Source organism: Telopea speciosissima, chromosome 9, assembly GCF_018873765.1.
Source record: "Telopea speciosissima isolate NSW1024214 ecotype Mountain lineage chromosome 9, Tspe_v1, whole genome shotgun sequence".
Classification (NCBI taxonomy): domain Eukaryota; kingdom Viridiplantae; phylum Streptophyta; class Magnoliopsida; order Proteales; family Proteaceae; genus Telopea; species Telopea speciosissima.
In genome coordinates, this window is record NC_057924.1 from 3732871 (window position 1) to 3834114 (window position 101244).

Sequence of the window (101244 nt, forward strand, 5' to 3'; positions counted from 1 at the left end):
CCTGTGGTGGAGCACAGGTTTAATTGATGGTTAAGCACCGTTGTATGAGGGATATTAATGGGATATGGGAATTGATTGATGGGATGGACCGCTAGTGGGGATGTAGACATGGAGGGATTTTGATGAGGCCAATGATTGCCTAAAAAATAAATGGGATGGGGATTTGGGACTAGGGATTGCTGAAGGCCATTCTCACCAAAAGCAGTAGGCAGGACAAATGGGACAGTGCTCACAGGTGCAGGTAGACAGGCCTGGGCATTTGTTGTGGTATGCAAGACACTCATTTGCGTTGGTGTACGGTTGTCAAAGCACTGGCTGCCATCCTTACCAGTCCTCCCCAGCCTTGTGCCGCCAACTGGAATATTCGTTGAAGGGGAAGCCCTTGCCGCTGAAATGGAAGGAGCATGTTCAATCACTCTCGTTAAGGGAGATATTCCCTGAATTGATAGCTTGGTAAAGCTTTTGGTCGTTGGGTGCAATGTACTTCTGCAACAGATCCTGGGTCTCCTTGTGACGCCGATCCTCTCAAACATATTGTTGCTTCTACTTTCCTCATGGCCTAGTTTTGCGCAGAATAGGGGAAGTTTTTTGTATTTCACCACAACATTGGTTTGGGACCCGTTTCTTCGTTTCATAGCTATGTTTGTTTGGAGAGGCTTGAGGATGTTGATGGAGACACACATGCGAAGGAAACAGACCCTTTCTCCAAACTGACTACCATCGATCATCATCGCCACTTTTGGCTCACCAATCTTTGTCCCCAATTGCAGCGCTAACTGAAGGTCTTGGAGCTCCACTGGGACCTCATGGAGTTGAACCCAGGATACCACCCTATCGAACTTCCAATCTTTCGCATCCTTCCAACATTCGAGCATAAGCAGATTTTGGGCCACGGCCTAGGGGCCTTTTGCAAGAACATTCACTAAGTCTAGCTCATGTTGGAAGTGGAAGGTTTAACTTCTCTCCGAGTAAGGGCACACCTCCATAACTTCTTTGGTGTTCCTGACTTTTACCAGTGCCTCTGTAACGGCTTGAGGACGATACCTTTTCCCTTCCAAGATATACCCTATAAGTGTATTTTGCCATCCACGAGCAATTCTTTCCTCCACTTTGTCATCGAGCAGGAACTTGTCCTCATCATCTGATAACTATGCCGTGTTTGAGGGGGAACCAGGTGTTCTTTGCGGCACAGGTCTCGACAAATTGAGATTAGGAGGGTCCATCTCTCTAGGCAAGGGAAACGAGGGATCAGGCAAAAAGGGAAAAAGCTTTTTGGGGAAATGGGTACCGAGGAGGGCTGGGAGAAAAACAAGCACGAGAAGTGGGAGAAGACAAAACGGGAAACAAAAAGCTAGGAGATCGGAAGGAGAAGAATAAAGGAGGTCATCGGAAACAGACTAGATGACAAGCACTACTATCAATAGGGCAAATAGCACTAAACAGAAGTAGGCAAATATAAGAATGATTGGGAGCAAACTTATCACCAAAGGCCAGAGAAAATATAGAAGAAACTCTTCATTGAACGCCATCTCTATAGTCTCCAGGATCTAGGCCATTTCTCTTTACAGTTCAGGCTTAATGAATAACTAGTAATGGGAGTGAAGAAAGATAGACACGTCTAATGACGGAATACGGCAAAAATAAATTAAGAAATTCACCAAGTGATTTGGCCATACAGCAGTCATAATAAAATATCCATAATAGTGTGAGGCTACTTGTGCACCAAATTTGGGTGTTATGGAAGGTGTCATATGACAATTATAAATGGATAGCTATCATAATAACTATTATTGTATCATAATTTTTTGTTTTTTCTACTTTTTTAGGGAGAGTTTTTCTTGTCTACGGGCAAGAAACACCCACTCACACCCCTACTTTGGTATAATTTGGGGGGGGGGGGGTAGCGAGGTCTTTTATAGGTAGGAGAAGAGAAATAGACACATATGTCCATGGTTGTAGGGTATGTTACCGGATGTATAATATTGTCCCAATTTTTAATTAGGGAAAAGGCAATACATACTTCTGGTGTATACAACATTCTCATACACCCTCTTCTCCCGACACTCATTCTTAAAATGTGGACCTCTATATACAAATTGTGAGGTGCCTCTCTCATATTCCCATTAACCTAGTGTGGGAAATTCCATCCATACCAACAGTGTGTTGATGATCCCTATCCCTTTTATTATTAATGTGCAATGTAAAAAAAGTAAAGGTGAAATGGCATTTTTCTTGAATCCATAAACTTCTTGCAAAGCAAATTTATTTTCTTTTCCTCCTAAAGCTATTTCTCCAATTCTGGCCATGAGAATCATAGAACAGTATTATGCTTTTCAAATGCAATTATGGAACTTATAGAAGTGAACTATAATTCTTGAATATAAAAATAAATAGAGAATATGATCCCATCATAACCTTAGTTATAAGCTCAATGGAAAAGGCTCTCTGAACCGATGGTGGGCGCACTTATTCATATCTTATTTTTTAGGGTAAATTATAGATCACTCCCTGGTTTTCAATCGAAACTTAGATTACCCCTGATTTTTGAAAAAACTCAAATCACCTCCTGATTTAGACCCCAAAATAACAAATTAATCCCTAACGTTAGTTTTATGCTGTTAAGTGATGATATCAGCAAGTTTAATATTTTTAAATCTCTAAACTACCCTTTGACCAGTGTTTAAATGCCCAATTTACCCCCTAATAAGGGTAAATTTACTGTTTTACCTTTTATAAAAAAACCCCAAAAATCAAGTGTGGTGAAGAACTGAAACGTTTCACCTTCCCCAACACTGGCACCGGAGCCGTGCCAATTGCAACTCTAAGCTTCACCACCTCCAAGCCCTGCCCTTCATCTCTGGGATCCATGGCGCCGCCGCCGCCGTCGCCCAGCGGAGCTCGATTGGTACATTAAGGGCAATGAAGGTGGAGAAGCCACTGGAAGAACAAGCAATGGCTCTGGTTTTCGCCGGACGAAGATCAGTGGCAGGAACTTCTTCTTCCTGTAGGCTTCCCTCAAAGCCACTTTTTGCTTTTGCGAGATCACAGTCAAGACCTGCGCGATTGAGAGCCTAACCATCAACACAGATTTCGGCTCATCCACCTCATCTCTTCCTCCCGGACTCCATTGCATTCTCCAGTCTCAGGTTCGCTCTCTCTCTCTCTCTCTCTCCAATTCAGGGGAATCGATGCTTGTAGAGAAAACGAAAGAAATTAAAACGAAAATCTCTTCTACTTCAGAGGGATTCTCTATTTTTCAGAAAAAAGTTTCAAATACCAAAAGTGAAATCTTAGCAAAACTTCATGAATTCCCTTGATACACACTTGGATTTGAAGACGCATTTGAGTGGTAAGTGAAATTAGAAGCTTTGTAAGAATGTCATCACTGCAACAAAACTCTGTGTCTTCGTCTTCGTCTTCGTCTCTACTTCTGCTACCCTCCTTGTTGCCTGTGCTGCCCATTACTCCTGCTCCATATGAGAGAGATGATAGATTGAAGATGGATATCGACAGCTAGCGATATATATAACCCAACCAAAACCACCTCTCCTCTATTTATTTCTCTACAAGCATCGATTCCCTTGAATCGGAGAGAGAGAGAGAGAGAGAGAGAGAGAGAAGCGAACCTGAGAATGGAGACTTCTTGTGTCCCAACACTCCCAGAACTATATCTAAAGATCCAAACATTTCTCTCCTAAAACTAGAATCTACCTGAGTTTGATCTTTGATTCCATCAGCATATCTTGAGCTTAAGAAAAGAAAGCAGAGTAGCTCCGACAACAGATTTGTTTTGAAACCCTAATATTCTTTGAGATATTTTAATCTCTTGACAAATTGTTTGTCTTCTCCCCTAGTTTCGAGTAACTTATTTTCTGAGGCTGCAATTTTAGTTGTCATAGCTTCGATCGAAACTGCGGCGCTTGGACACCATAGTTTGCCGATACCATTGTTAACAACTGTGGCTTATCTAAGATCTTGATAGAAATGGTTGGAGGTGGAAGCGGAAGGGACGCCCCATTGGGATAAATAGCACCAGGGTACAATAGTCTTTTCACATCAATAATTAACAGCAGACTAATACTGTTACTATACAGGGGGTCATTTGAGTTTTTTCAAAAATCAGAAGGTGATATGAGTTTCGATTGAAAACCAAGGGGTGATGGATAATTTACCCTATTTTTTATTACTTTTTCTCTCTCTTTTATGTGAAAAGGTAAAGAATGCCCTCCTTGCTCAGATAACCCTCTCCCTATGCTCAATAAGTATTTTTTATTTTACCTAATAAAAAGTATTTATTTTTGGAGAAAGGAAAAATATATTAACATAGGAAAAAAATGGAATGTATGTTCTAAAAATTTATTCCCATTGGCTGTCTCGTATCAAATCGGTAAGACGCTCTAGGAGACTGTCTATAGTCTATACACAAGTTTCCATTAGATCAATAAGTATTTATTTTAAGCTTAGTCAATCAAGCTTTTAATATGAAATCAGACGAAATCAAACTAGATTGGCCCATGACTCAAACGATCCACTTCATCGGATCACCTTTATAATCGGCCCTTAAAATTAATAAGGGAAAATTACATTATTACCACCTAAGGTTTGTACTAAATACAGTGTAACTTCCTGTGTTTTCAAAATATATATTCCAAACCCCTGAGTTCAAGGTTCTTGTTACATTCAGTCCCACTCCTTTAAAGCATTCCCGTTAGTTGCTAATGTGTTGACCATTGATACCTCAAAATGACAAATATACCTTTAATATAGTGTGAGTTTACCATTTAACCCATAGGGCAGCCCAAACTTCACAACCCCCTTCCCTTGGGACCCTTGCTACTCGAATCCGACGCCGGCGTTCCCCATGTCGGGTGGAGGAGCCCGTCATTCCGGCAAGCCTCGCAGAGTGTGCTCAGGCCAAAATCGGGGCGCGCTCTTGAAATATTGGTCTGGTGGTCTTCGGTCTTCCACCCATGGAAGGAGCTGAAGAAAATGATTATTCTGTTTTTGCATTGCCGCCCGAAGACATGACCAGAGATTGAAGGCGGTGATGAAAGGTCTGAGATCGGATTTCAGAGGTCCCGAGATCGAGCCACACATCACCGTAGTCGGAATGATTCGCCTTACCAAGGCCGAGGCCCTTCAAAAGTTCAAATCCGCCTGGGAAGGTCTGAAATCGTATACAGCACAAGTAGATTCGGTGGCTACGGGTACTTTCTTCTATCAGTGCGTCTTCCTTCTCTTCAACTCCACTCCTGAGGTAATATGAAATGATTAATCTCAAAAACAAATTAAAATCATGAATTTTAGATATTCGTCATCAATAGGTTCAATGATTTGTTCAGTTTCGAAAAATGGATGCATGTGATGGTTCTTCGTCGTTCTGATATGCTTTTGATGTAATTGATGTCAACTACCGAGCATTGCACTGCCTGCTTCAGATACAAGAGTTCAACCCGTGAGTCACACTCTACACTCTTGCTTCATCTACATAATTTCCCAAAAACCTTTTTTTTAGGAAGTATTGATTTATAAACTGCGGAAGTAAATTTCTATTTCATATGCTACTATCTGTGATAGTAAGTTATCTCTTATATTCATTACGATTGTAGTACGATGAATCCTCTGTTTCAGTATTTCTTACTGAAAAAATTATAGGATCTCTGAAAATAGGACCCCTATTTCTTGATCCTTAATAACACCCAAAAACTATGGTCTAATCAAGATAACATAGGCCCTTGAAAATTTTATAGGAAGTCACCGAGGTTGCCGTTCTCATCGAGGAGGAGATTTTCCGGCTTGAGATCACGGTGGTAGACCCCTCGGCTATGGAAGAAATTGACGGCACCGATCAATTGATGGAAGTATTTGCGTGCTTCTTTAAGCCTCCCTTTTGCAACCTTGTTGAAGAGCTTCCCACCTTTAACATATTCCATGGTGAAATAGATCTTCGCCTTGCTTTGATTCATAAAATTGGAACCACTATAAGAAGATAAACAATGACGACAACATCTCTTCAAACTAAAGGTGAACGAAAGATAGAAACAGAAAAATGTAAAAACTAAAGTTGATCCATATGTTTCCATTTCAGGTAAAAGCAGTGGAAATACGTAATGATTGAGATTGATAAGGCTTTTCTCCCTTCATGTACAACATCAACACCTACAGTGATGCTTTGATGAGTTTGATCGTAAGGAGTGGGATCAAAGTTGCAGCGGTGGTTGAAGAAGAAGAAAGAAGAAGAGAAAGAAATAGTGGTGGGTCCCACTTTTTTATGTTTGAAAATAAAAAATTAGAATAGGTTATTTTAATTGAAGGGTAAAATTGTCATTTAAAATTTATATTTTAACACCGTCCACTTGAAGGTGTTGGGTGTATAATTTGAAAGCACAGATGGTTGTACTGTATTTAGTACAAACTTCAGCGGGTGACAGTGTAATTTTCCCTAAACCTTTTTAAAAAAAAAATAATCAGAATACTTACTTTCTCTCTCAAATCTCGCTCCCTATCCATCCTCTCTGTTGGGGGGTTGTACGCAATTTGGATCCTCTGCTGTCGAGTTGCTCGGTAGGACCGTGTTGCCTAGACACTGCAAGGCATGCAATGATCGTCTTACCCCTATTCGAGTGCCTTGCTCAAGTGGGGTAAGGTGGTCATTGCATGCCTCACCGTGTTTGGGCAGCACAGTCCTGCCGAGGATCTGAATCTGGTTTGTACGATATCTTGTATTCCGTTGCTTGGTTTGTGGTTTGATTTTGAATGACCGTTTGACTAGTGGTTGTAATTCTATTCTCCATTGATAGTGAAACAGATTTCATCTTACTGTGGATGTAAGCAATCTTGTTGAACCAAGTAAATCCTTGTATTTGTGATTGTTGTTTGCTATTTTTATTCTTTTATGCATCATATTAGGATTTGTTTTCAACATCCTCTCCCTTTCCAACCATGGTTTTAGCCACTGATACTGATTCTTAACCAATACGAGACTGAACTAGGTTGTGTTTTTTTTTTTAAGTTTAATTTAGGGGTATATGTGTTCAATTTGGATCAGTATTGTATCAGTATCGACCGAGATCGAAATCACTCCTAATACCAATTACCAATAAAATCATGTCCCCAACTCGATTCTTTTGAAAGTTTACATGCAGCTTACACATACTGTAATGAAATTTTTTCAAAAAAGTAAAATTTCAAACGCACACACAGTTATACACACGGTCTTCACTGGTTTTTTTGTTTTTTCTAATGAAAATGACACACCAATCCCAAAAGGTTGACTTTTATGAGTTAGATCTATGAAATGACGAATATACACAACATACTCACACGCCCACACAAGGCACACAACACAAGATCTTCTCTTGGAGAGGAAGGCTGAGATAAAACAAAGAGAGAAGCGGTACGAATCTGAATCAGATTGGTGGAATCAATCGATTCAGATCAGAATCGGCTAGCCCGTTCCCGATTCCAACCGATTCAAAATGATACAAATACCACTTTTAAGGTGATTTATGGCTAATACTTAGATTTTTTAACCCATTCTGGCTGATCCAAAATAGAATCAGATCGGATCGGAGGTGAGTCAGGTTACCGACTCCGTTCCCCCCGGAAGTCCCGTCCCTATTTTGTCTCACCATTTATGTCCAGTGACTGGAGAGGAGTCGAGTCGTCGAGGGATGTTTCGTAATAGGGTTACTTGTCATCGATATGCTTATAAATAGTAATCGGCATGAACAATCAGAGAGTCGGAGGTCCATGGAGGCTAGGGTTTGAAACTCTTTCATTTCTCTGTCTTCTCGTAGCTTGATGGGAGGCTAGGGTTAGATTGATTCGATTGTTCTGTAGTCTGTTAGGGTTATTGTGGTTTAACGAGCTGTTTTTATCGATTGTTTCTGCTATTTTCTAGTGTTTTAGAAGGGAAATCAAAATAGAGTCCTCTGAATCGATAAATAGAATGAGAGGCTTTAACATATGTGTCTCTCGTTTATGGGAATCAGAGGAATATCGAATGGTAGGCGAGATATCGTTTCAGTCGCCCTTTCCTTGATTGGTGATTCGATTGTTGCTCGTCAACATTTTTTTTTCTTGTTAATTGCGTCCATCTTTTTTCTTTTTCTCCTTTCTCTCTCTCCCTCCTTCCGATTTTGATGGGTTTTTTCAAGTGATCATCAAGGATTTGTTATGCCTGTTTCTGGGGTTTCTTCCCCCTTCCCTTTACTGTGTTTTTAATGGAATTTACTATTTTTAATTGGTTTGAATCTGGTGAAGCTAACGGTGAACAGTGTATGCATCTGTTCCTTCACTTTGAATCGATGGAAGTGATAATTCTTTCCCCAACTGATCGATTCTGATGAGACTAAGCTATTTTTTTCTCTTCGGAGAATCTAAGCCAGGAATCTGATCCATCCTTCTAAGCGATTTGAAATTTACGCCCATAAATGTCTTTTCAATTATTATTTTTTAAAACTTTTCTTCTCTATTTCCTTATCTTATTAGGTCAAGTAATCGGAAACGAATGGATGGGAGATGAGGACACTTTCCCCATATGATCGACGCTGATTCAAACTGTGCTGTTTTATCATCTCCAAATTTCTGGAGATTTAAAAGCCAGATGTCTGATCCTTTCCAATCCAGAATTGTGAAAATTAAATGACCCTCTCCTGTACTCTGGCATAATTCAAACTCTATTGGGTTCTATGTCACCTTATGATTAGGGTTTAGAAACAGGTGAAATTACCGAATAATAGAAAGAATAAATTATTCTTTAATGGGATTTGAATAGGTGGGACTAGGATCTTTATCACCTCCAGTTTGTTGACCGGCCCAGTTCCCAGTTCCTCTAACAAAGGGGGGCTGAAATGACCTCTCTACCCATGCCCAAACACCTTGCCCGGGTGGGATCCACCATCCATAGGGACTATGGGAGTAAATAGAGACACTCGCTTAAACAATGCAGATAGTCTACGCCCAGCTGCCCGTAGCGGCCTGTGCGGCGCAGATTGGGCTGTACGCACAATGATTGCATTATCTTTCCTTGGCCTTGGCGTTTGGGCAGGGTAAGGTGGTTTTTGTGCGTGCTGCTCTGTCTATGCCGTTCAGCCCTCTGCGGGCAGCTTGCCGTAGAGGATCAGGATTATCGCTTAAAACATCATATAGATCTGACCAGTTTGGAAAGTAAAAGAGGCACTTTCAGATGGACCAACAATGCACATACTGAGTTCTAGCTTTTAATAATTTCAATATGTGTCATCAGTTTCTTTTAACCCATGGTGCAGAAAGAATCTCCTCATACATATATCTGATCCTCTAAAATGGTGAAAGATATTTTAAACCCTCAACAACAAGGGTTGGAGTGTCGCACTTCTCTTTTCACCTTAAGGTGAAGAAGAACCATATACCATAATATATACAACACAGTCATTTGGCCATTTTTAAGTTCATTTTTTCAAAGAGCATGGGTCACCAATACCTTCTCTCTCACGAAGGAGACGAAGCCAGATGGTGCATGGAGGTTACATTGTCGAACATGCTATCGACAGGGTCTTCTGGGCCAAGGAATCAGCTCAAGTGTTGATAGTAGTAGTCCTTGGAATACAATAGAAAGAGCAATGCTTAAACGAAAAAAGATAACTTTGATAATTAATATCCTAATAACCGAAACTGCTTCTAGTGGGGGACATTAGTTTGAGTCTTCGAGACGCATTATAACTTTCTGGTTATCAGATTCAATTTGAATACTTCTATAGCCAGCTGAGACTGCTTGAGATTGTCCACTACGGATGCCGGTAGCTTCCTCTATATGAAGGGGATGTTGAAGAAGCTCTTTTCAGAAATTGCTAACAGAGGGGACCCAAAGTGGTCGCGTATAATAACCTCCAATATCGTCACTAGAATTGTTCTTTTGAAGGGAACCATCAACTTTCACAAAACCACTTGGAGAGCTGATTTGAATTGGGCATCGTAACTCAAGAAGATATAGGTTGAAAAGCATTTTCAACAGCTTTACTAGCTTCATATGGAGATCTGTTCCTTCTCTTGAATATCATATTATTTCTTGCCTTCCATAGATACCTGCAGAATAAAGATGGCCAAGAAGAGAGATTCCCGATCAAGCTTTTTTATCCTTGTAGAAGATATCATCTCAACCTTCGAGACATTGAGAGAGCTTCGGATCATGATTGCTTGGAGGAGAATATGTAAGAGAGCTTCCGAACCAAACAATAATCTTTAACCTGATGCAACTCCTTGAGCGCAACTTCTCCAAAGTTGGGATTTTATTTTTGGAAAAGATTTAGCCGACCAGATACGTTTCCATACAGAGTCGAGAAGTTGAAACCGCAGCTACTTCTTCAGCTTGCTTCTGATTTGTTAAGAGATTATAAGCTGAGGGAACCGAAAAGAATATACCATTAGGAGAGCCGCCTCAGACTTGGCAATCTTATGTAAGGAATAAACCCAAGCTGACCTGAAGAATTGCTTCTTTATAAATTGGGTGAAAAAATTCTTCAAGCAAGTCAATGTGCCAAATTTTCGAAATTCAATCAATTGGCTCGTTACATACTAACTCATCATTGTGAACTATTTACACATTACAAAGTCTGGAACTTAAAACAAATGATTGATTACAAGTGAAGTTGATTAAACCTACATAAATCCAGCCGAAAACAACATATAAAAAGAGAATACCCTACAACAATATCCTTATAGATCGTTAACAAACAGCAAATAAAAGAACCACCACCCTAAAAGGGGGTACAGATGAGGAAAAAGCATCTGCAACAATGCTTCTAACTATCCGCATATAAAAAAAACGGATTGTCTTATTCATTCACTGCCAAACCCCATCTTCGAGGTCACCATTATCCATTAATATTTTGGATAAGATTTCCATCCTCTTCCCTGTGAAGTAAAGCTTTCCGACTTTGAGTTGGAACATGAGAATGTTGCAGGCAGGTGCTTCAAGCTGGAAACATCAAATAACTCCATAAACCTCTGATCTGAAACCCTAGCTTTGGCAGCAGCAAATCGCTGGTACTCATCGAAGACTGAAGACAGGCACCATCGTTGCAATTTTCTTAAGCACCCCACCAGACAACCAGTTCGATGCTGAATGGAACAATAAAGAAATAAAATTATAAACACATACATGTTTTAAAAGTTCAAACTCCACATATATATATATATATATATATATATAGAGAGAGAGAGAGAGAGAGAGAGAGAGAGAGAGTAATGTGCATACCTTTCCCCGCTTGCAATGGATTAAAACTGGATGGTTCCTAACATCTGCATGCCATGCAGGTTCAATTATAAACAAGTTGGAAAGCAAACACTAAACTGACCATAAATTAAATTAATGATTTAGCATTTTTTATACCAAGGATAACTTTGAGTGCTTCACGAATCATATTTTCTGGAATGTTTACAAAAGGTTCCTGCATACAGAAGGTAGCCTTCAGGAACATGATACATTACCAAAAAATTCCCCAGTAAATAATTTCACCAATTTGAGTGTCAAAAAACAACTGTGCGCACCCAAAAAATAAAATTAAATAAAAAAGGAAATTTTTTGAAAAAGCATTTCAGCACAGATACATCGGATCCCCTGAATGTTTCATTAAATCTTTTCCACTTAATCACCGTTAATTAAGTCACTATTCTCTGTACAAATTTGTGCAACTTCAGGGATATGAAAATACTTTTTCTTCTTAGTGTTTGTGGTAACACACAAGCACAGATGACTTCAGCCACCCTCCAAATCCAGCTAACTAGAAACTTTCCAGGGACAATCACCTTAATATAACTAATATATATCAACATATAGTGTAATATGCCAGCAAGAAGCACATTGATTAAATAGAGTCATACCTATAAATGTTTCGTCTATTCAGTAATTAACTGAATTCATCCTGGCTCAGGATGGCAATGGCACATGGTCACCAAAGGCACACCTTGCCAGCCTGCAATGATTAGGGAATAATGAGCTGGTACTGGGTTAGGTGTGCCAAAAGGCGTGGGTCAAGTTCTACCAACCTTTAGCTTATACGGCCTCACAGGGGATAAAATGAAAGATTATTAGGTGATTGCATTCTTCATTGGACAGAGTGGGTTAGTTTGACTAATAATTAACAAGATCAGGTTGGGACCGAGATGTTGCTCAACAATCACGACTTTAGGTGTTTCTATCTGACCATGACAAGACAAATATGGGACAGAAAGGAGGGAAAAAAATTATCCTTACATGGTTTTGCCAGACTAGGAATTAGCTTTGTTGTACTAAGAAAAATAACTCAGTCAATCCAGGTTTATAGTAAAGTTTCTACTAGAAATGATGAGAAAAAAGTAAAACTATTCTGAGTTAATTAGAAAGAATTGCTATGAAAAAAGTGACAAATTACAATCTTCCAATTCAAGAAGGGTGAAGTGGGTAGAAACACCGTCCAGGAACTAAAATGAGGCAAATTTTAGAAGAAATCAGAAAGAGCAAAGCATACTGACACACAAAATAGTAAACCACGTTTCTAAGTTGTTTAGAGAGAACAGATACGTACTGACACATAATATACTTCTTTTGATGGAAACAGAAACATCCTGGTACATGGAATATATATCTCTAGAAGGAATTGTTATGTCAAAGTCACACCCCCCTGATTTAACAACAAGTACAAGGGCTAAGTGGGTAGAAGCACCATGGAGGAACTAAAAGGAAGCACAGCATGAGGCTCCCGCTACTGCAGGGTCTGGGAGGGACCAATGTACGCAGCCTTACCCCCTGCTTTGCAGGAGAGGATGTTTCCAAGTTTTGAACATGCAACCGACAGGTTGCAATAGCCTTGCCCCTCATCAGATGTACCACACATTCAAAAGAAGCAAAAGGATCTATAGAGATCCAGTATTAAATATCCTTCCTGCATTCTGATATTCTAAAGCTACCATGTATTAAAAGGATCCAAGAAAATGTTCAACCTGCACCTGAAACAATTAAAGTGTAGGGAGTATGGAAGGCAGCTAATACGTAATCCTAGAGGTTTGGGCCAGGGTTTAAGGAACCGGATCTAGATCAATCAGAATCGGCCTGAATCGGATGATTATGCCTCCATTGATCGACTTTACTGGATCGCCTTATGAAATGGTGAGAGAAACTAATTAAAAAATGGAACAATACCCAGAGAGAGAGAGAGAGTACCACTGCAAGATAGTTGTTGCTCCTCGGCTCCTTCAGCTGCAGTGTTAATCCCATCACCATTGCTCCTCCTCAGATCGACGGACACTACAACTTAACTCCAGCGACTCCGATATATAAGGGGATCTGCAGACTTTTATTTGACATTAGTTGCATCCACCATCTCTCTCTTAAGTAAACAGAGGTGGAACACTAGAACCAACCTCTGCAACTCTAAACCACTCCAAAAAAACTCAGTAGAGACCCACACGCAAATCTTTAGCAGTGATGCCTTGACAGCAGTAGTCAACGCGTCATTGTCGGAGATGGACATCGATGCCTATGACTTACTCTCTCTCTCTCTCCAAATTGGAACCACACCAAGCCAACCGTCATGACTATGCCCAAGGTGTAGTAACAGCTCCACTCGAATGGCACAGTCAATACCTGCTTCAAGCTTCGCCATGCTCACTCCAAGCCACCTTCGAGCTACCATGCACACCCATGCGTGCCCACCAATGTGCCACTACCATGCCAAGCAAGATGACTGTGACATCTCTTCCCTCAACCCTTGTCATTTGTTGACCACCGTAGATAGGCTCTACCTTGCCCCTCCCCCTCTTTGACTCGACCTCCCACTCTCCCTCTACATCACCGGCCCCCACCTCCATCTTCCTCTCCTCGGCTCCCCCTTCTCTTCTGTGTCCCCGGTTCCCCACCCGTCATCTCCCTTGGCTCCCTCCTCCCTTTGCATCTCCAGTCCCTCCCTCAGTTCTTCCGAAGGTTTTTCTTTTTTCAATCATAACTCTCATAAGCTGCACACCACATGTCCACCATGCAATTGTTCGAATAGGCCGGAGTGGGTGATCCAGATCAGCTGGACTGGAGCATCCAATCCACTTTAGACCACTCTAGATTGGACAGATATTTCGACCAAGAGCTGCATTTGCTAAGGAATTTCCATCTTTTGCCTATTCTTCCACTCTTCCAAGCTCTCATCCAACACTCTAGCCATTGTTCAAGCACATTGTTGTCGGATTTTCGCCGGTAAACTCATCGGAGGGTCATCTAAGCTCATCATCCAAGCCTTTTTCCACTATTTAACAGGAAGCGTAGGGGTCGACAAACACAGTTGCAACCTGATCACATGGACATTGATAACCTATCTAGCTCTGTTGGTGGTTTGAGTATGGGTGATAGGGAGGGAGGACCGACTGGAAACTGGCGTGCCCCATCTTTTGACGCACATACCACTCCATTGGCATCGGATTATGGTGCATCACAACCTTACGGTGGATATGGATATGGATCATCATCATATGGGCAGTTTAATGGGGTAGGGGACTATGACTACTAGTCCCAGTCCCAGTCCCAGTCCCAGTCCCAGGGACATACTGGATCATCTTTTGTACATAACATCTTCGCATACCCTAGCGGACCTAGCTACCAACCTCACCAGCCATACATGCAGCCAATGCCATCGCCTCTTGCGCCGGCACCAACATCATATCACAGTGGATCATCTTCTTCACGGACTGGATCGATTGGTAACCCTAGCTTATATCCTAGGATAGGTTACCTACAGTATGTTGATGATTCCATTTACGTGACACTTGTGGATGACTACAGTCGTTTCTTCTCCGATTCTATACCGTGGTCCACATATGTCCTTCAAACAGAGAGCAATGGACGTCGACTCCAGCGAGACATGAGTGGGATTGATCCAGGGAGGCACAGCAACTACTATTAGCAGTTTAGCACTTGTAATTTGTAACTTAAGTTGTGATTTCATTGATCTATGAACTTGTGAGTTGTGACTTGCGAGTCTTGTGACTTACTGACTTTGACACTTAGTGTATTGCCTTTAAGGCTTTAAGCGAGTTAATGAATATTATGGAGTTTATGAGAATCGTGGTACTCATCAATGTGTATTGGCTTTAACTTGATATGTGATGAAGTTAAATACTATTATTAAATATTAACTGCCTAATCTATGTTTATTTAACTATTTATACATTAGGGTCGGCGACCGTATGTCAATCAAGGGCGCAAGCCCAAAACACCAATTTGAATTCACATTTTTACAATTTTATGGTTTAAATGTGTTTATTAAGCTTAAATAAGGCTGTCCATGAAGTTTTAGGCCTAGATATGGCCAAATACCCCCCGAGATGGACCCCCGAAATATTGCAGAAAAAATGCAATATTTCGGTCATATTTCGTGATATTTCAGGTATCTCGGATATCTCGGTAGGCCCGAGATACCGAGATATCGCGAAATATTAAACCTTGACTACAAGGCTATGGGCTGGGCAGGGTGACAACGTAGATATATTTAAATTTTAACAGTAATGAAAGGAAGAACAAATAAACCTTAGAGATTATAAATCATAAGCGATACAAACAGCCGAGAAGCCCTTCATTCCGAAAAACTGTGTCTTAGATTGCAGGCCATGACCAGATCAGAGCCTATATACATTCCATGTGCTCGTATTATTCAAGTTAAAATGCCACCAAAATGACTGTAGAATGGAAACAACTAAATTCAAAATGGAATTTCAAATAGATTAAACTGTATGAGAAACCAAAAGGAAGGATTTTGTGACAGAAAAGATAATTCAAGATTTTGTTCAGAACAGGGTTGAAGGGCAAGAATAAAAAGTTATGGAAATGGGTTTGTAAACCAAAAGGCAGGGGTATGGGGTGTTGGGAATCTGGTCCATTGGAAGGATGAAGAAGACACTCCTTGGAAAATGGCCTTGATGGATTAGAATTGAGAAGATGTCTTTGTCTAATAGGGATGGGACTCTGAAACCTGTGATTTTGAGAAGAAAAATGAATCACAGCAAGAAGCTGAGAAGGTTACAGGAATAAAACTTACACCAGAGGCTACATACTAGCTGGTAGACGAGCAAAATTATACAGTTGAGTAATACAATGAGAATACTAATGGGCATGTGTTACAGACCACATGATTTAGAAGGAATGTGCTTGATACGAGCTGGAAGAATGTTTGGACAAGCTACATCAAGCTACAATTTCAACCCGTACAGACATAACAATCATGTGAGTAAAGATGGTGGAGAAATGATGCTTACAGTGGATGGCATGACTAAAAACAACAATCTATCAAGAGTTCAAGGGTCAGCAACTCCCCAATAATTGAGACTTGTGCATAAATTTTATAATTTGACAAAGAACTCAACCCAGAAAAAAAAAAAGGGACCACTTGGGTTTGCTAGTTAGTGATGCCTGTGTAAGGAAGAGAAAGAACACTCTGCAAATATGTTTCTGCAATGAGAGATTGCAAAATCTGTTGACAACATTATGCAAGCTTAATTTACAAACTTAGGCTTGAAACTGAGCCAAAGATTATACGCAAATCCTTTCCAAGAATCCAGATGAACCTAAAGAATAATGTCATACAATGAATGTTTCCACTCATAATCACTTGAGGACTGTGTCATAAAAGTAACCAACAAGTGTTTAATGCCAGAGCAAGAGTACTATAATGCCTTTATTTCTAACTAGTAGCACTAAAATATCAAGTAAATAAGCATTAGTATAATAATTCAATGTCAAGCATCACAGCCAAAAGTTTAATCCAATATTAGAAAAGGGATTGAGTTCCCTATCTGGCTGCTTGGCGTATGCTAAGTGCTTCCCTGTGTCTATCTCTCTCCTCCCACAATAGGGGGCAGATAAGTCATTTCATAGAGGTGGAAAGAGATAGAGACAGGGAGGCATTACGTATGCTACGCAGCCTGGCAGCGTTCTTTTCACATTAGAAAAATACTGACAATTCGTTTCAGTCATTTTATCCCATCGATAGAATTCTAACAAAACACAGTATACGGGAGATTACTAAATTACAAACACAGAAAGTAAAAAAGTACGATGCGAGGGCAAGTGATAATTTTATGTAGCTGTCTCACGATAAATTCAGGAAAGAGAGACAGCTAGAACAGCTAATTACTGAAGAAACCAAGCTTTAATAATAGTTAAAAGAGAAAGTAGTTTGCATTAAGTTTTAAATGAACCACAAAGTCCCACTTCTGCAGACCCACTGAAATGTCACAAAATTTGAAGTTTGTAGAGATTATAGTGATCAAATAAATTTGTTTTTCTTTTTTTTCCTATTAATAAACCTGTAGAGGAAAATATCATCCAACCAAACAAATATATAAAAGAAACATAACTATAGCTGTAGATCAAGAAAAAGAAATTGTAAGTATGGCTGCAAGAAATTCTGTCCCCACAGTTTCTTCTAATTTATATGCTCAATCACTAATATTCATTTAGAAAAATATTATTTGGATTAAAATCATATTTTAAATGGTAAAAAATAATTGAGCTTTTTTTTTATTTTTTTTATCTCAGTTATGTTATCCTATCATAGTTCAGATAAGGAAAATATGATCTCCTGTTAGTGAGATCAGAGATGTGCTGGGACATGTATTCAATCCAAAAGCACTAGATTTGAACCCCTTCCCCCCCCCCCCCCCCAACAAAAAATAAAAAATAAAAATTTGACACTCAATAAGGGTAAATTAAACATATAGATGTAAAAGCAACAGATCGTTTTTTCCCTCAGAGCAAAGGGCTAATGGTGAATAAAACACGTAATTCTTCCTTTTGCAACAATTTAGAACTTTTCAGCAGTTATTCCAAAATTAATTAACGTTTCCTTGTTATAATGAGATAATAAGTATTTTGCCTCTTGAAAAATTTAGCGAAGATCAGGAAATAGTTCTCTTTATCATATGATCAAGAAAGAAAAACAGTTGCAGACAACAAGCATTGTATCAGATTAGAATGTCAGAGAACTGAAACGCATGAATATCATATAGACTATTAATCTGAGATAGAATGAGAAATAGTCAAGCAAAATCATTTTTGAGCAGCAAACATATATCGGATGTAAGCACAAACAAACACATATTTTGCATCAGTATTTACATAACTCTATAAACATCATTCCAACAATGTACTTTGGTTCCTCACTATTTGCATTTCTTCGATTCACAGCTTGTTAGTTTAGTCAGACTCATAGCCAAGCACATTTCATAGGCCTATATTACTACGGCTCCCTCCCTCCACCATACTTGAAGCAAATTATACAAGCAACTTGGATCATCGAGGACAGAGCTCCAACTTACCGTCCATTAATACCTAATTCTTTAATTCCATAAATTCTCTAACCATGCACAAGTTACCGGCACACAAATAGGCAAATCAAATGGTGAAGCGTAGCAGCTTAACTTGCTGCATGAACTTCAAATTGAAAACTTCCAAATCGAACTTCGCTACACAATGCAAACTAACTTGTAAATACCAATCCAATGTAGAAAAATTACCTTGTATCCTTCGATTCCGAACTGAAAAAGCTGAATCCCGTTCGACTTAAGAAACTCGGTATTGTGGTCCGGATAAGGTTCGGGACAAAGACATCTACACAAAAGCACAGAGAAAACCCTAGACCATCAGGATTGTCAATTAAAACCTATCTGGATTCTAAAACCAGAAGATGGAAACAACAGAGGGAAGGAAATAAGGAGAACGAGTTGAAACTTCAAGAGTGTCCACAAGCACTCACATGATAGAACGAAGGCCAAGGGTTTGTAAGAAGGAGAAATTGGCCGTATCGGGGAAACCAGACCTGAAGACACCATTATCGACCATAGCGAAGTTGAGAGGCGGAACGAACATCTCTTCTCCATCTCTGTCGGACTCCGCAACGGTGGACGGAATCTTAGCTTCAGAGATCATCTCAAGCTTCAGCTCCAACTCCTCATCTACTGCAATCTCATTCGCTATACACATCTCTCTCCCGACCTTCTCAACTTTCATCACTTTCGCGCCAACAAATGAATGGGAAAATAGAAAATGGGGACAGTGAAGGGAACTCCGGGAGAGAAAGGATATATATAATAACAACAAAACGTCAGTACTTGACTACTTGGTAATAGAGAATAATAGAAGCTAAACAAATAGCGTATCTAGAATCTCACAGGATCTTCTCTTCCCTCTCCTTTCTCCTTTTCACCTTTTTAATTTTATTTATTTACGCGTTTAATTTATTGTCACCGTGTGGGTGACATTTGCTTTTTGTAACCACTTATCATTCATATCATGTGGTTCTGGGTGCAAGGTTTAGGAATCGGATCAGATCGGTCGATACGATATGGATGTGGGTTTCCAATAAAAAAATTAGTGTTTTGATTAAGTGAATCCATAATGGTATCAATATCGAGTTCGATGGTGATCGATATCGGTCTCTCAATTTGACCATGGTCCCTTGTTCACATTAGGGTTGCAATAGGGTACGGTTGGGTCGGGCCTTTTAAAATCACAGCCCAATTCCTTAGCTGGTCCTAGGCTCGGTCCGATCCTGACTTAGCGCTAGAAAAATCCAACCTTGATTGACCCTAAACATGGTGGGGGGGGGGGGATGAATGGGCTGGTCAGGTTGGGAAGAAGAAGAAAGAAAGAAAGAACAGGAAGAAGGAAAAGAAAAATAGAAGACAAGGTTGGGTTGGGCCGGGTCAGGCTCAGCCCGAGGCCTCAACCCTAGCCCAATCCAACCTTGACTCAGGGTCAGAAATTCCCAACCCTTACCCGTTCTCAGGGCTAGGATATTTTAACCCAAGTCCTATTCGGGCTCAGGGCGGGCTAGGACCAGCTTAGGCTGTCAAGGCCAAACTTGCATCCCTAGTTCACATGTAAAGTTTCGGCCTAATTGGAATTAGTCACACAGCAAAACAAATAGTTATTTGGTTGTGTTTGGTATGCGTTCTCGGAATAGATTATAGGTATTGAATGCATTATGAAACTTGATTCTTCACTATTTTCTTGCTTCAGAATGCATTCTTAGACCTAGAATATATTCAAGAATGTATACCTAACCCAAAAACGTTTAAATTTAATTACCATAAGAAAGCATGGTTCAAATAAGTGGAATCTATAATGGGATCGGTACCTGTTGATTCTGAATTTCTTATTCTAATTCAGTTAGATCCGCCAAGATTCGACTTAAACCCTAGAAATTCAATACAAATTTGAAATTGGGATCAATTGATTCTATCGATTTCTATCCATTTCCTCAAACCATGACAAAGGGAGTGCACCAAACTATAGAGGGTGCATGAACATAGATGGCACACTATCCCATTATATAAATATAGAAATGTATTTGATGTTGAAATTGAACATGTGACTAATCATGGCCATTCTCTAAAAATATCCAATGATCAGAATTAATCACATCATTTTTTTTTTCGTGACACTAATCATCAATATTTTTATTTTTTTTTGATAAAAAGTAATTCTATTGCAAAGGGAGTTAGAACATAAGGGATCAAAATTACAAACATTTATCAACCAAAGAATCGAAATAGACCAATTTGTCGTACTACCCATAGATAGAACCTTCCAGACTAGAGTGTGAGCAATAACATTTGCTTCCCTACATAAGTGAAAACAGGAAAAGAAGAATAAATGACAAGCCAACTGACGAATATCTAAAATTAGATTTGAGATGCAACTTGAAAGTGAGTATGGGACTTCTTTGATGATCTTGACGAACTCATCACCAATATCGGTGACAATAAGATTTTCCATATTATTATAACGGCAAAACTAGAAAAAACCTAAAGAGCACTCACAAAAACTGGTTGCGCAACATGTTAAAATGCGCTGTGGGTTAGTCAAGTCTGGTGACTCATGACCGTGACGGCACACACGACACGAGAAAGAGAGACGGCGAGAAACAGGGCGTTTGGTTAAAAAGACGGAAAAAGATAGATTGGAAAGGGGGAAGGAACGTTACACATAGGCCTCGGCCGCCTCTGTTAGTATGTTACGTTTCAGCCACGTTGAGAGAGAGAGATAAACTTGAGGTGTTCCACGAGGCATAGAGATTAGCGTGCTCAGGTCAGTGATCTCAGATGTGCGTTTGTATGGTGGAAGAGTGGAAGACAAACATCAGAACCGTTAAAATGTAGTGGTCCCACCTAAATGATGATAGTCGGTTTTATGATAGAAGGTGGCCCACAGTATTCGAAACCTGGGGTCGAAGAAGAGAGATGGGAATGGGACCAACTAACCTTAGATCAGAGAGCCGTGGAAACGGGAGTATCCGTATCTCGTCTAATTAATAAGGAATAGAGAACGTCACTCAGTCGCACAGTGCAGGCTGTCCTGCGTCTAGGGATATTTAAAAAGACCGTCGCATCCCATGAAACTCTAAAAATGACCAGAAGTGTGTGGCTGCCAAGGGGTATGGTAATCATTTCACACACCTTGTGTTAGGGAAGGGGTGCGTGTCTGGCGCAACTAGTGACGTTCTTTTTCCAATTAATAAATTTGAATTATTTAAAGACAGGAAGTAAGTCATAATCGCAAAATCTTATGGGGAGGGGAACCAAAAGAAACCACAATTATTTGTTAAAATTATATTCATTTTTTAATGGTTGTTTCATTTATGGATGCAACTTTGTATGGGTATATGAGGTGGGTGGTGTCTATCATCTATGGGAGGATGAAGTAAAGTAAGGGTGTCAAATGGGATGGTTTTGACTCCCTCAAAGAGGCAGCAGCCGCAGCACCAAGGAATCCCCTAACAACCCAAGCGTGAACGAACTTTTTTAGGGTTTTTTCCCCCTTTTTTCACCGCTGTTACTCTTTCACCGCCGTGTATATCTCTGTCTCTGTCCTTGTGGCGTGTATTGATCTCCGCCTTTGTGCGTGCATTTGAACCTATGCTCTTCCTCCTCCATATCCTCCACAGTTCTTCCACCATGACCATCGGCCTCGCAAACTATGAAGATACAGATGACGATGCCGACGCCATCATCGACATGATATGGTCTTGCGTACATCAGCTGCTGCGTTTGCTCATCCACCTGAGCTTCACCTCCGGCAACACCGACCAAAAGCACTTGATCTCCACCCAGGTTCTATCGGATAGCAGATCTGATCCTTGGGCACGTTGCTACCTTTCTCTTTTGATCACCCCCGAGAAGAACAGTTACTTGGTGTCTCTCAGGAACCTTTTCAAAGTGGAGGGCTTCTTGTTGCAAGATGGCGTTAGAGCACCTGGCATGTGGCATCTGGAGATTTTAATCGCTCGTCTCAGTTTCGGTACTCCTCTCTCTGAGCTCTTCATGGATGTTTCGAGTACTTCTGTGATTGTTCCACTTGATTGGAGCTTCGCCGAGGATACTCCTTCCGCTGCCGATATGAGCTACATCGGAGCCCATGGGAAGAATGGAGTTTCGCCATGAATGCTCCACCTAGTTTTTATCAGTTTCGGCGTTCCTCTATCTGAGCCATTCATGGATGTTTCGAGCATTCCGCTTCGTACTCATTCGGTGGGCTGCCATCTGGTCCTACTGCAAGCGATCTCTCGCTTCCTCTGTTTTCTCCGGTATCTCTCTTGCTCTTTGGTGGTGACTATTTTGGAGATGAGGATCTCGGGTATGAGAGCTTCCAATTGGACGATTATTCTAGTCCCTCCGCCCCGAAAAGGTGCAAAGGAGCCATCTGTTGGCCTGCAATACAAGGATATTGAGGGTGGGAAAGAAGGACCTAAACTCTCCATCGATGTCTTGAGGAGCTCTGTTGACGGTCCACTTGGATGGAATATCGTCGTGGTTGATCCACCCACTGCCGAACTGAGCGACACCGATAATCAAAATTGGGAGGAATACGATCTTAGGCCGGTCCAGCATTTAGTTTCCATGCTCTCCACCACCGTCACTGTCGCCAATTGCTATTGGTTTCGCGAGGTGCCCTGTCGGCCAATCTGGCTTTTGGGATTGTGGGGACCTGACAGGCTGTCGGTCACCTTGGTGGGAAAGCACATGGTGCTATTAGTCATGGCCATCCATCCTGATCCCTACAGCATCATGGACAATTATCATGTATCCAGCTGTTTTGGTAGTTGTTTTGATAGCTTTTCCTTTTTTGGGCTTGCCCATAACCTTGTTGATGTTTTCGTCTGCTCCGACATCCCAGCCGCAGTTCTACTCAGCACATGTGGGGACCCTTTTATTGGCATGTATGTGCATGGGCTTAAACAAAGCTGCGTTTACAGCATGTTTACTAGGGAAGTGGTTCTGAACCAACCCCTGGCCTGGATGATCCTGTCAACGGCATGTGAGACCAGATCAATTTCCACTCCTTGGTTCTGAATATTGTATATCCAAACCTTGTGTTTATTATGTTATCTATCAGTGTTATGTTTCCTGTTTTCCCTTGTTTGGCGTTGGATTCGCATGAATGAATAGCCTTGCTTTCTACCAAAAAAAAAAAAAAGGGATGGTTTTGAGTAATTGGAGCGGTTGTTTATCAGTTTTGTTGTTGGGGTTAATTCCAAAATCGCTCTAAACGGTCTCAAAATTAGGATTTGATCCCGCTTAATAATGGGACAGTTCAATTCCGATCTCTTAACAGTTTCAAAAACTCAAAATCCTAAAGTATCAGATATATACAAAATTTACTAAGTATACAAAAAATTTCCTAAGCATACAAATAATTGAATATATCTTAAAAATATAAAATAATCAAACATCAATTCTTAATACAAACAGTCAATTAATGAAACCCTAATCCAAAATGAGTTGTGAACTTGAGGTCTTCATGATAACTTAATGGTTTAATCCTCATTAGTATTTTTAATAATGACAATTAAAAAAAAAAAAACTAATAAACCTTAATTTTCTTTGTGATTGCAATATAACTCTTATAAAATTATAACTATTAGGGTGAGGGCTGGGCACGCTGCCCGCTTTTCCACAATTAAGCAGTTATGCCAAATGGGAGAGAGATGGCAAAGGCAAGGAGGCCATTTCCTCAGGGTTTTTCTATAGGGTTGAATAAAAATCTGATTAACCATTTGATATAATTGCTATGTTTAGTGTGTGACTCGTTACACAGGTTGGGGTGTTAGGCACAGTGTCGGTATGCCTAGCCTTTAACCTATTAATATTATTTTAATCGATTTCTATTTGGGCTTTTGATTTTGGGTCTATTGGGAAACCCGTCTCAGAACCGGCTTATCCCATTTAATTATTGGTCTCCAAATCAGCTCCAAGAAACCATCTCATTTAGTAATGGGATGGGTTGGTTTCGGGTTTTAAGAAAGAATATGCATGCGGTAGGGTTCGATCCGAGTATAACCGCAGATAGAATTGTTTGAAAGACAAAGACCCGTGTAGCCGACCCCTTGTATGAGATTGTTCCTGAGATGCTGCTTTAACTACTGCTTGGACTTCTTCTTTTACTCATTCTATTTTTTAACTTCCTTTTACTCCTTTTATTTTTCTTATTTCTATTATTGTTATAGCCTCTATCAGATCCATGGAACCGATCCCATCTAGTTGGGATAAGATTATGATCATTGTTGTTGTTGTTGATTCCTAGTTCTAGACCCAAATTGACACCCTTAAGCCAGAACCCCATACGATGAGGGAATAGGATGATAGAGGAGTACATTTGGAGAATATGCTTAGCACCTTTTTGGACTTGTATATGTATTGCCATTATAAGCCAATGGGAGTGTCTTATTCCTATTATGATTTTTCCTGCAAGGGCCATGTCATGATACCAATGGGAGAATACTTTGGCATTCCGGTCGTCGCTTGACTCACCTCGTGCATCCCCTCCAGGCTCTAGTAGTGAAAGTGCATAAAAAGGGGAAGAATGTGATTTTTATTTTTGGGGGTTCAAAGGGAAGAATGTGAGATTACATTGTCCCATACGTGGGGCACATTTTAAATAATTGGTTCCCACCCCAAACACACATTGGGACCCCTGCCCAAGGAGTAGTGAATTCCATATGGTGGCATTCAGCATACCAGAACATAAGGTCACATGAGAAGGATCAGATTACGAAGTGTTAAATAAGGGGTTTATATCATTTCGAAACCCTATGGTGAGACAGGGGTGGTACGATCGTGCACGAAACCTTTTGCCATAAAACAATAAGCAAAAAAAATAAAGTTACAAATCTACTTACGCCTTATGTCATTTGGATGGATATTTAATATTCATATCATCATCTTTATATGGCTAATGTTTCATATCTTTTTATTTTTTATTTTTTATTTTTTTTTTTTATAGAAGCTAATGTTTCTAATGTTTCATATCAACTCAATACTTATGTGTCATTTCATGAAAGGGAAAAGGCTGGACATGTTGCCAGTGCGCCAGCATATGTCTTTCTCTTTCCTCCCTCCCCTTTGATAAAAGACCCCCCTTGCCCTCCTGTGTCTAGCCATATAATTGGTGTATGTTATTAGTTTATCAAAAGCTGGCGATATCCGGAACCCTCTCCCTTAATATATTTACAAGAAGTTTGAAAAGTCGCAATCAAGAAAAAAACAAACATTATACTTCTATTTGGTAATAGAAAAATAGGAGAAAGTTCTCTGTCCGGGAGTGTGGCCTACGTCAACACTCTCATGAGTCTATCTCTCTTCTCCCCATATGAAAAGACACATCTGCCCCCTTATTTTGAGTAGGAGAGAGATAGACACATGGGAGTGCTGGCGTAGGCCACACTCCTAGACAAAGAACTGCTTCCCTAAAAAAATACTTATACTACGGAAAATTATCTGCTCCATTTTCTGCCCAGTCCATTTTCCCAAGTTCCTCTAACAGGGGGGAGTGGACTCTACTTGGGTAGTGTGTTCAGGTAGGGGATAGGATAGTCATTTCTATCCCTTATTAGAGGAACTTGAAAAAATGGACCAGACAGGAAAATGGAGCAGATAATGATCCTTATACTACATAGTTGAGATGGACCATGAAACTCAGTAAGTAGATTATTAAAAGGGTTTTAATTTTATTTTTTTTCCAATGGTTGGATGCCAAATTGCAATCCACGTAATGGGAAATGGTAAACATGCATGAAATCATACTAGTACAAGTGCCAAGGAAACAGTTTTTTATTAATAAAATAAAGAGAAAAGGTTATACAAATTGAGAGTGTGTATGCCCCTTTCACATCCATTCTCTTCCTTGACATTTAAGATTCTCTTGTATACAAATCATGAAGCGTGCTTTCCATGCTCTCATCAGCTTGAGGTGAAAAATTCTATTCCAATGAACTTGCTCTTACTAGAATTATAAATGGATATTCTAATGAAGAGCAGTCAACCGCCCCCCCCCCCCCTTTTGTTTATTTCTTTTCCTTTTCAAAGAGGAAGTCATTCTATTATTACGTAGATACATACTTTCTACGGGAAGCAACATAGATATAGTGGTTGTCCAATAAGGTTCTACTTTATCGTTTATCGACTCATCTCATATCTCATATCATGCTTCAAGCCTTAAAAATTAAAAATGGATGGTCTCTACTACTCCCTTTCCAAATCCGAAGAAGCTCCCCTAGAACTCCTTGGATCATCTGTGAACGGTTCAACCAATTACTTCTTCAAAATACTATAAAAGATGCCGAAGTCTTGAAAATCTAAGAACTAAGTTTTCAATCCTTCACGGGTAGAGAAGGAACAATTCCTTCTCCATTGGTGATGTGACCTATTATTAGACTTTTTTATCTTTAACTCCCACTTCTTATTGTTTGGTCACTAATCTTTCAAATTTTAGATTGAAGTAAAGATATAAAATTTTTAGTTGAGTAAAGATTTAAACACACACACACATCATAAACAATTTGAGAAGTATTTTTTTCAATTAAGGTGACATAAAGTTTTTTAATATTAAAGGTATCAAATATGCAAATTATTTATTTTTTATAATTCAAAATTCAACAACTATAAGAATTTTTTTCATTTAAAAAAAATATTGTAAGAGTTATTGTGAGTCAAACAAATGTCAAGTACCATTTAGTATTGGTCGGCCAATTTTGTTTGAAAATAAATATTTTCAAATCTTTTTTAGATTTTTATTTTGTCACATAGAACTTACAAAATTAATGAAGAGTGAAATAGACTAGGTGTCCACAAAATTTCAAAACCGCCTAAAGTTACCAAAATGGTACAAAATAGATCATGCAACTATGCTCTACTGCACGTTCCATGTGGATCCATATTTTGGCACCCAACCCAACTAGGGGTGTAAGTTTGGAACTGTCGGCTCGAGTCCGTCCTAAGCCCGAACAAGGTTTGAGCTGGATTTTTCAACCCTAAGGGTGGGTTAGGGTTGAAATTTTCAGGCCGTAGGTCAAGGTCGAGTTGGGCCAGGATTGAGGCCTAGGGCTAAATTCAACCCGGCCCGGCCCTATGTTAGGTTATGCTTTACAATTTATTGTTCACATTTTGCAATTTTTGTTTAGTATCTAATTATCTATTGACTTACCAAAATAAAGGTTAATTATCTATTGAACGAAAATATTTACAATTTTAAGATTAGATTAAATTTTTTAATCCAAAGAAAAGTCTAATAGTCAGTTAAGTATGAAACAAACCAATACCCAATCATGTGTCTCTCATCATTTTAATGCATAGGATGAAGTAAATGGCAAAAATCCTAGCTCAATCAGGGCCAACCCGGCCCAACCTGACCCGATTAGGGTCAATTAAGGCCGGGCTGCGTTGGGTTGAGGTAGGCAGGGTTGGGCCTGGTTGAGATATCCCAGTCCGATCTAGAGTCGGGTTGGACTTGAGTTGAACTAAGAGGACTCAGGGTTGAGCTAAGATTTAAAAAAACCCGACCCAACCCAGCCCTGTTTCACCCCTAAACCCAACCATGGGAATATTGAAAAAAGCCAAATCCTGGTCATGTGTGGAATGGACGACTGATCTATGGTTCTCGTGGCACTAATATTTATGATTTTTCTCAATATATTGGAATTACAAATAACTTTGCAGCTGAATTTTAGACCTTCGGACAAGAGTCCGGATACTCTACCCACATGGGGTGCCACCCCACATGGTCAAAACAACCAAATAGAATCTCCATCTCATCTGACATAGGGGTCAGAGGGCATCAAAGGTGTGGAGATTCTATTTGAGTGGTTCTCAGTTCCCACTATGTGAATTACTGATCCAGACCCGACAGACACACTTGTTGGCTTGTTGCTATTCAAACTCTACAGGATTGTCACCAACCTCTTCCATAGGGTACATGGCGTTTTTGAAGGGCTATTGAATGCTTTTGACGCAACTGAGATGGGTTCACCTTCAACTGTGATTATAAAAGGTGTCTAAAGGCTATATTTACTAACTCATCGAGACTGACCGAGTACAATGAAAAAGAAAACATAAAATAAAAATGCTTCTAAAGATGTTTTCAAAATCAATTATTAGAGAATGAACAAGACCTCTCTTTATATAGAAGAGGAGGAAACACCACTATAAAGAGAGGAGGAGACACCACTAAGGGATGTCTCCAAGAGATATGCCTCAAAACATGTGTCTTTTTCCATAAGACTTGTTTGTTAACTATTCAAACAAATCTTCCAATAAACACTCATTGACTATTTAGGTGTCTATTAAGAAAGGACATAACCCTCTAACACATCCAACAAAAACATGTTTTAAATCTTTAATTTAAATATAATTAAAAATCCAACAGTAGAGACACCGCATATCAAATTTAAGAGCAATCAAATACCTTTCTGGCGGTTTAGCATGTTTTTCAAAGCGTGCTCGGGGTTTTCGTCACTTGATCAAGTCCTTTGATCGCACTTATGGTGGCATGCACTAACCCTCCTCTCCTCCTCCACCCCCCCCCCCCAAATAACATTAAAAAAAAAAAACACTTCAGGCTGCCCCCACCCTCCTGTTTATTGGCACCTTTCCTCATTAGTTCCTATGACCCCTATCTTGGTATACAACCTCATAGTAGTCCTTAACTCTTAAAAATTTTACTTTGCTACGTGCCCAACTCTGTTTGGGATGAAATTTTACATGTGAAGAGGGGATATTGAGGCCTACCTAACCATAAAATTTGAGCCGCACACAACCTGCAGAAAATATTTGGGCAATGCATGACGTCCTTCCTAGGTGGGCTGTGCAAGGAAAATATATTCACACAGTAGAACCACCTTAATAGCCTCAAAATCATCAGCAACTATGAGCCTATAATATTAATTACACTACCAAAGAAATGCCATCAAGAGTAAAGTGCTGGCTATGAGGTTTGAACTGTCAGATTCAGACTCAATTCATTTCCCACATATATTCAAGGTGCCTTGTACTGTAATCTAACAAATATAATGGTCAAGAGCATATGCCCATAAAAAGGGCATACCCAGTGCACAAGGCTCCCGCCACTGCGAGGTCTGGGAAAAAGTCATAATGTATGCAACCTTACCCCGCTTCGCGGAGAGGCTGTTTCCCAACTCGAACTTGCAACCACTTGATTGCAATGGAGCAACCTTACCATTGTGCTGAGATCGGCCTCTAAATCAAGAGCATATGCCCATTGACTTGCTAATAATTGCCCCACTAATTAGAAGGGAATGTTGTTCTTGTGAAAAATATATAAATAAAAGGTGGCACCACTAAACATGCCAAACTTCCTCATCTTTCGGCATTCCATTACAAACAGTTACAGATTCTCGTCAAGACAAATAAACATCATCTGTAGAAAACAGAAAATTTAAAAATGAAGGAAAAAATAAAGCACATACAAATTTCACCTGCTTTTTATTTCACCACCCAAAAAAGAGCCATCCATGCCTCCTGCCAACACCCACCACTTATATATCCAAATAGCCTAACCCACTCCACAGAATCGCAGGTGAAAGTGGGGGAGAGGAGACACATGTGCGAAAATTTTCCTTCAGAGGAACAAAACACCCAACAAAAGGGGAGAAGGGGGGGGGGGGGGAGAGAGGTTTAATCAGATTGCTCATGTCGAATTTCTGAAGAAGATGAAGAATTGTGTACCGGAGAGGTTCCTTCTTGTGGTGGATCTTCAGAAGCTTTCACATCTAGATTCTGGTGTTTGGTGCTTGTAGCCTCAGATTTTATGATCCGATCTGGCAACCTTGATGACTTGGTCGGAGAAGTTTCAGATGAAAGGACCATGGGTGAGTTTCTCGGGTAAGGAAAGAGAGGTTGATCTGGTAAGGACAAAGCAGGCAGGTTCATGCTGTAGTTATAATATCCTGCCACAGGGTGATCAAATTTGCAAGTTGGACCAAACTTGCAGATTCCATACAGACTGTAGAATGTGCAAATAGCCTGGCCCTACAAGTAAAAGAACATAAAGTTAGCTATAGAGCAGAAGAGGAACAATAATGTGATTGAAGGGGAGGAACTTACAGGTCTAAGGGGAAGGCCAAAGGGACCCAGCGTATTTGTAGCCAATGGAGCAATTCTCTCTTTTGGATGATGGTATTTGCAAGTGGGTCCAAATTTACAGCTTCCAGTCTTCATGTAATACTGGCATTCTGGCTGGTCAGGTCTCTCAGGGAAATGTGAGGCGGATGTCGATAAAAAGTGCACCTGCCCACTAGAACCTGACTCGCCCTGAGTCCTAGAGTTATAAACCAGATTGGATCCAAGAACATTCGTAGATGGTACAGGGCTCATGGTTCCCTGATTGGCAAACGAAAACATGAATTAGATAGTAATTCACATCAATAGAGCCCGTGAATGGTTTTGAACATCAAACCAGTTCACATAATATACAAGGAGTTGGAGTTGGACCCAACTGATGGTTCACAACAAGCACCCATGAGTGATGCAGTTAGAGCACCTACATAGGCTTATTTTGATGGAAATAAGCCTTGGGTTGGGTAATATACGTTGGGCCTTTAGTCCAATGGGTTTTCATTGTAATGGGCCACTTTAATGGACCTATAATATAGGCATAGGCTAGGCATACGGGAGTAGTTAGTTAAGTGTCTTAATTTCTTTATTTTTTTATTGTTTCCTTTATTTCAGTATCCTAGTTGGTTTTCTTCATTATTTCAGTTTCCTAGTTAGTTTATGTTACCTAATTAGTAAAAGATTAGGTTAGACCTTTCCTTTTTAGTGTTTTAAGTCTGTTTTTGAGTTTTCTATATAAGTTAGTAAGGGGGTTCAACATTGTACACAAACTTTCATTAATGAAAAGGCTATTGATGCTCTCCTTCTCCATAGATGAAGAAACCTTGTTTGGTTGGTGTTCGATCCTTCCAAACCACCTTGCGGTGTGAAGCCCAGGTGTTTCTCTATCTCTTTACTATTCTTCCATCTTCTTCCTAACCATTAATGAGTAAGTATTGTTCTAGTTATTTCTGAAATTGATGTTCTAGTTCTGCAACTCAAGATCTGAATCTGGGATTTGTATGCAAGGGTTTTTTGACACGAATTAAAATTAAGAAGATCCAGCCATTACAATCCTCTCAATTGTTTAGGAGTTGTTCTAAACCCTAACAGAGGAACTCAACCAGAATTCCTCCATGATCTGACCTGCAGATCTGGTTTTATTACAGATTTCCTATTTTTCCCTCGTGTTCTCAGATTTAATATTACCTTATGTAATTCCTGCTTGATTCATTGTTTCTACTGATCTGCTATCGTCAAGTTTTATCTCATTTGATCATTTTCGGTCGATCATCAATTTTCTATTATCAGAATTTAGATCTGATCTGTGAAATTACTGATATGCCCTTGTCCTAGTGCTAGTAGGACTGATTCATACTGTCAGATCCAGCCCTTGGATTGAGTTGGAATTTTCAGAAAATATTCTACCCCCTGGTTTACTGAACTCGATTTGAGTTTTAGTCTAATCTGACCTACTGATTTTGAGTTATAGCAATTCTTCTAAATCTAGATTTTATTATCTGAGAAAAGACTCTGTTTTTGGTACTGTTTTTATTATTCAATTACAGTTCTACACTTCTACATCAAGGAGATCTGCAATATCTTTGGACAACTCAAGAAAAGGACATGATAGATCAGATTGTTTGTCAATGGACCAAATTAATTCCAGGTTGTAGCAGATTATGTAGGAATCATCATATGATGGGACCTAAAAACCATGCACCGGCGTTACAAGCAATGGTATATAGTTGACAACTCCTTTTTTAGCTTTAAAACCTCATATTATGTCATAATTCAATTCTAAACCTTCCATCGAATGAAATTGGAAGACAAGCTTGACTATTCAAGATGCTCAGACACTCTGACAAGGAACCGATGTATTGTAAATTAGTGAGCATGTTTTAGAGATTCATGCGCCATTGTGTAAGAGAGACGAGAAAAACTACCTTGTGTGAGAAACATCACAACTTATTCACAAAGAGACAATAAAATTAATTGGTCGACTCAACCCAATGTTGATGCACTTATTACTTGTTTCTTTGAACTCTATCATGTGAACAATCTCTATCAACAGTGAACACCAAAAACACCCCCCGCATGACAATCTCATGAAGCTGTGTAGTGAATGTAACATCTGAAAATCACTCAGATGTATTTTAGAAGGAAAAAAAATAAATAAATAACATTGGGACCACAGGTTTAACCATATATTATTTTCCCATGGTATAAAACCAACCATCAGAATTTTCTGCTTTAAAGGATAAGTGCAATGTTGCCAAATGTTCTATTATTTTATAAGTGTTGGACATATTAGAGCAAAGTGGCTTTAAACAAATGCTGCATTGACTGCATGTGAGAGCTTGGTTGTAGGATCAACTCTCTTCTTTTTCTCCCCCCACCCCTTTCCCCTTTCCCCTTCCCCTTCAATGTTGATGATTAGGGCATCAGATAATTATTTGGACAGATATGGAGTTTATTATTCATTTATTTCCCATTTCAGGTGTTAACATGGATTCCAAGGAGTATTTTCCTTCCATCTGACACCAATTCTACATTCCCCATAACAAACAACACCACTACAAACATTATCCGACACAGATGAATAGCAAAGGACCACTTTCCATCATTTCAACATATAAACTCTTTCAGAAAGGGATCTAAAAGGCAGATTTGACAAGATTAGTTTGTCTAGTACATTCAATAGCTCATGGATAAACATATCATGATATACTACGATACAAAATGCTCACGATGCTAGAAAAAAAGGATTTTTGCATTTTGAGGAGGCGGTTTGGAGGAATCTCTCAGTGTACGGAAAAGAAAATGTAAGACTCATCACAAAAAGAAAAAATGTGAAGGAATAAAATGAAGCACTTCTTATGGTGATGGGAGGAGTTGGACAACATGAACAGCAATGTAATAGCCAATGCGAAAAACAGGCACTTCTCATGTAAAGAAAAGAGATCAGCAACATATTGTTAACAGCTAGAAGCCCTAGTATAAGACGCCTACCATAATTGGTCTTCACACAGAAAGATAGAAGCCAATTTTTTACCACAAGGTGGGGAAAAAATTGTGAAGCAAGGAAAAAGAGGGTAATTAAGGGATATACAAACAACAAAAAGACTATGATGCTTTTTTAAATTAAGGGCATATACAGACAGCAATAAATTCCATAAGTATGCAATTAATTATGTCATATGAGACATTAAACGTTATCACAAATGAATGGAATATTAGTGTATCGAGGTAGTGCATGCCCAAAGAAAAAGTGAATAATAACAATCATGTTTTGGTGGTTGAATGTATGGATGTGTGGGTCTAAGCTAGTACAAACCTGAAGATGTCAAATAGTTATGCCTGGGTGGTCCCTGACTTGTTGGTAGTGCCAATTCATGCATTTTAGTTGGTCAGTGCCGAAACACTAAAAGTAAAAGTGACTACTGCCTAGGTAACACTTTGATAACCCTAACAAAGAGACCATTTTCTTTTCCCAGCTCAATCATAAATAAAGAGGAAGAAATAAAAGAGCAAATTGTTCATAGAATTAAAGCAAGGTAAATAAAGTGAAGAGGAGCCTCTGAAGCATAATGATGTCATATCAACAAATTCCATTAAATTGAGGGCGATTTGATAAGACAATTACATGACCAACAATGCCTTGTGGAGCTAAACCTGAAATCTTGTGTGTAGCCAAGTGTAGAGAAGTAAAGAAATGTACATACAAAATGAGTATGGCTAAGATGGTGATCTTCAAGATGGATCGGGATGCACCGATCCTGATCCAAATCGGGCTAATCCAACCAGATCATGCTCAATCTCTGGCTGATACTGTGATGCATTGGCAAGTATCAGATGGATCAGTCTCAGCCAATCCTGTTACTTGCAACCTTGATTGAGATGGCTAAGTGACAAAATTAAGAAAATGTCATAAATGGATGAACTGAATGGAACTTTAAGCTAGAAGTAAAGATGTCCTAATTAGGGGAAGTTAATTGAGACTGATCAAGCATGCGCAAGAAAAACTGAACTACCAATAAGAAAGTTTGTGTTTGATATCATGCAAATTGGAGATCAACCTTGGAATCAAAAGGTTTTAAGATAAGTAGAACGAAAAACGGAGTACATGGTAAAATTGATGAGAGGGAGATTCCACAAAGTGATTATTTTAGGTATTTGGGATCAATCATAAGTAAAGAAGGTGATATAGAGGATGATGTTTCACAAAGAATTAAAATAGGATGGATGAAGTGGAGACGTGTGTCCGGAGTATTGTGTGATTGGCGTATTCCTTTAAAGCTTAAAGAAAAATTTTATAGGACAGTGATACGACCGGCTATGATGTATGGTGCGGAATGTTGGGCAGTTAAGAAGAATCATATTGATAAACTCCGTGTAGCAGAGATGAGGATGAGTGGCAAAACTACGAAGAATAAAGTAAGGAATGATCATATTAGAGCTGGTTTGGGAGTAGCTCCGATACATGATAAGCTATGAGAAAGTTGTTTGAGGTGGCATGGCCCATGTTCAATGGAGGCCTTGATTGAGATGGCCCATGTACATGTACGGAAGAGTGATTTGATTCAGATTGAAGGAACTAAAAGAGCAAGGGGCAGACCTAAAATGAACTTAGGAGAAGTAGTGAGGAAAGACATGCATAGCTTAGGTCTTGTATCAAGTATGATCTCGAATAGAGCCTGATTGGAGGGCAAGGATCCATGTAGCCGACCCCATTTAGTTGGGACAAGGCTGAGTTGTTGCTACTGTATATCATGCAAATTGGAGGTGACAAAAAAACAAGGAGAAACAGACAAGGTGAGTAAAGATGAGGGTTTATTAGCTAACAAAAGATACTGCAGAGAGGAATAGCAGGATAAGGTTCCTGTAACTTATCCAAATAATCTTGGATTAGGTTTACTAAGGTATTGAAATGTTGAGTTGTCACTTCTTATCTAATATTTCACTTAGGAAATAATATTTTTTTCATTGCTATTTTCCTACTTCATACAGTATGAAGTACTACATTCATTTGAAAACATAAATAAATTCTGAAATAAGTTTTAGTTTATTGTTCAATGAGAATTTAACCAACTTAAAACTTCAGACAATTTCTTTCTGGTCCAGAATGAAATACGAAATTTTAAAAGCTAAATTTCACCATACTATTTAAAATACTGGTGTTTGTTCACATAAGCAATAATTTCTATGTTACCTAGACATGGCAAGGGTTTGAATTTTTTTTAAAGGTTTGACTTGGTTAACTATTAGTAATTAAAAGTGTTGGACAAGGTACACCTCCTAGGCTCCTACCTCAAGTGTCCAGGATGACAGCCATGTTGCATAAAGCTTAGCGATTCAAGTAAACTCAACTCACTAACGACCAACTACTTGGGGTCAGAAAACCGAGACTTATCCCATCATTATATCTATAAAACACTGTGAACATTAAATAATGAGAAGCAGACATTATGGAAAAGAACCATTACAAAAACTTGTGTACATCCACCACCCCAAACAAAAAGATAAGGCAATATAACTAATGTAACTGACTTATTATGAAATTAAAAACAATAAGAAAATGCAAAACAGCACATAAAATCAGACATAGGTTGGAGGAGGCAAGGGGTAGAGAGACACGGTTCTATGATGAACGTAGGAGCAAAGATGCATTTCAGAGGAACCATTTTCATCAGAATATGGAGTTTATATTGGGAATCCAAGTTAAAAACCAACTAGTTAAGTTGAAGAGACTGGCCACTGACCGTATATGTGTTCCATCCTTGCTGAGTAGACATGATGCCTTGGGAAGGAGAAAGAACAACAGGCATGTAGGCATGAGGACCTTGTACACGTGGACCAGATAAATATGGTGATCGTGGTAAAGACCATGCTGGAAGTCCACTTACATAAGGTAAGCCTGATGGAGGAGCTCCTGATGAACCTGTAGATCCATATGTAGCTGGCCCAGTTAGAGGTAACACAGCCCCAAGTGCTGTAGGCTGGGGATGATGAAACTTGCAAGCTGTTCCGAATTTACAAGACCCAGTTCGCATGTAATATGGACAAGATTTCTCCTCCTACAAAAGAATAATTAACAAAGACCATTATGAAACAATATAAACCAATCAATAAGAGAAATTTGGATGATAAGAAAATGCAAGCACTAGCAAGTCCAGTGCTGACAAACAAATACTGGGATATTGAATAAAAATAGGTACCTGACGCATAGGTAGACCTAAAACATTCAATGGGACCTGTCCTGCATCCTGTCTCTCACGTGGGTGGTGATACTTACATGTCGCTCCAAATTTGCATGTTCCTGTCTTCAGGAAATACTGCAAAACACATGTGAAAAGCAAAGAGCCACAGATTACAGTTATTGTATTTCCTAAAGCATAATTTCTGATACATTAAAACCAATATGCAACAAATGATAGTGCAGGACTTCAAACATTTAATCCATAAATTATGAGGTTACTTAGCTGAACTCCTTTTCTTAAAGAGGAAAATTTTAGGAGGACAAACAAGCCAGCTCACCATCTCCCCCTTTTGTGATATATTTCTTAGATCTTGCAGAAAGGGTTTCTAATCTTCCCTTGGAAGATTAGATATAAGGAAAAGAGCTAAGGAATATGATACAAACATATCCAGATCCTTGATGAGTAAGTTCTTAAAATATGCATCCGATTGAGGTCATCTATCAAACCATTTGAAAGAAGATCATTATACCATTGTATCTATCCACATTCTCCAAGTGCACAACATTTGGAATTACCCTATGATGAAATTCAGAGTCTTTGTATTTTGGGTTGAGAGTTGGCAGCCCAAGAAAGGGACAAAGACACAGACCAGGGGTTCAACTGTCCAGGACAACCTGCTGGCTAATGACATAAGCAAAACCCACTTTTTTCAAAGACATGAGAATAACTTCTTAAATAAAAATAGAAACAGAGGCAATTTTTTATAGGAAAAATAAAATAAAAATTTAGGAAGTAGTTCCACAAAAAATAAGCCAACAACTTCCCAACACAACAATCACCTTCCAAACACAACTCATACACCCTCAGTCAACAATTCAACACAAATACAACGACAACAACAACAGCAACAAACTCAGCCTTATCCCAACTTAATGGGGTCAGCTACATGGATCCAAACAAAACAAATTAAGGGAAAACTGAGTTGAACATAATTAAACACATATGTAGCACATAATTGAACAAAAACAATAAAAACATTTCATTATTTTCTTCAAATGCACGAGGGGTTATGCTCCTTGCCCAATGAAGGAAAATTTTGTTTAAGTAGAAAAAATGAAAGAGGACAAATAAGGTAGGCAAATGACAGACCCTGCTCCTCTTCATCAGATTTCATCTATGTTACCTGGACATTTCAGACAATGAGCCATACCCATGTTCGCAAGTTCATGCAAGCCAATGAGAACGCAGGAAATAATCTTTACCATACCAAAGTTTTATACTTTGCCTTGTCCAGGTAACACAGAATTCACCAAAGTGAGTCAAATTATAGTTTCTTCTTCTAAACTTCAGCTTTCTTCAGAAAAAATAAACCGTGACATTGTTCTGATAATATATTATGACAGGGAGAGGAATATATTATAAGTGCTTTTCAGTGTTCTATTTCAGTGCAGTTGAATATTTTAAGCTTACAAGTTTCACCAAGGATGGTAACCATTTTCTACATCGACCAAGGCAGTTCGACCTTGAACCAACCGATTAGTGGTTTATTCCTGCCCAGTAACAGGATCAGTTCAACCATCTAGTCTGCTCCAGATTCAGAGACACGTTTATTATTCTATTATGACTTCAGGTTACATTAATGGCTCATCTTAAAAGCATAAGTCAACAGCCATATATGTTTACAAACAAAATATCACCCGGGGGGGGGGGATGCACACAATCAAAAGAAACAAAACACTCAATAACATAGCAACCACTTGGAAATCTAGTAGGAAGTGAACACCCTCAATTGGTGAAAATAACATACCTGGCAATCAGGTTGTCCAACTCGTTCAGGGAGTTCACCTCTGTATTGAGCATCCTGCAGGAACAGAATGGCTATAACAGGTTGGAAAATTTAAATTACTGTTAGAAAGCACTAAGGAGTTTAAGCAAGTTCAAAGTGGGTACTCACTTGAACATCTTACAACATTAAACAGCATAACATAAATGATAGTAATCTAATGCAAGTAATTCCTCACCAGCTTTGATTCAAAAGTGAGTCAGTACACACATAAGAGAGAGAGAGAGAGAGAGAGAGAGAGAGAGAGAGAGAGAGAGAGACAGACACAGACAGACAGACAGAGAACTGCAATATTTTAGACTGACAATAGAGAAACCGTCTTCTTTACCTGCCCAGGATAAACAGGATGGTTGAAACGGCAATTGTTTCCATATCCACATAACCCTGTCCTCAAGTAATATATGCAGTCAGGTTCACCAGGACGATCCGGATAAGGAGTTGAGTATGCAGCAGCTCCCTCGTGATTATCATTGGTCTGAATTTTCAAGCGCCACATGGCCTCTGCAGATGACAATAATGTAGAATCACCATGTGTTGTAGTAGCAGTATCAGATGCAATGCATCAATTAACAAAACTGTTAAGGAGTAAAGAGATAAAATACCATAAAAAGCAGAAAAAGGACACAAAATCAACCCAAATCAAACGAAACATGCAACTGCACTCAAAAATTTGCCGCATTTGAAGCTTTAATAATAAATGCATAGCAGCTCTAAGCAGTAATTCGGAACAGATTAAAGTACAACCAAGACGATCAAAGCAATCAAAATTGCAATGCAATCATAGATCAACCCAAAGAAAAGCGACATACAGGTTTCATATAATGAACAGCACTATAATTCATCAACGTTGTAATCAGATTTCCACAAACGAATAAAAAGGAAATTGAGATCAAATTACCTTCCAGGTTATCAGCAGAGGCATTAGAAGAAGTGGATACACCATTGTTCTGAACCTGCCAATTATCCGGCATCGATAAAGTGCTAATCCTAAACTAAAACCCTCTTCCCTCGATCGCCAATCACAGAGATTACCCGCCAAGTTCCCTTTCGGAAGAAGATCGTACAAATCCCTCACCAACAGCAACAGTGACGATTAAAAGGAATATAAATTCGATCAAAAATCTTCCTTTTAAAACAGCATTCAAACAGTTCTACCAGAGAGAACGTCACATCACCTTGATCGATTCTTCACTTCATCAACATTCCATAAACAATATCAGAAAAACTTGATTTCAACCAAAGAACTACCAAATCAAGCCCAAAAACGATTGAATAAAAACGGTGAAAAATCGTGGAATAAGAAAACTTGATTTCTCGAATCATGAGTAAGTGAAATTAAATTAAAATGTCGACAAAATAATTGATTTGCTTTTCTCTATTTTCACTTTAGTTCGGATTCAAAGTTGAGAAAATTGGGATTTTTCTTTTTCTTCTTCTCTCCTTTATTAATTTAGAGAGAAATCGATGGGCAAAAATATGAATGAAAAATAGTTCCTTTTTTATTTCTCTTTCTTTGCTTTTGTATTTCTATTTTTGTCCTTTGATGGAACTGTACGTACCAAATAATTAAGGGTTTTGCTAAGGTGAAAAAAATAATTTTTTAGTTTTATAACCACAAGATAGGAATATCATAATTTATATAGTTGGCCATCTTAAAACTAAAAAAATTTAGAAAACAAACTCTTCCTACTATTTAGGAAATTATTTCTTTTTTAAAATAGATTTGGATATGAAATTTAACACATTCCCTCACTATGGAGAGAAAAAAAAATTTGGGATTTCAGGTGGACAAACGAGGTTCTATAATGGCAAATCTGGTTTTTTTTTTTTGTTTTTTTCTTCTGTCTATTGGGATTTGGGCCTGGTTTAGTGGTCCATTCAAGCGGTTGGACTTGATATTTGACATGTGGTAGATCACTTTGGCCTAAATTCTATATATAAATAGGTTGATCTCATGGTAGTAGTTTTAATTTTATTGTGAAGTTTTAAGTCAATTAACTTATATATCGGTATCATAGCGGCCGATATGTATCAGTATCATTGATATTTGATTGATATCGGTTAATGATTGACTATATTGATCATAGTATTGGGTGTTTCGATCCGATTAACTATTACAATTGTATGATTGTATCGGTCACAATATTAGTCAATACATAATTTGTGATCTGCTGCTGAACTTATTCCAATTCCAACAGTTCGAATTCAGATCGTGGGGATCGGTGGAATATTTCGTATCGACAGATACTCAGTATATCAATATCGATTTGATCCGAGATCTCTTATTGAATTGCTCATTCAATGAGCATTCTCAATATTATGCCTTGAAGAGGACTCTAACCTCCAGGCTCTTTAGCACGAGATTTTGAGTCTCACGTGTCTACCATTTCACCATGCTTATGAACGAGTGGAGTTGCACGGAACAAAGGCATGAACACAGATTCAAAAAAGGGGGAAGGAGGAATTAGACACTCTTTCCTTATCGGCCGATATGACAGACATGTGATAATTGATAATCGATTTTTTTTTTTCATTATTTTTCAATCAATGCAATAACCGATATAATGGCCAATGTCAAAAAGGGGTTCTCATAGCCCACATCGGATCGATACAGGTCAATCGATATATATGGTATCGATATCGGCGATGATTGATACTATTGCCAGACAATAAAGACGGGAAATGATTGACCTTTCCTATAATATATATATATATATATTTTGGGGTGGTCCTATGAAATTTGACATTTCGCCAATTTAAATCATGTCTTGCATATTCAACTAATAGGCATACCAAATAACCACATAAGATTACATAGCTGGATAACCACATGAACTTTTACCTTTTCCCATGAGGTGAGCTTTTTTACTCCAATACAAACGGGGGAAGAGAACGTCACTCGATCGCATAGCACACACCGACCTTGTGCCTTGACACAAGGGTGCATGAATGACCGTCGCACCCCATAAATGACCAAGGGGTGGTGGTCATTTTACGTGCCCTTATGTTAACGCATAGGGGCGGCGTGTCTGGCATGACTAGGTGTCGTCCTTTATCCCCACAAGTAGGTAATACATTGTAGATTATATAATGTTGAAATTTTATAGACAGATAGAACTCGAGATCTCTTACTCATAAGTCATATGTCAGATAAAATTTGCCAAGTGGTAAAATCAAACATTACAAAAACATGGTACATTAATCATTATTGGATCACTTAGTTAGAAAATCCCTTGGACTGTACCTAATCCATCATCAAATTCCTTGTCACACTTTGAACGGATCAACCTCAGTTCTAATTCCATAACTGCCATTGACATTCTTCGAAAATGGACCACCAAGCTGCAACACACTTGTTTCCAATCTTTTTACACCAAATCTCGCTATGTTTGTTCATCAATTTGGTGGGTCCCCCCCACCCCCTTTTTCAATTATTTTTACCTAATGTAGTGCAAATAACCATGCCTTTTTACACCAAATCTCTATATGTTTCACTCATTTTATTACAAGTTCACAACGGTTTCAGGCCTTTAAAAATAACTTTAAAGTTTCCAAAATGTTGGTAATATAATTTTAGCCTAAGAATTGTAATGACATTTTTTAAATTCTCAATTCAAAAATCTAGATTTAGGTACCGTTTGGTATGTATTCTTGGAATGAATTCTATGTCGATGTCACATTCTCAGATGATAAAAATAGTTGTTTTTATCGTCCGAGAATGCAAAATCGACCTAGAATACATTACGAGAATGCATACCAAACACATCCTTAGTATTTAACAGCTTAATATACTTCATTTTAACTAATATTTGAACATTTAGATATGTTTAGGCTCCCTTATAGCATGGACCACTCACTCATACCCCAACTAAGTATATCACATGGCAAGTAGTCAAAGATACACAGACCTGTTAATATAAGATTATCTATAATCTGAATCCAACCTAATTATTTATCCAAAAAAAAAAAATCCAATCTAATTAGGGATATCCAGTTTCTAAACTGATCTAAAAGAAGATCAAGGTTGTGGGCCAACCCACCAATCAAGGTTTTAGTATACAGTATCGGTGGTGTATCGGTCTCGGCTGATACCATTATACGATATCCTCAATTTTTAGACAAATTCTACCCTTTGACAATATCATGATACTCCGCCAATACTGATATTTATCGATAGATATGATACCAATACCTAAATCCATGCCAACCCATAGGCCTTAATCCTTGGAAAACTATCAAGATTTTGGGTATATAGAAGTCTACAAAAAGAGAAAGTAACCCAAATCATGAAATCATTAGTAATTTGATAATGGGACCCAACTCAAATTTTTTTTTTTTAAACTTCTGAAAATTTGTACACTAGTATGATGTTAAAAAACAGAATCATGATTAATAATCATGGACCAATCAAGCTTTGTAATAATCAGATCAAGTCTAAGTGAGACAAATATTCAATATTCTTACCGGAATTAGATTTAAATCAATGTTTTTAATGGATCCAAAAGACCATCCTTGGGAGCTGGACTAGATGGGCTGGCCAGTGGCTTGGGCTACAATTTGATTGGTTTTGTTTGGTTCACTTTGGTTCAACAGTTTGATCTTCCATGGTTTGATTTACAAGTCACTTCTCTCAAGTAAATATTTCATCTTATTGAACAGCAAATTTGAAAATGAAGTTACTTACTTAACCCTACATTTCTTTTTTATTCTTTTAGGACAAATGACTATCCATTTAACTTTTGGAGGTGTATAGGTGAACCCCAAGGTCAGCTGGTCATATGTTAAATTTTTAGTCCAATTTTTGTTTGCCAAATGGCCAAATAATATATTAAAAAAATAGGAACTATAGTAGAATGTGTGAACATATACGAGATAACATGTTTACATATGAGATCATTGATACAAAAAATGGTATCAAATATTGTACCGGTCATTTTCGATACTGATATTGATATTGGTACGGGCGAACCATATCAAACCGATTCGAGATAAAAGAAAATTATTTTTTAATCTCGTGCACCTCCTTAGAACCTCAAAAATTATCAGTGGTGCAGTTGTCATTTCTCATACCCCTGTCTCAGGGTGCAGAGACGATGTGTGTTAGGGCTTAGGGGTGGTTTTTTTTTAAAATAATTATTTATTTAATGTATGGAGAAAAGTTTTTCAATAATAAATAGGAGATACGGAAAGAGAAAGTGGGAGAGAGAGAGAGAGATATTTAGTTAAAAAAATTAAAAAAACAATAAAAAAGCGCTAATCGTAAATGCGCACGAAACCGCTCGTGGTCGCGTAAGCGGTTGCGAACTGTGTTAGATTTGAATGAGGTGGGACCCACATAATAAAAGTCACCTAAACCACACATGGTCGACGAGCCGCTCTCCCATTCGCAATTTCGAACCCGTCAGGGAAAGTGGGTCCTACTCATCACCACTGTCTTCCCAAGCACGACCCCCGCCCTACCGGTCACGCCAATAAAAGACGAAACGACCCCTGCGTCGTCTAAATTACTTTTTTTAGTAAAATGGAATCTTATTGCAAAGGGAAGCCAGATAAACAGGAACCAGGGAGAGGATATATGCCATTTTGTCTGCACTCTTGCCACAATTGTGGCTTGCGTCACCTAAATTACGAAATCACCCAAAACCGACCAACCAAATCATCTTGGCATTGGTACAATTAGGGATGCAACTGGGCCGGATTTTTTAACCCAACCCCTAGGTCCTTTTAACTCAAGTTGGCCCTGCTCAGTGGAACTTAGCCTAGCCTGGCCCTGTTTAACTCTGGAAACCCTATTTTTGCTCTAGGTAGCGCGATATTGGTGCAACTGACCTACCATAAGAGCATTGAGACTTTCCCAGGTCAACCTCTAGAAGTTCAACTTCCGACTCCTTACCCTTGGTTGATGTGCCTACTTTGTGTGCTTTGGTCCTCTCAACATTGCCACCCTCAGATCTAATGGATGGTAAGCGTATGGTTTTCCTAAAGTAGGGCCAGCCCATTTAAGCGCAAGTAGTTATAGATGCAGATAGAAAATCTTTAATCATACTTGAAGCTAATCAATTACAAATACCTATTGCATTCTTAAAATCATTGTGATGAAGGACATTACAGAAGAAGAAAGACCCATAGACCAAAATTACTAAAAAGCACATATAGATAAATAAGGATTAACTAACAAAAGAAAAATGGAACTTGTTCCCCACCCAGGAAGAAAACTACATTTACTTGTTACAAATCCATTAAAAACCCCCTTTGGCCAGAGTGGTTATTGTATAAGGAGCTAGGTGTTGTAATGTTGCAGGTCAGTCTACCGTTCTGATTACGTGTATTCCATCTCATCCCAATACACGGAATTATATATGAACCTTTTGTAATCAAGATTCATATTTTAATTTTTTTTTCATCAAAATTCATATTTCAATCAATGTAGACCATCCATTTTGTGAGGCCCACCATACACATGGAGTATATACAGCAGCCTTGATTCATAGTGTGTACATGTGTGAGGGAGAGAAACAGAGACCTTATAATAGTATAATACTAGACTAATATAATAGTATACCATAATACCAAACACAATAAGCATGATATAAAAGCATATAAATATGGAAGTAACCCATGAAGTAGATCGTATGGGATGACGCTAAGTTGCTAACCATAAGAATCTCTACACTATTTTTTTTCTAAATCTTGGTCGGTCAGACGGTCACGCTTCCTAAATAATGAAACAACGTGATTAACGAGTGATTTAGTTGTCTCCTGCGTGATTAACGAATGATTTAATTGTCTACTGTCCTAACTCAATAGGGGGAGCTCCTTCGTTTCGTTTAAGTATTTGCTCAATTATTTATTGATAAAGTTTTCCATTCACCCATGTTAACCACCTACCCATTTTAGGGTTGGTATCATTCCTCTCCATTTTGTTGAGGACCAAAATGCCTTCCACTGCTCTTCAGCACCCCATCTAAAGTCAGTAAGGATCCAAGTTTGCTCTGGCTCATTAAAAGAAATGTGTTATCCCCATTAGTGTCGCCAGCTAGATACATTATTCATAAGAGTCAAACAGGCCATGGACTGAGATATCCCAATCCGACCTCAATTGTTAAAAGGGGGCAAAATGTAGATATATAATCCAAAAGAGAGTTGTGTAAGCTTAGCAATCAATTCCACCAAAGGACATTTTATTTATTTAACAAGTAAATCAGCCTTCATCACCAGTAATAACAAGAACGGGCTTTCCTAATCTCACAGAATCTGTGAGGGACATCAATCACAAGCCAAACACTTTGACAAAATTTCAATCTCAATATCTGTGCTTAAGGGGTATTATCTCCTAGTATTCAAAATTTCAAGAAAGAAAGATCTCAATATCTGTGCTTAAGGGGTATTATCTCCTAGTAAATCATTTGACCCCACCCAAAATTTTAGAAGCCAAAAAATAAAAATAAAACAAAGGGGTCAACCATTCTCCTATACTGTCTAAGTATCTACACCTCTAAGTATTACTATCTCGACAATAACAAGCTCCGGCTACTCGTTACTTCAACAAAAGAACATAGAACTTTGGACGCCTTTGTGCAACCTAGGGAGCTCAGGAACAGAGATACTCCCTGCTGATGTGACTCCGCCATGTCCTGAGGAAGTATCTGAGAAATCCTCAAACTTAATAAACTGGCCCATCTGTTGAGCAGCAAGATGAGCATAGCAGACTGGAGCCACTGGAGAAACAAACAAAGGCCAGATAAAGAATCAAATACTATAATAATTACACAACAGACATAGGGGAAGAAAATTTTTACATTAAACCTGCTTATCAGATTTGTTTTCAAGTCCAATTTTTAGTCATCAACAAGGTTTACAGTGCCTCACATCACATAATAAAACTTGATGATGACTAGAAAGAATCACAGGACCATAAATGAAGAACTTACCAACTGAAATAGCAGTTGTGCTCCTCTGGTACCTGAATTAAACCGCAAGAACAATAATTACACCATGTGGATGGCTCATTAACAAAGTCATAAATAACGAAGGATACTAAAACTAAAACAACTGTAAGCTTACACATAGGAGAGTGAATGAACAAGGCTTTGCAGATCGTCGGCAGTGAAACCAATCTCATCAAGCAGGACATGGTAGTGTGCTGGACGTGATGTTCCCTTTTATTTAAAAAAAAAAAATAGAACTTGGGTTATGGAATACAAAACCAGAGAATATGTAGGATGAAACATAAAGAATGGAGGTTGATATCCGATTCATCTCAAGGGATTAGTAACATTTCCACGATAGGATGAATGCCACCCACCTGTGTCAGAGGTGAATCCCTTTTCCCTTGGCTCAATTTGTTATAAATTTTAAAATGGTCACTTGTGTTTAAGAAAAAGGGTAATGACCATAGTTGTCAAGGCATTGCCTAGATGCCCTTACAGCAAAGGGCATGTTGTTGGTGTCTCCTTCCAACACCACCATGATAACTAGGATAATGAATGTATGAGTCGCAGAAAAGAAACAATATGTACACTCAGGACTCTATACATGACAAGGAAGCATATTTGGCAATATTTTGTCTTCAAACAATCTAACCCTTGTATACTTAGTAGAAATAGACAAAGAAAAACTTACTATCATTCCAGCTTGAGCACACATGTAAAAGTCATAGTTCCTCGGATGTACAACTTTTGTATCCACAACTGTCCCTGTACAGAAAGAACACAAAGAGGTGAAAGGTGAACTAACTTCAGCACAGCTCACACTCTTCTACACTGTAACCCCCATTATCTTTTGCATATAACATAATTATATTAAGAGCCTAACCGGGTGGCACATTTTCAGGGGCACCAGCTTGGAAGATCTTTGTGTGATGGTTTTTCTGAGCCACAATCACAGTGAATTTGGGAAGCCAAGTCTCACCTAAATGTTGAAATGCCTGCAACAAACTTGATAGTCAAAAATCCAAATCATATAGAAACAAAATAATTTAACTCTTGTTTAAAGAACCAGAACCATGGCCTACAGGCACATGGTTTCATAGGTCTCTCATAGTAGATTGACTATATTCTTCATATGCCACTTGAATGGCAACAAAAAATCTCCTCAGGATGAGGATTTGGCAGGATATAACCTTTGTTTGCTATACTACGAATATTAGAGAAAGAAACATTTAGTTTGATAGGAAAAACCTTTATGACTTGCTCCAGCTCAATGTTCAAAACTTGGTTAAATTGGGATTCACTGACCCCATCCCTAAAATCAAGAGCAAATTGTCAATTCACTACAAAAGGGAAAGGAAAGAAAAAAAAAAAAGGCAAGGGAAAAACAGCACCAACCTTGATGGAGAAAGCAAAGAAACAACAAAATTTTGTTAACAGTTTGTTTGGTCCCACAAGAAAAACCACGATGCAAAGCATCATATAGGATTAAAAAACTATTTATAAAAGAGGACAAAAATAGAAATCTGAGATTTAAACATCAAGATTACATTTCAAACACATAGGAAATAACTCCCTGTACAAAATGTTTGTTGGACACAATTTGCTAGATAAAAAACCTTTTGAGCAGATGGTTTTTTGTAACAGCACACAATCAAACCAGTAGCTCAAACCATAAAATCATATTCAACCTAAGCGCACAATCAATCCAGTAGCTCAAACCATAAAATCATATTCAACCATTATTAATAGAAAAAAAATCCAAATGAAGAAGAAGAGGCAACCTCAACTATTAGCCCAGAAGCCCATACACACTAAATTTTGTGTTATTTTTGGACAACCAAACTGTCCTGCCGGCACCCAAAGGGCTCTGGTCTTGGCTCGTTTTAACAAACCCAGGTATCAAGTGATGGTGATTAGTTTAGGTATTAGCTAAATCATGGCAAAAATGCTTTCAAGATCTGCTCCTGTACTGAGTGATGTTGTGCAAGTTGGAAGGCATCAAAAAGGACAAGGAGAAGGTCAAAATGGCATGGCTTATAGTGAGACAAGATGAGTTCTGACTAAATAGAACTAATCACCCTATATTAATATAACACATTATTGACACAACTGAATCAAGTTGTTGGAATACGACATTGTTGCATGAATTTGTTTTGCAACCTGATATAATGTACGTTTGAGGATCAATCGGAGGGGAAAGAGAAAAAACAAGAGTACAGAGAGTAAACGAGGATCTAATGACTTGTGATTCACTAGAGTAAATTCTGAGATAGTGAGTGGAATGACAGAACAGAATTTGTGATGCAACCTGAAATAGCTGATAATTTGTGCAATAGCCCAGCTATTTGCACTTGGGTATCCATCATCAGTGATGTTCTGATTCTTTCAACATGACGTGTCTTGCTTATTCACTTTACGGATCAACTCCAAAGAACATTAGTTAGTATGCAGTCTCTAGTAAAGGACACTTCATACCAACTTCACTTACATATCAAAGTGGTAAACTATAATTATTTTTCAATGGAGTGTCTGCGAGGTATTTGAGCATTTTGACAGAAGTAGAAAGTGAGGTTCTACAGAAAAATGAATTGAGTGACTAAATCACCACATAAATAAGGGTCTTATTGAAATTAAATAAATGACGGATACGGTAATATTAAACAGTTTCAGAGCAACTTTAGAGTAAACTGGCCTAGTGATACCAGGTTAAATAAAATGTAGTACACACTTCAACAATAAAAAAAATCTAATCACAGAAACAGGGCGAACCAAAGCGGTGACCAGTGCCTTGGTGTGCATAGTGCATATGACGTAGGTTTTTAGTGTTTTATCATTTTAGAACCTAATGAGATGGAAAGATGAGAGGAACAAAAACCGAACCTAGGCGATGAACGTAACCAAGGGAACACCTAGGAGACCAAGGTGGGCACCTTTTGTGCAAAAACAAGGCAAGAGCATGCCTAGCCTTTGGAAAGCAACTTGTCGCCCAGGCGGGCGCCTTGACAACTATGGTCTTCTCCATTTTTTTCAATGTTTACTTCCTAATCTAGTGTCACGTTTGTTGCTTGGAGCCATTCTGGCTTTCGTCCTTTGTTCCTTCTCATTCTAGCAAAAGTATTTCTCATTGAAAAATAAAGAATTAGATCTTTCATAGAAATTGTTAAGGAATACATAGGCAACATAGGGTATGACATATGTTAGTAGCTTTAACATCATTTGGGTTTTCAGGTGACCTAAGAAGTAGAGAAGAGTGGGGATATAGTTATGGAATTAGTTGGGTTAGTAAGAGACCAAAGTAGGGAAGAGTGGGGATTTAGTTATTGCATACGTGGGTTTTGTTGGAGTAGTGTATTTAAACATCTATTATCTAATGAATAGAGAAGGATATGAGTGATCACCCAAAATTTCACTCTTTAACAATTTTTTGGTTTTAGCCTAATTTTGTGCTAATTTATGGGTCATAGCCCAACATAGGTGGTGACTCCCTGATTCAATCAAATTAAGCTGTCGTGGTCTGAGCCCAAAGGTGTGTGAACCACGTTAAATCTCCGTGTCATCCTGCTCTGTTTTTTGTTTCTGTTTTGTGTTTTGTTTGGTGTTCATTCTAACAACTATTAATTTCCCGACTACCACTACCTCTGTTGCAAGAGACCGTCACATGCTGCTGCCTTAGTTTCTGAAAAGGAGGGGAGGGAACAAGGGTTTGGGGCTGTTTGGGAATCAGGCAAGAGATTTGGGACTGCGCTGCATCAGTTGCAAAAGACCATTGCACGCCGCTGCCTCACTTGCAGAATGAAGGAGGGAGAGGGAACTAGAAGAGATTTAGGGCCTTTATTATGTCCATTTTTTTCATTAAAAAAAAACGAGAACACATATAATACAAGTTCTAAAAATTTGCATAGAAGACTGCCATTTTCTAAGTCCTGTTTTCTGTTCTAGATTTTCAAGTTGCAAGTTTTGAACCCTAAACAACATAAATAGGTTACAACAAACTCAATAGGCTACAAGCCCATTTAATTTTTTCATATGATGTACAATGTATATTACTGCTTTTCTCTTATTTATTGATTATTGATTGATGACCCTCACTATTTTGACAGAAGATAGTAGAACCACTGGCACACTATGCCTTCAGCCAAGACGGCCCAACTTTAGTCTTCTCTTCAAAATCACATTTCAACATCGTGTAGGGAAGAAATAAAACTAAATTTTTAAACATTCGACTTATCTAATTTACAGAGCTTTACTGTAGATATTATTTTGCAGAAATTTACAGATATCAACAAAAATCCATGAAAGTCAATTTATTCAGTCCAATTAAAGAAGTCAATCAATTTTGAGATTAAATAGAAATGATTTGGCAAGAAAAAAACAGGTAATATTGAAATTCTCCAGCACAATAGACATACCTAAAAATAATGATTTGCTCCGGCTTGCGTGATTGGCTCGACTGATAGAAGTCCGTCAGTAACTCCCTGCAATCCAAGAGACAACACATCTTTCAACACTAACTAAAATTAAAGTATCCCAATATCTAGTCAACAGTCCTTATGAACCTATAACAGTCTTCAAGGATATTTGAGGGGATAAATAGAACATTTATTTCTTGCAAGGAATAAAACTACTAAAATAATACTTTGTTGGCTATTAATAATACGAATATTGTTACAGAAAGAATCACCTCATAATGCCATCATCATCTCCATTCGCTAGTGGTTTGTATAGAGAGTCAATCATCTCCACCTTTGGAGACTGAGTTCTTACTGCTGCCCTGTACCTTGATATCAATGGCCATGATCTGGAACCAACGACCTGAGAATTCCATCATATTGAAACCAGCAGCAATAGCATCAGATGCACCAAACATATAAAATAAAATATAATGTAACATCAAGAAGCTTAACATGATAGTAAAAATACCGCAGCAATGGATGGGACATCAGAACGACCAGGAGAACCATGGGAAACATCCATTCCCAAGATCATTGTAGGAGTGTCCTTTATAAAGGGAATGCATGGAGAATGCTCAATTGCCAATAATGAATTTGTACCTCCAAGCTGAAAAGGGAGGGTGGTATGAAATGGAATATATGCAAATAAGTTAATAACATGAAACTTCAGAGAGGAAAAAGTGAAAGATAGGAGTGACTATTATTTGTCAGTCGAGTTTACCTTGGAATTTATTTTCAGAAGAACATTTGTCAGGTACTGATCATTGATCTTTGTGGGGGAGATGCATTGTGTGACAATACCCATTTCATGTAGGTTTTTCCTCTTCCAAGGGCCTTGATAATGGAAAAGCAAAAACATTCAGAAGGCAAATGGAAAGAAAGTATAAATGTTTACAATAAGCACAAGCATACCATAAATATCAGAATTTTTCCGCTCCGGAAGTACACATAGAAGAAATTGAGGAGGCCCAGGAAGCTTAGCCCTAATCTGTTCGAACATCTTTTCAACCCTTGCAACAGGGCCAGCTCTCCTCCACTGGGGATCTTCTTCAATTAATGTATATGGGCGCTCAATATGCTGAAGCAGGGAGATATTGCAATAATAAAAGTATGCACCTTGCTACACTTAACTCGTTATAAACAATCATAGAGTAACTTACAATCCCTTTATTTCTTCCACAGTTGATAAGTTCCCGAGAGAGATGGCTCATATCACAACGGGCGGAGAAGTTGACAACTACCCATCGATCAATTCGAGTGGGGTTCAATAGTCTCTGCAGGAAAGATGAATCAAAGTGACATATCTTTCTACAATCATGTAATGCAAATAAATAAATCAATGAAAAGACATCACCTTGTGATTAAAGTTCCATCGTCCATTTCGAGGGACACAATCTTCATTATTACCAACCTTCAACTGGAACCAAGGGTACACAACAATAATGAGATAAAAGTGATAATTCAAATTGAAGACGACAACTTATTACCCAAAACAAAAATAAGGGATTATCACCCAAAGAGATGGAAGGGAAAAAAAAGGAAATTCACCGTCGGTGCATCAAGAACACGACCATCAACTGCAGTAAGCTTTTTTTCAATGAAAATTCCACAACTAGCAAGCACTGGATCTTCATCATACCGGTAATTTTTCACAGCCTACCATAACATGTGTGTGAAAAAAAGACAACACTAGAAAACAAATAAAACATGAGTCAAGGTGAGCCAGAAGACCAGAAAACCTACATCAGTCACAACTTGTATGCGTTCCTGAGGCTTTTGCCTTGATCTTTCGACTAAGCTGGATCTCTGCATGCTAGATAGTGCCTTTGTATATCTTTGCAGTGACACAAGTGAACAGAGCTGGAATAAAAGGTTAAAGAACAAGGTTACAGAAGGAGAAAGTATATAAGCATTGCTAAAACATAAAAACCAAAAAAAAAAAAAAAATCTTTCGGACCTCCAGTGGAAGGTAATTGTGCCGCTTTGATTTACCAACATCAAGGCAGGGCATGTATGCAGAGTACGTTAGCTCCATTTTACGGTGTTGGGTAAAATAATCATAAACAGTAACCTCCATCGTTTGGTCCTCACCATTAGCACCATCTCCATTTTTCACTTTCAGTGTGAAACTTTGGTCAAAGAACAAAGCAAGATTAGATGATTTTGCCACCAAATGCCAAGGAAAAGAAAGAATCTAAGGTAATCAAGAATCATGACGATAATTATCTTGCAGCCAAAGTAATGAAAAAAGGAACATACAATTGCTGGTTGCAGGGCTTCTCACTCAATCCTGTAATTTTGAATTCCATATTGCTGTGCCTAGTCTTGATCCTTATATTTTTCAGCATTTTTTTGGCCTGGTGTCCATAAAAGAGAGATGTTACAACATCAAATTTAAAGAGGGCAGCATCAAGAGTTCTTTACCTTTGCCCAGTCAATCTGGCGGTTATCCCTTACATTCTGGTTGGCAGTTAAAAAATCAATAACAGGACCAGGAGTCAATATCATTGTTGTAGAAACATCTGCCAAAAAGCCAAAAAACAATCAATATAGTGGGAAGAAGAAGCAAAAAAAAGAAGCATAAACATGAATGCTACAACAACTATGTAATCAAGGACACACCCATATTCAAGGACAAACCACTCTGTGTGGTACGGAAACTCGAGTGGAACCCTCGGCAACCACTTACTCCCCCGCCTACACTTGTTAAGTTCCTCACATCGTCATGGAAAAAGGATTGTCTAACTAGAAGGCATCCACTATGTCAAACAACAACCAATAGTTCCATCAGGTCAGATTTAAAACAACACAAAAGCAAGAAACAAAATATGGTCAGCTTTTGACACCTGTTAGCCGCTTGTTGTCTAAGAATAATATCTAGCACCCTCAGTGCATCTTGAGTGCTACCCACTTCATTTCCTTTGATAGCGGAAGCAATTGACTTCAAGGGAATTTTTGTAGCAAAGTTTATCTCTACATTAAAGGTCTTTGACTGATATGAACGCTTTGATCGTTTACGGTCAGCCTCACTGGGGCTGCCATTCAAACCAGGGCTGCCATTACTGCTACCACAAAGCAAAAGAAAACAATAAGCCTCAGATGGACAGGGAACACAAAATCAAGATAGAGTAATAAAAAGGAGAAGAGAAAGACAAACCGCCTAAGAGAAGAATCCTCAAGCACAACTGTAAACTCAAAATTGTTTTGGGGAAGAGGACCCACTGTATACAGGCTTTTCTCTCCATCATAAACAAAGTTCTTCCCTGCAAGTTCTGAACAATATGTTTGGTAGAGTTTATCAATAACCTTTCTACCAATCCCCTTGCCTTCAACAGGTCGTTTATCTTCATAGGTGATAGAGACCTGCAGAAAGTTACAGGCTCATTAATTCTGTAAACAACTGCTAAAATCCCCACACAAAATAAGGAATTAAAAATTTAGTAAACATACACTATACTGAAAGAAAACTCCGTCTGGAGCATTCATGTTAACTTTGAAATGGTTTGTAAGCAATTGTATACGGCGTCCATTACTTCCAAAACCAGGTCTAATGATAGCTGAACGCTTTGCAATTTCCATTTTCTCAGGCTTGACATTAGGAGGTATACATGGAGGTGGAGGAGGCAGAACTGAATCTCCTCCTTTGTCCTGTACCTCTGCTTTCTCCATCTTTTGTCCAAACAGATATCCCTGAAAACAGAAAGGGATAGTAAATTCTTAATATCAAACAGTTATCATACGTTAGAAAGGGAATCTGTTTCAGAGAAAACGATCACAGTTCAAACACCATGCAATGATTGCAGTCACAAATTCTTGGATGTAAGCAAAATATTCAGACCAACCACATGGCTTATTGGAAATAATACATCAAGAAGAGAATAAACTTATAACAATTAAATCCACTAATTCTTGGAGAAAATCCGGACATATAATCACCAGGAAGCCATCATGGCTAGAAAATTAATAAATATTTTGCAAATCCCTGAAAGCAGAGTCTGAAATGCAGGGAAAGGGGGCCCTAAAAAACAAAGTTCAACGATCATGCATCAAGATCCTACACAAATTATCAATAATAAGAGCACAAGTACCCACTAGAATTATTAAAACACTATGAGAAGCAGCTAAACGATATGTTTTCTTAAGGGTAAAACGAAATAAAATGACATAGAAGGTTGAAACCAGTTGAGTATCACTAGAAATTTTATCGTAGTAACAAACGTTATTCTTAAAAGTCAGGAAGAGGGGAGAACAAGCACATCACCAGCCAGTAGAGACGAAACAGATTCAGAAGTCAGAACTCCCAGAGGGAGGCACTCTCCCAACAAATAGGGAAAACAATCATAAGAAACAAAAACAATGCCACTAGATATTCTCAGTTAAAGAGAAAGGAAGCTACCGTTCTGCAAGCAGAGATGGAAACGAGATGAGACACCAACTTAGACTGCTATTCAACAGCAAAAAGGATACGGAGTGAAAGCACAAATTAAAACTCTAAAAGCTGTTCCAAAAGGTGAAAGGCAAAGTGAGAATATACAGAATACAACTATATTCATCCGAAATCAAGTTGAAAAACTGTAAAACTCAAGGAAAACTGCAAAAACAAACTCCGAAAATAAAGAATATCCATCACAATAGATAGAAAACAACAATGTCTTAAGGATCTCTAAGAGAAGTCACAAATTAAAACTCTAAACGCTATTGCAGAAGGTAAAAGGCTAAATGAGAATATACAGATACTAATACGACTATATCATCAGAAATCAAGTTGGAAAACTGTGAAACCTCAAGGAAAACTGCAAAAAGGAACTCCGAAAATAGAGAAAATCAATCACAGTAGATAGAAAACAACAATGTCTTAAAGGATTTCTAAGATAAAGTGAACGGAGAGTCACGTAAACGATATAAAACACAGCAAACTCCGCAATAGACATCTATTTTAGCAACAAAAATAGGATTGAAGTAGAACACAAACAAACATTGCAGAAACATACAATCAATCTTCGTAAACTATACTTCTCGAAATCTTCTTCCCAAGGGAGTAACAAGAGAAAAAATAAAATAATAGACAAACTAGAAGCACAGTATCCTCGTTAAAATCGCTGTGAAAAGTAAAATAGCTCTGGTTCTCACCCTGAAATCTCCTTGAGAAATCAGGAAACGATAGCAGCCGAGAGGATTCGGTTTCTTCTTCGAAGCAGAGAACCGAGAGTTGAGAAAGAGCACTGGAGTTGGAACAGAAGTGGAGGGAAAGAAATAGGCAAATAGAACTCCAAATCAGAGACTTCTACGAAAATAAGAGAGCAACTACATAGTGTTTCCTTCTCATCCTATTAGCTTACATATACTACAAAGAATTCAATTACGACCGTTCATATAAATAAGATTCTCCATCTTATTAGAATAAAAATGAACAAACTAAGATCAAGTATATATGGCGGAATACCATAGCTTTTCCACTAAATATCAGTATTTTAGGGTTTCCTGTTTTTAAAGAGATAGAAACGAAAAGTTATAAATTGCTCACCAAAACAATAAGAAAAGAGTTATAAATGGAATAAAATAAACAAAAATTAAAGTAAACAAATAAATTTTTTTTTCGCAGTTATACTTGAAAAGGTATCCCCCGTTTGGTACCGTTATAATGGATTGACGGCTCTGTCATCCCCCAGGTGACGAAAGGGTGCATCTCACTTTCAGTTCGTCACTGCTATCAAGGAATGTATTTTCGAATACCGTATTCCCCATTGACACAGTTAAGGGTGTCAGAGTTCAGCCCAAACCGGTTGGACCGATCAAAATCAACCAATTCATCTAGGACTTGCTTTCGAGTTAGACTTAATGAAACTAGAATAAATTGAAACCAAAGCCAGACCAACTGAATACAATGGTCGAACCTGATAAAAACCCAGATCGGACCGATATTAACACAACAAGATACTGAAAACCAACAAAATTAGGATTAAAAAAAAAATAAAATGGACACACCCACGCACAAGGCTCCCACCACTGCAAGAGTGCAGGGTCTGAGGAGGGTCATAATGTACCCAGCCATATCCCCTACTTCGTGGAGAGGTTATTCCCAGAGACTTGAACCTGTGACCATAACGTCAAAACCAACAAAACTAGGATTTTCCTATTAATTTTCTTATGAATACATATAAGCTTTGAACTAGAATCATACCCGATAATAGTCAGATTACAAATCAATAACAAAAAACTAATAAGAAATCAGCTCGAAACCAAAACTTAATCTCGGAACCTTCTTAATGATTTAGTTTCGATTTAGCCTAATAACAGTGGGGAAATTGATTCAGCCCGACTAAAGAGCACGTTAATTTGATGGTACCTTCCAAGATAGATTAACATTGACACATGATTTGAGTAATTTTGGGTGAATTGTCCGGTTCAAATCGGAATCAGTGACACGAAATCTTGACTTCAGCCATTTCCTACGATTCTTTGTTTTTTTTTTTTTTTTTTTCCTGGGGGGGGGGGGGGGAGGGGGCATTTTAGTCAATAAAAATTCCTTAGCTTATTGAATAAAAAACTTATGCGAAAGAGAACACTAATTGGTCGCATTTGATGCGCAACTCCTATGTATAGACACAAGGCCATGCAAAACGACTGTTGCGCCCTCATGGATTTCTGCCTTTCAATAAAGGTGCAGTGGTCATTTTGTGTGGCCTTGTGTCTATGCACAGGAGCCACGCGATGCACTCAACCAGGTAGTGTTCTTTTCCCCAAAACTTTAAAATCACAAGTTTTAGGATTGTCGCGTCCTCATATATTTATATCTTTCATGGAGGTGTAGTGGTCATTTCGCTCAGCCCTGTGTCTAAGTGCAGGAGTCACGCCATACTCGACCAGGTAGTGTTATTTTCCCCAAAACTTAAAGATCATGAATTTTAAGAAATCTTTGTTTCTTCTTCCCCATTTTAATTTATAAGGCTTCAACCGATTTTGGGATGATTTATAGACAAATTCTGATTTGATCACAAAGAAATTTATTCCATTCTCTGGAACCTTGGTACCCCACCCAAATGTAAATATTCACAAAACCATTTTTATTAATTATGAAAAAGAACGTTGGTATGTCACGTGGCCATGCACCAGCACAGGGGCATCCAACAAGCGAGGAGGGGCGATCATTTTTCATCCACTTGTGTATGGACACAAGAAACGCAACCAAACGACATTCTTTTTCACTAGGAAAAATACTCTTTCCAGCTCTTCTCTTCCATATCTATGCTACCACCCCACGTCTCTCACTTTTCCAAGTCCCCTCTGTCTCTCTTTTCTTTACTGTTAACTTCTCAATCATCCTCTTAGGAAATTTAACCTTTTTTTTGCATGGGAGATGGTTGGGTATGCCATAGCTTTCGATAAGCTAACGACATACACCAATCACAAATGTTGGACACAAGAGGTTAAGGGGGTCTTTTCCAATAGGGGAGGAGAGAGGATGACACATGTTGGGCACCTTGGCGGCGTGGCCAACCTATTTCCATATTGTATAATAGGCATTACTAGTGTATGGTTCCTTGGAAGAAAGACTAATTATGCTCTATCATTTTGGAGTTCGAGGTTTGTTTTCACATGCGCGTCGAGTCGGGTCGGGGCGAGGCCTTAGTATGTAAAGTTTCTTTTTGCTCATCGGCCTTGACTTAATTGTACCCGTTTTCTTTTCACCGACATTGGTTGTGGTTTTTCTAACATCGGTAGTTGCCATTAGATGTCGGCCAGAGAGTGCTCATAGTTAGGGTTTGTTAGGAACCTTACCGACATACATTACTCTACGTCCAATGTTGAATGTGGTTTTTCAACGTCGGATGAGCATCATTTGACACATCACCGACATAGGAGATGTCTTGTTGTGTGCCGTCCAAAATATTTTGGATGCCGCCAACAACTAATTTTATGTGTTTTTTTTCTTTTCTTACAGAGACACAACCTTTGAGCTTTCTTTGAGAGGTGTTTGAGTGTTTCTAAGGAACATCTCTGTGTATAAATAGATGACGTCTTGGACACTTTATAGTATGATTCTGAGTGTTCTAAAAATTCTCTCTTCCTCACAACTCTATCAAACCCCTGCTTTGTTTTCCTTCAAATTTTCACTATTTTTTTAGGAAAGTGTTTTTATATTCTTATCCTCATTGATTGAACACAACATGAATTTGTTTAACGTGGCCCAATAAGTGAGTGCAACAACTATTAAAAAGGGTTGTTGGGACTGTTTCATCTCAGAGGCTAATTCTTATTACCCAAATTGCTTTGTAAGGATCGTCTTCAGGCTTAAGGAGAGGGATTGGTGATGACACGACTTAACCACTCCATTTTCTCCCAACATATTTACGTTTGATTGTTATAGTAGTGAGTTTGTGGTTGTCAGTGGAGTACAACCACATCACAGTACGTTTACATCAGTTTTGGTAAAAGATAAATTTATATCTCATAGTATTGTTATATTTTACAACAATAAGTAAATTCAGTTCTCTATTCCATTTGCGTAAGACTGGTTTATAGTTCTCCATTTTTTCGATAGAGTAATGGAGTATCTCCATGAGTGACAGGTGTGGACCAAGCTGATAGAGCTGCTTGCTTACATTTGGGATGTTGAAACCACATAAACTCGAATCAAAATGGCGATGATCAGTAAACTTTCCACCATTTGAATCAATAACCAGTGGGTTGTGGTCAGAGTTGAGAGAGGCACGAACAAATACATCCGTATCAGGGAAAACATTCATTCATTATTGGTTTGATAAAGCTCTGTCCAATTTAATACGAATATTAGAAGAGCCTTGTCTCTTATTAATCCAAGTAAACCATGGGCTGTGAGTTCCAAGATAAAAAAGTGCAAAATTATCGATCATATCCCGAAATTGATCGATGTCTCTTGAACAAGATTGAGCACCACCCTCTTTTTCATGCCAAGATAGAAATGAATTAAAGAATCCATAACACACCAAATTTGAAATACGCCTAACACCCACTTGTATAACCTGATCCCAAATGTGTCGTCGTCTTTCTCTAATTGGGTCACATTATACAAAAGTCATAAAGAAAAAATTCCACAAGGTAGACTAACCTTAAAATCAATAAAGTGGCGATTCGAAGTTAGAATGTCAAGTTGGATATGACTATGTCAGAATAGTGCGAGGCCGTCAGAAGCTCCTTGTGCAGTAATAGAGAAAGTAGAATCCACACGTAACTGTCTATGGATCCGCTCAACCTTACCGGATTGATATTTGGTTTCAATCATAAAGATAACGTCAGGCTTCTCCAAACAAGAGAGGAGCAGTAGTGATCGAATTGTTGGGTTCCCCCCCTAACCCCTGAAAATTCCAACTTTATGATTTTCATGAGGTCCGTGGAACTGTAATTCCCTAGCTTCAACGAACATAGAGCCTAAAAAACGCTCTCGAGATACGTCTGTCTGCATAGGTTGGCATTATAAGCTCCAATACATGTCATCTAATTAATATCATCCAATATCAATTTCCAATTCATACATCATAAATCTCTAAGGTCTTATTGAGCAATGTGGTTTGGCTATGGTGTTGTTCATTGTTGTCATCACAACCAACACACTTATGGAGTGATGCATGTTCATTTGGCGTTGGGAGGCATCGCTTTAAAAATCATTTTTAGTAGATGCATTAGTTCGTAGCTCAATTTTAGTGTTCATGCATTGACCTTGAGTTGAAGGTTATATCATGAGAAATGTAGCCCTTCAAGGCATCTTTATATTAACAAAAGAATCAGGTCAATTGGAGTACGGAGAGAGAGATATGGTCCGTTAAGCAAATTAGAGAGGATGACAAATAATTCTGTATGAAAAACGTTAAAAAAGAAGAAACGCATTTTAAACATTAAAGGAGGTCGATTGCCAATTTTTTATCATATGTTTGGGAAACAAATGAGCCGAGACATGTTTAAAACAGTAAAAAACAACAATGAGAGAATGTTATCTGGTCGCGTGGCCCTTGCGCCAACACAATGGCCAACGGGAACATGCATGCAAGCATGCAGTGTGGGATTTTCGCCTTTCCACGGGGTGAGGTGTTATTTTGCACTCACCCACCTATGTCTAGACACAAGGGCCACGCGACCAAGTAGCATTCTTTTTCTCTATAAAATTTTAACTGACACTCTATCAACAGGGGAATGTAGATTCATCCCACTCCTACATTGTAAGTGATCCGTATTGGTCCTCTCTCTCCTATTTTGACCTATCTTGTTCTTATGTAAATAGGGAAAAATAACTCTGTATGGGTGGTCTATGCTAGCACTTCCATGAGCCTATCTCTCTCCTCCCAATAAAAAAAGACACCTCTGCCCTCTTGTTTTGGGGAGAAGAGACGAAAATATTGACACATGAGGGTGCTGCTACAGGCCACACTACCGGATAGAAAACTACTTCCCATATGATTCTTCTAATTCCTCCTAGAGGCTGGAATCCTCTCCCTTTATTTTCACCTCCCCCAAACATTGTTTCTTACGAAAGTCACGCTCTTGAAGCCTCGAGCATTCTACGTCCCGCTATCTATCGACTGCAAGATGTTCCACATGCATGGAAAGAGCATTAATAAAAGTGAATCACGAGTGGCGGTTCTGCACACGTAGACGATCCTGAATGCCAGAAGCTACCGTTATCCACCCACGTGGCTATGAGGTTGAAATAGATCACATATAAGCGGTGTATGATATACTATGGCCCCATGTCATGAAAAGTAGAGAAAACTTTCTCCCCATAAAAACTAAATAAATGCCGTTATCCGTTACAAACGGACATACCTGGGAAGGGCCTTTAGGATTAAAAAACGTCGACACAAACACGACAAACCTCTGAAACGTCTCCCTATAGAAATGATTCAAAACAACGGCTGAAGAGAGGAATTCCAATGTACATGCACACTATAACTAATCAGAACCGTCAAAACCAGAAGATAAAGATCGTAATGGATCCTTCGATCTAAATTGGTCTTTTTTAATGAGAAAGCTGAGCCGGAACTTGTACGGGGTAAACCAGAAACACCAGTTTTATCATAGTTTCAATAGTACACAACAGTTTCCGAGAGGAAAGGAAATCATTAATTAAAAAACGTTATTTAACTTAAAAAAAGATTAACAAAAAGAAAACGCCTTTAACGCTCGAAGCTCGACGGCTCGAGAAAACGAATCAAGACCCGTACCCAACGTGGGACGTTTCCACCCTCAGAAATCACAGACTCTCTCCCTCCTCTGTTTCATTTTTTTCTCTCCACCATAAACGACCACCAGGTGTGAAATGTGAAGACGCTCACGCTTTCTCTCTCTTTCTCTCTCTCTGGGGTGTTAACATCGAAGGGAAACTCTGCAACTTGAAACATTTTCTGTTGAGAAGGATCAATTGAAGGGAAACTCTGCAACTTGAACCATTTTTGTTGAGAGGATCAAGCTCAATAGTCTCAACGATACGTCGTCTTGCTTCGTTAAAGTCGAACGGGGAGAGAGAAATATCTTAATGGCTGAGTCATCAATGGGGGCTCTCGTGCCATCAGTGAAGTCGGAGCCGAAATCTTCGTCAGCGGTGGCAGTATCGTTGGAGGCAGTTGACGAAGCTGCAACAGTAGGAGGAGGCGAAGAAGCTCCACTAACAGCGGCAACAACAGCGATGGCGGAGACGGCTGTGGCTGAGTTCGATAAGGACTTCCTGTGTCCGATATGCATGCAGGTCATCAAAGACGCTTTCCTCACGGCTTGTGGTCACAGCTTCTGCTACATGTGTATTATCACTCATCTCCACAACAAGAACGATTGTCCTTGTTGTGGCCACTATCTGACCAACAATCAGCTCTTCCCCAACTTTCTCCTCAACAAGGTTCGATTTCTTCCCCCTCCCCTCCCCCCCTCTCTTTTGTTTCTTTGATTTCCTTCTCTTCGTCCTCCTTTCTTTGAATTTCATTGTACTCTTACGGCCTTACGGGCTACTTGACTTTTCCGTTTACTGCTCCTTCTCTTCTCAATATTTTATTCGTTTTGAATGTGATTCGTGGAGAGAATTTACTTTGCAATGTAACCGTGTCAGTGCCCAAAACTTCAGATCATTAAGACGGTAACTTAATGTGGAGAATTTGAACATTTGGGTTCTTTTTGTGTTTTTTTCTATTTCAGCTTGAATTAGCACCAAATCAGTCAAGGAAGTGTCAAATTGAGGCTTCAACTAATCGGGATCGTAACAGTTACCATCCCCCCCCCCCCCCCCTCCCCTCTCCTTCCAGCTGATTTCCACACTGACTACCGTATGTTGGCACTCCCTCTGGTGACCCAATCATGAAGGGAAAAAGACCTAAAACTGAAAGCACCCAAAATGCTGAGACCGTTTGGGCTGCCTGTTGGATGTCGGGACATGTCCAGGATGTCCCTTTAAAACACTATAAATAACTGATAGATGAGGGATCCACTTCTTCATGTGCATTACAGAAAAACATTCAGCAATTCAAAAAACAACTGATAGATGAGGAAACTACTGAACAATATTTTCAAACTCCACTACGAAGGTGCGGGCAGGAATCTCTTTGAAACTTTATGGTTAACAAGTAACATTATTGATCAGTTCAGAACTACTCTGATAAATTTTGGGATATTTTTATATAGTTCAAGGAATAAAAAGAATTCTCAGATTCTGATATAGAGAATAGGTCCCCATGTTCAACACTATGAAGAGAATGGTTCCATGTGGTCACACTATATGAACAGGCCATTCGTGTGGATCTCCATCATATGGGAAATGGAATCTCTAGTAGAAGGCCTTATTTTCTCTACCCTCAATCTTTAGTGGGAAAAATATGCGCAAAAAAAAATTGAAGTTGGTGCCAGGTCTTCAAGTTTCTTTTGACAAAATGCAATTATGAATTCAAATATTTAATACGTTCGGCTGCACTCTTTACAGTGGTCAATGGTTTTTGTACTCTTTAAGTTCTATCTGAAATTCCAACTTCCGTTTTCTTTGGTTTCTGTTGTTAGTCTCTGCAGTGCACATATTTACTATGTTGACCATCCCCTTTTGTTTTTTTAATCATTACCAAATCCATGTTTTTTGTACTGGGCATGGAGCCTATTTATGTGTGAACAATCTTTAACTGTCTATTCTTCAAGCATGACTAGTATCTTGAATACCTTGGCATGCAGCTTATTTCTCTGTACCCCATTTTGTAGCTATTGAAGAAGACTACTGCTCGTCAAATATCAAAAACCACATCTCCTGTGGAGCATCTTCGTCGGGCATTACAACAGGTCGTTATCACTTCTGAGTCTGGAAAGTTTTGAAAAAGACTTGTAAGCTCTATGTCTTCAGTTGATTATGATCATGTATACTGCTTGTTGTTATGCACTTGTGCTTCTGCTTTTGCAAACACATTTTCGTGTGCTCGGTGTAAATTGTATGAATCCTTGATCATGATACTATAGCTATAACACCACCACTTAACTCTTGGTTCTAACTAAGTAGAACTCTGAAGGGAAAATACATCATCCCATTACGATGGATACTGATATGGTGCGAATTAAGGAAAGAGAGATACCGCAAAGTGACTATTTTAGATATCTAGGGTCAATCATAAATAAAGAAGGTGACATAGAGGATGATGTTTCACAGAGAATTAAAGTGGATAGATGAAGTGGAGAGGCGCGTCCGGAGTTTTGTGTGACTGAAGTATTCCTCTAAAGCTTGAAGGAGAGTTCTATAGTACTGTTGTTCGACCGGCCATGATGTATGGGGCAGAATGTTGGGCAGTTAAAAAGTGTCATATTGATAAAGTTTTGTGTAGCAGAGATGAGGATGTTAAGATGGATGTGTGGAAAAACAAGGAAGGATAAAGTACGCAATGAACATATAAGATCGGACTTGGGAGTTGCCCCGATCAATGACAAGCTCTGAGAGAGTTGTTTAAGGTGGTATGGTCATATTCAATGGAGGCCTAGGAGCGCCCCAGTAAGGAAGAGTGATATGATTCCGATTGAAGGAGCTAAAAGAGCTAAGAGTGGACCTAAAATGACCATAGGAGAAGTGGTGAGGAAGGACATGCATAGTCTAGGTCTTGTACCAAGTATGACCTCGGATAGAGCCTATTGGAGGGCGAGGTTCCATGTCGCAAATCCCATTTAGCTGAGAATCTCTTGACGTGCTGGGCTATGCCGCCCCTTTCCTCTTACTATCTTTCATCTATCTTTTTTTTTATATATTTCACATCTTTCATTTGACTTTTTCTTTTTTATTTCCCATCTTTTTCCCCATCCCTCTTTCCCCATTTCCCTTTTTGGTTAGAACTTTGTTTTCCCTACTTTGTTTTGTTTGGATCCATGTAGCCGACCCCATTAAATTGGGATAAGGCTGAGTTTGTTGTTGTTGTCGTTGTTGTTTCATGTCCGAACAACTGACATTAGTTGTTTAGAAAGATCTTAATTAAATAGTACTTTAATATAAAGTACGGAAATCATCTCAATGAATTTGAGGCTATTTCTGTTATGATTGCCTTTGAGTTTATTGGACCATGACTCAAACTCAACTCAGTCTTATCCAAGTAAATGAGGAGTTGCTTGGACCATACTGCTAAAAAATATTCATGGTGTCTGTGTAAATATGAAGTGTTTATCCAGTTCTTAGGAACAGATTCTTTATACTATACTGTTCTTTAACAGTAGTCTGTCCACACTAATCCAATGAAGTCTGAGAACCTTGTTTGGTGTGCTTTAATATTCTTTTGTTATTGTTGCTGGAAGACAGTTTCTTTGGAAATTATGAGACAGTTAAATTATTGTTTCGATATCTAAAGTGTAAGTTCTTGTTTTATTTTAGGGAAATTTACGAAACACCCCCTGAAAATGGGCCAATACTCAGATCACCCCCTCTACACTAACGGTGTTAGTCTGCTGTTAGTTATTGGTGTAAAATGACTATTTTACCCTTGTACTAAATCATTAGGATTAAATTTACAATACTACCCTTTCCTATTCTTCTCATCTTGTGTTTCTTCGAACCCTAGCCGAGACGGTGATACCCCTGCCCCATTGCTCAACGCCATCTCCGTCTCCGTTCATGGTGGCCGCCACCGGGTGACCAGGGGGTGATTGCAGGTCCAAACCCTAGCCTGCGACTCTCCATTCTACTTGCAACTTAAGAAGATGCTTCTGATCCTTAGCGAAATCTTCATTGGCAAACTCCCATTTCTCCGGGTCAATCTTCCGGAATCCCTATCAAATAAAGACAAATCAGTCATTCTCAATTCAGCACAAATCATTCATTCTGATTCTCGAACTCAATTGCCCACAATAAATAATTACTTCAAAAAACCAAATTTTAGCCTATGCCCATTTGAGCTATAACCGATCCCATCATCCTACTTCAACTATGAAGCGAAATTACAATAACAAGAATTCGATTAACGAGCAGATCTAATTCAAATGGCTAAGAAGAGATGTCAATCAAAGTCGCCCGACGGTGATACCCCTAGCCGGCGATTCTCCATTCTACCTGCAACTTGAACCAGTCAAAGTTGCAGGTTTCGGTTCTTACAACAGTGATCTTCTTTGAAGCTGAAACCTAAAGGGTAAATATGCCCACAGATGGAGAACGTATACCCAGAAAATGAGGCGGAAGGAAGAGGAGATGAGAGAGAAGGCCTTGAACTCATACACTATTTGGAACATGAATTGCAGAGGTGGGGATTGAATCAGGGTAGTTCAAACCCTAACTATCCATTCGGTTTAGCAATTTGGGGAAGAAGGAGAGGGAATATTCCCCCTCCGATTCCTTATTTTAATTAAGAAAAAAAAAAGAGTACATGTTGGGTTTTAAGATCTAAGGGTAAAATAGTAATTATACTCTTCTCAAGGGTAGTTTAGGGTTTTCAAAAAATTTAACTAGCTGACTTCATCAGTTAACTAACGGTAGGGTCTAATTTGTGTATAGGGCTCTAATGCAGGGGGTGATCTGAGTATTTTCAAATATGAGGGGGTGATCTGAGTATCGGCACATTTTCAGGGGGTGATTCGTAAATTTCCTTTTATTTTAAATCATAAAACAAGTATCTTGTTGTGAAGATGCCTTTTCAATTGGACCATTGCTAATTTATTTTCTTGATTATTATCCTAAGGCTTTAGCCTTTTTCTTTGCATTTTTTTCGTATGTGGCTGTCTTCAGGTCAACCAGTTCCTGGTCGAAACAATACTAACCTATGACTTTTAGAAAATAGGATATGAAGGTTCATAAATTTTTTATTGGTGGTTTATTCAGTAGAAGGCTGCATCTAAGATGAACTTTGTGTGTGTGTGTTACCTGCGAAAATCTGAGAAGAGAAGATAAGAGAAGAGAGAAGGAGAAAAAGAAATTGCAGCCATAAACTATCAAATCAATTAATGAATAAGGGAGTTACAAAATACATATAGGGCTAGGGGCAAAGTAGGAAAAACCAAAAAGGAAAAGAACAAAAATATCGAGACCCATAAGGGCTCTCGGTATTAGCGCCAGGCGCTAATCCCGAGACCCATTAATGGCCCCACACCTTCACACGACACTTCCAACACTCCCCCTCAAGCTAGAGCATATATATATCAATCATGCCCAGCTTATTACAAATATAATCAATCCGCCCACTACCCAAAGGCTTTGTAAACACATCTGCGAGCGCCAAATCGGCAAGCTGCTGCCATCAACCCTTCACACACAGCACCATAAACACCTTCAGAAATCTTTCGTTGTAGAATAAGCAGATTTAAACCATCATCGCTGTTATCTAATCCGCAGCCAAAGAACAAACGAAAAGGAGGGGTGAAACCACCCCTGTTCTTCAAATCGCAGACCTCTGATTAGGTCAACCTGAAATCGCAGAAAAGGAAAAGAAAAAAAAAAAGAAGAAAAGGAGGGAAAGGGAAATCTCGCAAGGCTGTGTACCAGTCCTATTGAGTCTGCTCTGATACCATGTTATCTGCGAAAATCTGAGGAGAGAAGAGATGAGAAAAGTAGAAGAACAACTTGCATCTGTAAGCTATCAAATCAATTAATGAATAAGGGAGTTGCAAAATATATATAGGGCTAGGGGCAAAGTAGGAAAAACCAAAAAGAAAAAGAACAAAAATATCGAGACCCATAAGGGCTCTCGGTATTAGCGCCAGACGCTAATATCGAGACCCATTAATGGGCCCCACACCTTCACACGACACTGCTAACAGTGTGCATTGGACATTCTTGCTTCTATTTCTCTTTTTGCCACTACTATAGCAAGAATCCAATTATAGTGATGACTTCTTAGTCTTCTCGAAGATCTGTAGTTCGCAGAGATTTTTTTATGTGGACCTTGGTGCAACGGTTAGGTTGCTCCGTTGTGACCAATTGGTCGTGGGTTCGAGTCTCTGGAAAAACAAAGTTTTCCAACAAATCCAAGATCGCTTAAATTTAATTTATATTAAAGGAGTTATGTACTGGTCAAACTTCATTTGGTGTGCGCGAATGCTGTCAAAATTGCTATGAATGAAAATATTTTTTTGGACATCAAAACAAATGAATATTTTACCACACTTTTGTTTTTTAGCAATGTTTTACCATATTAAGATTTATAGAATTTTTAGATTTGAGAAAAACTTCAACATTAGAAGGTTGAAAATTGCACATACCGCCGAAAATCCAGTTTTTGTTCTTGAACTGGGGGCTTGACTTTTTTCCTTTTGGAATTTGATTTTTTGACTATTTTTATTGGATTCAAATAGGGGATATTTGCTTATTTATGAATAATATCTCAAGTAAATGAAATACAAATACAAAAATATTCACTTAAATGATATTAGGCATAAATAAGTGTCTGTCCCATAGTTGTCAAGGTGACTAGGTGAACCAAGGCGATTGAGGGGGTAAAAATTCAAGGCGACGTCTAGGCGCGACAAAGGAGCCGCTTGGGCGACCAAGGAGACACCAGAAATCAAGGCGTGACAAAGGCGTCTGGACGCCTTGACAACTATGGTCTGTCCTGGTTTTTGGCATAAATAAGTGTTTGTATACCAAGGTTTGCATAGATAGGTGTCTGTATACCAAGATTTCCCACTCAGATCTCGAGATCTGGCACTCATATAAAAGAGTTTGGGTCGCGATCTCACTTGAGTTGTTACACTTTTTCAACTCGTATGCCATCTCGTCTCGACCCCTTGGAAAACCGAGATCTCGCGAGTTCTCGATCTATGCTAGCAACATGTCACATGCATCTCCATGATAAATACCATAGTTGTCACATAATCTGAGACATCACACATGAATACATATCAATAATTTGACACATCAAACATGAATACATAGCTTGTTATCATCCTGTTGACCCCTTGCATACTATAATGCAATGTCCACCATCTCATACCATGTAATGCTACATCATACACACGCATGCATCATCAAGATGCATATGTTATGCATCTATACATGCATACTTGCATAATGCTACCACATGCCCAAAAGCTGCTACTGAATTGAACTGGCCACAAGAACTACTGACTGTACACTGTAACTCTCAACTGATGCTGCCTACATTCACTGTTGACTGTATCCATACAACTGTCAACTGTAACTGAAGACATTGTGCTATAATGCCATCTGTATCCGATGGTCTGCTGACTGAACTGCACCAAGATGCACTGTGTTGACAACAATGACTACAAACACATGCATCTACCAGCTGCACTGTGTGTTCTACAGTGAGGAATTTGACCTAATGACCAGAAAGCATCATGGAGACAGATGAAATTCCGATGTGGTACAACCACTTTGTTTTTGGGGTTTGGGTGAAATTTAGATGGGTTTGAACATGTTATCTTGGCCTTGGTATGAAATTAACAGGTCTATGGTAGGCTCTCTGTAATGCAATCTGAAAATCCAGATTATGGATCTCAGATGCAAGAAGGCCCAATGATCAAATCTGTGATCAGATCTGAGATAAAGGAAGCAACTGTGTTGTTAAGGGAAGAAATCAGATCAATGGAAGGGTGGGAAAGAGAGATGAGATCAACCTTCTTGGGAGGAAGAAGAGAGGAGAAGAGAAGAAATCAGGTTTGGGATAACAATCGCGTATGCACTGCTCAGCAACACCAAAATTCTTAAGAGAACTCATTTTCTTTACTCAAATCATTCTTAATTGATGGGGAGTGTATGACATATATAAAGACCTTCTAAAATTTCTAAATTGACCTATAAAAGGCTCCTAATCACACTAACACATTCAATAAAGTAAATAAACTCAAAACAGAATTCTATTTAGCTATTAAGTGTTCTAATCTAATTCCAACACTTAACTACTAATCTAATGTACTTCTTTTATCCCCACTTTATGGGCTTATAAATTAGGCCGATTACAATAAAACCTGAAAAAAATAAAAAGCCTTACCTATAATATAACTACGCAAAGGTCAATTTCAGCCCATTGGACTGCCACCAGCACTTTATGGGCCTTCCAAGCTTAAGCAAAGGCCTCCATACGGGATTAATGTATAATGCAACTGTATCACTCTGCCTGTTGGGTTTGGTTTTGGCTGAGGTTTGTAGTTTAGGCTTTGGGGTAAATTAATGAAGCACTACTAGTATACATGAGATATATAAATTATATGTAATGGATGTCATTCTGTATAACTCAGGTTCTGCCTACTAAAAAGTATTTCTAGTCTCCTGAATCTTCAAAGTTCCATTTATCATTTATCTTAATCACAAGCTTGGGGCAAAGTCTTAGGAGAAAAAGCAAAATTTTGTTCTCATTAAAATGTCTAATAATACCAGAAAGGTGTATAATAAACTCCGGGTAAGACCTAAGTTGAAAAGTCAATCTTCCTCAAGAGACTCGGCTAGACCTAACATATTTAATTTAAACCAAATAAATCAAATGCAACTAATAATTGAAGCTAAACTAGACCATACCCAAGGCTGGACTGGAAAATGAATTATAGAAATATTCTCCAGAACCTGACTGAAGAGCTTGTAAATTCTGAGAGTTTGTTTCAGCATGAAATCAATGTGAATTTATTTATTTCTGACTCATTTCATGCTTATTTCCATGCTTGAAATTGTGTAAAATACATCTAAAATTAAACTCATCTGGATCAAAGGTACTGAGTACTGACCACGTGTTAAATTCTAACTCTTTTGTATAATGCTTGTGGTCTTATTTATCAAAATAAAAATGAAATAAAGTTGTGGTCTTAGACTCTTAGTGCATGTCTTTTCCTTCGTCATCTTCAATGCATATACGGGACATTTACTAATTAAAGGGCGTAAGAAGTTCCCAAAAACAAAGTCAAGTAAAACTTTCAGAAACCTCATAATAGAGGAACAACAGAATCTAATAATTCTGGCTTCCATTTGTCACCAAGATACAATGAATTGTTTTGTTGTTCTAAAGCTTAAACAGAGTACTTTGAAATCTCAACAATCAATCTGGTGCATGTTTTGAGCTATAGTCCTGTCAGAATATCTTTTGGAGCTGAATATGGATGTAGGAGCTGTAGAGAATTATTTTCCGTTTGTGGTAGTCTTTGGTTTTGGGGAAGGTGTGCTTTTGTGGTGATGGGAGTTCTCTTGGATGGAATACATTTTAGGTAGGAAAGGGCGATTGCTTGCATTTGTGGAAGGGTCCTTAATGCAGTAATTCTCCTCTTTTTAGTTTCTCTGGCCTTTTTGTGCATTGGCATTTCAGTAAGTGGAAACTCTTTTAATTCATCCTTTACATGTATAAAAGAAAAAAGCTTGTACTGGAGTTCAGCACAATGATATCTTATTTTGTCATTCAAGGTCATAAAACAAAGTGGACATTTCAACTTTTGTTGGGCGTATAGCCTACTAATTGTATATATATGATTTAGTTAGGTTGTATATGTATTATAGTTTCTCCGCTTATGGACCTGATGCATGCACCTCTGCAACATTCTGAAGCCGAGCCTTGAAATGGATGTTGAAACTTGGCAGAAGATACAATAGACATGAAAGCTGCCTGAATGAAATTTTATTGTGGATGATAATATGTTGTTGCTAGCAGCCTAGCAAGATAGAAATACAAAAATTGAACTAATATTGAGATTATATTCTTATCATTGTATGAATTAAGTATCTAAATTTGTACTTTGTGTGGAATCAAAAGGAAATTAGTAAAATTCAGGGACGTTGGCTTTGCCATCCTGCTTTTGCTGGTAGTCTATGGTAAAAGAGGAATCAATTGGGGAACCTTTAGCTAGTGAATCGAATTTTCTTTCCCATCTGTATTGTAGGATCAATCGTTTCAAACCTAAAATTGTGATGTATTTCTCTTTAAAATCATGCTTGCATGTGTAGTAGACTTTAAAATATGACACTTTCTGGTGATCCTTAGACAGGGATGTGAAGTGCCACTTAAGGAGCTGGACAACCTATTGTCTATCCTTGCAGAGAAGAAAAGGAAGATGGAGCAAGAAGAAGCTGAGACAAATATGCAAATTCTACTCGACTTCTTGAACAGCCTGAGGAAGCAAAAACTGGAAGAGCTTAATGAGGTTTGTATTCCTGAACTTATAGTTATATTTTTTGGAATGTATTCATGGTTTTTTATTTCTAGTTTATTTGTCAAGTTCATCTATATGAGACTTGTCAATGCTTAATATAGTATTTTTTGGTGGATTCTGCAAAAAAAGGAGTCTAGATGACTAGGTTTTTTATTGCATTATTCTTCATGATTAGTTTATGTTTAAAATTAACTGTCTTTTCAGAGAAACATAAAATATATTTTACTTTTTTATGAAAATAACTTGATTAATAGAACTGGCCACCAACAATGATAGATGGGATTGGAGATCAATGATTCTTTTTCTTTATGGGTAAGACCTAAGCCTCTTCTCCATCATGTTTTGCTTACAAAGTTTACCCATTTCATGGTGTGTCCCCTTGCTGCATGTGCAATATAGTTAAACTGTGTATTTACCATGTTTATACCTATTAGTGAGGAGCAACTTTATTAAAGTGTAGACTTAATTAGCCGATGCACTTTTTGCAGGTACAAAATGACCTCCAGTATATTAAGGAAGACATTAGTGCCGTAGAGAGACACAGAATAGAGTTATATCGAGCAACTGAGAGATACTCAGTCAAATTGCGAATGCTTCATGATGATCCTATGGCAACAAAAGCTTGGCCTTCATCAATGGATAAACATGGCAGTGGTCTTGTATCAAGTGCTCGTAGTGCCCAAGGTGGGATGAGTTCAGGAAATTTTCAGAACAAAAAAACTGATGTAAAGGCTCAAGTGAGCTCTCAGGGACTCCAAAGAAAGGATGCTTTTATTAGTGCTTCTGATCCGCAAAATGTTGTTACTCACTCAGGACTTGCTGTGGCTAGAAAAAGGAGGGTCCATGCACAGGTCAGTAATCTTACGAGGCATGAATTAGCATAAATTTAGCTAGTTGTATGCAGTGTTGCATTGCAATAAATATTTGTGAAGATCCAAGGTCCGGTCCATCTGGTGTAGTTATAGATGATTTACTGACAGTGTATTGATCGACCTGGTGCACATGCTGATGGGTTTCTAGAAGCCCAAGGTTACTAGGTTAAAAAATCCAATGAAACCAGAATCGTGGTGACTGTTTTAGTAACCAGAATTGAAGATATTTATAATTACAGATAATCCAAGGTTCTGATTTAATCCAAAAGCTGGTCGAAGTCTGGTTCAAGAAGTTATAGGTTAATCCTACTGAGGGTAAGATTCTAGAAACAGAGTTCCAGAACAGTAACTGATAACAGCAAGTGCAAAGATTTTAAAGAGCAACAGTAATGGTCTGAACTGATAAATAAATATTAGTAAAGAGTACATGGTTACTCTCATCCAATGTGTAAAGAGTTACAAGATACCCATGGTTACTCTCATCCAATGTGTAAAGAGTTACAAGATACCCATGGTTACTCTCATCCATTGTGTAAAGAGTTACAAGATACCCTAGGTGATGGTTTCGATAAATGCATGTGCTCCATGAGTGCTGACATGCTGATCTTTCATTGGTGCTTGCCATTCGGTTAAGTGAGATCTATCTTAAAGTAACTAGTTTGAGGAATCCGTTGCCTTTTCTTTTTGGGGCCTTTTGGGTAGGATAACATTTAATTTATGAAATATTGAAGCAGCTGAAGTAGTCAGTAAGTTATGATCCGTGTGCAAGATATACAAACCTCTTTAGGATAAGTTGCGTCCAGTATGGTGCTGTCTCAATCCCTTCCAAGTGGTGAAGTTTGTAAATTATGAGCCAGTTACAGAAACTTATGTGGAGTAAGTTCCTAATGTACGGTGGTATCCCAGTCAGTTGTAACTGTGCAATATGTGACACTGTTGAATTATTGAGACCAACATCCGCAAAAGCAGAATATAAAAATTTTATTTGACATTTGTGTTACAGTCTGATAGAGGTCCTTGGATATGCATCAGTTCCTTTCCTTTCACTAGCAACACTAAAACATGGCAGATTCTATTAGACTCTCCTTGGCTTTCTGAGACCCACAGCTGGTCATCCAAGGGTAAGATAGCTGGTAACCCTTATGAAACGTCTCTATGTAGATGTTCCAGATGTATGAGAGAGATGGGGCAGTGGATTAAAATGTCTGGCTGCCGGACTCTTGTTTACCACTGTACACTTCGCCAATCTCATGCTACCGAGATGAAGTGACCCTCTATTAGGATCTTATGTAGGGTGTATCCACTTAAAAGATGGAGCATATGGAATGGATCCGAGAGTCTCTCTTTTTCCACTCCAATGAGAGAAGCGATGGGAAACTTCCCTTAGAACCCAACAATTAAGATCTCTCTTCCAAATTGGCTGATCACCTCCATCAAATTGTGGCTTTATACAGATCTGTGAGCAAATCTATGAGGGCATACTTCCAAAGCTTTCACATTCTCCTTGGCCTAGTCCATCAACCTAAATTGCCAGCAATTTGACATCTTGAAAATACATCTCTTTCACCCCTGTTGATTTCCATGCGAAAGCCAATTTTATATGTGTAGGTGACACGAAAACCTTCATTGTGGCAGTTTTGTTGGGTTCACAAAGGGCTCCATGTGTTGGCCACAGCACCCTCTCCTTGTGTCATTTTTCTGTCTCAATAAGCCTTCTCCTTTATATTTTTAGTTTAAAATTTGGAGTCTTAAGTCCAATTAATTGCAGGCTGTACAGCTGAGGTGTGATTGAGACTGGACATGTGGCCAATCCAGAGGGTCCCCCATCTATGGACATCTATGGATGGTCTGGATTGACTGTATCATAAACTTTACTGAAATTGGTGGGGTCACCTAGTGAAGAGATCTAGGTGATTCACCAAGTATATGTGTGTTCTGTATTATAATTAAATGTGTACTACTTTGTTTTTTGTGTCTGGATTCTTATTATCTCCACAACAGTTCAATGACCTGCAAGACTGTTACCTGCAAAAGCGGCGGTTCTGGGGTAGCCAATCACATAAACAAGAGGAACGGAACACACATGCCACTAGCAGAGAAGGTTATCATGCCGGGCTTGAGGATTTCCAATCTGTTTTGACAACCTTCACACGATACAGGTATTCAAGTAACATGATTATGATTAAGTTTGTTCTGGGCTTGTTTTAAAAAAAAGTTTCCAGCTTTTCCTATTGCTGGATAACTGGTCTATCTTTTACATCCAAGTTAGTAATATGTGTGTGTTTTTTTTTCTGGCTGTGTGATTCAGTCGATTGAGGGTCATAGCGGAACTCAGGCATGGGGATCTTTTCCACTCAGCAAATATTGTATCAAGGTAAGGTGAAATTGATTGCACTTAAGGTTTCATCCAAGTGGAGACTACTATCTCCCAAGTCCACAAGACTTGTTTGTACACCCCCCAAAAAGAAAGAAAAGTTTGAAAGACTTGTCACTTGAAATTGACTTGCTCTGCTCGAAGAGCTTGCCTTGTTTGAGAGGAGTAGATTTAACTAACAATATTAATAAACCAAAATGTCCAAAAACTTAATGAGTAATATTGGCTGTTGGATTCTCTTGTATGAAGATTGCCATGAATCAATTGAGGGCCATGAATCGATTGAGTCATTATTAAATATCAACTCCAGTGACTTGCTGTGTCAGTCAAAAGCTTGGGAGAACTGAAATTAGTTGGTAATTCTAGCACTTCAACTTGGCTGACTCATTAGTAGAAGCTGTTGAGTTCTATAAATATGACATTGCCACCTTCATTAGCATACAAGACTTTAGGTGAGCACTGAGAATTTGTTGTGGGTATGTATCTTTGAATGTCTTCTTTTTAAAATTTTTGACTATTTAGAAAGCTCTAATCTTCAGTTACTGCAGTGGAAGTGCCTTGTGTTTCTTCCCTGCCTGTTGGAGTGTTCTACTTGTTGAATTACTGGCCATTTACCAAAATCTAGGCTTCATTCTATGCAATAGTTGGTTTATGTTGTAGACTTGAGGATTGTTCTGTAGCTGCTGTTGCTTTAGAATTTTTTGTTATTTTGATGTGTTATTTTTCTTTTAAGGATTTTGTGTAAAACCTAAAATGCTTATAATGGGGTAAATGGTATAATAAAGGAACATAACCTACTTTGACCCTCCATTTGTCAGGATTGCTGTAGGAGATTGGTCCCAATATGTGAACTTAGGTGAGCGATTTGTACTGTAAACCCCAGCATTAGTTGAATAAGACTGAAGAGAAGAAAGTAAGGGAAGCAAAGGAAAGGGGGTTATTATTGATTGTTACTTTGCTATATTTATAAATTTGGTTCATTGATAATGATAATGGAAACGATCAATGATCAGTCATAATCATAATCATGCTGCTGATGATGATATGATTAAAATTTAAAAAATTAATAGAAGAGACCCCTCAAGTATAACTTGTATCCTGTATGTTTTCGGTAATCTGTTATTGTTATCTATGTTTATTTATTTGTTTCTTACCCTTTGAATTCGGTGTCTTCTACTCTCTCTCTCTCTCTCTCTCTCCTTCTGTGTATGTTATCTGCCTTTCCCAACCCCTTCTTTGATAAGGAAATATATTGACACCGTAAATGCCTTTCACAGCATAGAATTTGACCGCGATGATGAGTTATTTGCTACCGCAGGAGTTTCTCGGCGCATTAAGGTTTTTGAGTTTTCCTCAGTAAGTATCAGATGGTCTGCGATTTTGTTTAAGCATTAACGATGCTGTTGGGTATGTGAAATAATAGACATGTTGTTCCAGGCTGGAGTTCAGGACCTTACACTAATGTACAGTCCCAATGCTGATGGTTATCATGTGACAGTAAACTCCTGGTTGTTAACATTGTAAAAATAAATAGGCTTAAAGCCTTCAGAAGCTATTGTAGCTTGTCTTACTGGTTCCAATCTTGAGGTATATTGTCCTGATCAGATGGTCAAAGCCATCCAGTTTTGAAATATAACCTGGAACATGCACTCATCTTTTGTGTATGTCATGGTCATCTTTTCAATTTTGTGCCAAGTTACTCTTTATTTGGACACCAGCAGATGTGTCTTATGCATTGGCTATTATATGTAGGCTTGTATTTTCATCTGCAGTGTTTATTTTACCTTGTTGGCTGATCGTTGCCTGTCTGGGTGCTTTTCAGGTGGTGAATGAACCTGCAGATGTCCACTGTCCTATAGTGGAGATGTCCACACGTTCCAAACTCAGTTGCCTGAGTTGGAACAAGTACACTAAGAACCATATAGCCAGTAGTGATTATGAGGGGATAGTAACTGTTTGGGATGTAAATACCCAGCAGGTAATAATAATTTCTTCTGAGCCTCAAAGCTTTTCTCATTCCAGTGTCTTACAAATGTAATGGAGGTTGGACCATTCTGGCTGAGAAGTCCGTGGCTGATGGTCCATACAGTCGCCCAATAAACAGAAGGATATAGACAACAACAACAATGACAACTCAGCCTTATCCCAACTAAATGCGGTCAGCTACATGGATCCCAGTAGAAACAAAAAATTAATAATAAGAAGTAGAAGAAGAGCACAGCAAAGACACATACTCTAGGGCATTGACCCAACTTACCTAAGAACCGTATCATAGCTGCTCAACATTCCGCTCTTGTCCTCGAGAAAGGCGTGTAATACAACAAAAGCGTCCCAACAACAAAGTCCAACGATCGGCTATGTGGATCTTCGCTCTCCAATCAGCTCTATTTGAAGTCATAGAGTGAACGAGGCCTAGGCTAAGCATGTCTTTCTTCATCAGTTCTTCTATGGTTATCTTAAGTCTACCTCTAGCTCTTTTGGCTCCCTCAATCAGGTCGCTCCTTTGAATTGGGGCATCCGAAGGACTCCATTGAACATGGCCATGCCACCTCAAGCGACTCTCTCCAAGTTTATTATGGATCGGAGCTACTCCCAGCCCAGCCCTAATATGGTCATTCCTTACTTTATCCTTCCTACTGTTCCTACACATTCATCCTTCCTCCGGACATACTTCTCCACTTCATCCCCCTTGTTTAATCCTCTGGGCGACATTGTCTTCTATGTCGCCCTCCTTATTTACGATTTATCCTAGGTATCTAAAATAGTCACCTTGGGGGATCTCCCTCCCACCAATAAATACCGTTTCATTATCGGTCACAGATCTGCTAAAGTTACACACCATATATTTGGTTTTAGTTCTACTTATCTTTAGACCTTTTGATTCCAAGGTAGTTCTCCATAGTTCTACTTTGGCGTTAATCCCTGTTTGTGTCTCATCCACCAAAACAATATCATCTGCAAAGATCATACACCAAGGAACTTCCTTGTATGCCTCTGGTTAAATCGTACATGATAAACGCAAACAAAAAAGGGCTTAAGGCTGTTCCTTGGTGTAACCCAATTGAAATTGGGAATTCACTACTTTGGCTCCCTGCCGTTCCAACGCTAATCACCACATCAGAGTATATATCTTTAATTGTGTCTACGTATTTACATGACACCCATCTCTTCTCAAGAATAATCCAGATTAACTCTCTAGGGACTCTGTCGTAGTTTTTTTCTAGGTCTATGAAGACCATATGGAGATTCTTCTTGCCCTCTCTATATCTTTCCATGAGTCCGAAGTAAGAAAATTGCCTCCATCGAGGATCTTCCAGGCATTAAACCGAATTGGTTTTCCGAAATATTAGTCTCCTTTCTCAGGTGGGTTTCAATAATCCTCTCCCATAACTTCATTGTATGGCTCATCAACTTTATCCCTCTATAGTACACTAGGGTCTTCCTCAGTGGTACAAGTTCTTGATTTTGATGCCAATGTCTTGATTTCCAGTTTATATGACAAACTTCAGTTCTCATTGAATGGCCGCTCAGAACTAGTTGGTCTGTTGACCAGCCAATGTTTCTTGACCACATTTTCTCTCGACTTAGGACCAGATCATTCTCCTTTGTAGTAATGGACCAAATGTTTTGATAACAATTGTCATACCCTATATTTTTCCTGAACTGTTTACATGCTGTAATTGGACTTCTGGATTTGCAGAGTGTGATGGAATATGAAGAACATGAAAAGCGAGCTTGGAGTGTTGATTTTTCACGCACTGAGCCATCGATGCTTGTGTCTGGTAGTGATGATTGCAAGGTATTCTCTTCACATTTTCTTAGTCGAACAATTAATTGTCCTTGTTTGACCAAGTGATTGATAAACTTTTGTATAGCTGAAAAAAAAGAAAATAAAAAAGATTATACACGTACCTTAGGGTTGACAGATTCAACAGAATCAACACTTATGTAAAGTTGGTTTTAATAATCCACTATATTCACTGGCAAACTGCCGTTTCCTATCCAGCAATCAAGATATGTAAAGAGTGGATTTGCAATGTATAAAATCCCATAAAAGATTTGGCGTCAACCTACTATTCCACCCAAGGGAAAGGACACCTCATCCTTGATTGGTCTACTATTCCATCCAAGTATTTAGCAACATGTTGAACTGCTTGAGTGGATTTTTTAGCGATGTTGGCAAAGGCATAGGCCTATTAACAGGTGAGCACTTGAAGAGGAACCAGAATGATCGTCTTAGAAATAGTGCTGCTTGGTAACATCAGTTCATTAAGTTTCTGATGTGGCAGTTTTTTTTTTTTTTGTTTTCTCCCCTCCCTTTTTGGGTTGCAGTAGGAGTGAGTGATGCCTTTAAGATGTAAGCATTAAAAAAAAGTTGAAATAACCCCTTGACTAATGTGCTTCACTAGATTTTTTGAGAGACATGGAAGAATTTGTTGTGGCTAAAACTTTTGTAAATCATCTTTGACTGTCTGCATTTCCCATGCTTCAAATGTTAGGGATTTCATTTTGTAATTCCTACATGCACGAGTCTCAAGGCATTTTGTGTGTGCCATTATTTTAGTGTGCCTTATAAAACCATCATGATGCAAAACTGGGTAGCATCATTAATCCATGTTGACACCAGTCAGCTGGGTGAGAAAAAGTAGAATTTTCCTTTTGGGCAACAGAAGGAAGGAACATTGCTGGAGGAAGAAGTCGTCCAAGGCAAGAAAAATACAGCTGGGTGATGAATTTTAGTCCTTTCTGCAAATAATGATTGGTTAACTGTTTATCTATGTGGGACTCTTGTCAAAACAGATTTTTTGTGCTCTCTCTAATCTCTCTTTATGAATTGAGGTGTATTGTAAGCTAATTTTTACTTGCGTTTTGTATTCTCCCTTTGGCCTACCTCACAGTGTGCAGCTGTTGTGTAACAAACAGGTTAAAATCTGGTGCACGAATCAGGAAGCGAGCGTACTCAACATTGACATGAAAGCGAATATCTGTTGTGTCAAGTATAACCCCGGATCTAACATCTATGTGGCGGTATGCTCTCATGTATACCCTGAATTTTGGATTCACTAAATAGGTTTTCTTGCCCTAACTTTTTAAAGAAAATAAACCTGTTCTCGTTCCTTGTGGGGGGGGGGGGGGGTTCAGAAAAAATGATTCTTTGTAATCCAAAAACATATAAAATTTGTTTATCAATACACTATTTACAAATTCACTACTATTCTATATTATTATTATTAGAGTTTGGTGCTCCACTGCAATTACTTATTTTGGTTAGACTAGAACTGGGCTCAGTCATAATGGTGTAACAGGTTTGAGTATCTCTATGCCTTACTTTTGCTTCAACAAAATTTTTTGCAACAGTCCCCTCCTTCCCCCAGCCCCTCTACTCAAGGTCACTTCATTCTTCCTAAAAGTGTATTTAATTTGTGAAAATTATCCTTTGTATGAATGTTGCATGAGGTCACTCTCACCCCAACCGCCCACTTCTCTTCAAGTTTAAGCTTTGTAAAATTTTTCTCTTTCCCCTTCAAAAACTAACTCTACATTATTCGTGTATGAACTCAACCATTTTTTGGCATTATGCAGGTTGGTTCTGCTGATCATCACATTCACTATTATGATTTGAGAAACTATAGCCATCCACTCCATGTATTTAGTGGGCACAGGAAAGCTGTTTCATATGTGAAATTCTTGTCCAACAACGAGCTTGCATCTGCATCTACAGACAGCACATTGCGGCTATGGGATGTAAAGGAAAATTTACCAGTAAGTTACTTTTGTAAGGTGGTGGTCTTTAAATGTCCATTTAGTCAGCCATTACGACAACTTTTATATACCCTGGGTTCTTTTTGTTTTTCTTCTGTTATAGATGGATAAATTTGCTTTTGCTTTGATAGTCAAAGCAAGATAGATAGTGGTTGTAGATGGCTATACATCCAAATCTATGGTTATAAAACTTGCGTAATTCACCAATATTAGGGATCATAGCACAGACTAGGTTCAATACCCATCTTCACTTTTTGATAACCAACAATTGACCATTTTCTGTTATCCAAGATAATGTCACAAGAACTAGCTGTTATGCAGTGATTGTTAGCATCATTTTAAAGCTGAGATTGGGCAAAACTACAATTGTTGCTCATTATATGTGGATTGAAGTGAAGATAGATAGTGGTTGTAGATGGCTATACATCCAAATCTATGGTTATAAAACTTGCGTAATTCACCAATATTAGGGATCATAGCACAGACTAGGTTCAATACCCATCTTCACTTTTTGATAACCAACAATTGACCATTTTCTGTTATCCAAGATAATGTCACAAGAACTAGCTGTTATGCAGTGATTGTTAGCATCATTTTAAAGCTGAGATTGGGCAAAACTACAATTGTTGCTCATTATATGTGGATTGAAGTGAAGATGAAACTGTAGACTTTGATCGGTGAAAACTCCTTACAGAAATTTATAGTACATCAATACTTGCAGGAAGCTTTCTGAGGAGTGAGTATGTAGATCAGTATGGGAGCCATGGGAGGATGAGACACTGTTTCCATCCTACTTCCCCCTCCCCCCTCTTTTTTTGGGGTACCAAACATCCTACGGGATGGACAGAAGTCTGAGAAAGCTTCAAAGTTGTCAGCTTTTTCACATATTGTCTGCCCGTCATGTGTTGCTTTTTAGACGCGGGAAATTGTAATTGTCATCCTCAGATGCATCATGCTAGCACAACTGTTCCTAGCCATCATGTGTGAAATTGCATCATCTCTGTAGATGGTGGTGTCATCCAGATTAAGTCTTAGCCCTAATCATCAAATTTAGATTCACTTTGATCATTGAGTTTAGATTCAGATTGATTTAAAATACTACGAGGGATATGTACACTGCATTCTTATTTTGTAGAATATGTCCTCAGGTGCGCACATTTAGAGGCCATACAAACGAGAAGAACTTTGTGGGTCTCACTGTTAACAGTGAATACATTGCTTGTGGCAGTGAAACAAATGAAGTGTTTGTTTACCACAAGGTTAGTACAAATTTTCAAGATAATTTTCCTCTGTTGCTCTATACATTCCTAAGTAACTTGATTTTGGGATTTATTTCCAGGCAATATCCAAACCTGCAGCTTGGCATAGATTTGGTTCATCTGATCTGGATGATACTGACGACGATGCCGGATCCTACTTCATTAGTGCTGTTTGTTGGAAAAGTGATTCGGCGACAATGTTAACTGCCAATAGTCAAGGAACTATCAAAGTTCTTGTCCTTGCAGCATGAATCGGAAGGAAAAATGGGTGGCAAAAGAAGGGTTGAGAAGAAGGGTATTGTTCCACTTGCCTCAACTATTTGTTGAACTTGCTGTTAATTGTTTTGTACATATTAAAGTGGTGAAATGGGTAGCTTGGAAAAGTTAGGTTATGAGTCCTTGCATATTGATTCTCAATTGTAGTTAAGCCAACAACCTTCAATTCCCAAAGATTTAAAAGGGAGAATTTCTATATTACTTAAAATACGGTTTCAGCTTTTACCAAAATACCCAAAACAAGGATGCGTATTAAATTGTCCAAAATAGTGCATAATACGTCTGGGATTCATTAAGCCATGATTCTCTGTTTGTCTTCGCTGCTACAGAGTTTGAAGAAGCAATAGAGGGAATATAGAATCTCGACTAAGATAATACTGAGGTCAGAGTGGGAGCTGGCAAATCATGCCGGTATTAGGAAGGGTATCCAAACTGCCAGAAGAGCCCGTTTGAGAAAATTGGATATTCAAATCCTGATTGTTTCTCTCTTTTTCCCTTTGAAGCCCTTTTAAGTCGTAATTAGGCATGTAAACGGATCGGATGTGATCGGATCCAAATATTTTCTGGTTGAATACAGATACCTCTTAACAGATTTGGATGCGGATCAAATTTGGATTTTCGATCATCCGTTTACATCTTTATCTTCTGAAACCCGGACCTTCCAGCAGATACAATTCACTGTCAATCTATATTTCTTAGATCATGATTCTCTTTTCCTCATATTCTAGAACCTATTGAATCTTCAAAAACCCTCACGATCATTATTTACTTAATTCTTTATTATTAAGATATTCGGATTTTTTTCTCAATGGATTTTTATCAGAGATTCAAATTTTTTTTCCGGATATCTCTAAACGAATATGGATGTTCCTAAATGGATACAGATGCGTATCAAATTCGGATTTTGGCTTTTCATTTACATCCCTAGTCCTAACATGATTCTTATTGTTCTGATCAGGTTTATTTAGATTAGATTCGATTGTATCTGCGAATTAGAGTTTTAGGAATCAATATAGGATTGGTGGATTGGCCGACACCGATGCCAATACCTGGCCAATACTTGATCGGTGCTACAGTGTGGGCAGGGTAAAATTGCTAAAATAATGTTGGTATTAGTATCTTTGGGGGCAAAAAAATCCAATACGGCCAGAATTAAATCCATGCTGCATGGATTCCTCAACCCTTGTTTTTTTTTTGTTTTTTGCAAAAGGACTCTCATCTCAAATTTTTGGAACCAAAATCTCTGTTTGGATGCAATTATACAACTCAATTCAACTCAATTTTACTTTATCCCTACTAAATGGGTCGATTACCTGGTTCTTCTAACTTTAATCAGTTCTATTCAAGCGGTAAGTATTATATGTCCTAAGCTATGTAAGTCTTTCTTTGCCACCTCTGTAGAGTCATTTTAGGTCTATCCTTGACCTTATTTGTTTCCCAAATTTGAATCATATCACTGCTCCTTCATTGCTAGAGAATTGTTAGAGAATTCAAAGATCTTCCTTATCAATTTCAAACAATTTTTTCTCAACATATTATGTATTGAATCTATTATAAAATTTACCATAAAAAAAAATCTACTCTAAAATTAGTTTTAAGTTTAAGGGAGAGGGTTGGGCACTCCACCCGTTTTCCGCAAACTAGTGGCTATACCCAATGGGGAGGGTGGGATGAAGAGGGCAGGGAAGTCATGTCCATAGAAGGTGGAAGGGAGACAGACATAGGCTGGGCACAACACTGACATGCATAGCCTTTACACTATGGGAAAAAACTCTCTGAGCCTCAGGCGTATACTATGCCTTCTCACATGTATTATAATAGTAATTTTTAAATGTAAGAAATAATGATTAAAAAATTAAATGTGAGGATGTACAGTACCCTGCTTGCTCAGAGAACCATCTCCCTTATTAATTCATTTCTTATTTTACATTTGTGATCAGAGTCTTCAAAACTCAAAAACGGAAAATTTTATAAGACGGTTATATGACCAACAATGATTTATAGAGCTAAAAGTTGGTAGTGAAGAAATAACATATAAATAAACTTTGTAGCTGAAAAGAGGATATTGAGATGGATTGGTGGTAAACATAGAAAAAATATACCTCTTGCATTTTTAAGAATTAGTGAACCAACAATAAGAAGTGATTTGTGTTTCCCTCTACTATTATTGCAAAAGCTTAGATTCTAGTTGTGTTGGAGGCAAACCACCAAGGTGGATCGAATTCTAAGGTTATGTGGTCGTCTTCCTCGGCCCACCGGTGAGGCTGCAATGCCAATCAACTTGGTTCCAGGCCACCCCTTTTTATGTCTTCAGACTTTCTTTCAGAGATGATGAAGGTCAAAATCATATCTGAACCAGCGTAGCCTACGTCCTCTCATATTGAGGAGGGTTTTTTTTTTTTTTCAAGAGAGAAATAAAAAAAATTTCATGCAAGAGGGTGTAGGCTACCTGATCCAGCTCCTCTGTACTGCCGGGGTGTGCTATAGATCTTGTAGCGTGGCACCAGGGTTCACCATATGTACGAGCTCCCATGTGGATAGTGCGGATCGAGCTAGAAATCCTGAGTGTGGTGCACATGCGATGGATAGGAGGATTTCTTATTTTTGAAATTTGGATTTCTAGCTCAATCCGCGTAGTCCAAATGGGAGCTTGTCCAAGTGGCAAGCTTTGGTGCCGCGCAACAGAGGAGCTCGATCCGTAGGGTACCTTGGTCCTTGACACTTTTTCCTATGGCTTCATTTGGTTGCAAGTGAAATTAAAGGAAAGGGAAAGAAGGGAAATTTTCATACTTAAAAAAGAAACTTTTGTAATTATTACTTCATGTAATTATATCACCAACTTCAAATTACACCATATTTGATTATTCAAAATGATAAAATTGTAAAAAATTGCAATTTATGCACGAACAAGAAGATTCAATTGAAAATATCGACAAATTCTTGCGTAGTTCAAACAAATAGATTTTTTTAAAAGATTCACTATTACATCTCTACCAAATCTTCATGTTTATTAGTATAATTTTGTTGCCTTTCTTGGGAAAAATATATGAGCCATTAGTCAAACTTTTATTTTTTTTTGGGTAGAAAGCCATTAGTCAAATTGATGATGTTAGGGATAAACATATAGGTTTAAAAGGGCCAACTAGCTTTGCTAGTATTGGTTCCTCCCTTGGTTGTTGTGAGGACCCCAAAGCTCAAATCTCTTGGCATTCACCTTATACCAAAATGACATCCTTCTCTTGTAACGTAGTACCCTTAAATAGATTAAATAGGATTGAGTTTTCCTCTACTCATGGTGAATGGGATCTCATTCATTGGGTCTTCGACTATGAATTTTTATCCTCTCCTGTTACAGCCAAGGTTTTAAAACTTGGGTTTCGATCAGGTTTCGACCAGCCAGGAACCGAGTTCGTCTCGGTTTCGACCATATCTCAGTCGAAACCTGAAACTTTCTCCAGGCTAACTCGAACATTGGTTTTGAGGCCCATAAGTTTTTTTTTTGCTCTGATTCTTGTTGTGCTGCCTATTTTTGACATTTTAAATTTAATCCTTGCATTAGTTTCACATAGAGAACAATAAAAATAATACTTGTGGTTTTGATACAAGTTTGATATTGTATATTGTTCTTGGACATGGTATCGAATAAGGTTTGATCGGAACATAACACCTTCAATATAAATCAGATTTAAGCAATCTTGGATTTGTTAGAAAGCTTTGTTTTGACAGCTTTCCAACAAATCCAAGATTGCTTAAATCTAGTTTACATTGAAGGAGTTATGTACCGGTCAAACTTAATTTGGTGTGCACAAATGCTGTCAAAATCGCTCTGAATAAAAATATTTTTTTGGACATCAAAACAAATGAATATTTTATCGCACTTTTGGATTTTAACAATGTTTTACCATATTAAGATTTATGGAATTTTAGATTTGAGAAAAACCTCAGCATTAGAAAGTTGAAAATTGCACCTACCACCAAAAATCCAATTTTTGTTCTTGAATAGGGGGGTTGGTTTTTTTTTCTTTTGGAATTTGATTTTTTAATTATTTTTATTGGATTCAAATAGGGGGTCTTTGCGTATTTTTGAATAATATCTTAAGTAAATGAAATACAAACACAAAAACATTTACTTCATGAATAAGTGTCTGTCCTGGTTACTGGCATACTTAACTATCTATACTAGTTTCGAGTCAGGTTTCCCTAAGTCTCGATGGGCATAAGTGTCAAAACTTGCAAAATTACCAACATCTCGGTTGAAACTGGTCGAAACCATCGAATTTCGATCAAAACTTTGGATTTTTAAAAATCACCCTTCAATTCGCCTCGAAAACTTGGGAAACCGAGTTAACTCGGTGGTTTCGACAGGTTTCGATCGAGTTCTTCTTCCATGGTTACAGCACAGTGCAATATTGCATCGTGCGGTGCTGCAGAGGCCATGTGACACAGTGGACCCCACATGGTGCACATGGCCTCTATAGTGCCGCACGATGCAGTACTGCACCGTGCTGTAGCAAGAGAGGATAACGATTCCTTCGACTATACCCTCAATTTTGATAAAAACAAAACAATCACTTTTTCGACAAATATACAAACCGATCCATTGATATAGGATTGAACATGGCCGATACCGATACAAATTGGCCCATAGGTCCGATGTGATACCAATTTTTTTAATACTAAAAAGAATTATTAGGGTTGTCTAATTGAAGAAAATTCCGAAAAAGAAGAAAGAAAAAAAAATCGGAATGATTAATGCAAATCTTTTATCAAAAGAAAAAAGATTAATGCAAATCCACCAATCATCAATGTAAGAAAAAGCTGGGAAAAAAAAAAAACAAAACCCACCAGCTATCGTCCACGGGCGATTGCTTACACCACGACTTGCACTTGACACCACGCATGATAACTAACTTCCTTCTTTCCTTATGCTCCACGACCACGACACAAAGGATACAATGATTCAGTGGTTCGGTTATTTGGTTGGTGATCATTTTAAAAATGTCCGATTGGAATCAAAATCTGACCAAGCACATCGATCAGTGGTTGTTCATGACTCATGATTCCACTTCCACACGATTACTTTCGGTGCTGATATTTCATTATTTTTCTGTGAATACGAGAGGGCCAAAGAGCTTAATCTTTTCCAGAACCACGGCAACTAAAGTCTGAGACGTGCCGTATCTTAGCAACATATTCACTTCACGCCCCAAAGGTCAAAGAAGGAAGGGAACATGGATTATGGATATGCCAAGCTTGGTGCATAAGGAACCAATCCCAATTGGTGATCCGGCCGATCCGATCCGTATCGGTATCGGTTGTATACCATGCACGAGTTGAAAGTTCTGCCACGTCATTTGGTAGGCCCTAGTGGGGTCTACTTCCAGACGGACAGCTACATTAACGCGGCAGCACGCGACCGTGATGTTGGACCATCGGTCAAGAGTCAAGAATCCAATAATAATAAGACAAAAGGAGCTTATTTTATTTAAAAAAAACACCCAATCGCGAAAAAAAGGAGCACGTGTCGAATTACGATTGATGAAAACCAACCATGAGAATTGTGGTCCCCACATCTTGCGGTCAGAGACAGCCGCGGCCGCCTCGTGTTTCAGAGAAACCTGAGCTAGTGGGCCACTGGGCCTCCTCTTCTGCTTCTTTTCTTTTTCCCTCTTTTGCCCCTTTTCTTTCCCCCTTTGTTAAAATATCCCATTTTTACCGGTAGGTGATGACCGGCAGACCGGGGAGACTTATTTGATTCAGTTGACCCGGGATCTCGAAATCCGCGCTTATATCAGCTCAGACCGACAAATACTGATGACGTGTCAGGAATATGGACCCCACATCTCAGCGGTGAATGGCCCCATTTTCTCGAGGGCATTGATGTGATTCCCATTTAACAAAGAGGGAAAAAAGAAAAAAAAAAAAAAAAAAAAGTCTCAAGATGGATAGCGTGTAGGTCCACATGGTTAAGTGAGAGTGGGATTAGCTGGGTTGAGTGGTGGCCTGCAAGGACAGCGGCTGGAGGGTCAGCCGGTGTGGGCCCCACATAACATTGTCATGAGGTCTGGAAGAAATAAGGATTCAGTGCTGCTAACGTGTATTGTTTTCAAGCTCAATCAGCATTGCAAATCGTGATGGCTAATGGGTTTTTTGTTTTGATCAGATCATTTGAAGGTTTTCTGTTATCGTCATAATCGATTCAGATCATGATATGCACAGATCAAAATAAATAAATAAAAATTACATATCTCAAAAATCAAATCGAATTTAATCGATTTCATTTTTTTATTTTTTTTTTGGGGCAAAAGATCACTACTTGGTTGCATAGTCTATATACAAGTGTCAGGCCAATGAGTGAGCACACTTGGATATTTACTTGGGGGTTAGAGGCGTCATCTCACACTCACGGTGTCTAGTGAGAGAGCATAGAAAACACCACCAAGTAGAGATTTTTTTCCCCTTTTTAAATTAATTTCATACTATTTGATTACGATCTCAGTAATTTGGTTCAAATTCGATTTAAATAGAATAATTAGTTGAAACTTGAAACAAATAAAATTGAGAAAAAATTATAATCTCATAACAATCCCATCATATCAAATCTGGTACCTTTTAATTATTTTTGACATAATTCAACAATAGTAGATAATTTCACACAAATTAAAAAAAAATACAACCTTTTGGGATTGGTGTGTGGTTTGTGTTAGGGGTATCAATTCTAGGCCTGATCGAGTCCACCTGGTTAAAGCCCGGCCCGACTCTGTCCGGTCCAATTACTAAACATGTCGGGTTTAAGCCCGACACGTTTAGTAATCGGACAATCCCGATGTGGGTTCCTAGCTTGTCGGGGGCCCGATCAGAGCGATCGATTCCAGGCCTGACCTAGACCGCCCTGTTATAGCCCGACTCAATCGACCCTTTAACTTATAAACTTCCCCTTCCCTTCCCTCCAAATTTATTTTTTTTTGTTTGTTTCTTTGTTGGTCTTTGACATTTATTAGTTAGATACACTTAATGTAGGTGAGATGAAGTTTAGTTTTAGTTTTTAGATCTTACCTTGTTAAATATCAATTAGTAAGCCCACACCGTTTAGAGACCGTTTAAAGTTAAACGACTCATTAGTCCGTTTTAGACCCGATTTAGACCCATTTAGCCCGAATAAGGTTGTCCCGATTAAAGATTGAATACCGATCGATCGAAATGAAACCGTACCATGCCCACCCAAGACAAGCCCGAATGCCTAATTGATCGGACACGGTGCAGCTTGTAAAATTGGAGAGGCTCGACTAGACCCGACCGTGATCGACCAAGCCTGACCGATTAACACCCCTAGTTTGTGTGATTACACTTTCATCAAACAAAAAAAACTTAAAAAAATACATATATGATTGCAGGGTTAGTATGGTTTCCGTTTGGTTGAGGTTTAGTTTATATGAGTTATTCATTAACTTTGGTTTGGGTCAAATTGATAAATTTTAATCTAAATCTAAATTCAATAAAATTTCACTTTTTAAAATCAAAATCAAACCATATTTCTTTCAATTCAATTCAATTCAATTTTAAATGTAGTATTTTACATGTGACAACACAATGAGAAGCGATTCTTGGCGTGGTGCTTAAGTCTAGGGAGAGGTCAATGCCTTTTTTTTTTTTTTTTTTTTTTTTTTTTTTGGTGCCAAAAACTATTCATTAGGCCGAAACAAGAAAGGAGTTACAATGTCCATGAGGTCCCTAGAAAAAGGGGGTTCCCAAAAGCAGCTTAGCGGGCTAGAGATGGCCCATTTAGCAATATTATGAGCCAAGCCATTTGCATCCCTACTGACATGAACAAAATCACAGAAAGAGAAAGAAGCTTTCAGGATACAAATATCCTGAATAATACAAGAGAAGCTAGGGGAAGAAGGAAGGGGGGAGGGGGACAAGCATTTGATGAGGGAAAGACAATCTGACGAAACCAGAATGGAGAGCACTCCCAACTTTCTAGCTGTTGAGAGCGCCAAGCGGATTGCCAATGCCTCACCAACCACCACCGGTGCCAAGGCAAAATGCTCAGAGGCAATCAAGCACAACTCACCACCCGGATCAAAAACGACGCAGCCAATGCCAAGGGCCTTGGGGCTAGAACCAGTAGCCGCATCAACAAAGAAGGAGTAGGTTCCCACAGGAGGGGAGGGGGGAATCACCACTGAACTCCCAAAAACTTCCGACTGCGAAACATGCACGGAGGCAGATAGAACATCCTCGACTTCCCTATTGACCGAGGCAATCCATGGCTTGAAGGATGGAACCGAAGATCTGAAGCAACGGGCATTTCTCAGCTTCCAAACTTCCAAGGCCACCACGGCATGAGAAGTAAAGCAAATCTTGCGATCCTTCCTCGAAGTCCCCGGCCCCTTGCTCCATTCCAAGATCCACTCCGAGAGGGAGAGAGAGGGAAGAGCATCCACTCTTAAAGAAACCACTGATGCAAACCAAGCTTGCTTGGCCAGTGGGCAGTACAAAATGGCATGCTCGACCGATTCAACATCAAGTCCGCATCCAACACAAACATCTGAGTCCACGATACATCTCTGCCTCAGATTTTTCAAAACCCCTAAAGCACCCAAACAGGCTTTCCACAAGAAGGACTTCACTTTGGGAGGAGCAAGTGAATTCCAAATACACTTCCAAACCTCTTTTGGGGTAGAGGTGGCCTTCATCGCAGACTTAGAAGAGCACTGAAGGAGCTGAGTACCCAATCTATAAGCCGACTTGACTAAGAAAATACCAGTAGTAGAGGGGCCCCAACAAAGCGTATCACAACACCTCTCCGAGCTAATAGGGATCTGCAGAATGCACTCTATCTCAAAAGGCAAAAGGAAAGCTCGTAGCTTCACAATATCCCACTTAGCTTGGGAGTCAATAAGATCAGAAACTCTATGGAAGGGGCAATCTGGAGGGCGGGGAAGATGAAGTCTATAGCCCTCCAACATTGGAATCCACGGGTCATCCCAGATGTGAATTGAAAGGCCATTCCCCACAATCCACATCAGTCCTTTGTTCAGAAGCTGTCTTCCATGGAGGATACTTTTCCAAGCCCAAGATGGCCTACCACCAACCTGTGCCATCAAGAAAGAAGAAGAAGGAAAGTAGATACTCTTTATCAATCTTGCCCAGAGAGACCCCTCCTTAGTAAGCAACTGCCACCCGAGCTTAGCTAAGAGAGCTTGATTTTGGATATTTAGATCTTTGATGCCCAGGCCTCCATCAAGCTTGGGGAGGTTGAGGCAGTCCTTACCCACCCAGTGAATCTTCCTCTCCTCCTTCTTCTGACCCCACAAGAAGTTGCAGCTAGCTCTACTAATGTCATCGAGGAGACCACAAGGGAGTTTAAAGTGAGACATATGATAAGATGGAGAAGCAGTCACCACAGCCTTAATAAGAACCTCTTTCCCAGCCTGAGAGAGTAACTTTTCCTTCCACCCAGCTATCTTTGCAATAGTTCTATCCTTCAAGTGTTGGAAAGCTGCCTTCTTATTCTTACCAATCTCAGAGGGGAGACCAAGATATGTACCAGGGCTAATCAAACCACCCACTCTGATGATTCTAGCAAAAATACGCCTTAGCCTTTGTGGAGTATTGGGGCTAAAAGAGGCGGAGGACTTCTGCCCGTTAATAGCCTAGCCCGAAGCTTCACAATAAAGAGACAGAGCATCCCAAAGGCTTCTCAGAGAGCCATGGTTGGCCTGGAGAAAAATAAGGCAATCATCAGCAAAGAAAGAATGCGTAAGCAAAGGGCTTGCAAGCCTGATTCGCATCCCACTTAGGCTTCCATCTTCCACAGCTCCTGCAATCAAGGATGTGAGGCATTCTGTGCACAGAACAAACAAGCTTGGAGAGAGAGGATCCCCTTGCCTAATACCACGAGAAGGCACAACAGCTCCTTTTTGGACTCCATTTAGCAGGAAGGAATAGGAAACTGTACTTACACACTGGCTAATGATCTGAACCCACTTGTCACATAGGCCCATCTTCAGCAGAATTCTAGAGAGGAAATTCCAATCAATCCTGTCGTAAGCCTTCCTCATGTCAAGCTTCACTGCCGCCAAATAATTCCTCCCCCTCTGGACGTGCCTAATATGGTGAAAGGCCTCGTGCGCAATCAAAACATTTTCAGAGATACTCCTCCCCTCCACAAAGGCAGTTTGCTCGGGCGCCACAATCAGATCAAGACATTTCTTCAGTCTTCTGGCAAGAACTTTAGAAAAAATGCGATACACGACATTGCAGAGACTGATTGGCCTGAATTGGTCAACTCTTTCTGCCTCCTTTACCTTGGGAATAAGAAGGATATGAGTTCTATTTAACTCTTTAAGAAGGAAGCCCGAATCAAAAAAAGATCCCATTGCCTTGCACACCTCAGGGCCCACAATATGCCAATAAGACTGGAAGAACACCGGTGGAAGGCCATCAGGACCAGGGGCCTTAAGGGGTTTCATACTGAAAGCTGCAACTTTAACCTCATCATCAGATATAGGGAGACAAAGAGTTCTATTCATATCATCAGTAAAGCTCGGGTGGATAAATTGGAGAGCTCTCTCTAGGCTATGTGAACCATCCGAAATAAAGAGATTATTGAAGAAGGAAAAAATCTCATGATCAATATCTACCTCTTTCTCAAGCCACTCCCCTTGCTGAGACAACAATCTTGAAATCTTATTCCTACTTCTCCTCTGAAGTGTAGTGGAATGGAAGAATTTTGTATTCCTATTTCCCTCCTTCAACCATAAGATTCTAGCCTTCTGCTTCCAAAGGGATTCCTGCTGGTCAAGAAGAAACTGGAGATCTTTTTGAGCATCCGATTCCAACTCTGTGAAGTGAGGGTGCCAACTCATAGACTGAATGTCCTTAATGACATTCATTTGCCTAGATACCTCCAAATCCACATCATTAACATGCAGTTTCTTCCACTTTGCTAGGCGAGATCGAACCCCTTTAATTTTCTTGTGAATTTTAAACATATCTGATTCTTTCCAGCATTCACTCCAACCACAAGTAACTTCACTCTCACAACCTGGGAGAGCTCTCCATCTATCCTCAAATCTGAATAGCCGCTTCCCAGAAGGTGGGGGAGGAAATATTTCAATAATAAGAGGACAATGATCCGAGCCACAAGCCGGCTCCACTGAGACTCTCGCATCAGGGAACTTATCCCTCCAAGAAAGGGAGCACAGGGCACGATCCAGCTTCTCCCTAATGAGATCATTTCCCCTCCTTCTGTTCGACCAAGTAAAGAAAGGACCACATGAGCACATGTCCATGAGGCCACACTCATCAACAAAGGATTGGAAATTTGAGATCTGCCGAGAAGATTTTAACCGGCCACCTTGCTTCTCAGCAGCTGAAAGAACTTCATTAAAGTCCCCACATATCAACCAAGGACAAGAAACAGAATTCCCTAGATCAGTAAGCTGCCTCCAGAACTCCGGCCTATCTGAAGAGTTAGGAGGACCGTAAATACAAGAGAGCTTCCAACAGTCATTGGACCCAATCATGCGAATATTACAATCAATAACCCGAGATGAGCAGTAGGAAATCTGCAAAGCAACATTTGCATTCCACATAATACATAATCCCCCACTAAGGCCAATGGGGTCAACAGTAGCAAAATTTGAAAAGAACATCGAGTTACACAACAACTTTAATCTATCAGAGTTAGACTTTGTTTCCATTAAGAAAATAACATCTGGGCGAAATTTAGACTTTAAAGTCTTTAGGAATTGAACTGTCAGGTCAATGCTTTGACTCTCCCACATTGAATGTATGAACATCTTATTATTCTCCACTTGCTCCCTCTCGCTCTCATAACACCCACCCCCTCGCGGAAAAGGATCATATCCCGTCGTGGTGGGAGCTGCACCTGTGCAGCACCACTAAACGACAAGAAAAATAGGGGTAAGGTAGTCATTTCATAGGTGGGTCCCACCTGGGCCCCACATGTGAAATGACCACCTCCCCTTGTATTCAGGGTGGGTTTTGGTGCTGTACAGTGCAGCTCCCGCCACAGCTGCACAAGATCCAATTCCATAGCTACCCTTCCTCCTATTAGATAATTCGATCAACTCCTTAGGTGGTGCAAAATTGCATTTTGACGTCCTAATGATCATTTTCCCATAATAACAGTTTTTTTTCTTCCATTTTCATCAATTAAAATAAGGGATCCGGCTCTTTCCAAGGAGCCCAATGCCCAGGGGGCATCCAAGGGTTGGACTGTGCCACACACATCTCGGCTCGTGTCTTGTCAACCATTGGGATGGGTGTGGCACAGCGCAATGGCTGGATGCCCCCTGAGCACTCCTTGGATGCTAGCATCCCTGGAGAAGAGTTCAATCCTCAAAGAAGGATCACTTTCCTAAATCTATAACACAAGAAAAATAATTACAAAACAAATAGGTTTAATTTTAACTCCCCATTTTGTAAATATATTTTTTTTAATCTAAGTAAGTAGATCTAACCAATTTTCCAAAGAAAATACAAGAGACCACCAATGATAGATTAGCGATGATGTGCCAGTGTTCCACCGGATAATTTGCTTCCATAGCAAGTTATGAGCTCATCTGATCTCACAACTCACCAGATCCAATCATATTGCAACGTGGCATGAAGAAGCTGACGTGTTTGGTAGGGGTAACTGGTAAGGGAATATTATATGCAGGAAAAGAGAAGAGAAGGTGACAGAAAATGGTGGGACCAGCGAGGTGGGGACCATTTACAAAGTGTTTGCACGGTCCAAATTATGATTTGGTTGCACCCATTTCATTTCGTGGCCATCCACTGAGATGATGAAATCTATTATTATTATTTTAGTCTTTTATTATTCTTTTTATTTTTTCCCTTAAAAATAATACTCTTGGGTACAGAATATTTAAGAGAATATTCGTAATCAAATCAATTCATCCCTTCAATTTGGGTTTTCTCTTCAGTCACTATTCCTGGTGAAAGTATAATTTTTTGGGAAATAGTTTTCTGTCCGTGAGTATAAAGTCAGCACTTTCATGAGTCTATCTCTCTCCTCCTTATATGAAAAGATATCTCTGTCCCCTTTATTTTAAGATATATTTTTTACAACTCCCTGCTCGGTTCAGTCCCTCTAGTGACCCTAACAGGGGGTGCAATGACCATTCCACCCCTGCTCGGGTGGGATCCACCCCCTCTTATTATAGGCACTAAGAAATTGGATCGGGCAAGGAATTGCAAGAGATAAATTTCTCTTTGTTTTAAGGAAGAGAGAGATAAACATGGGAGTGTTGGCGTTAGGGATGTAAACGGATTGGATTTGGCTCGGATAGTGCTATATCCGCATCCGCATCCGCATCCACATCCGATTAGCTTTCGGACGGATTCGGATAGTGCTAAACGGATATTTTATCCGTTTACATGTAAATATAGTTTTTCGGATAGCTATAGCCTATCCGTATCCGCATCCGTTTAGCTTTCGGACAGATTCAAATAGTGCTAAACGGATACGAAAACGGATTTCAGCTATTCATTTACACCCCTAGTTGGCGTCGGACAAAAAACTATTTTCCAATTCTTTTTAATAAAAAAATATAATATTTTACTATTTACCATATGACAATACATGGGTATACATATTATTAGCCACATGACAGCATACGGGTTGGTCCATGTGATAAGAACTAGGAAAGCATCTCATTGGTACAATTTCAACTTAAAATGAATAGAGAGAAGTAGCTAAAATTATCGAAGATGTTATTTTGTATTTAATGTTGGACTGAGTTTCCTTTCCACCCATCCATTCATCAAGTGGCAGGAGGGTGGGAAAAGATATCAGGAAGGTTTTTTTTTGGGTAAAATTCGAGAGGGTGTTTTGAGACATACAAAAACCCTAGGATGGTGGGTGAACTGTACTCTATGGGTGGAGGAAAATTTTGTCATTTTATATTTATCTTCATATGATGGCATTTTGGTAATTTTACTAAAGCTTTGAATCAGAGTTTGAAAAATTTTTCTTTTGTTAACTTGAACTAAAATTTTGTCAATTGGATATATGTTAAGTCCTTTATCACACGGACCAACCCATGTTCTATCAAGTGGCAAATAGTAATGCCTAGAAGGACCATATCTCTCCTTTGATACCTTTTACCCTGAGGTTGTCTTCTCCTATTAGGGTTTAGAAATATAGAATCAAGATCCTAATTGCTCCAGACCGATTTCAGTTCCTCTTCAGATAGGAATTGGCCAGGTCGACGAAGAATTGGCACAAATATGACGTAACTTAGTTTTCGAAAGTAGATAAATTAAGATTTTTTCCTCCTCAGTCAATCGATTAGAGTTAGGATAAGCCTCAGTCGATTTCGATCTAAATCAACTGAATACCGATCCAATCTTGATTTTGAATATGACAATCATACAACCAACTCTGATGTATAGTGTGAAATGTTGGGTTGTTAAGAAGTATAACGTAGATCAACTTTGAGTAAAGTATATGAGGATTTTGAGATGGATTTGGAGCAAAATTATGAAGGATAAAATAAGAAATGACCATATTATAGTTGATTTAGTTACCAAAAAAAAATAATACTATAACTAATTTAGAAGTAGTTCTGATACATGATAAGTTACAATAAAATTGTTTGAAGTGGTATGTCCATGTTTAACGAATGCATTTGGATGTTGTAGTAAGTAGGAATGATTTGTTTCAGCTTGGAAGGAGCTAAAAGAGCCATGGGCAAACCTAAAATGACCATAGGAGAATTAGAGAGGACAAACATGCATAACTTAGGCCTTGTATCAAGTATGACCTTGAATAGAGCTGATTGGAGGACAAGGATCCATGTAGCTAATTCCATTTAATTGGGATAAGATTGAATATTTGTTGTTGTGGACCATGGACTATAGTTTTAGGAATTGGTACCAGATTGATTGTATCAGTCAATTTGTATTAGTACTGGCCATGACTAATACCAGTATTTGATCTATACATATTGACCGATATGATACAACCATATTTGTATGAAAAAAAAAAGAACATTGTCTGGTGGCATGGCTCCTACACCTAGTGGTAGAAGCACACGAAATTATTGCCCTATCCCTCATGAAATAAAACAATTCCATCCATGTTTATGTCACTGCGTGTGTTCTCATTGCCCCTCACATTGGTGTAGGGGCCGCTTGACCAGACAACCAGGCAGCTTGCCCTTTTTAAAAAAAAATTGTATTTTGATACATTCCAATATAATTGATATGTATTGGTGTCGATATCGGTATAAATCTTGACTTGACGGTAATCGATACTTTCACTGATGCCAGGAACAAAATCCATGTCGTCATGATTTAAGTGTAGGGCATTGGATCGAGGATTGGTCACCTTAAAAACCGATACGATACTAATATGGGACAAATCAATATTAATCACATGATTTTGCCCCTAATGTTCTTTAAATATCGATTTTTTTTACAATTTTATCCCTAATTCGTACCGTTCCACTGATACATAATTGACCAAGTATCGAGATTGGCTGGCGCCGATACCGATCTGGATCTTTGTTAGTATTTTTGGTTCTGATATCTCATTTTTGCTCTATATTTCCGGATTAAATTTCTTCTTTGTCTTTATTGATTTTCCTCGAGTTTTTTTTTTAATTTTTTTTTATGCTTTCCAAAATTGCTCGAGAATTGCGATCCTCGTGGGCAGCGGGCAACCCAAGCCGGCAGGCCCTGCAGTGTCAGCGGCAAAAATTATTTATATTTTTCAAACAAATCACTTTTATATTTTAATTGTTTATAGTGTAGGTCTAACTCCGATTAATGTATTTCACAAGCTCCTCGCATGCTAAACCTACAATCCTTCTCCCTCTTGCAGTAGGGGCAAATGTTCCTACAATGGTCCACTTAGGAAGTTTTACCTGTATGGTCTTGCAAATCTACCATATCGTATATAAAACAGGGGGAAGAGATCGTTGCTCTATCTCGGGCCCTTGCATTAGTGTGGGCCAATGAAAGTGTGCATACGATATCAATATGGATGAGATTTTTTTTATTTCACAACAGATGAGATGGTAATTTTACTTGTTCTTGTATTTAGGTGTAAGGGCCATGCGATCATACAATGTTCTTTTTCCTATGAAACAGACAAATTTTGTAGGTAGGTAGATACGTCAATTTCTTGTAACTTTTAAAGCTCTGGATTAGATCTATCAAATTGAATGATTTAGATTGGACTTGACTGTAATCGATCTCGATTTTCATTGTTCTAAAGCAACATTCAAGGGTTTCTGAGAGTGGATTGTTGAGTTTCAGATAAAATGGGCCGATTCTAGAGTTTATGGGATAATTTAAATAAATTTGTAACCAATCAAAGTGTTGAAATTGATAAAAGAAGAGAGTTCCCTATGCCACTAGGTCCACTATTGTGGGAGTAATCTCCTATGCTACACCAATTATGGCACAAGAAATGTTTTCATCAGCAAAGGGGCCCACATGGATTAAGAAGGAGAGAGAAAGACAGTGACAGTGGGAAGGATCCCCATATTGTTAGCGATCTTTTTTGCCCATTGGTAGAGTATTTTTATTTGCTCCATTTCCCCAAGTTCCTCTAATAGATGGAGGTGGATTCCACCAGGGACAGTGTGTTCGAGAAAGGGTAGGGTGGTCATTTCCATCCTCTATTAGAGGAACTTGGGGAAATGGACCTGCCCAAGAAATGAAGCAAATAAAGGTCCCATTGGTAGAATAGGACTATGAAAATCTACGATTAAGAGAGAGTACTCACTACTTCTTGTAGTACTATAAATGTGCATGGACATACATGGAAATGCTGGCCAAATATGTAGGAGGATATTTTATTCAAGGGAGAGGGTTCCCTCAAGTTTTTAGTGTGGATAGGAATCTCCTCCGCCACACCAATGACGATATATAGTATGATATCATCTACATGAGTAATATAGCCGGAGAGAGAATAATAAAAAGAAAAATCACATGAGAAGACACTAGTACAAGGTTGGTGTCGAAAACTTTTTTCCTTTATAATGAATTATGCTTTGAAATTTGACATATGTTTTATGTTGATCATGTTATCTCCCTCAAAATGATCGGAGTTGCCACAACATTTGTCTATGTAGGTCAAAATGATAAGAAGCCCTTCTACAACATGTCAAAGACAATTTTTATTTTTAGTAAAATGTCAAAAGCGATTTTCACTTAGGTTCAGTTTGTTTCGGCGTAAAATTTTACTTGAAAATTTTTACTTCACAAAATTTTAGATGTAAAATTTTAAACGATGAAAAGTGTTCCAATGTTTGTTTTTTTTTATGGAAACAAACATTAGAAAAAATTTCAACATGTAAAAAATTACATTTACGAAGTAAAATTTGCCATGTAAAATTTTCTAGATAAAATTTTACGCCGAAACAGTAGCAAAATATCCCTTAATCTCTTCCCTCTTACACACCTTAATCTAATTTCATATCCCAAAGAAGATGTGGTGTATGAAGACCTCATTTAGTTACACTACAAGTGAAATAAAATTAAAACACAAAGTTATAGAAACTCTATCTTCCTTTATTTAGTATATCGTATTTTTATTCTATCAATAAATAAATAAAACACAAATAAATAGGTTGCCTATATTGTCAACAACACAATATGGTAATTTTGATCGTGGATATCTAGGGCATAGTCTAGAGTATCCTCTCATGTATTGGCATGCATCCATCCCTATGTATTTCTATACACACCTACTATTATTCCAATAACTACTGATTTTTTCTTAAATTTCTAATATTTATTGTCATATGTAAACTCCAATTGGGCAAGTAACCTTGGGTCTCCATATCCGCCACAATTCAAACAAAATTTTGTATCCTTTTTATATCAATTCTACTTCCAAACAAACATTACAATCTAAAAAAGTATTTGTTACCTTTTTAATGTCTGTTTTTAACTTTAATTTGCACTTCAAAACAACTTCCCTTCAATTTTAACCAAATCGGAATTGAAATGAAAGTAATGATTGGGTCCAACAATAATTGGCCCTTAGGGGGCCGTGTAGTGAACACAGCAGAGAAGTGTTTTCAGCATTTCTTTGCTATGAGAAAATGGAAAAACACAATAATGGCCTTTGGTAGTCAGATTCATTATTTTTGTTCTCCCAAAGTGAATTGGATAAATGGGATACTAAAAAACTTGAGGGAAAATGCTAGACACATGAAAGCAAAGGGGTCTTGTTTAATGGAGAAGGAAAGAGGATGATACATGTTGAATACCCTGTGATTGATGTATGCCATTAGCTTATCGAAAGTTAGTGGCATGTCCAACCCCTTGTTTTTTTTTTTTTTTTTTTTTTGGGAT

The 101244-nt window shown here is 38.7% G+C and overlaps 5 protein-coding genes, 2 non-coding genes and 1 pseudogene across 9 annotated transcripts; 4 read left to right on the plus strand and 4 right to left on the minus strand.

The window, feature by feature from the left end:
* Positions 1–2828: 2828 nt before the first annotated feature.
* LOC122640243 (extracellular signal-regulated kinase 7-like) lies at positions 2829–5933 on the minus strand. Its single transcript, XM_043833391.1, has 3 exons — positions 5759–5933; positions 3325–3467; positions 2829–3071 (listed from the first exon to the last, which is right to left on the minus strand). Exons 1-3 carry the CDS (start codon positions 5931–5933, stop codon positions 2829–2831), a joined length of 561 nt encoding a protein of 186 aa, XP_043689326.1.
* Positions 5934–7943: 2010 nt separating this feature from the next.
* Positions 7944–8073, plus strand: LOC122641177. The gene has a single exon (XR_006329827.1). It is a non-coding gene; the product is annotated as a small nucleolar RNA snoR111 (small nucleolar RNA).
* Positions 8074–8309: 236 nt separating this feature from the next.
* On the plus strand, positions 8310–8403 carry LOC122641225. Its single transcript, XR_006329872.1, has one exon. It is a non-coding gene; the product is annotated as a small nucleolar RNA Z103 (small nucleolar RNA).
* A 114-nt stretch (positions 8404–8517) lies between these two features.
* On the plus strand, positions 8518–8621 carry LOC122641227 (annotated as a pseudogene).
* A 2166-nt stretch (positions 8622–10787) lies between these two features.
* Positions 10788–19094, minus strand: LOC122638891 (probable tyrosine-protein phosphatase DSP4). The gene is made up of 5 exons (XM_043831742.1): positions 18756–19094; positions 18517–18610; positions 11375–11432; positions 11240–11283; positions 10788–11103 (listed from the first exon to the last, which is right to left on the minus strand). Exons 1-5 carry the CDS (start codon positions 19007–19009, stop codon positions 10864–10866), a joined length of 690 nt encoding a protein of 229 aa, XP_043687677.1. The 5' UTR covers positions 19010–19094; the 3' UTR covers positions 10788–10863.
* Positions 19095–29611: 10517 nt separating this feature from the next.
* LOC122639877 (zinc finger CCCH domain-containing protein ZFN-like) lies at positions 29612–39726 on the minus strand. Of its 3 annotated transcripts, none has more exons than XM_043832888.1 (8): positions 39603–39726; positions 39326–39471; positions 38756–38928; positions 38392–38445; positions 36603–36719; positions 36147–36461; positions 30397–30672; positions 29612–30321 (listed from the first exon to the last, which is right to left on the minus strand). In XM_043832888.1, the coding sequence occupies exons 2-8, from the start codon at positions 39396–39398 to the stop codon at positions 29968–29970; spliced, it is 1362 nt and encodes a 453-aa protein (XP_043688823.1). In that variant the 5' UTR covers positions 39399–39471; positions 39603–39726; the 3' UTR covers positions 29612–29967. The 3 variants fall into 3 exon arrangements, with proteins under 3 accessions (XP_043688823.1, XP_043688822.1, XP_043688824.1); XM_043832887.1 differs by having other exon boundaries at positions 39583–39726; XM_043832889.1 differs by having other exon boundaries at positions 38392–38462; positions 39326–39726.
* A 6104-nt stretch (positions 39727–45830) lies between these two features.
* LOC122639876 (protein argonaute 16-like) lies at positions 45831–54519 on the minus strand. Its single transcript, XM_043832886.1, has 22 exons — positions 54260–54519; positions 53967–54172; positions 53656–53871; positions 53432–53568; positions 53234–53331; positions 53069–53166; positions 52767–52938; positions 52553–52669; positions 52358–52465; positions 52164–52226; positions 51970–52083; positions 51722–51887; positions 51531–51643; positions 51279–51416; positions 51040–51170; positions 50768–50833; positions 47607–47670; positions 47242–47353; positions 47050–47123; positions 46492–46586; positions 46359–46390; positions 45831–46145 (listed from the first exon to the last, which is right to left on the minus strand). Exons 1-22 carry the CDS (start codon positions 54476–54478, stop codon positions 45970–45972), a joined length of 2715 nt encoding a protein of 904 aa, XP_043688821.1. The 5' UTR covers positions 54479–54519; the 3' UTR covers positions 45831–45969.
* Positions 54520–62183: 7664 nt separating this feature from the next.
* LOC122640175 (E3 ubiquitin-protein ligase COP1-like) lies at positions 62184–83063 on the plus strand. The gene is made up of 13 exons (XM_043833330.1): positions 62184–62672; positions 64010–64087; positions 72185–72340; positions 72838–73200; positions 75223–75380; positions 75530–75595; positions 76873–76951; positions 77418–77573; positions 79296–79394; positions 80519–80623; positions 81179–81358; positions 82507–82617; positions 82698–83063. The coding sequence occupies exons 1-13, from the start codon at positions 62316–62318 to the stop codon at positions 82866–82868; spliced, it is 2079 nt and encodes a 692-aa protein (XP_043689265.1). The 5' UTR covers positions 62184–62315; the 3' UTR covers positions 82869–83063.
* The last annotated feature ends 18181 nt before the right edge of the window (positions 83064–101244 follow it).

What these genes read in the sequence shown, in the direction of transcription:
- LOC122639877 (XM_043832888.1), bottom strand. Translation starts at nt 39,398, where the DNA reads ATGCCGGATAATTGGCAGGTTCAGAACAATGGTGTATCCACTTCTTCT. An exon ending in CTCTGCTGATAACCTGGAAG is followed by an intron (nt 38,929 to 39,325) that starts GTAATTTGATCT and finishes TGTCATCTGCAG; the next exon opens with AGGCCATGTGGCGCTTGAAA. An exon ending in TTGGCCTTCCCCTTAGACCT is followed by an intron (nt 30,322 to 30,396) that starts GTAAGTTCCTCC and finishes TTTTACTTGTAG; the next exon opens with GGCCAGGCTATTTGCACATT.
- LOC122639876 (XM_043832886.1), bottom strand. Translation starts at nt 54,478, where the DNA reads ATGGAGAAAGCAGAGGTACAGGACAAAGGAGGAGATTCAGTTCTGCCT. An exon ending in AAGCCCTGCAACCAGCAATT is followed by an intron (nt 52,939 to 53,068) that starts GTATGTTCCTTT and finishes CTTTGACCAAAG; the next exon opens with TTTCACACTGAAAGTGAAAA. An exon ending in GTGTTCTTGATGCACCGACG is followed by an intron (nt 52,227 to 52,357) that starts GTGAATTTCCTT and finishes CCTTGGTTCCAG; the next exon opens with TTGAAGGTTGGTAATAATGA.
- LOC122640243 (XM_043833391.1), bottom strand. Translation starts at nt 5,933, where the DNA reads ATGGAATATGTTAAAGGTGGGAAGCTCTTCAACAAGGTTGCAAAAGGG. An exon ending in CGATGAGAACGGCAACCTCG is followed by an intron (nt 3,468 to 5,758) that starts GTGACTTCCTAT and finishes CATATGGAGCAG; the next exon opens with GAGTAATGGGCAGCACAGGC. An exon ending in AAATGCGTCTTCAAATCCAA is followed by an intron (nt 3,072 to 3,324) that starts GTGTGTATCAAG and finishes GTTGATGGTTAG; the next exon opens with GCTCTCAATCGCGCAGGTCT.
- LOC122640175 (XM_043833330.1), top strand. Translation starts at nt 62,316, where the DNA reads ATGGCTGAGTCATCAATGGGGGCTCTCGTGCCATCAGTGAAGTCGGAG. An exon ending in CCAACTTTCTCCTCAACAAG is followed by an intron (nt 62,673 to 64,009) that starts GTTCGATTTCTT and finishes CCCATTTTGTAG; the next exon opens with CTATTGAAGAAGACTACTGC. An exon ending in GATCTAACATCTATGTGGCG is followed by an intron (nt 80,624 to 81,178) that starts GTATGCTCTCAT and finishes GGCATTATGCAG; the next exon opens with GTTGGTTCTGCTGATCATCA.
- LOC122638891 (XM_043831742.1), bottom strand. Translation starts at nt 19,009, where the DNA reads ATGAAAGTTGAGAAGGTCGGGAGAGAGATGTGTATAGCGAATGAGATT. An exon ending in CTTGGCCTTCGTTCTATCAT is followed by an intron (nt 18,611 to 18,755) that starts GTGAGTGCTTGT and finishes GCTTTTGTGTAG; the next exon opens with ATGTCTTTGTCCCGAACCTT. An exon ending in TCGGAATCGAAGGATACAAG is followed by an intron (nt 11,433 to 18,516) that starts GTAATTTTTCTA and finishes TTCTGTATGCAG; the next exon opens with GAACCTTTTGTAAACATTCC.